Consider the following 112,283-nt stretch of genomic DNA (forward strand, 5'->3'; position numbering starts at 1 on the left):
TACGTTAAGAAGGAGGAGTTACTTCTCCTGACACTAAGGCCAGGTAATTTTCATTCTGTATGTATTCCTCTCAGAATTCTCCTCATACGAAAGCTTTGTAATAATACAGTAACATCAGAAGCATTATGGTTAACTAATCAAGGTTAACTAATCAAGAATTGATCCAAATTTAATTTCACGTTACGTTCAAAAAGTACTGTACTATTTCTCCTAAATTCTGCCCCTGAGTTTTCTGGATACGTATGTTTTCCAGAAACAGGTTCCTGAGTCTCCCGGTTTACATGTAACCTGACTCTGCTTATAACTACTCCACTCCAACCTGAGATAGCCTTTTCCTAAAAGGCACTTTCCATGTAATGTACTGACCTATGGAGAGCTTCAGTTAGGTTTCAGTGCTGCTCCCTGGATATTAATGCCCATTTCAACTTTTAACATAATGTCATGAGAGGAATGAAGATGGACATATTTGTACAGAACAAATTTTAATTCTAAACAGCATAACACAAAGCTATGCCAAAGTCCTACTCCTCTTTTACCTTCACCTAAATAAACTGATAGCCTTTTGGTTTACTGATGTATCTTCTTGCCCACATAAGGCTCTGCTAAAATGACAGTACAAATATAAAAATTATATCAAGTCACTATATAACACAAGGAATTATACTCAATATCTTGTAATAACCTTTAATGAAAAAGAACATGAAAATGAATGTATGTACGTACATGCATGACTGGGACACCAGAAATTGACACATTGTAACTGACTATATTGCAATTAAAAATTATATAAACTCAGATGAACAAAGAGAGTGTAAAAAGGGACAAAGTAGACAACAGTACTGTGGAAAAAAGAAAGCGGAGAGGGCTAATTTGCACAAGTCTCCCATAAAGACTGAATGCTTGGAAGCAGTAGGTAAAGGGAAGCAGGGGAGTGTGCCAAGGGGGGAGCAGAGAAAACAAGAAATTATTTTGAAAGTCCATCTATGAAACTATGCACCCGCACACTCACATCAGACACAGAAAGCCGTCAACAGAAACCTACCCATCAGGGATGAGAAAAGAGGGTAATTTTTTCCTTAGAGACACTGACTGGGAAGGACTGAGGTCTTAGGTACACAGGGTATGGCAGGGGTGAGGCATGGGACTAGAAACAAGGATATTATTTATAAACCTACTTACTTTCATATTCTTTTTCATTAAAGGTTATTACAAGATATTGAATATAGTTCCTTGTGCTAACAGTGAGTTAATACAATTTTTATACCTGTACTGTCATTTTAGCAGTGCCTTATGTGGGTAAGAAAGATCCATCTGTCCCCTCACCCACTGCTAGAATTCTGTAACAGTAAACTACTAATCTGATGCGAAGGCAGAACGAAGACATTTCAGACATGCGAGGACATGAAGTTCATCTCTCGTGCTTCCTTAGAATGCTGTTGGAGGATCTGCTCCAACAAAACTAAGGAGTAAACCATGAAAGAGGAATACACAGGATCCAAGAAACAATGGATCTGATCTAAGAAATGAGTGAAAAGATCCAGCTGGAAAGACATAGACAATTTAGAAGGTGAGCAGTCTACAGCCATCATGGAAAACAGTATGGAGATTCCTCAAAAAAACTAAAAATAGACTTACCATTATAATCCAGCAACCCCACTCCTGGGCATACATCTGGAGGGAACTCTAATTCAAAAAGATACATGCACCCAATGTTCACAGCAGCACTATTTACAATTGCCAAGACATGGAAACAGCCTAAATGTCCATTGACAGATGACTGGATAAAGAAGTTGTAGTATATTTACACAATGGAATACTACTCAGCCATAAAAATAATAACATAATGCCATTTGCAGCAACATGGATGGACATGGAGATCATCATTCTAAGTGAAGTAAGCTGGAAAGAGAAAGAAAAATACAATATGATATCATTCATATGTGGAATCTAAAAGAAAAGTGAGGACACTAATGAACTCACCTACAAAACAGAAACAGACTCACAGACATAGTAAACAATCTTATGGTTACCAGGGGAACGGGGTGGGAAGGGATAAATTTGGGAGTTTGAGATTTGCAAATGTTAACCACTATACACAAAAATTGATTAAAAAACAAATTTCCTCTGTATAGCACAGGGAACTATATTCAATATCTTTTAATAACCTTTAATGAAAAATTATTAAAAATAAATAAAAGAATAAAGAGGAGAAATGTTAAATATCTGAATAAATACAGATTTTTTAAAAAGTGAGTAGTCTAAACAAGGGGAGGACCAAGGATTCCAAACAGAGGAGAACAGTGTAAAAGTTAAATAAAAGGGAAAAATGGCTGGCTCATATGCTAAAACATCTGAAAAGAATTAAGCATCTGTTGAAATTAATGTAAGCAAAACTGTAGGGCAGTTAACTTAGGAAAAATACAATGCTGGATAAAAAGAAAAATTTTATTCTAGGTTCCAGATCTGGATAACATGGAGTAAGTAGACTCCATCCTGGTCTCCTCCTCTAAATGCTGCTGTAAAACCTGGACAGAAAGCATGGAATAGCTATTTAAGGACCCAAGAAAGTAAGTGACAGGCAAATTTAGGGGGAACACTATGCTGTACACCAGAAACTGACACATTGTAACTGACCATACTTCAACTAAGGAGAAAAAAAGTGGGGAACGAGGAGCAATTATTCTCCTCTCAGGAGCTGGCACTGTCGCTGTTCATGGGTGCCTGTAGGCATTGAAGAATAGAACAAAGTCTACGTGCTAATTCCCTGCTGCACCCTCCTGCTGGGCAGAGAGGAATCGGCACTAGTCGTGGGTGTACCCACTGGGCAACTCCGAAGCATCCTAGGAGAGCACTAGTGTGGAAGGCGGGCCCAGGTCTGCTTCTCTGGCTCCTGTCTTTCTCCAGAGTCCAGGTGAAGGGGGGCGGGGTCCTAGCTCACATGTGAGTTCAACCTGTCCTCTGCCACGTATAGATTCGTGATGGCATAGGTGTGGGTGTGCGGGGAAGTCTGTGTGCACCAGGCTGGGGCAGGGAGGGGAGGATGGGCTGAATGTGCTGAGGATGGCGCATTACCAGCTCGGCAATGCTAATCCTGAAGGGTCCAAACAGTGGTCCTCACCTGTCACGGTGTCTGTGTGGCTAACCAGTACAACTAGAAAATCGTGATGTGGGATTAACTGTTCCTCCTAGGAATCTCTGGTGTCCTGGGGCTGACCTGGCGGAGGGTGGGGTGGAGGGAGGTCCCTGTCAGTAACTGCTGGACCCTTTGCCTAACCCCGCAACATCAGCTGGCAGATGAGAAGGCGGCTGAGGGACTCTGAGTTCTCAAAAATGCACTTTTGGGGGTTAAGTCAAAGAAGGTGCCGGGGCAGGTCAGACTGCCTGCGTGGAGAACCATGCCATTTCAGATCAGAAACGGACGAGACAGCAATTGGGCAAAGGTTGGCTCCCTTAGTTGAGAAGGTCATTCGACAAGGTGTAAATCTTGGCAGATTATAATGAAGCCACTGCTAGTGGCCTGGCCAGATGAGCCGTGCTCCCGTAAGAGCATGAAGCTGGCACAAAGGCCCTGTTAGCAGAGCTAGGAGGCCATTTATTCACTTCGCCTCCCTGGACAGGGATGAGTGACGGGCATCTCAGGGGTCCAGTCTCACAAAGACCCAAGCCTGACAGGAGATGGGCTCGGGGGACGTGGATGTCACCAGACGGAGGGCCTCCGGGCTGCACCCCTGCCGGCAGAGGTACAGCCACCGAGCTGTCACTGGGATGGATGGCGGCAGGTCTCGGCCCTAGCCCAGCCACAAGCCTGAACCAGGCAGCGGTAGCTCTCATCAAAAGCAAACAAAATGAACAACAAACTCGGCTGAGAAATGTGTTTCTGGTGGGGAAGTCAAGGTAAGGAGGTAACAGGACCAGGTAGGCCACAGGGATGGTACTGAAGACAGACATCGTTAGCAGTGAGCAGTTTTTCAAGTTTATTCTGGAACCTGGAGTTGCCAGCCACGTGAGGCTGCAGAGTGTGTGGGCCCAGAGCACAGAGGTTCACAGGAAACTCCTGAAATGCTGCCTCGCCTGCAGCTCAATAGGGAAGAAAGCAGGAGTCGCTGATCACCCGACAGGAGATGCCTCCCCACACCGATGGCCTTTATTAGATGGGAGCTGAGTTTACAGAACTCGGGCTCCAAAGCTGCTGGCAGCTTCCAAGTCCATGTTTAACCTGAGACCCACTGATCCTCCGTGACAGAGCACCCTCCCCCGTAACCCGGAGCCACGGCACTGCATCCATAGGGCCACACGGTGCCCACCTTGACGGAGGACACTTCCCCAGACCAGGAGCCTGCCACTCGCCATCTTCATGACGTGGTGTGTCCCAGCTCCCGGGACTGCCACGCCCCCCACCCCAGTCCCTGTGCTGGGGGAGGGGAGGGGCCGCCAGAGGCTGAGTGCGGGAAGGCACATGGATGTCATATTACCCGGGATTTCTACTGACAGCGCTGAGAGATTCAGGATGGTGAGGGAACTGCACCTGCAGGACGAGATATCACTCAGAGTTCTGGGCACGGACACCGCCCGCCAGACCATGTCCCAGTGCTGTTGACCGCTCCACGGAATTACTCCACACCCTGCCCACCACTCTCAGAAACGGGGTCGTCTTTAAGTAGTGAAGCACCCGGATGGACGAGAGGAAACGGCCACCTCCAAATGCAAAAGCAGACATTCAGAGCTCTCTGCCTTCCCAGTGAGCACAGAGTCGGTCCCTTCAGGAAAGTGGGCAAAAGCGGGGCAAGGACCAGGAGGCGGCGGTTCAATATTCCGGGAGTAACGAACCTACTCTGCGCGGCAGACAGAGGACTGCCTGGCCAAGGGAAAGCGAGGGGGGCAGAGGCTCCCGACAGCTGGTGCTGAGGCTCTGACCTCCCTTGTCACTTGCACATCCGGAAATGACAAGTCACAGAAGGGGATGGGGCCCCCAGGGGGCTGGGACTGTCACCCTGAGGCTGAGCACGCCCCGGACTGCCGTGTGTAGAGGAGGCAGCATGCAGAACAGTGGTGGGGTCATGTCTGCACACACTAGGCCTCTCCTTTAGGTATCATCCCGGGGTCAGAGTCAAGCTGAGGACCAAACCGGGGAAAGCAAGAATTTTGACCAACCTCTGCCTCCCGGACAGAGGTCCCAGGTTCTGGAGGCTGGGTCTGTGCACCACCCAGAATCGCAGGCTGTGCGTGAGGTCAGCTCGCCTCAGCCCTCAAGGGCAAGTGGCTGGGAGAAAGTGACCTGATGTCGCCGGTCAGGAGCTGCGAGACCAAAAAGGGACAGGCCACTCGAATAAATCGTCCCAGGAGGAGAACACAGGTAAGAGCCAGTGGACACATGGACCCAGAGAGCTGACAAAAGGTGGTTTGAAGCAGAAGGCGGGGAACATAATTTATGTAACTCCTGGGCCGCTGCAGGGGTGACCACACTCTCCACGCTGGGTGCCAGCAGAGGGTGAGGAAAACAAAGGGCCCCATTCACGGGGGAGACTCTTTTCTATCAGGGGAACGAAGTAGAGTTAAAATGCTTACAGGCCATTTTCTTACTTTTTTGTTCCTCTGCTTTTCAACCTTCATTTTTATAATTTGGTAATTTCTCTTAATAATCAACTAATTGCTATGTTGTTACTGAAGGTCCATTTTGGCTCTGATACTTGGTAACTCGGTCTGATTCAACAGGACTGCCATTCAAATGAGGCAGTTCTGAACTATGAGTGTTTGGCATTCCTAAATTCTCCACACCTCCAGTACTGTGAAGCTCAACTCCCCGTAAACAAAAGGACTGTCTTCACGAGAGCCTCCAGGGTTATTCAGTCATCAGTACAGTCAGCCTCAGAGCTCGCTTCCGTGTCACTTTTCTCCAATATGGTGTCTCTGATGCTGAATGAGGTTTGCGGTCTGGTTGAAGGCTTTCCCACACTTGCTGCACTTATAGGGCTTCTCTCCCGTGTGAATCCTCTGGTGCTGGGTCAGGTGCGTGCTGCGGATGAAGGCTTTCCCACAGACCCTGCATTTGTAAGGTTTTTCTCTGGTGTGAATTCTCTTGTGCTGAGTGAGGGCCGAGTGGTCACTGAAGGCTTTCTCGCATATGTTACACGTGTAAGGTTTCTCCCCGGTGTGAATCCTCTGATGCTGGGCGAGGGCTGACTGGTCCCGGAAAGCTTTCTCACACAAGCCGCACCGGTAAGGTTTCTCCCCGGTGTGGATTTTCCGATGTCGGGCAAAGGATGAATTATCCCTGAAAGCTTTCCCACACTCGCTACACTTGTAAGGTTTCTCTCCAGTATGAATTCTTTGATGTTCTGTCAGGGAGGAGTTCACCCTGAAGGCCTTTCCACATTCATTACATTCGAAAGGCTTCTCTCCAGTGTGAATTCTCTGATGCTGAAGAAAGCTCGTACTCTGATTGAAGGCTTTCCCACACTCGTTGCACTTGTAGGGTTTCTCTCCACTATGAATATTCTGGTGTTTGGTAAGATGGGCCCTGCACACAAAGGCTTTATCACATACGTTACATTTAAAAGGCTTCTCTCCAGTATGTATTCTGTGATGGTGGGCAAGATGGATGTTTCGGATAAAAGCTTTTCCACATAAGTTGCATTCAAAAGGTTTCTCTCCGGTATGAATCTTCTGATGGTAGGTGAGCGAGGAGCTCACCGAGAAGGCCTTGCCACACTCCTTACATTCATATGGCTTCTCGCCGGTGTGGATTCTTTGGTGGTGGATGAGATGCGTGCTCTGGTGAAAGGCCTTCCCGCATTCCCTGCACTCGTACCGCTTCTCCTTGATGAGAGCTTTCCGGTTTGCATTCAGGTTTTCAGTATGACCCTTCTGATGTTTGCTGAGGGCTGAACTCTTCGTGAAGGCTTTGCCACACTTGCTGCACTCAAAGGCTTTCTTGCTGGGCTGAACCCCCTGGCTTTGAACCAAAGATGAGCTGATGGTGCGGTGCTTCCCGAATTCGTCACGTTCCTGGTCACCGACCAGGGGTGAGGGTTGCTGGTGGCTGAGTACCACCTGCTGTGGGTTTACCTCCTGGCCTTCACGCTGCCACTCCGACAGGCTGTCATATCTCCAGTGACTGTCTCTAATGCATTTCGCCTTTATCATCCACTGACCCACGTCTCCTTCAGGAATACCTGCTGTGAGAGTAGATTTCTTACTCACAGGCATAGTCACCCAGTCTGAAAGACATTAAAAACAAAATTGTCAGTTTTATCCTAGTGAAACATCTAGCTGGGATAAGAACATGACCTGGTTTATCGTGCTAACGAAGGGACTGCAGCTTTGAAGAGTTCGTGACGTGAGGATGAGAAAGGAAAGGGGAGGAGAGGGGAACAGAGGGCACGGCCGGAAGGGGCGGATTGAAGCACAGCACATGAAGCAGGAGGGCTTGGAGCTGGAGTTTGGGGGTCTCAGGCCTGGGCTGGGATCCTGAGCACAATACTTACCTTCTTTGTGATGACAGAGAAGTTCCCTAAATTTCTAAGCCTCAAAAAACCTATACAGACCATATTATGCTTGCAGATAAGAAAAATGTATACCTTATCTACTTCAGTGATGTGGTCTCTAAACTAACCTAGATGTGGCCTTAACGAACCATTAAAACTAGAGGTCAACACTTGGTTGGAAAAAATCCAGCTCCAGAGTAACTTCTAAAACCAACATGTATGTTTTATAGACTCATTTCAGCATTCAGATGGAAACCAAGAAGTCAGGCGACCATGGAAGTGGTGTGAACCCCTGCTATCTACTGTTAGGGTTAGGACCTCCTGCTACAGGTGGGGAAGCAACGTCTTCAAACCTGTATGAATCATGTGCCATCTCCATGAGGAGAATGCACCATGAGGATGTATATGCAAACATTTGAAATGTTTTTGGAAATTTTAATTTTCCAATTATTTATTGCTGGTATATAGATACTGGTTTTTATATATTGACCTTATGTCATAAAAAGCGTTAACCATAAGAGGGGAAAAACCCTCAATTAACTGTACTATCCTACAAATTTAGAACTTCTGTTTATCAAATAACACCATTCTTCAAAGTGTGCAACAACATTTACAACGCATATATATCTATATGACAGAAGATCGAATCCCAGATATACAGCCCTATATAAATCAATAAGAAAAGACCAGAAAACCAAATAGAAAATAGGATAAAGACTTAGACTTACAGATACTTTAAAAGAGAATATTTACATGATTAACAAAAATAAAAAGATGATCGACTTCACCAGTCGCAAGTTGAGACACAAGGAGATGCTTCATATTTCTTCTAGAATGGTGAAAAAATCTTAAACAACAATATTAAGTAGATAAGAGGATATAGAAGCCTCATATCCTGCTGACTGGAGTGTAAGATGGTAAAACCACTTAAAGAAACTATTTGGCAGCATCCACTAAAGCTTACATATTCATGAACATAGTATTCCCAGCTATATACTCAGGAGAAATGCATACATATATTCTCTAAAAGATGTACAAGAATGTTCATAATAGTTCCAGGACTACTGATGGGAGCTCCAAAGCCAGAAATAAACCAAATGTCTAGCAACAGCAGAATGCACAAGTCGTGGTAGGCTTACACAGTGAAACGCTATACGTCAATGAGAGCAAACCAGCAACTGTTACATGTGCCAGCACGGAAGCATCTCAGACACACCGTGGAATGAAAGAAGTCAGACACAGAAGAGTAGACACTATGATTTTGTTCATACAAACTTTGAAAATAGGCAAAACAAAGCTACGGTCAGGGCAGTAATTATCTTTGGCACAAAAGAAACAGAGGGGAGTGGGTTTCTGGTGTTCTAGTAAATATAATGTCTTGATGTGGCTGCTGGCTATACAGATGTAGTTATACTGTAAAAATCTGTTGAGTGATTTGTGCATTTTCCTGTGTTAGTATTACTTCAATAAAAGTTTACTTTTAAAAAACTGGGAGTAGTTTTCAAAGATAATAATGTGGCTCAATAAAAATAACCAATAGCTAGCTTTCTTTTCTAGCAGCCATGGATAGCTTTGTCTATTAAAGCCCTTTCTTGACTGTGATCATAAAAACAGTATCATCTATATACAAGAGAATATTGGCTTTTTAATGTTTTATGTTACAGGAAAACCCTCATCTAATTGTGCATCAAGACAGGGTCAAACACACCCTGGTTTTACCAGCTGAAGAGGAGCTGAGGCGGGGAAAGACTGGACTCACTGTAATTAGGAGCCCTCAGGGTCAGCCCCCACGGGGCCCAGGTCACTTCAGGAGGGCCGAATCAAGAGGCAAGACCCCTAGCTGCACTGGCCCACGTTGAAAAAAAAAAAAGGTTTTAAACTATGTAACTCTAGGGTTTCAAGCAAGGCAGGCACGCAAATAGTATGATCCAAACCCTACACAATGTAGTCAAGAGGCCACCCCCACGGAGGAACCAGAAACTTGCCCAACTGACCTCCAAGTCGTCAAAAGTGTCAAGAATCAGCACCACCAGGTACATCTGGGAGGGGGTGATAAAAGAAGGAGTACTGGTTTAAGGTCAGTTTATGAAAGCTTTATGCCCCCAGATCCCTTCCCAACTCAGACGAGCTGGAGGACTTCCTGACTAGGCAAAAGGCTGGCGGCTTTTTCACCAGGAGAGACTAAATCAAAGCCACCTGGCACCGAACACGCTGGGCGGCCATGGCAGAGGCATCGGCTGGAGGACTCCAGCCCCGCACGGCTTCCCACAGGACCTCCATCCTCCCACTGCCTCACGGGGCGGACAGTGAGGGGATACTGGATAGCTCGGGAGAGCCTTTAACAAGGAAGAGGTACCAGAACAATCAGAGAGAAAGTTCGAGAACACAGAGCCCATGAGGGGAGAAGGAGATGTTTTTGAAAATCATTCTCTTTGGACATAAAATATTTTAACTGTTAAATATGAGTAAGAGCTTACAAATAAAACAACACTCAGAGACACATGAGCTCCTGGAAATTAAAAAGGATGGCAGAATTTGAAAACAGAGAATTCCCACCATAAACAATTAGAAAACTGGGAGAAAAAAGAAAAGAGAAACAACCGTTTTTAGGCAACGGACAAATGGCAGGAAAGACAGCGATCGCGGGGAGAAGGGAGACAGACACAGGAAGACCCGGGGATGCCCTGGTGTAGTCCCTGAAGGCACCTTCTGGGCCTCAGCACAGGGGCCAAAACCACCCAGGGGTCTCAGCGAATCAAGTGGCAGAGATCAGGGTTTGGGAGGCCAAGGCAGCGAAAACCCATGGCCCGCTAAAGACAAGAGGGCTGTGGAAACTGAATTTTCATAAGGAAAAGTCCTGGTCCATGAGACTTCACTGAGTCAGCCAAACATTTCATGGAGACATAACACCAATTCTACATACATTTTCCCAGAAAAGAGTAAAGGGAAATGTCTAAATTCATTTTATGAGGCTAACGTTACTCTAATATCAAAATCAAAAATATTGCAAAGACAGAAGATTACAGACTAGGAAAGAAAAATCATAGACTAATACACCTCTGAGGAATATAGATGCAAAAACTCTTAACAAAATGTGCGCAAATTATACCCAGCAATATTTAAAAATGGGTAATAAATGAAGGCTAAGTTGTGTTTATTCCGGGAATGCAAATCTGATTGGATATTTTTTAACCAATCAGTGTAACTCACCACGCTAACCACTGCATCATCACAAGGATTCGGAAAAGTATGACAAAACTTCAGTATCAACTCATGACAAAACTCACAACAAACCAGGAACAGGTGTAAACTTTCTCAGCCTGATAAAGGGAATCTACAAAAAAATCTACACCTGACATACTCAATGGAGAAAGACCGAAAGCCTTTCCGCCGAGATGGGGAACAAGGTAGGGCGGCCGCCCTCACAGCTGGTCCCCAGCATGGAGAGCAGTAAGAGACACCTACCTGGGAACACCTGGATCCCGCCCGCACTGCTGTGGGGATGCAGAATGGACCGGGCACTCTGAAACAGCCACACAGTATAAACACACATTCGGAGGATCCAGGCCTCTACACTTTGGTGAAAGCACATGCCCACAAAAAGCATAAGCACTTAAAATAAATCCACCCAGAAGCCCAAAAACCTGGACGCAGTGTTCACAGCAGCTTCCACCAGCACTTGAAAACAACCCAAATGTTCACTGACGATGAATGGATGAACAAACAGTGCTACATCCGTATGTTAGGATGTTGCCTAGCAACAGCATGGAACAGCACGGCTAAGTCTCAAAGATGCTGGGCTGAGTGACAGCAGTTACACACGGAAGAGCACACACTGCGTAATTCCATGTACATGAAATCCTGGAAAGGGAAACTCGCGTGACCCAAGCAGACTAGTGGTGGCCAGGGACTGGGGATGGGGGAGGGGATCAACTGCAGAGAGGTAGGAGGGAGTTTTTAGTTAGAGATGACAAAAATGTTATTCTTCACTTGGTGATATATTTGTCAAAACTGATCACATATTACACACAGAAGGGTGAATTTTATTGCATGTAGATTATACTTTAATGAAGCTGATTAAAAGTATTTTTTTAACAAAAACCCCAATAGATGAACTGGAAGATAAAATTGAAGAAAGCTGTCAAAAGGAGGACAAAAATACATAAAGCTGGAAATTATAATAAAAAGATGAAATTAGAAAACCAGTCCAGGAGGTATCAGGTATTCCATCCAGAGAAAACAGAGAAAACTAAAGATGGAAATTTAATACTGATTTACAAGAAAATGCCCTAGATCCCAGGGCAGGAATTTAAATGGAAAGGCTCATCAATGCGCAATGGATACACGTGCAGAACCACGCCAGGTACATTACTGAGAGACCTCAGAACACTCGAGTAAGTGAGGAGGTCCCACAAGCTTTGGAAAAACAGCTCACAAATGAAGAACCAGAATGATTCCGAATTTCTCAGCAGCAGATTGAGGCCCAGAAAACAAGAAGGCCACACCTTCAGAAGTCTGAAGGAAAAGTGCTGAATTCTATCTAAAATATCCGGGAAGTGTCAGGGCAGAAAAAAGACATTTACAGACATGATAAGTTACAAAAAGTTTATTCTGATGCATCCCTTTTTAGGAAGCTACTGCTTCCAAAAGAAGAGAGAAAACCAAGAGAAAGGACAACATGGGGCGTGCAGCCCAAGAGAGACGGAACTTGCAGGAAGACGACAGCTGGGCACCAGCTCTCCTAGAACGGAGCTGGTCAGAGGGCCCCAAAAGAGGCTCTTCCCGGAAAATAAAGTCATCGAGTGGCTGATGAATCTGAAAGTCTTGAGAGGAGGTGCCGCCACCTACAGAAGGGCTGAGACTACATTCTACGAAACCACACGACCCCTGGGAGAGACTGCTTAGGGAAACAACAGCCAACGTTGTCGCAGTTTACCTCCCGGGCCAGCTGTGAGTAGCGCTTCAGGACGCATGTACACTAATTACTCCTCTGACCACCTCTCTGTAACTCTCTCTGTAACGCTGACGCTGTAGCTCTACTGGGAGGACTGGGGATGGAAAAGGAAGTAAGACGAACAGTGCGGGCAGTGACCCAAGTCCTCACCTTTTATAGAAGAAACTCAATAAATAATGCCTAAAACTGCAAAGTCCAGAGGTAGCCATGGAAACATGTTCCCTGGAGACGTGGGAACAAATATACCAAATATTCAGCTGAAAGAGGAGAAAACAGTTACTTCTAAAAAGGGGAGGATGGGGGTAAGGGGGGGTGAGGGGCCATCAGTTTTCATAATAAACAATGTAGTTTCATTACTCTAAGCTAAATACATTAAGCATGTATTATTTTGATGCAATTTAATACAATAAATAAAACAAAATAAACTCCAAAAAAGTCAAAGAAATAATTAACAGCAAAAATTAATGAAACAAAGATAAAATAGGATCAGTACATTAAAATATTTATTTATTATAAATTTTAAATAAAAAGTTTATTGAGGGGAGGGTATAGCTCAGTGGTAGAGCACATGCTTATTAGCATGCATGAGGTTCCTGGGTTCAAATCCCCAGCACCTCCATTAAAATAGATAGATAGATAGATAGACAAATCTCATTACCTCCCGCCCTCCAAAAAATAAAAATAAAAAAGCTTATTAAAAAGGTAAATCTCTGGTAAGGCTTATAAGAAAAAAAAAGTAAATATTATTAGGAAAAAAATTCATGCTTTTGTTCAACAAACACATACGGGGACATGGTAAGCTGAGGCTGTAAGAGCTAACAAGTCCAAGTGCTCTCCTCGTGGATCTAAGGGTAGAAAGGATTATTTAAACAGGACCCTGAAAGCACTAAGACAGAGATCATAAAGACATAGACTAAGAACTTCTGCTGGTAAAGAAAAATATAAGCTACAGACCGACACATATATTCACTGGTGAAGTATCAGATTCCTGAACATACACAGAACCACAAGTGCATGAGACAAAAACAGACTATAACAGAAAGATGGGCAAAGCACAGAAGTCCAGGAACACAAACCATCAACACAGGAAAAGATGTTCAACTGCACTAGTGAACAAGGGAGAGCAAATTAAAACCACCACGAGCTACCACTTCTCAGCAATCAGACTAGAACTGCTAAGTCTGACAGTTCCAAATTTTGGCAAGAATGTGAAGTAACGGGAACGTGCATCAACCCGAGGATAATCTGGAGCCACTGATTTAACCCGCCGTCGGGCCCATCTAGTAGAGCTGAAGATATACTCTTAAACTCAGTATTTGCACACCGTGAACGCACCTAAAGGAACTGCCAAAGGAGGCCCATGTGCATAAGGAAATATGACCAAGAATATGCAGGTCCCCGTTATCCAAAAAGCAGCGAAAAGTGTGGAAGCAACCTGTAGCTCTATCAGCAAGAAAATAGGTAAATCAAGGTACAGGCATTTAAGGAATATCAAAGTGCAGTAAAAAAAAAGAATGACCCAGAGCTACACATCCCGACAAGGCTGTGAAAAGAGCAAGCTGTGAAGGGAATCTACAGCACAGGACACATCGCGCACGCTTGAAGTGTGCAGGGCGGCACACAGAGCCGCTCAGAGCTGTGCACACAGGAGCAGCAGCACGGGGGCTGCGAACAAAAGCGGCCCTCTGGTGTGGATGGAGGGAGACCCGCCGAGGGGGGGCACACTGAACATCACACGGGGGGAGCACACTGAACCTCACAGGTGCTGCCGTTTCCCGTTTCTTAAGCTGGATAGCTGGGTCTGAGGGGGTGTGTTTGCTTATGCTTCAAACTCTTCCAAAATATTATATATTCTGTCTTCTATACAGGATGCAGAGTATCAAAATACATTTGTTTTCAAGCAAAAATAAGAAAATGATCATGCCGGGTATAGAAATAAAATTAGAGCATATGATGACTGAAACATTATGCTGTACACCAGAAACGGACACATTTTAACTGACTAGACTTCAATTTTTTTAAAAATTACAGCATATGACAGAAATAAATAAAAGCTGGTCCTGTACAAAAAGTCTCAACAAATTTAAGGGAAAAAAATGCAGATTAAAAAAAATGCAGACAAAATTGGAAATGAGAAAGAGGACATAATATAAAATATGAAAATTACATATGAATGCCATGCACAGTTATAAATGAATACATTTTGTGGCTCAAAAAAAGATAATTTAAAGCTAAAGGGTAAAATGTACAACTGATGTAATGATTAATAAAGAAAGAAAAAATGTGAAGCTATTAGCAAACTACTCAAATTAAGGGATCAGGTGGTTTTCTTTAGGTTTATTGAGTAAACAATTTTTGTATAATTAAAACTATTTTGAGAAGGGGAAAAAAGGCCTCCGTGCACACATGGTGACAGGCCCCAAGGACCAGAAGCTGCCCTGCGAGTGGAACCCAGCGCAGGGCCTCCTCACTGGAGACGTGCGAGCAGACCCCGCCCGGTCAGATGCTGTCACATCTGCATCTGGTGCAACAGGGCAGGCGGGCACAGCCGGGAGCTGCCCGGATGACTTCGAGGTCTTTTCCAAACCACAGACTGTTAAGCTCTGCCAAGCAGAGAGAGAAGAAAACTCACGGAGCAGGGAGTCGAGGGAGGCCAAGCTGCCCCAAGAAGGGTGTGCCATGTGCACGTGGGGACAAATGGGGCGACGAGGTACCGAGATGAACACGCTGGGAAAAGATGCTCATTGCTCGGCTCACGGCCCGGCGCCCTGCTGAACTCCTCCTGATGCCTCCCATCTGCAGGGTTCTTACCAAGACAGAAGCCTCCCAGCGAGTCCTCCAGCGTCCATCCTTCCCCTCTGCCCAGCTGGGACAGTGTATCTGGTTTGGGTCCTAAGAGTCCTGTTTTTGAGGGGAAAAAAAAAAGGACCACATCTGTTCATATCAGAGGTAGAAATCATTGCAAGGGTGAGATCTGGTCCTTGGAACTTCCTGGAAAAGGTGACTTGGTAGGGCCCAGGGTAGAGGCGAGTTCCCAGAAGGAGGAAAAGCTGGTTCAGGCCTGACACAGACAGTATGTTCCCGAGTCCTCCTCCCTGCAAGCAGGGAGGGAGGGCTGGACCCCTAGTCACCTTTAAGACATCTGCCCTCAGAAGCCAAAAGAGCCTTGTGCCCAGGACGCAAAGGACGGGCACTGTGATGGCATCCTCAGACCAGCCCCCTCCCAGCCCCAGCCTCTGTGTGGAACCCGGCGGAGGGACACATCTCCGACTGTGCAGAGAAGCCTCCGCAGGCTCCCACTTACCCAGCGACACCAGGTTGCCGCAGGTCTCCAGCATCACGTCCCTGTGCAGGGCCCTCTGGGCAGGGCTCAGCTCTGCCCACTCCTCCTGGGTGAAAAGCACGGCCACATCCCTGAAGGTCACGGATTCCTGCAAGGGCAGACCCGTCCCCGCTGACCGGTGGCCACCCCTTCGTGCGGCCCCCCGGGAAAGGCCGAGGCCGGCCGCCCCCAGGAGCCGGCTGGGAGCCGCAGGGCTGGCAGCCCAGCTGGAGCTGATGCCCTGGGACGAGGGGGGCGCTCCCTCAGGGGCTCCCGGGGGCCGAGCTTCCATTAGAGTTCATCTCCCGCTTTGAAGAAAAATAGCTCTTGAGGAGCCATACTACCTCAGCACTGGGACTTCACACTGGCTGCTCATTTTATCCAAAACATTTTCTCCCATCTGCGCCAATCTGCACAGCCCTGCCTCTCCCCGCAGCCCCGTGACCAGTCCTACCAGGGCCTCAGCCTGGACAGGAGCTCCGTGGCTGCCCCACGTCCGCGGTGCAGGCCCGCCCAAGCTCTGTCCCACTGTGCTGAGTTCTGGCTTACTTCCGGTTTCCCCACCCGACCGTCTACGGACACAGTCCCACAGCTCCCATCACGCCTGCCCGCCATGGCTTCTGGGGCACGGCCCACGCTCCCAGCACCTATGGCGTGTGTGTTGCTCAGCAACTCCCGCTGTCCTTCAGCTGCTCACCCGCCCACCCCCAGCACACAGCCACGGCTTCCAGGGGAACAGTCCTTCTGGACCATGTGACCCTGTTCCCTCTGATCACAACCAGTCCCTTCTTCTGTGGTCTCTTAGCTGAGAGGCCAAGGGAGCTGGTGTGCACTGAGAAGGAGGAGTCAAGCAGAAGCCCAGAGAAGAAAGCCAGGGGTCCAAGAGAAAGGACTTGTAGATTATTCTAGACTCCCGTGCAGAGCCGAAATACAGCTGCATTTTTCCTTTGGGTTTTGGGAGACCCCTAGCATCCTTCCAATAAAGACCTGCTTCTGCGTAAGGTGGTCTGAGTTAGGTTTCTGTTACCTGAACCCAGAGCCTTGCACAAAGGAGGCTGAACCAAGGAACACCTGTTGGATGGAACCCATGAACCAATCAGTCAGGGTCTATGGTTCACCTTTGTATTAGGGGCACAGGTCATTATACCTGGCAGATTTTACATCCTTAATATAGCTCTGTTGAACGGCAACCGAATTAAGGCAGCCTGTAAACACGAGATAATTGTGTGCCATCAACAACGAGTCTGAGGAAAAGTCTAGGGAAGGGAAATACCACAGTGGCCTGGCCCCGTGGAGACAGCTGTCACAGAGAGAGTGGTGCCGGAGAAGGGCCCCACACGCCAAGCCGGACACCGAGAGGAGGGCGTGAGCGGCCCGAGAGCGGGGCTGGGTTGACACGGCACTGTCAACCGGCTGTTCCACCCTTCTGGTGATTTCTGCCAGATTCCTGCCCTGGACAGGTTTAATGTGAACTAATTAGAACAATGTGACTGGGAATGAAAAATACTGCAACTATATCAGTTAACAAAGAATGCTGAAGCCATCAAGTCATCAGCGGCTGCCGCCAACCCCCAGTGAAGACAAGCCTGCAGCCCGGCCTCTGCAGCCACTCACAGTGGTGCCGAGGGGACTCAGAATAATAAAGGCCCTAGATAGCTAGGTGCTTGTCAAAGGAATGAATTCAGTGAGCCCAAAAGTTTGCTTCCTCCCATACATAGAAAAGCACTACATTCTTTAACTTGAGATGCCTGGTTCTCTTTAGATAACAAGCAATCTTTTATTGTTCCAACTACCTGGTCTTTGATGTAGAGCTCCTATATATCCTAGCTCCTCGCCTACCTCTTTGGAGCAGTCCCTCAGAGCAATCTGAGAGGCTGTCATCCCGGCTCGAGTCCTCCCGCTCGACGTTAAGGCTGCGCATTTATTTCAGCCGACACTACCAAATTCATCGGAATTTCCCCACTCAAATGAATGCTGTCTCCTTCAAAGTGGAGTCCACATCCTTATTCTAAAGGAGCTGGCACTGCTCAAAGGTTTTTTAGCAACATGTTGAAATTACAAACATATTGTTTGAATGATTTCATTGATACCTAATATTGGAGTAAAAAGCCAAATGTCATTAAAATTAAAAAAAAAAAAGAGCCCAGGAAATCCCACCCTCCAAAGAAAGTGTTCCAGTTTCTCTCTTCTCTCAACCCATGTAGGCTCTGCCTGACCACGTCAGAGCCTTAATTTTACCTGCAAAAGTGGAAAGGCTGCAGGTCTCCATTTGAGACCAATCTGGGTTTCATTTCCAGTTGTGTCACTTGTGTGACCTCTAGAAAGCTCCATAGCTCAGACGCCTACCAGGATGAGCCCAATGTGGAGGGTGGAGATTGGGGAAGAAAGGAGCAAGTGGGTCAAGTTCCTGCGTGAGACTGGATGGGAAAAAGCTCCCCATCAGGGGGAGGAAGTATGCCCACGCTCCTACCACGACCCTCAAGTCAGCTAAGGCAATTCTGAGGAGAACCCACAGCAACCCCCGTACTCACCTGGACCACAGGTGACAGGCGCCTGACTGCCATCCCTTCTTCTCTGATGAGGCCTTTTAAGGACAAGCAGAGCAGAACTCCTCAGGCTGGAAGCTTCTACACGCCTTTTACGAGGAGAGGCCTGGGTCAAAAGACATCACACAGCAGTCCAGAGTGGGGCTTTGAGCATGGCACTCTGGGGGTCCTCCAGCACCCCAAGCAGTCAGTTCTTAGTCCCTATTTGCTCCCACTCCTCTCTCCTCCTTCTGCGGGTATTTCTGCGGGCCACCGCTACAAGGGGAATATAGCTCACCAGGCTGCTACTCCCACCACCCTCCACCAATTTCCCCCCAGCAATCTGGGTCAAATTCTCCATATCTTCCCTTTTGTATCTTAAAATGCTCGACTTCTCCTTGAAGAAAGCCTGCCCCAGCCCCTTCTCACACTTTCTACACACCCTCTGGCCTTCTGCCCTTGTTATGCTGAGAGACCTAAGAAAGGTGTGTCTCCTACCTGGACACCTGCCTGAACCTAGGAGGGGAGTGAAGGAAATGGGCAAGGAGGGTCGTCTTTTCTCCTCAAAAAGGAAGCTAAGAAGTCTGGGGCTTCATTGTTGAGATGCTTCTCTGGCAGAGCCTTTTTCTGGCCTCAGGTCTCTCCCTCACTGGGGCCCTGTTTGGGTGACCTGGAGTCAAAAGTGGGCGAGAAGCAGTGTCTTTGCCGGGGTGAGGGGTAGGGGTGCAGGACGCAATGGATCTTAATCGCACACCCCTCCTCGTGCCCCCTGCCGCTCTGCCCCGTCCCCTGGGGAGCTGCTGCCCGGGCCTCAGCGAGTTCCGAATACAAGGCTCAGAACCACACGGGGAGCATCTACTCCAGAGCGTAAATGGGCTTCCCGGACTCTGTTCCAAGATAACGCCAGAGGCCCTGACCGCATCCTCCTCCACATGCACCCGCGGATTTGGACCCCTAACCCAAGTGCCCACATCTGGCCTTTTTGTCCTGGGAGTCAAACCTTAGCCATACATCCAGAGAAGTTTGGGGCATCAGATGAGCGTCCTCCAGAACGGACCACGACCCAGACCTACTCGGTTTGCATCCACCCTCCCCACCAGGCTCGACCACCCCAAGGCCAATCCTGCTCTCCCGATGTGGCCCTGGCCACCGCGCCTGGTCACCACTGGGACGCACTTCGAGGAGCTTCTGCCGGCGGCGAGAGATCGCCAGCGCCACATCGCCGGCAGAGCACAATGAGCTGGAGTCCGCAGCCCGGGGCGGGACTGCGCTTGCGCGTTGCCCAGGGAACCGCGGAGCGGAGCTGCGGCGCTTCTCCTTCCCGGACTCCACTTCCCAGAGGGCGAATCCGCGGCGGGCGCCTGCGCCAGCGGCGGGCGGAGAAAGTGATATCGCGCGCCTGCGCCCCCGCCCAGGCCCGGGGGTTTCCACGCTGAAACTACATTTCCCAGAGGCCTCGTCGGGGGCGTCACGGTTCCTTTGGCAACTGACCCCCAGCGTGCTAACCCGCAGGTGCGGATTTGGTTGCGTTCCGGTCAAACCAGGGAAGATGAGGGACCGGCGAAGAGTTGGGGACGGGATAGGGGAGGCCAGTCCGGGCGAGCGGCGCCTGGTCCGGTGAGGAGAGTGGGTCCCGGGCAGCACCCCCCCCCCAGTACGGCGTAGGAGGCGACAAGCCCAAAAGGCGCGCTCCTGATGGGGGGCTGGGCCCGGGGGACGCAAAAGCCGCCAAGCGTGGCCTGCGGCGGGGCCGGGGCGTGCTGGGCAGGGGGCCGGCAGACGGGGAAGGAGGCTGCCGCGGCGCTGGAGGCCGGGCCCGGGGCGGTGGCCGGGGACCGAGGGCACGGCGCGCGGGAGCCTCCCACGACGGGGGATAGGCTGGGTCCTCCACGGCGTATCCGGAGGACGGTGTGGGACGCCAAGGAGGCTGTGCGGTACACCTGGGGCGGGGGGTTGGGAAGGTGGGATTTATTTTTGTGGACAGTGTTTTGCGGGGGCGGGCAAGGACGAAATACAGAAAGACCCGACTGTAGGTATTAAGTTGCCTTTGAATATATATTTTCACGGAGCTCAGAAAGGAAAGATGAGAAGACTTTAACTTTGTGGCCAAACAAAACCCGAAACCCCCCAAGGACGGGACCTGAGATTTATCAGTGAGGAAACTGTTGGCCACCTCTGAGTGAGCAGTGTCAGTGACACTAGGCATTCTGTTTCGGGTTTTATTGAAGATTTCGTTCTATAGACACTGTTGGAGCACTTACCTGTCAAGTACTGTTCTAGAGGCAGGGGAAATGGCAGTGAAAGCCCGCACTCAGGCAGGCTGCACTTTACTGGGAATGGCAGTCAGCAAAACAGATACACAATATTTATTAGCTGGTGATGACACGGTGAGGCTGTATTAAAGTTTAGAGTGTGACGGGGGTGAGGAGGTGGGGATTATCTTAAGCAGTGTTTTTAGAAGTTTCCTCTGAGGAGGTTAACATTTGAGCAGAGACTTGCATGCAGTGAGGGAGGAAACCGTGTGCCCATCTGGGGAGAGAAGAGAAACGCTGACCAGAGATGGAAGCGTGTTTGGTGAGTTTGTGGCTTAGCGAGGCCAGTTTGACAGGAGAGGGCACAGTGAAGGAGGGAGAGTGGGAGGGGAGGTTGGAAGGGTAACCAGAGGCCTTGAAGGCCACTGTAGAAAGTGTGGATTTATTCTGTGTGTAATGGGGAACCATTAAAGGGGTTTGAGCAGGAGAGTGGCGTGGCTGAACACATTTAGACACAATCACTGGTCAGCTGTGGGAGAACGGGCTGCGTGGGGCCAGAGGGAGGGCAGGCAACCCAGGCCGGAGAGACAGGCGCCCACAATCGTACGACCTTCCTACAGGGCCTTTGCTTTGAGAACTCCGTGATTCTAAGATAGTTAAGGGCTCTGGATGCCATGCTGAGAAGTTTGGATTATTATTCTGTTTTCGGGTATAGGAGAATGATGATAATAAAATATTTATTGAGTACTAAATGTGTCGGGCACTTTTATAAGCACTTTACATTAGTGTTGGCTGTAACCCAGAGCTCAGCAGTTTGCACTATTAATAAGTAAACTGAGACAGTGATATACTAAGTGCTCTCCCCAAGGTCTCATGACTGGAGAGAAGGCGCGGAGGTTGTTACCTGCTGCCCAGGACGGCTGAGAACTGACAGACAAGGGCCCCAAAGCTTCTAAAAATGAAAAAGTAGTGAAACCTTCATTTATTGGACCCATTGCTGCTGCTGCTCCCTCTAAGGGTTCATACTTTACCAATTTTGGGTTGTTGCATCCATCTTAGGCTTCAGTACACTTTCTTCTTCTTCTCCCCCTTGTCGTCTGCCTCTCTTTTGAGACTTTAATTTTGCTGCCGTCTTTATCATTTTTCATCTATTTCCTACCCACCTCTCTGCCTCCTTTTCATCCATTTCTCTATCTTGAGATCAGGTGGGGAACAAGAAAAAGAATTATGTGAAGGGAAAGGAGGAAACTGGGTGTAAGGGAGAGGCATTATTAAAAACCTAAGTTCCTGAGGATATAATTAACTCAGTGTTTCATTCCCCCTTAGTCTTTGCCTCCATAGAGGTCCCGTAGCACAGACTGAACTACCCAAGGTCCAAACAGCCAGACTCCATAGGGAGCCTCCTCCATTGCTACCCACAGATATCTTCTGTACCCATCATTTCCTCTTTTTAAAAAAATTTTCTTGGAGGGGAGGTAATTAGGTTTATTTATTTTTAGAAGAGGTACTGGGGATTTAACCCAGGACCTCGTGCATGCTAAGCACGTGCTCTAGTGCTTGAGCTACACCCTCCCCACTTTGTACCCATCATTTCTTGATTCCTACCTCTCCTGGTGGAAAGTTTCCTTCGTCCTGTTGAAAAAGATCCCTGTAGCCGCCACCTGTGCCCCAAACCCATTTCCCTACTTTGAGCTGCACGTCCCCTCCTTTCTGCACCTTCAGATGCTCCATGTTTATGCAGTGATAAACATGCTCAGTTCTTCTACCTCATACACTCTTGACAGACTGTTCGTTGGCTACAACACCTTTCTCCACCCACCCTTTCTTTGCCCACCTCCATTACAGAGGCTGGAAGAGCTAAATACTTATTTTTTTCAGCCTCCTTTGCACCTAGCCTCCATGCAACACAGCTGTGGTCAGTGAGCTGTAAGCAGAGGTCGGCTGAGGGGCTTCTGTGAAAACCTTGCCTGGTAAAAGGCACAGGTGTTCCTTCCTGCCTTGAATGCAGCTAACTTACCTGAAGCTATGGGAGCCATCATGTGACATCACAGAAAAGTCCTGAAACTCAGGGCACTGAATAATTTTGTCTTTGAACCAGTGCCAACCACCTCCATATTTGTTATGAGAGAAAAATAAATCCCTGGTTGCTTGTAAGGCACTGTTATCTGGGCTTTCTCTTATTTGTAGCCGATATATACACCCTCTGTATATGTATTCTGATACAGACACCCCCTCTCAACCACAGTCTCCCCCCGGTTATCTTCCTAAATCTCGCCTTTCTCAGGCAAGCTGCGAAGTCCTTTTCAACCTCTAACTCACTCTTCAAGCCACTAAAATTTACAGGTTACCCATACCCAAAACCAAAGGCCATTTTCTATTTTTATCTTCCTGTAGTCCTCTGCAGCACTGGAAAATACTAACTGTCCCTGTCCCTATGCTAAAATTCTACTTCTGTGCTGCCACCTTCTCCTGATTTTTGTTTTTCATTCTTCTTTTGCTTATCGTTTCCCCTCAGCTTCTACTGATTCCACTTTGCCCACTGACTGCGGTCAGTGACAGCACTCCCAGAGAACCCTGGGTCACTGGCCTTCAACTTACTCTGCTGCCCGGACATCCGCTTGGGTGCCCACAACTCACAGGATGCCCCCCAGACCGGACTCATCACTGCCCCGCAGAACTGGTCAACTTTTCCTGTTCTTATTTATAGCACCCCATCCACCCAGATGAGTTCAGGCGCCCGTGTTTAATTGGTTGCTGTGTTACCTGCCTTATTACTTCTGGAATTCTTCCCTCTTCCATCCCACTGCCAATTTCTTAGTCTTTGGAAAACAAAAGACTACCTTATTCATTTTGATTTCTAGACATTCCTAGAATTAATCATATTTAGCACTTACTAAATGTGCACAAAATAAATAAATTGCCTGAACTACTCTCCTAACTACAGGCCTCTTCAGCCTCTCCCTGTGATTACTCTGAGCATGCTGTGAGCTGCAGAGGTTTTGTTCACGTGTCGAATTTTCATCTCTGTTAGCGTTTGGCCTTTTCCCCTTGTCACTTCAGTCGTCAGAATATGAGACAAAGATGTGTGTTTGAATCCTATGGACTCAAAGGCTGTATTTGTTACAGTGTTTTCTAAATAGCTTATTTGACAATAGTTTAACGACTGCTGAGAACTTAAAACGGCATGCTGCTGCTCTGAGACCTGTACAAGTATTCTGCCACCTGGGAGCACCGAGCCAGTGCTCCAGGGGAGAGAGTAACAACGCGGGGGCGGGGGGGTAAGGGGCGTTGGCAGAGGTAGGGAATTTTGACTCAGAACATCCAGGGAAACCTGACTGTGGAACAGGAGCATCTGGGTGACACACCTGACATGGTAAAAGATCGAGGATTTCCCAGCATTCATTGTATTTATAGGTTTGTAGCATTTTAGAGCTGATAGGGATCTCGGAGCCTTCTGAAAAAAAAAGTCTCTCATTTACCAAATAAGGACACTGGGACTTGGTGAAAGCAGGTGACTTGTCCAAGTCAGCGGCAGACCAGGACGACATGTCAGGCCTCCGGGCTGCCCAGTTAAGCATTCCCATTCTTCTCTCCAGTGTGAAGTCCCTACTGCCCAGAGAAGAATCTGCAGCATGACACGGCAGAATGCACCTTCCGCATAAATGGCCCTCGTTTACAGCATCAGCTGTCTGAACCTTACTTTCACTTCTCAATCAAGGTTTCTCCACTTTTATACGGCTTCTCTGCGGTGGCCTGTCCTCTCCGATATGGTATGTTGTACTTCACCTAAGAGGTTCCAACGATCGTTACATTCACTAGGTTTCTCCATCACGTGACCTAATGGGGTTATCACTGGAGAGTTAACCACAGTGAAGGGTCCCAGGAAAGCTCTCCTCACGTGTGAGTTCTCTGATGCCGCGTGAGGTTCGTACTCCGACTGAAGGCCTTCCCGCATTCGTTACACTGATAGGGCTTCTCTCCTGTGTGAGTCCTCTGGTGCACTGTCAGGGATGAATTCTTAATGAAGGCTTTCCCACACTGGTCACATTCATAGGGCTTCTCACCGGTATGAATTCTTTGATGCTCAATAAGATAAGCGCTCTGGCTGAAGGCCTTCCCACATTCGCTGCATTCATACGGCTTCTCCCCAGTGTGAATAACCTGGTGTACGGTCAGCGATGATCGCCCAGTGAAATGTTTTCCACACACTGGACACTCATAAGGTTTCTCTCCAGTATGAATTCTCCGGTGTTGAGTAAGAGATGAGTTCTTACCAAAAGCCTTTCCGCACTGATTGCATTCAAAAGGCTTTACTCCCGAATGAAGTCTCTGATGCTCTATGAGGTATGTACTTTGGCTAAAGGACTTCCCACATTTGTTACATTTGTAGGGTTTTTCCCCAGTGTGATTCCGCTGATGCAGGGTGAGGGTTGAGCTCTTACTAAAGGCTTTCCCACATTCACTGCACTCATAGGGTTTCTCTCCGGTATGACTTCTCTGATGTACAATAAGATGCATGCTCTGACTGAAGGCTTTTCCACATTCATTACACTCATAGGGTTTTTCCCCCGTGTGAGTTCTCTGATGCACTGTGAGATTCATGCTTTGGGTAAAAGCTTTACCACACTCGTTACATTTGTAGGGCTTCTCTCCAGTATGAATCCTTTCGTGCTGAATAAGGGATGAATTTTTGCGGAAAGCTTTTCCACACTCTTTACACTGATACGGTTTCTCTCCAGTATGAGTTCTCTGATGAACAGTGAGGTTCATGCTCTGACTGAAGGTTTTCCCACATTCATTACATTTGTAGGGCTTCTCTCCAGTATGAATCCTTTGATGCACAGTCAGGGAGGAGCGTTCAATGAAGTGCTTCCCACATGTGTTACACTTATAGGGTTTCTCCCCCGTGTGAATCCTCTGGTGCTTAAGAAGGGACGAACTCTGGCTGAAGGTTTTCCCACATGCATTACATTCATAGATTTTTTTTCCTGCAAACGTCCTTGGAGTCTTAATTAACCCAGCATTTTGTTTAGTGTCTTTTGCATGTGAGTTCTGCCTGCGAGGACTTTTTCCCACAGGGATAGGTTGTTGTGTATCCGTGACTGAACCCTGAATGGAACACCTTTCAAGTTCATTACCTCCACACGTCCTTCTCTCAGTGAGGGTTTCCTTGTGGGTAACTTGCACGTGGTCCCGATGTCCGTCCTGGTTTTTCTGTTGTCCCTCAAGCCAATGGTCTGGTTCCCAGGCTTCCCCCAGAGCAGAAGGCCAGGGACTCGCCCTTTCCATCATCACCCCGTGGGACGGATCTTCAGTAACGCTGGGCTTTGTAGCCAACTCTGTGGTTTGAAGGCTTGTCTTCCAGTCTGAAACAAATAAAAAGGTCATTGGCTTCTGTGCTGGGAGGCTGAGGAACTGTATGAGGTGGGAATGAGAGGATGAAACTGAGAATAATTATAGGGCATTTGAGAGCTTTTCAAAGATGTCCCTACAAGGGAAGAGAGCTAGCTGTAAGGGGGGGGAAGTAGAAGCAGGGCAGGCAGAGGGCAGCGTGAGCTGTGCAGGAGGGACGGGCACCGAAGTCACCGACCACTGGACAAGGCTACATAATGAAGATGGAACAGGGGAGACAGACAGACAAGCCGGGACCGGGAGAGGCAGACCAGGAAGCCCTGTCACGCTCCTCGGGCATCCCTGCCAGCAGTGCCTTCCCTCCTGCAGCACCGTCCGCAATTCTGACAGTAAGTCTTCACAGAGCATCACAGTGTAACCCAAGGAAAAGACTGTCTACCCTGGAGTGAGGCAAACTTGGGTTTAAACACTGGCTAACACTTACCATCTTAAGTCATAACTTGTTTCTCTGGGTCTGAGTTTTCACAGATATAAAATGAGGATAAAATAATCTGATAAGGATTAAGTAAAATGTACATAAACTATCCTGCAGGAACACAGTTGTCTGGAACATCAAATACCAGGATATACTTGAAGGGAGGACGACACAACCTAAAAGCCCCCCACCTTGGCCCCCCAACTTTAAGGAGTACATAATTTTCTCACTTCCTTCAGGTGAGAGAGCCCTAAAGGGCCCCACCCTTTCCTTAAAGACAGGACCTGGTGGCAGGGGCAGGGCAGGCAGGGGGAATCTGCTGGAGATGGGGCTGAAAGAAAGACCTGGCAGCCACTCAGACTCTTATTTTCTCAGATCCCATTTCACATCCCAGACGAAACAGCCCAGAGACAATGAGAGGCAGAGGGCAGGAAGCTACAAATGGAGAGTCAGCTGGTCAGCTTGATCAGGATTACCAGACCAGAGATCCACACTGAACCAACAGACCAAAGGCCTGTGGGCAGGAGGCTTTACTGCGAAGCAAAAGGTATGTGTTAACTGGACCTCCTCCTTCCAGCCTGACCTGCTTACGAAAAGGAAGAGAAAAAGTGGAAACCCGAGTAGGCGCCACCTCTACAGCACATACACGGCCAGGTGACCTCAGAGAGGACCTGTCTGGTCCAGCGTGAAACACCAGCAGGCACACCGGGACCGGGGCTGCCTCCTGCCCCGCCTCACTACGTCACAGCCAGCTGTGCAACGGAGGTTCTCTGAGAACATCCTGAGTGGGGCATCTGTTCACACTGCTAGACGAAGTCCAGACAGGCAGAACTATTCAAACATTAATGATGCACAGAAGATACCCAAGTTGGGAACTAGGTAGAGGTTCAAGAAACGTTTAAGATAATAAAATCGGGAGAACGAGGGGGAAAAAGCATAAAAACCAAACAGGAGAATAAATGCTTCCGATCATCAAAAGACATAAAAAAGAAAGTTAACAAAAAATAAACGAAAGGTACATACCAGGAGAAGATATTTGTAACACATGACCTGAAAAGAGCTCTAGAACGTGGACTTGGGAAACAATGTCTGTGGAACACCATGCCCGCTAGAAAATGGGCCAAAGACTTGAACAGGCACTTAAGGGAAGGAACCCTGAACAGCGAGTAAACATAAGCAAAGATGCCAACCCAGCAGTAACCAGGAGAAGGCTGATTACAGCCCCCGGGAGATACTATCACCACATGCACTGGAGTAACAATTCAAAAACTCAGGCTGACAGCTTCAGATTTTAGAAAGACACACCGTCATGGAACCTGCACGCACTGTTCGTAGGAGTGTAATTTGATTCAAGTATTTGAAAAACAGTTCAGCACAACCTAGTGATGTAAACAGGCACACAGACTGTGATCCAGCGAGTCCTCTAGCAGGTACATACACAAGGTAACTGGCCAAGGTCCACCGTGATTCGTAATTTTTAAAGGAGCATTGTGTACAATAGCAAAAAAATTGGAAACAACCCAAATGTCCAGCAACAAGAGAGGGGATAATTAAACTGTCAAATGTTTATGGAACAGAATACTTGAAAACAGTGAATGTTACAGATTTCATGTCTGGGTCTCCCCCAAATTTGTATGTTGCAGCCTAAGCCCTAAAGAGACAATATTAAGAGCTGGAGTCTTCGGTCATTAAGTCATGAGGGTAAAGCCCCTTGTGATGGGATCAGCGCCCTTGTAAGAAGCGGCACACACCAGAGAGCTTGCTGTCTGCTGTGAAACAGGAGGGCCCTCACCCGAAACCCAACCGTGCTCGCACCCCGGCCTCAGACTTCCAGCCTCCAGGTAACTGGGCCTGCTCCGTGCAAGGAGGAACACACTTTTTGGAAACAACTACATTTATTATAGCCTTTTACATTAACTTTCCTACTAATGGAAGCAAAGATGTGTGCCTATATTAAACATTAATTAAGAGGCTTATGTTAGCATGAAGGTACAGAGTTTATGAATTCTGTGTGTGTGTGTGTGTGTGTACACACACATATATTTACACACACACACACACATATACTCAGAGGCAGCGACCCAGTACATCTCTGAGAGGGATACAAAACTCATGTATAAAACACGAACAGGTTTCCATGTTCACAGGTAGTTCAAGGTAGCTTCCTGGACAGCTTAACATGTCATAGAACCCTAACGGCACCTTATTTTTCAGACATAATCTTTGATAATAGATTTCTAATCCTTTACCCACGTTCTTACCTTTGTTTCCTTCATAACTGAAACCTTAACTGATTTAAGTCCAATGACCGCTGATCAAAGGATAAAAATTCACTGCTTTCCACATTCCATAACTTCCTTTTCCATGTCAGCAAGTTAACTAGATAAAACTGCCTCTAGGAACAACACTTTTATCTTTACATTTGCGACACAGCTTTTATAAGACACGAGCAAAATTTAACAAAGCATTCAACAACTGTACACACGGACACTTCAGTACAGGAAAAGAAAACCATCATCTAAAAAAGAAAATTAGGCCAGGAGGCACAAGTTCTATTTTTTCAGAGCAAGGCAAGGAAAGAAAGTTATGATTTTTTTTTACAATTGGCATTAAGCTCGAAGACCCAAGAAAACAAAGAGCCTGGTTCAAACTCCGGCCTGCCCTTTGACTTCTCTGGGCCTGCTCCCTCCACTGCCGAGGGGCTGGGAGTACCCACCCTGGGGGAGTGTGCTGCTGGGTCGATCAGATGACGCCGGGGCGGGAGCTGAGCACGGCGCTCAGCTGCCGCTTTCTCATCTTGGGTTTGGACCGCACAGTGAGACCAACGGGTGGCTTAATCTGGCAATAACGGCGGAGAAAACCAGGAAAGAACAAGACCTGGCGTTTGCACACCATCACGTTTTCTGGGCTCCGTTCTCTGCCTCCTCGTTTCTGTGTTGAGTTTCTCCTCTCTCAAGGATGTCCCTCTGCTCTTGCAAATGCATTCAAGGCTTTTCCTTGGTCAAAAGCACACAGGAGGCACTTGAGCTCTGACTTCTTTCAGTTCCTGCCCTTCTTTTTCCTTCAAAGTAAACCTTGTTGAAAGGACAGTCTGTACCTAGAAGACTTTGCTTGTTTCCTTCCTCACGCTCCCACCCACCGCACGTTTCCCGCAGACCACAGCGGTCTTCCCCGGGTCCCAGGCCACCTCCTCAACGCTCAGACCAGCGACACTTCTCATTTCTTACTTGGCATGCCACCCTCTTCTCTGTTTTTCTCTCTTCCCTTGACCCAGCTCTCCTCCATAAACTCTCTCCTCCCTCTCTGACCACTCCTTTTATTCACTGAGATACATGTCACAAATATGATTATAACTCTCAAAGCTATAGTTTTACCTGATTACTAAACATTCTACTTAATGCCATCTAATAGTCACTCAACAAACATAGTAAACACCTACTCTGGCAGACAGTGTGCTAGGCAGGGGATACATAAAGAGAAGTAAACTCAGTCGTGACAATTCCATGAGCCTACATATTAGTGGCGAGACGAATATTCAAAGAGACAGGAAAAATACGGTATGAAATGCAGCATGTAAGTGAAGAATCTTTAGGATTCAGGCCAACAGAGAAGTTGGAACATGGGTAAAAATGTGGGAGAGGAAACACAGCATGAACAATACCCTTGTTTGCCTCTGCTGCTTCCATAAAACCCACCAACATGACAGCGGCATAATGAAAAAGTCATAAACAAATCCACTAAAATAATCTGGGGAGGAAAGAGGGAAAGGCTGCATGCACATGCCAAAAGAGAACAAAAACAAACCCAAAAACCCCAACCAAAAAAATAATTTATATATCCTCCTACAGTCAAGAGAAGTTAATGCATGCATTTAAAAAGATTGCTATTTAAAAAGGAGGAGCACTCTGAGGTTAGAAGGAGCACAGAAATAGAAAACACGAGAGTAGAAGTAAGTTTTCTCACAGAAGGGCTGGAAGGCAAAATTTAAGCAAACCTTGGCATCCCGCACCCTTCCCTTCACACAATGCCATGCGATTTACTGCAGGGTCTTTGCACCTGCTGTTCCTGGTACCCAGAATGTTCTCCCACGTGGCCCATCACTCTTGAGTATCTGTTCAGTATCCCTTTAAGAAGAGGCCTTCCCTGGACACCCCTGTAGAGCAGCACTCTGCTAACTGATTGACTTTCCTTACGATGCTCTGTTTTCCACACAGCACCCGACTACCACATTCATTCCCCACCTTCTCCCTCCCTGCCTTCTTTCTTTATTAATTTATTGTCTCCCTGCTAGACTGTAAGCTCCACGTGGAAACTACCTGTTTTGCTGCTGCTCTGTCCACAGTGTTAGGAACAGGGCCTAGTGCTCCAAAAATATCTGGTGGTTATTTATATAAGAATACAAATAGCGATAGTAATCGAATCCACAGAAATCTGTAATAAAGTTATATCAAAGCTACCTTAAGTGATCATTTTATACTTAAAAAATTAGCATTCAAAATATAAGATGATATCCAAAAGTCGTGCAATATGCAGTAGAGCCAAGAAGACGTGTACATCCTTCGACCCGCTGGCTCTTCTAGAATCCTGCTCTTTAGAAAGCTTGCTGGAAACAAGCCGTGGTGTTCCTAAGATGATTTTTATTCCTATCAATATTTTTTATAAAGATTTCTTTTATTACTTTTTACTTAGGTAGCTGTACACTATCCAGAGATCAAACAGTATTGGCCTCTCTCTTCAATTTAAACAATGTATAAAAAGAAGTGGTGATCAACACTTCCGTGTCTAGTAGTAAAGATAAAGGTGTTCCATGTGGAGAAAAGTCAGGGATAACGTCTAAAAGAGAAATTCCAGTTGTGAGGGGGGTTAGAAGGCTGATAACAAAGAGCAAGAAGCATTCAGTGCTTAGAGGAGCGTGGGACTGAATAGGAAGCAGATGCAGATTAAACACTGAGGGACAAGAACAGGCGGGTGTAGCTCAGTGGTAGAGCGTGTGCTTAGCATGCACAAGGTCCTGGGTTCAATCCTCAGTACCTCCATTAAAAAATAAACAAATAAATAAAAATATAATTATCTCCCCATACCCAAAATAAATAAATTAAGAAAAAATGCTACAAATGTAGCTGTTTCTGAGGCAATGGAAATGTTTGTGCCAGTTATAAAATTCTGGTTTCTGAAGTGAAAAAAAAGTGAATGAAGGGCTTCAAATGGCAAAGTTTCCTCTTTTATGGGTGAGCTGTATTCCATTACATATACATGCTGCATCTTCTTTATCCATTCATCTGCTTACGTGCACTTACAATGCTCCATATCTTGGCAATTACAAATAATGTTGCTATTAATAGCAGGGTGTATGTATCTGTTTGAGTGAATTCTTATTTTGTGGTTGGCTTTATTCCTTTGATAACTCTGTAAGTTTAAAAAGCTAAAGCTCTAAACGTTCTTAAGAACAATGAACAGTACATATATATAAATTTTAAAAAATGCGTGCACCTCGGGAGGGTGAGCGACACCAGCAATGCGGAGGCATCTGAGAAAACACACAGCAAGTGGTGCAGGTCTTAAGAGACCAAGGGAGCCCTGACGTGGTTCTCCCCATGGTGCCGCTCCCGGGGCGAGTGCTGGCAGCCTGATCCTTGCCCGGGGAGAGGCACCCTGGGCGTTCTTTTGTCCTCAGGCTTAGTTCTTGCTCCAGCTGAGAAGTCACATTTGGTTTGGAAAGATGGTGCCCTGCTCAGAAGGAGAGACACTAAATGTGGGTTCTGAAATGAGTTTGAGCACCACTCCCAGCCCATGTCTCATCGCTTCCCCTCAGGGCTTCTGAGGTTCCCATTTTCCCTTTTCTACAGAAAACGCTTTTCGCCTTGAAAGAGAGAACACCAAGCAGCCCGCCCTGAGGCGACGCCTGTAGCATCAGGATGCCAAGCCCAGTTCATGACGTTCACAGGCTGCACAAGACGACAAAGGCGGGAAGGTGGCAGCAGGCAGGCCTGAGTTACAAGGAGACGTCCTTCCCCAGTGAAGCCAGGTCCCGGGAGCTCTCAGCATCGCTCCCCTGAGCAGCGTCTAGCTGGATCCACCCCTCCCGGATGAAATCCACAGCCTCATCCTCGAACATCCCCGACTCCTGAAGCTATAAATTCCCGCTCAGTGAAGGGTTACGCCAATGACACCCTCCGAAGGGAGTGGAAAAAGCAAGCAGCATTAGAAGGGACAGGACAGAGAGATGTATGTGAGGAAAACGTGTCATCCTCCCAAGGAAACCAAACACCTGCAAGAAAAACGGACATTACCATGAAATAACCAGAGGTAAATACAGAAAGTGCTTTGGCATTTAGGGACGGAAGAGGAGGTCCAGGGGGCTGTGGGGGAAGCTACCCAAGGCTGCTCTAGGTTAGCACCAAGGAAGAGATGGCGTTCGGATCGCCTCCTATTCACCCACGGATGACGGACAGAGGGGTCCCCAACCCTAAAGAGCACAAGATGGCCAAACACGTGACACCCAGCACTGGACAGATGAGACTGCGAGCAGTTTATCAGTCACATATCCTCACCCGCATGGCGTGGAGGGCCCTCGGGGGTTGCACTTGGGAGCAGAGAACTAGCAGGGGCCGTGGGAGGCAGGCTCTGTACTGACGAGGGGGTGAGGGGACCCTTGGTAACCATGGGAAGATGGGATCAGCTTGTTTGAACAACTCTGTGGGCTGGAAGGGAGATGAAACCCACTAGGCTGAGGACTGGGAGGGGTGTACCTGGCTGGGCTGATAGGGGAGCTGGCCAGGCAGGTGGGGGGAGCCCTTCCCACCGGGTGGGGGTGTGTCTGGCGAGAGCAGGGGACCTCACAGCTAGGTCTCTGGAGTGACGTGAGGCCCCAAGTTGTAGACGCAGCACATGGAATTCTAGGCTTTACTATAACTGGGCAGGAATCCAGTTAGTGGGGGGAGCATGTGCGAGCGGGATAAATCCAAAAAGTGGCTGGCCTACGAGACGACCAAGAAAACACCCATCTTGACTTGAAAATGGCATTTCCAATTTATAAGCCCATTTCAGCCTTGTTTTCTAGCCCTCAGACTAGGAAATAAAACTAAGCATTCATCTCTGGGTAATGAGCGTGATGGTTGACTTGACTGGGCCAAGGCATGCCCGAGTAGCTGGTAAAGCGTGACCTATTTCTGAGCGTTTCTGCAAGGATGTTCCCACCTGCATTGGGAGACAGAGTCCACAAGAGGTGGGAGGGCTTTGCCCAGTGGGCTGAGGGCCCGGACAGAACAAAGAGGCTGAGGGAAAGGCAAGTCCGCTCTCCCTGCCTGAGCTGAGACAGCCGTCATCTGCTGCCCTTGGTCATCCGTGCCCCTAGTTCACGAGGCTTCTGACTCAGGACCTGCACCATCGGTCCCCGGACTCGGCCCCCGGGTCTGGAGCGGGATGGCAGCACAGTTTCCTGGGCTATCCGGAGTGCACACGGCAGATCGTGGGACTCTCTGTCATCCACAGTCGTGCACCCCCACTCCCCACGTAATCTCTCTGTACATCTACGTATATCCCATTGGTTCTGTTTCTCGGGAGAACCCTAATGCATACAAGGAGGGAACACGAACTGAGTGGTGGTTACCATAAATGATAATTCTGGGACTCAGTTTTGTACCTGTAGGGAATTCACATGCCTCAGTTCATAGCATTCAAATGACAACCAGCTAGACTCATAGCATTAAAGCCATCATTCTATAGATGTGGGATCTGAGGCCCAAAAAGGTTAAAGAACCTCTCCAAGATCATACAGCTTGAACCCAAGGCCACCCAACTCCCCCTGTGTGAGGGGAAGCCCAAGGAGAGACCCTTGCCGCCCTCAGCAGGTGAGAGAGGGAGAGAAAGACAGGTGGGGAGATGGAGGAGACTCAGGACTGAAGGTCCGGGGAAGGAGGGCTTCAAGGACGAGAGTGGTCCGTGCTCTCAGAAGCCGGGTGGGTCAAACAGAATGATGAGTGGAAAGAATGAGCTTTCAGCTGAGAGGTGAAGGCAGAAGTCAGCTTACAGTGGATAAAATAAAAGAGAGGGAGGCTATAGCTCAGTGGTAGAGTGCATGCTTAGCATGCACGAGGTCCTGGGTTCAATTCCCAGTGCTTCCATCAAAAAAGTAAGTAAGTAAGCCTAATTACCTCCCCTACCCAAGGGGAAAACAAGAATAACAGGAAAATAAGGAACCAGAAGCGGTCAGATGAAGTTACCTCAAACTTCTTGTGAAGATGAGAGGTATGACTGTAAGGAAAGAAGGAGTAAGTTGTGGAAATGGACAAGGTCTTTATTTAAGGACACAGAGCACTGTAATGTGCGAATAGGCAAACGGGAGGAAATCAGTGGAGAAGGAAGGACTAAAGAGACTAGAGACAGAGCAAAACCAATTTCCAAGCAATTTGTGTGTTTTACATCCTGCTGGCTGTGGACCCCAGAAAAAGTGTCAGCCCTGAGGCACAGAGTTTACTATCTTCCTACCTCATTATTTTCTCCTAATATTTTAAAATCAATGTATCAAAAAAAAAAGTTTAAAATCACTAACAAATACTATCAAGAAAAGTGAAAGTAGCTACTAGTAAGATATAAATACATGGGAGACTTTCCATTTTGTGAAAGGAAAAAAGGAAATAAGAAAAATTATCAATGCAACAAATTTAAGGAAAAGAAACAAGAACGCATAGTAACCATAAGTCATTAAGTAAGCAGCAAAAGGCTTGATACACGTATAGCAACGAATATAAATGGGTTGACTTTATCTATTAAAAAACAAAACCTGTAAGGTTGGTTTAAAATCCAATTAAATGGCACATATGAAAGAAACACCTAAAATACAAACCAAAAAGTGAAAGAAAAAAAAAAAAAGGCGGGGGGTGGCGAGGGGTAGTAGAGCTGAGACACGCAGTCAAGTGCAAACAAGCAGAAAAAGAAGCTGGGAGGGGAACAGATCTCAGTAAGGTGAGGCAGGATGTACGCGGAAACAAATCATAAGCTGCTTCTTTGCAAAAAGGATGACAGATCAGAAATATGACATTCTCCTTCCAAAAATCAATCTACTTTCAATAAATTCGTAGCAAAGCAATTGCCTTGTTGGCTAAACATACGGGGCAAAATTAAAAGCCCCAATGCAGACTCCTCTGGGCTAATTTCCTGGTCCCCCCACCTCCCCTGACTCTCGTCCCCTCAGGTGCAGGGCCCCCCGCCAGCACAGGCCTTGTCTCGGCTGTGGAACTGTGGGGCCCTGTCCACACAAGTACAGAACGGCATTTTTTTTTGTCATTTAAAAAAAAAAAAAACGTTTTTAACACCTTTACTGTGGTATAAAGGCTGAAATGAAACTTAACTGCACCGTTCGTAGAGCATGTTTGTTGTTAATCTCCTAAGACATTATTTTCTCCCTTTCTCCTTTGCACTTACTCCGGGTTTTTCTCCCCAGCACTGCACGGAGCACAGGATAACGGCATGGTGTCTGAAATAAGCAGCTTCCTGGGTTTCTCTCGCTCATGCAGAGGTTTTCCTAAACCTAAGACACAGGCTTTTTTGATGTTTTTATTCCTTAAAAAGGTCAAGTATCAAATGGAATAAACAGGGATATCTTAATGATAAAAGCATGATTAATAATAATAATAAAAGTATGATTATTAATATTAATAATAATAATTAATAAAATTAGTAATTAATAATGATGAAGTTTCAGGCGCCACGGCAACAAAATATCTTCAAAGAGCATTCTTAAATAATTTTTTTTACAAAATCATAATCGTGATTAAATTATATTCCAGTCACTACAGCAACAAAAAATATGAAACACCTCAGAATACACTTAACAGGAATATGCAAGGTCCTCATGATCAAAGTTAACAGAAGCCATAATGAAAGATCTGAATAGAACAAAGGGTGATTTTTTCCACTCAACAGGAAGAATAAACATTGTGAAGATGGTGGTCCTCTTCAAGGTGATACAGATTTAATGGAAACCAGATCAAAATTGCTTATTTTTTAACTGTTTCTGTTAGAACTTGTTATTGTTAATATAATTTGACCACAAGGATAAATGTATAAGAACAGTACAGTAATCAAAATTTTGAAAAGAAAAATAAAGGGGAATTTTCTTTACAAAATAAAATAAATTCTAAAACAAATAAAACAGTGTGGAACTACAGTAGAAAAAGAGCAACAGAACAGAACCCAGAAAAACTGACTCATATATATGTGTGTGCATGTGAATATATAATATGAAAACACATACATTTATAATTATATATAAATATTATTTATATATAGATTAAGTATATTTTAAAGGTAGCCTCTCAGATCTATGGAAAAATAACTAGATTATGCAATAGATTCTTTCAACAGTTTATCACAGTTCGAATGTCTCAGAGGTGCCACTCTGGCTCTGCCTAGCTAAAACAGACCCCCAGTCACACTCCCCCAGGTCACCCTGCTGTGTGGCCATCACGGCACTGAACAGTGTCCTCAGGAACACTGCTTCTTCACTGCTGCCCCCTCCTTCTAGAAGAGAAGATCGAGGAGAAAGGGGCTTAGCCTGTCTCATTCACTGCTATCTCCCCAGCATCCAGAACACAGCTTGGCAGGGCATTTGGCACAGTAGGCAGCTGCTGAATTCCTGTTCACTGAATGGATGGATGATGAGTTGCCTCACCACACTGTGTTAAATAAAGTAAGATTCTGACCTCACGTTATATTCAAGAAAGTCCAAATAGCTCAAGGATTCAAATTTGAAACGATAAAGCTAATAGAAAATGTAGAAAAGTACTTTTATAATCTAAAGGACCAGAAAGCCTTTTAGAGCAGTGATTCCAAAGCCAAGCCAAGGAAAAGGAAAGGTAACTGCACGAAACTTCAAAATTTATTTGCCGCAGAAGATTATAAACAGATTGAAAGGAAAAATTACAAGAAACAAGAATGGCAATTTATGGCAAAGGATTAATATCCACTTTATACAAAAGGCTTCTTTTATATACAAACAACCCAACATAAAGATGGGCAAAAGATGTTAACAAGGTATCTTAAAAGAACAGAAGAATGTACATCCATAGTTATTTTTGAGGATTTGAGACCTGAAATTATATCTTACAGCCTTAAAAAAAATTTTACAAATATATGCCTAATATTTATATTCAGAAAAAAAGATAAAATTTAAAGGCAAATACAAGTCATACTCAGGCAATTAATAGTCACATCAGTGTCCAATGTCGGAGAGATAAAAACATGAGGAAAAATGAAAAAAGGACTTGAGCTCTAATGCTGCCCTGATGCGTCTCAGACCAATCACTGCGCTCTTCGAAAGCGTCAGGTCATCGAAGACAAAGACCCAGGAAGTGTCTCAGGTGAAGGGAGACTAAGGAGACGGGACAGCTAAATGCCAGTTGTGCCAGTTTGTTTTTTTATGCTGTACACCAGAAGTTAATACAACACTGTAACTCAACTATACTTCAATAAAAAAATTAAAAAGAAAAAAATTAAATTAAATAAAGGAAAAAAAAAAAAACCCTGCGGAAGTCTTACCAAGGCCAAGCATGTGGCAAACACTCAGTTAATGCTGTTACCTCTGTCATCACCAGGAGGAACTGATGCTTCAGAGAAGTCAAGTCACTTGCCCCAGGCAGCACAGCTATTATAAAATGGTAGACTTACACTTGGGACACTCTTGACTCCGCTACAGCAAATCCTCTCCAGGTGTCCCTGCCCAATCGTGCTGCTTCTGGTCGCCACACTAATTTCTATTTTCAGGTCTTGAACACTGACAATCCGGGTACTTAACCATATTTGTTCTTATTATCATATTCATGTGCAATCATGGAGCCTGTTCCTTCTAAAGATGCGACCTTTTATATGTCCCCTGAGAGTCCATGAACCCTAGAAGCAGCAGGACTGTCTCTCACATGATTTCTGTTCCTTTCCTGACCCTTGAACAGCACCAACAGCTCAGGAGGCCAGGGTATCCAGCTGAAGTGACAGCTGAGAACAGAGCTGAGGGGTACTGAGGGGAGCTGTGTTGTAAATATCCAACATTTGGACATCGCAATAGCTCTGTCTTCTGCGGTGAGACCCACCGACAGTCTAGGAGCAAGGAGCAAGGGAGAGGTTTGAGCGAGAAACATGAGCTCACCTGTGCTCTCAGTGGTGACGGCCCAGCAGCCATTGCCTTCTCCTTCCTTCCCGTGGGGTCCTTCCTTGGGGACCGGCAGGAGCCAGAGGAGTCAGAGCTGAGGGAAGGAAAAGACATGAGAAACAAGCCTTCTGCAACAACAAAAATACAGTGCCTACAGACAAGCCAAGTAACAAGTGTATGGACACCGGGAATTGACACGTTGTAACTGCCTATACTTCAATTTTTTTAAAAAATAATAAAAATAAATTGAAATCTCTAAATAAAAGTCAAATAGTTAAAAATAATTTCACTTTATAATAAATAAACCTATAAATAACAATAAATCTTAAAAAAAAGAAGTGTATGGTATCTACCTAAAGAAAACTATCATTTTTATTTATTAAGCTTATTTGGATATATAAAGCTAAACAGAAACATCCCATATTCCTGGAGAGAATGGCACAACGCGCTAAGCTGTCACTTCTTTGAAATTAACTTATAAACTGAACATATACCGAGGCAAGTTATAACTAAATAATAATCTTGTGAAGTTAGTTATGGAAAAGATGATTTTTAAAAAAAGTTAATTGTGTTAATGTAACAACAGCTAGGAGGTTTCTGAAAGGAAATAGTGATGAGTGAGACTCTGCCCACCAGACATTATAAAGCTATGATCATCAGAACAGAGTGTTACTGAACAAGCAAAATCACTCATTCACCGGATGTACTGCTGACCACCTACTGCGTACCAGGCGTCATTCTTAGGGGAAGGGATGAATATAGCTGTAAACAAAACAGATCAAGTCTCTCTGCCCTTATGGATGTTACAGTCTGACAGGGAAAAGGGTCAGTGGAACAAATTAAAATCCTACCAACACAAAGAGTTCAGAAAAAAATTTATATGTAAGAACTCAGGTTATGAAAAAAGTGACATCACATCAGTGAAGGAAGGATGTGAAATTAACACTTAGACTTGGTGTCGGTCAGTCAGGCACCCTTAGCTGCAACGTTTATAAACTACTATTTTCTAGAGAGACTAGGACAGGAGGTATCAAAAGCCTTACAGTATGACCTAGAAATGTCACTTGAGAAGATTTATAGAATGAGACAAGAATACAAAGATATATGCAGCCAGATGGCCTATATTGTTTATAATACAGGGGGGAGGGGAAAAAAAGCAACCCTAAGAGCACAACGCCTAAAGAGAAGATTAAATACGGCACAGACATACTTTTCCTCACATTCATTAGCCGTTCTTGAAAATTGCTATTAGTAGATACTTCCAAATATTAAGTTAAAATAAGTTTATACTGCATATTGATTAAGTTGTACTTACGCAGATAAAAATATTTATTTAAAAAATCACGGAGCTTAAGATTCGTGCACTTTAAATCCCTTACCAAATGTATTTCGTAATTTTTTTTTTCTGGTGCACCGTTCCTGGAGGTACTGCAAAGCAGGTGGATGCGTGGAGTGGACGTAGCAAGGTGCTATCCCAACTCGTGCTCCAAAAATCCATTTAATATATTGTCCTCGGGTAGAGGCCATATCGGATATTAAACTGATAGGAAAAGATACACTTGATCTTAGCCAAAAGGCCGAGAAGTGATCATAACTCATTTTTAAAAGTAAATGGAGAAAAGGATACTAGTACCCATATGTTTGTTTAGAAACAAAACATTTCTATTCTTATACAGATACATGCCGCCATGCAGATTTTGATAGTTTTCAAACGATCTTTTTTCCTTTTTGCTCCTCTGAATCTTCTAGCTGCCCTACAATGAACTTTGTCTTCCTTTCTTCCTTTCATTTATTTATTAAGAGAAAAGAACTGATTTTAAAAAAAGAAAGAAAATGATTCACTCAAGTAGAGCCCCGCACAGGGTTGGCCTGCCCTTTCTTACGGAGGTGAGTCGAGGAGCGCCCCGCCCCCGCCCCTCGGAGTTAGGAAACCACGGCGGGCGAGTCCCCGAGAGGCGGCTCACACAAAGGGCAGGTGCTGGAGCCTGGAGCCCCAGCGCCCCGGTGCAGCATCCCCGACACTTCCGAGGTGGGTCCCAGGGCAAGTCCGCGGCGGGGAGGAGCCCGGAGTCCTAGCGACTCCCCGAGCTTGCGGCCCCTCGGACCCGGAGCCGCGGCGCCAGGGCCCCGCCCGCGCTGCCCCCGGGACAGCCCCTCCGCTCCGGGTGGTCCCTCCCGGCCTGGCTTTGCGGTGAGAGGCGGCGCACCTGGAGCCAGGGGCCCGGCGCCGCGCAGGGCCGGAGAGGTCGCGCCCCGGCCCACCCTGAGGAGCCTCGCCCTCGGTGCCGGGCTCCTCCTGCCAGGACCTCCGGCTTCAGCCCGACTGGCGCTTCCCGTTGCGGCCCCGCACTCACCATCTCCCAGCGGGAGCAGGAGCTGCCGCCGGGGAACCGATGCGGCCCCGCCCGGCGCTTCCACCCCGGGCGCCGGACTACATTTCCCACAAAGCCGCAGGGGCGCGGCGCGGGCGTCGGAGTACGCAGTTGCAGGCGTCAGAGTGCGCAGGCGCGGGCCCGCGGCAGGCCAGCTGCGGGCCGGGGGTTCCAGTGGACCGGAGGTGCTGGCTCCTGGGACGACTGCATCGTTTCGGTCAGGTCGTGGCTTGCCACGCGATGAGCGAGCTGCTCGGCGACCTTACCCCGGCTGCGTTAAGGTAGCCCCTCTCTGGAGTCTGTCGGTTTCTCACTCATGGGTAGGGGAGAAGGGGCAGACAGCCGTGGCGAAGGCTCACCTTACTGCTCTGAGATAAATGGAGCCCTGGGGCGTCGCTTACAGAGTTGTTAGTAGAGTGAGCAGATGTGGTTAACGTTCCCGGTACACAGCGGGCACTCCATGAATGGTGGTTACTGGGCTTCCTTTCTAGCTCAGTGTCAGGTGCTGCCCTGTTTGCTCCAAAAGCATCACTGTGTAGAATGCCAAATCTCCAATTACATGTGTGGCCAGCTGGATCTGCCACCGGGATCTGGAGAGGGACATGACATTTGGGGCAGATCAGTATAGTAGCTTTGATTGTAATACTTGGTTTTCTAAAAATAACTGCTAGTTTCCTCTGCCTCTTTCTGTTGGTGCAGCAAAGACCCAACCCTTGACCAAACTTTAGGAAGGTTCCTTTGAGCTCTCGTTCCTACTAGGCCTCCTCCTTGGGCCGTCTTTGGCTTGTGGAACCCAGTTTCAGCAAGAATCCTACTGTTGCAGGAAAAAGGGGTACAAGAGCATGGCTGTGTCCCAGTTCTTGGGTGAGTTCCTGGGATGTACCCCATCAAGTGAGGCTCCTTGGCTTCAGCACGAAAGAATTCAAGACTGAGCCATTGTAAATTGAAAGCAGGTTTATTCAGGGAGATTAAAAACTCCGTAGACAGACAGAGTGTGGGCAGTCTGAGAAGGCAGAGCAGCAGCTCCAGGAGATGGGATTGTCCTGGAAAGTGAAAGCTCCTTAGGAGATACACGTCCCATTGACACGATGTGGGCATCTCAAAAGGTGAGAGGCCCCAGCGGGTGGGGTGATTAGTTTTTATGGGCTCCATAATTTCATATGCTAACGGGTGGGAGGATTATTCTTTTCTGGGGAAGGGACAGGGATTTCTCAAAATTGGGCCACTACCCATTTTTTGGCCTGTTATGTTCAGCCTTGGAACTGTCAGGGCACCTGTGGGTGTGTAATTTAGCATGCTGATACATTCCAATGAGCATATAAGGCTCAAGGTCCACTGGAACTCAGCTCCTCTGTCATCTTGAGCCTGGTTGGGTCTAACCAGCTTGTGTCATATCCTCAATTGCTGTGTCTTTCTTTTGATGGTTGTGCCCTGCCTGCTTCCCTCCTGTCTCACTGCTAGGTCAGTTTAGGTAGATTCCCCTCCATTCTTGATATCTGATCAAATTTCTCATCCTCTACTCTTGATATCTAAGTTCTTGGCCTGCCTTTAGCAAGAATCTTCTTAAGCCAGTTTAGCAAGAGTCCTCCAGGCTTGCTGTCTTCTATTTATAATTTTCCACCCACTCATTCCCCCGCCCCCGCCGGCCCCAACCCTTACTCTGCTTGTTGGCATTGTAAATCCCCAGCTGACTTTGCTCAATTGGGAGTTGAGTTCAGTTTTATTGAAGCCTCTCTCCTTTATTGCAGTGGTACTAAATAAAATGTCTTTACTGCTTTTAATTAGTGTCCAACTCTGTTTCTCTTTGAGAGCTGTCTGAACTATTTCAAAATATTGAAAAACATGAAAATCTTCATAATTCATTTAGTCAAGTGAAGGTAATCCAGATAGCACCAGACAAACAAAGTAAAAATCTACCACTGTGCTAAGATAAATACCCTGAATCAAACAGTTGCTTCAGGACTACAAGGTTATTCTTACATTAGAAACTGCATGAACATATTCATCATGGTTGTTCTGGTAGGGAAATAGCCCTTGATAAAACTCATAACATAGAGTGTGCAATTTCCCAAAAAGCAGGCAGAGAGTATGGAATAGGGAGAAAGAGAAAGACAAAGAAACCAACCTCCTGCCCCCCCACCCCCTGCAACAAACCCACAAACATAAAAATTCAGATAAATAAAAAATACATTAAAAGGTGTTAGCAATATATCCAAATCTATTAGTAATTACTCCATAAGCACATGGACTGAACTTCCCAATTGAAAGAAAAATACTCTCATTCTACATTTTTATAAATCTAGCTATATACTAAAACATAAGGATACATAAACCTTGAAACTGGAAAGTTGGAAAAAGGTATACTTGGCAAATATTAACCATAGAAAGTTAATGTAGCTGCAGACAGACACACACAGCATTAAGGCAAGAAATATTGCTAGAGGTAAAGAAGGTAATTACATAACAGTAAAAGAGTTAATTCACCAAGAACAGAAAATATTCATGAACTCTTACGTATTTAATAATGGAGCTTCAAAATGTATAAAGCAAAAATTGACAGAACACAAAGAGAACTGACAAATCCACTGTCACAGAGAGTTATTTTTAAACTATCTTTCTCAGTAATTGATAGAAAAGCTCACCAAAAAAACTCATTAAAGATGCAGAATATAGGAAGAGCAAAATTAACAAGTTTGATTTAATGGGCAAAATATTGCATCCCCAAATTAATAAAAAAAAACATTTTCAATCATACTGTTACAAAAAATGACCTCATGCTAGCTATTAAAGAAGTCTCAACACATTTCAAAGAATTGGCATCATAAGTACCACATTCTTTGACAACAGTCCAGTTAGACATTTTTAAAAGACTAGAAATCTTTTTTAAAGGCAAAGGGAGTATTTAGTGTTTCGGCTGGCCACACTGACAGAGCCTCTCCTTGACCAAACTAATCAGGCTCCTCTGAGTTGTTTTTCAACTAGGCCTCAACTGTTGGATTTCCATTTTTGTTTCTACATTGTCCAGTTTTAGCAAGAATCCTGCTAAATCAGTTTACCCAGAATCCCCCCATTCTCCAAGCCTTATCACCCTTGACATCTGGTAACTCCTCCTCCGCCTTGCCTCGGGTGATGTCTGCTTTCACCCGGAGTTCTGTGAGTTGGTCCCTCCACACCTTAGTGGTTTCTCTTAGTAATTTTCCATTCTCTGACCCCACCTAGCTCCTTGGCTATACATTGCTACTTGCTCATGCTATATTCAGAATTAAGCCCAATCTCCGTTCCCCACTGCAGTGGTCCCTATACCCATCATGATGCCCCCCCAATAAACTCTGCCTCACTTTTCTTGAACAAATGTCACGAACAATTTTTTAACACATAGGATAATACTTTTTTCTTTAACAGTACATCAAATTTTGTTCCTTTCCAAAAATCCAGTGAAACCAAAATAAAGGGATTATTTGAAAAGTTAATTTACAAGTTCAGGAGAGGACAGGTAAGGACACACCAACAACATCTTGGACCTGAAAAGTAGACGGATGTTATTTTCTTGACAAAACTGAAAAATGCCAAATCCCCGAACAGCAGTAAGAAAAGCTGAAAGCCAGTCTGACTTTATACATCAGAAATCTCAAAAGCGCAGGAGCGGTAATACCAGAAACTTCTGGAACTGGGACTGAAGGTGGAGGGTGGGGCTTAAACAAAAAGTATAAATGGGACAAGGAGGAAACTTTTTAAGGCAGATTCCTTTCCCAAACATTATGAACAATTCCCCGTCCCCCACCACAGCAGCCATCCAGATGGTCTCTGGAGGGTGCACTGGGAAGAGCGAAGTAACACAGAGGCCAGCCACGTGGCAAGAGGCTGAAGCTTTATAGAAAGCTAGTCAGTGAGGCATTCTCAGGAAGTTAGAGAAGTCTTGGGGAGCATCTGAGGAAGCTGATGGATAGGTTTTAGAACTGTTTTCCTTTGTTTAATTTTGCATTTTATAAACTTAAGAAATATTGAAGTATAGTGTACATGCTTGAAAACTCTCAATAAAGTGGGAGGAAAGGCAGCAGGGCACAACCATAGAAGGAGCGACACAGCCACTGAGGATAGGACAAACCGGTTAGGACCAAGATGGCAGAAGTCTGGACTCATGGCACACCCCCAGGCACCATGACTGCTCCTAGGCTGACAACAGAAGGTCAAAAAGTAGGGGGAGGGGGGTGTTTCCTGGAAATCTTCACCCCTTCCCCAAAGTAGTTGGAATAATCCCCCTACTCATTAGCGTGTGAAATTACAAGCCCGTAAAACCCAACAGCTCCCGCGCCTCGTGGCCGCTCTGTCTCTCTTGCCCCCTGAGATGGCCCCCGCTCCGTCCATAGAGTGTGCATCTGCTTTTGCTTTACACTAAACACCCCCACACCTCCTGGTCGCTCCCTCTCGCCGTTCAGAGACGGCCCACACTCCGCCTGTGGAGTGTGCGTCTCCTGAGCCGTCTTCCCTTCTGAGAGAGACAGGCCCCACTCTGTCTGTGGAGGATGTATCTCTCTACACTGAAAAGGAAGGAAAAGAAATTCAAGTGCAAGAGAAGCTTTCTGATCACAACATTCTAACAGCCAGTTTTCTTTTTCTCTAGACTTTCTGCCCAGGCCTCAGGACCTGCACCAGCCCTGGTTCCCCTCCCAGGCCCACAGGGCAGCTCTGGGGGCGGGGGCCTGTGGCTCCACGTACCTGGAACTCTGACTTTGCCCATGCAGTCCTGGTGAGCAGAGGGTGACCAGGGCCCTTCTGAGCACAGATCGCTTTCTTGAAACAAAGGGAGAGCCCTTCCAGGCCACAAAATACTTAGTCAAAGTCCTTGTGTTCTGTCAGCTTTCAGACTTCGTCATTCATGAGTGAACTTGAACAACACCCGGACACACAGACGCCTCCTGGCAAGCCCGTGAGAAGAGGGACTGGACGCTACTTCTCCCAGCGATGCTGGCTCCCGACCTCCTCGTTAAGGTTTTATCCTCTCTCACTGACAGACAGAAAGGCATAGTGGGCCTTGTCAGTGTGGAGGAGGGCCTCTGAAAACCGCTCAAGTGTCGCAGTAAGCCATGCCAAGGTGCACCCACCTTTCTCTGTCCCTTCCTGGCCAGTCCTTGGAGAGACCAGGAAATCCAGAATTTCCTACAAGAACGCGGAATCCTTTGGAAATTTCATCTTGAGTCAAGGAAGAAGAATCACATACTGGCAAAGACAATTTTCCAGGGTCTCCAGCCAAGGGCCATAAAGAACTGGAAACAATGTCCCCAGATGCTGACAAGTTTGTGAGACCGGAATATTCATGAGGCCAACAAGTGAACACTGGCCCGTCCTTATGGAGAAGTCCTGCAGCAACCCTGGGCCAGAGCTGGGAGGAACACGTCCCCACAGGTATGTCCCTTCTATATTCCGCTTCATGGTCCTTAAGTCACCAACAGGGGCTAGCCCAGCCCATCACACTGTGCCCTGAGCCGGGTAGAAAATTATGAGACCAGCCTTTGTCCATGGTCCTGTCCTCACAAGACTGGAAGGACATCACACTCTGAGCTTGTCCTTGCCTCTCTCTCCTAGTTACTCCTCAATACCTGGGACCCAAAGCAATGGTGCTGCGGGAGTCTGCTGAGGGCCTTGTTCAGGGTGGTCGTGGCCCCTGAGGAAGGCAGGCTCAGAGGCAGTGATCCCGGGAGTAGGTCTGGGCCACCTAACCCAGTCCTGGAGGTGCCCGTCCCAGTCAGCTCTTCCCTGTGCAGAAGACCAACTCCCACTTCCCAGGACCAGCTCCGTGGCTGGCCCATCCACATTCCTGAGGGTCAGAGTTCTGGATTTCCCCTCTCAAAAGTGAACTATATTAAGACATCAGAGTGCTGTTATGGGTTCTGTGAACCTCGAGTCCTGCCTGGTCATCTCTACAGGTCTTCTGTTGGCCGACCTCAGGTTCAGCGGCAGTGGTGGACCCCATCTGATTCTGAACAAGATCATGGTCTTAAAGACAGGACTTAAATTCATTTAAACCTAGATCCCAATTCTGTTTGAGAGACAAGGGTTGCACGCATTGAATTATAATATCAGAAGCTTAACACTTAGAATTATCCAGGGAAATAATCTCTGCACCTGGAGTTTTTTTGGATGGAGACTTTTAATTATAAATTACATCTCCTTAATATATAGAACTATTCAGATTGCATTTCAAGGTATTGGTCTATTTAATCGAAAATTATCAGATTTAAATATGTAGAAATATTCATTATTTTGTATTCTTTTATGAGATGGTCAGTTGGGTGTGACTGTGGAAAGGACACAGAATAGGCTCAGAAAAGAACAAACAAGGTTTATCATAGTCACAGGTCCCAGGGACAGGAGACATGGCGTTCCACACAGGGCCACATGGAAAAGACACCAGGGTGGCCAGGAGGCAGAAGACAGGAAGGGGAAGGTTTAGGCCAGAGCCTTCCTTCAGTTTTGCAGGGCAGGCAAGGGAGGCAGGGTGAACAGCTTAGGACTGGCTAGATTGAGTGATTTCACCGGCATTGGGCTATGGGGGTGGTCCCTGGTTCCCTTGTATCTGGCTAGCTCTGGGATGATTAAGTCAGAGAAATATTGCCTTCTGGTGTACACAGGCCAGACAGAGGTCTGAATTAGTTTGCATATCAAAAGCATTCTCCCAGCTGCTTCACTTGCCATCTCTAAGACCTGACTTAGCCATAGGAAGGGCAGTCTGTCTGCAGCCAGAAAGGTTTTATTTTTGTATGTTCGTTTGTTTTGTTTAAGATATCAAAATATCATAATATACAGCTTTTGTTTGTCTGCAAAAGTCTTACTTTCTCCTTTATTTCTGAAGTACAGTCTTGCTGGATGTAATACTTGGGTTGGCAGATGTTTTCCTTTTAACGCTTTGAATATATCATGCCCCTCCCTCCTGGCCTGCAAGTTTTCTGCTGTGAAAAAATGACAAAACCCCAACAAAAGCCTACTTTCTTTAGCAAAAGGACCAGGAAAGGGGTACCCGCGCAAGACGGAAAACTTAGATAATACCCACTCTACTCTAGCCAAACAACAGGGAAAAACTGACCCCATCACTTCTGTATTCACCCTCCCTCTGAGCTTTTCACTCTCGTGGCGCTCTTGTCCTTGCCCTCCCCTTTCTCTCTCTAGGCGTTACGATTCCATCCATCCTTCAGATTTGGATGATAAACAATTCTGCTCTGAGCCCTTAGAACACAATCTTGGTCACTTCGTCAGGTTTCTATTTATTAAGGAAGAAACCTGATCTTCTAAGCATATACACATAAATGATGAGGTATCATGAACAAGCAGAATTTATTTCAGGAATGCAACACTGGTTAGCATAAACATTCCGTCAATATAATTCTCTTTTAAAAGTATGAAGAGAAAAACAATATGATTATCTCATTAAATACAGAAAACGAGTGTGACAAAATACTACTCTCATTTATGATAAAAACTCACAGCACATTGGGAATACAAGGGAATGTCTTTATTCTGGTAACAAATATCCACAAGTTAAAGCCAATGTCACATTAAGTGGTGAAAAATGAATATTATCATTTGTAGTCAACATTGTACTGGCATGTGCTATATAGTACTATCATGTAAGAAAAAAAATTTAATGTATTAAGTTAAAATTTTAATTTTAACGTATTACAACTAGAAAAGAAAAACTAAAATGGCTATTATTTATAGATGATCATTGTGTTTGCAGAAAGTACCAAAGACTAACAAACTGTTAGAAAAAGTCAATTTAGCAAGGTTACTGGATATAAGATCAATATATAAAAATCAATTGTATTTCTATGTACTAGTAACAAATAACGGAAAAAATGAAGCTTAAAAAACACCGTTTACAACAGTACAGTGAGCACGTCACGTCCTCTTACGCCCCCTTGCTAGTGAGTGCACAGCCCCGTGTCAATGCCTGCCCGTCTGCCTCCACACGTCGGTTGTACTTCTGCATTTCCTTCCAGTCTCTTTTCAGGTTTATCACTCTCTTAAAATAGGTATTTTTTAAACTTTAATTTACCAGCAAATTTTTTTCTTAAAAAGACAAAAAGTAACGCAGATACCAAACGTATAGAGTTGATAACAGTGGAGCTTTCTTCTTGAAAAAGTATTGAGTGAACTCAGAGCCATGGCTTCCTACAGAAATCTCCAAAGCAGTCTGAAACTCATTAATTTAACATTTTTAAGTACCCAAAGATCCAAACATTTTAAAAAATGAAATCTTTCTCCTGTTTTACAGAAAATACGGTCAGCAGATAGAAATTCCTTCACCTCTAAATCAAATAGAAACTTACCTGCTTTCTTACCTTTCTGTAGGCTTTGCCCTTCAGCCCAAGGTAGGGTTAGTTTCTCTCTATGGTCTAATTCTTTCGTATCGCAGAAAGTATGTTCTACCCAATGATCTCTTCTTTAATTCATGCTCATACATTATTGCCTCATTTATTAACACAGAAATGCTCCCTAACTCATCTTCTCCCCTCTACAAACAACCCTTTTCTTCCCTTCACTTAAACTTCTTGAAACAGTCTCAAACAGCCTGAGAGTTCTCATCTTCCATCTAACTTAGAATAATCTGTTCTTCTGTTCACCCCAATTCACAGAAATTGCTCTTGCCAAGGTCTCCAATGTTCTAGCCACCAATTCCGATGTCCTCTCCCTGGTACGTGGTTTGTGGCACCTGACACCACTGAGGTTCTGTTCTCCTTTGGCCTCAGAGACACCACTCTCTTCTTTTCCTTCACCAACTCCTTATCTATTTATTAATGTTTGATCCTTGCTTCTCATTATAACCTATACACTCTGCTGGCCAAGCTCATGTACCATGGTTTTGACTACCAACTATATATTCTAATTACGCTGAATTCTAGTCTTCTGGCTCCTATTTTCCTTTTAAATCTGTATGTATGACCAATTCAACACATATAAAGTCAGACTTGTTCGCCTCCTGTACTGCCTGCTTAGTGCATGGCACTACCATCCATCCAGGTAACCAGGCAGAAATCTGCGAGTCAACCTACCTTTCTTCTCAACTTACCTCTCTCAATTATTTGACTGCAAAAAATATGTCCTGTTTTACCACATATTCTTCACTCCACTGTTCCTGCTTGAGTTTAGAGCCTTACTTATTGTTCAAGTTACTGTAACAGCCCATATGTGTAGGCTTCAGTCTGTTCAGCCGTCTTCAACCTCCTTACTTCACTCTCTGCACCTTCTTGCCAGAACAATTTCCCTTACATAAAGTCTTTCATTGGCTCTATAAATCTCAGAATCAAATTCAAGTTATTTAGGATGACAAGATCTGGCCTCTGCCTTCTTCGCAAGTTTCAACATGTCTTCTCATCACTTAACAGGTGTTCTATAAACGTGTCATGCTGCCGCCCACCTTTCCCTTGGCATATGCGCTCCCTCTTTTTGAAGTATTCATCTCACTCTCTGGAGAATTCCTGTTGCCCTTCCAAAACAGGGCTCAGGCATCACTGTCTCGGGGACCCTGTCACTGGTCTTTTCAGGCAACCCTGGTTAGTGTCCATTCCTTCTTTCTGCGCCCTGCAAAGATCTCTACAGCATTTGTGTTCTGTCACGTAGTATCACTGTAACATCTGTTTCTGTGAAAACTACTTTAACACATTATGATAGTTTGCTTACCTCATTCGTCATTCCCTCCTGCCCCATCCTTTCGCCCCTCAGTTCACTATTCCTTTCTCTTGCACGATTTCCAGTGCCGGCAGCAATACCTGGCTTAGACCTGGTGTTAAACAAACATTTACTGAGCAAACCAGTTTTTAAAAGATTTTGAATTTTCCCCCTTCTTTTATTTTCCTTTGCAGCCTGAGATTTTTAAAAACTAGAAAACCTTACGTGGGGAAAACATGCTTATATTTCATGAAACTGATTCCTTTTTAAGACTTTGGCACAGGTGATAGGTTCTTAAGATTTCTCCTGTAGCACGCTAAAAAAACATTCACAGCCTTGACTTGGAAGTGACTACCTAATTAAACTCCTAATCAAACTGTATTTCTTCTAGTTAACATGCTGTTCAGAACATAGCAAGTATAGTTATATAATAAATATAATTTCAATGCAACAAAGAAAAATAATTCTGAAAACAAAATTAGAAATTGTGTAAAAAATTTGGGAGATGGTTAAATGTAGTTTGGAAGTAACTAGAAAAATAAAAGAGGAAGAGAACAGTTTTCTGGGGGGTTTGGGGCTCTTTTTTTTTTTTAATGAAAACCATGCATGAAGTTTGCAAATAGTTTAGGAAAAGGCAAGTTCCAGGCACTGAGGTAGCCTGCAGTTTGTTCTTATCTACTATTTGGTCCTTTGCTCTACAAGTGCACATACTTTAAGACTCTGCTTATTGCTATTAACGTGTTAGTGGTGATAAATATGCCACTGGCTTATACAGCTGGTATCTTTCTAATCAAAAATCCAGCACCCCTGTGTCCAGATTCTTCTCATGCTTACAGGTATCACATATAGCGTATAATGCCATATAAAGAGAGATAAAAATCTTACCTTTTATCTTACAGATGACCAAAATAAATACTTGGAATTATGATTTATTTGTCTTAGGATATTTTAAAAAGTGACTGACAGGTTTGAAACTTTTTCATGTATTTATTACATATTATCCTTAGAATTTAGTATCTGATGAGAATTAAAACAGAATTTTTCTTATTTTCATTACATTTGTTAAATCATTCTCAAGTATGTATACAGTTGTCCCTTAGCATCTGTGAAGGACTGATTCCAGGACCCCACCCCCCACAGATACCAAAATCTGATGACCAAGTTCCGTATATAAAATGGTGTAGAATTTGCATATGACATAAAATCCTCCCGTATACTTTAAATCATCTTTAAGTTACTTATAATACCTCATACAACATAAATGCTATGTAAACAGTTGCTGGTGTGTGGAAAATTCAAGTTTTGCTTTTTGGAACTTTCTGGAATTTTTTCCCAAGTATTTTTGGTTCATGGTTATTTGAATCAGTGGGTGGGGAACCCACTGATACGGAGGGGTGACTGTACACTAATGAGCTTTGGTTTAAGGAATTCACACACGCAAATCTACTTCCAAGGAGTCCTCTTCAATGTGAATTTTATAATGATTAGTAAGGGATGACCTCTGGCTGAAGAGTTTCCCACATGCATTACACTCATAAGGTTTCTCTCCAGTATGAATTCTTTGATGTGCAATAAGTGATGAGCTTTGTCTGAAAGTTTTCCCACATGATTTACATTCAAACGGTTTCTCTCCCGTATGAATCCTCTGATGTTGAATAAGAGCTGCACTTTGGCCGAAAGATATCCCACACTCCAAACATCGGTACGGCTTCTCTCCCGTGTGAATTCTCTGATGATTACTGAGGGATGAGTTACACCGGAACGTTTTCCCACACTCGTTACACTTGTAGGGCCTTTCTCCAGTGTGCATCCTCTGATGCTGGATGAGGGCTGAACTCTGTCTGAAGGCTTTCCCACACACTTTACATTTGCATGGCTTCTCTCCAGTGTGAATTCGTTCATGAATAATAAGCGTCGAGTGGGAACTTAAGGCTTTACCACATTCATTACAATTATACAGTTTCTCCCCAGTATGAATTATTCGGTGTCTATTAAGCCGTGAAATGGAAGTGAAGCCTTTTCCACATTCATTACATCTGTAGGGCTTCTCTCCAGTGTGAATTCTTTCATGCTGAATGAGAGATGCACTCTGACTGAAGGCTCGCCCACATTCACTACATTTAAAAGGTTTCTCTCCAGTGTGAATTCTCTGATGGTAACGAAGGGATGAGCTGGACTTAAAGGTATTGCCACATTCATTACATAAATAGGACTTCTTCCTGGAATGAATTCTCTGACATCCAGGAAGGGATGTACCACAACTGGACGCCTTCCTGCCTGGGTTGTATCTGTGGGGATTTTCTCGAGCATGGATTTTCTGATGTACAAAAAGGCCTGACCTTCGGCTGAAGGATTTACCGCATTCTTTACATCTATAGGATTTCTCCACAGTATGGGTTCTTAGGTGTTTACAAAGGGATGCACTGTGGCTGAAGGCTTTCCCACATTCTTTACATATATAGGGTTTCTCTCCAGTATGAGTTCTTTGATGTTGAATAAGAGCTGAACTTTGGCTGAAGGCTTTCAAACATTCTTTACATTTAAATAATTTCTCTCCAGTATGGTTTTTCTGATGTTTACGAAGGGATGAATTGTGAATGAAGGCTTTTTCACATATATTACATTTATAGCGTTTCTCTGCTGTCTTGAGTTTTGGTTGGTTAAGTAAATTTGAATTCTGCTTGAAGCTATTTCTTTGTATTTCATATTTTGAGAGTGTTTTTTCTCTAGCAATCCTCTGTTGCTTAACAAACACTGATTTCAGGCTGAAATTTTGGCCAAAGTCATTATTTTTATGGCTTCTTGTATGGGTGATTGAAATCACTTGTAAAATTTCATTTCTGTTCTGTTTCTTTACTCTGTCTTCATATATGCAGGGTTTTTCTGATAAGAAGTTCCAGGGTTCATCCCTTTTGAGTCTTTTCCTTATTAGCCCCCCAAACGATGAGTCTTGAGTTTGAGTTGACTTTGTGGTTTTAGGACTGCTCTTACATTCTGAAGCAAACAAACAAACAAACAAACAACAATAGAAAAGAATTGCCAATGATGACTAAATGTGTCGAAGAAATAAATACTAATGAAATCGAAATAAGGGCTTGCTTTCTGGCTAAAAGAAACTAGCAAGAGGAAAAAAATAGGGAAGTAACACTGTATAAACAATAATGGATGAGAGCTAAAGTACTCCGGTGAATAAAATAAAGGATGCTCATTTAAAGAAGGTCATAGTGTATGAGTGACCAAAGAATGGAGAGAAGGTGTTAGAGGAATTGGGAAATGCAGTCTAATACCCAAAGCCTATGACAGGCTCATAAATTATCTCCATGACACTATTCTCCTTTGTGTAATTATTTCTAATCTTGAATGTCTTCCCTACTTTTCCTACATGCCAAATTTCTCTGCAGCCATCAGACTCAATTCCAGGGTCAGCTCCTCTGTGCACTCTTACCTAACTCTGAGCTCCAATAATCTAGTCCCCTTAGAATACCACTTACCACAATATATTATTATAATGTATGTACCTAAGGGGAAAAATTATAAGTATATCTAGAAACAGTGAGAAAGCCTTAAAAAAATTCAGCACCGTTGATAACAAAAACATTCAAGAAAACATGAATTGAGGGATACTTCCTCAACAAGATAAAATACATATACTTTAGTCCTAAAGCCAGTGTCTTATTTAATGAAGAAACTCTAAAGACATTTCCACTATGATCAAGAACAAGGCAAGGATGTCCATTACTTTTGCCTCTATTCAACACTGTACTAGGTGTATTAACCAATACAATTACACAAGCACAATCAATTAGAGGCATAAAGATGAGTAAAGAGGAAATAAAAACACTTCTATTTGCAGATGGTATAATACTATAGCTAGAAAAACCTAAAAGAATCAATGATGAAACATGATCAGTAACATAAGAGAATATAAAATTAACACACTTTATGTAAATCAATAACCTTCATTTACACAAAGATTTAGGAAAATAAATCCACAAGAAATATGAAAAGATTATCTGGGGAAAAATTTACAACAGTCTTGAATGTTGTTCAAGTATACCTGAACTAATGGAAAAACCTTATTCTTGGATAAATCAACTCAATATTATAAAAATACAAAGATATTTAACAGAGAGAGAGGGAGATTTTTAATCCTGCGGGATTTCTCAACCTCAGCTGCCATTTTGGGCTAGATAATTCTTTGCTGTGCAGGGCTGCCCTGTGCATTAGCCCCTACCCTTTCCACCACTCCTACCCTCCCTCAAGTTGCAAAAATCAAAAATGTTTCAAGGCATTAATAAATGACAAAATCACTCCCAGTAGAGAACCAATGGTGATGAGATGAGACAAAAATGACAGTAAGCTGATAAGTGTTGAAATTGGGTGATGGATACACAAGAGTTCATTATACTATTTTCTCTGCTTTTATGTATGTTTAAACTTTTCCATAAAAAAACAAAATTTAAATTCTACCTTCTGTAATTTCTTGCAACAGGAGTGAATAGGTTAATCTTTTTCATCTTACAGACCATGTCTAATTGGGGGGAAATCAGAAATTAGTTACAGAGGAATGAAAATGGAAAACACAACTTTCCAAAACATATGGGGTGTAGTGAAAACAGTGCTAGGAAGAAAATCTGAAGATGTAATAAACAACAGAACTTTACAACTTAAGTAACTAGAAAAAGAACAAGCCAAACCCAAAGCTAGCAGAAGGAAAAAAATAATAAAGATAATAGCCAAAATAATAGAGAATAGAAAAACAATAAAGAAAATCAACAAAACCAAAATCAGTTCTTTGAAAAGATCTACAAAACTGATAAAACTTTAGTGAGACTGACAATAACAAAAGAAAGAAGACACAAATTACTAAAATCAGAAATGAGAGTGGTGACATTACTATGGATTCCAAAGAAATGAAAAAGATTATAAGGAAAAACTATGGACAATCATATGACAAAAAAATTAGATAGCTAGACAATATGAGCAAATTCTTAGAAAAACAAAATTTGCCCAAAATGAATTACAAAGAAATAGAAAATTTTAATAGACACATTATTAGTAAGGCAACTGAATCAGTAATCAAAATCTCCCAACAACAATAAAAAAGAAGTTCTGAACCAGATGGTTTTATTGTTGAATTCTGCCAAACATTAAAGAGGAAGTAGTTCCAAGACTTCTTAAACTCTTCCAAGAAACTAAAGAGAAGGCAATACTTCCCTACTTAGTCTATGAGGCCAACATTGCCCTGATAATAAAGCCAGATAAAATCTCTCCAAGAAAAGAAAACTGAAGACCAATATTCCTTATGAATATTGATTTAAAAATCCTCAATAAAGTACTAGCAAATGAAATTCAGCATATTGAAATGATTATACACCATGACCAAATGAGAAAAATGGTTCAACATATGAAAACCAATTAAAGCAACACATCACATTAACAGAATGAAGATATAAAATCACATGATCAGCTCAACTGATGCAGAAAAAGCATGTGACAAAATTTAACACCTTCTCAAGATTAAAAAAAAAAACTCAATTAACTAAGCCTAGAAGGAAACTCTCCTAACACAATACTCGCCTTAAAAAACCCATAGCTAACATCATACCTGATGGTAAAAGACTGAAATGTTTCCCTCTGAACTCAGGAACAAGACAAGCATGCCCACTTTTATCACTTTGATTCAACATAGTATTGGAATTTCTAGCCAGAGCCATCAGACAAGAAAAATAATTAAAAGGTATCTAAATTGGAAAACAAGAAGTAAAATGATCTTGGTCACAGATGACGTTAATCTTCTATGTAGAAAATCCTAAAGATTCCACAAAAACCTGTTAGAATTAATAAACAAATTCAGCAAAGTAACAGGATACAAAAATCAACACACAAAATCAGTTGTGCTTTCTTTCCTACTCTAACAATGAACAATCCAAACCAGAAACAGGGAAAAGGATTTCATTTACGACAGCATCAAAAAGAATAAAATGTTTAGGAATTAACTCAAAGAAGAGGTAAAAGATTTGTACACTGAAAACTACAAACATTGCAAAAAGTAAAGAAGACCTAGGTAAATGGAAAGACATCAGGTATTTGTGGATTGTAACATTTAATGCTATTAAGATGGCAATACTGCAGTGATCTAGAGATTAAATGCAATCCCTATCAAAATTTCAAAGCCTTTTTTTTTTCAGAAATAGAAAAACACGCCCTAAAACTCAAGGGACTCTGAAAAGACAAAATAGTCTTGAAAAAGAACAAAGCTGGAGTACTCACACTTTCTGATTTCAAAACTTACTAGAAAGTTATAGTAAATGAAGCATTGTAGTATTGGCATAAAGATGGACATATAAGGCCAACAGAATAGACTAGGAAGTCTGAAAATAAACCTTCACTTATATGGGCAAATGATTTTTGACAAGGGTGCCAAAACGATTCAGTTGGGGAAAGACAGCTTTTTCATAAAATGGTGCTGGGGAGACGATACGCACAGGCAAAAAATAAAGCTGGCCCTTTACCTAACACTGTGCACAGAAACTACCTCCAGCGAAGCCGCGTCTTACGTGTAAGACCTAAAACTTTAAAATTCTTAAAAAAAAAAAAAAAACCAGGGCAAAAACTTCATGACTTTGGATTTAGCAATGGTTTCTGGGATGGGACACTGAAAGCACAGGCAACAAAGGAAAAAATAGACAAATAATTGTACTTCATCAAAATTAAAAGCTTTTGCACATGAAAGGAAACTATCAGCAGAATAAAATGACAACCTACAGACTGTAAGAAAGTATTTGCTAATTATGTATCTGATAAAGAGTTAGTATCCAGAAATATAGAGAACTATGACAACTCAACAATAAGAAAACAAACAATCCAATTAAAAAATGGGCAAACGTCTTGAGTAGACATTTCTCTACAGAAGATATACCAATGGCCAATAAACACATGAAAAGATGTTCAGTGTATCACTGATCAGTCAGCAACCACAAACCCAAACCACGGCATGCCACTTCGCTTCCATTAATGTGGCTATTTTGTACATATACGTGTGTGTCATACACACATACACAGAAAATAACAAATGTTGACAAGAATGTAGAGAAACTGGAACCGAAGTAAAATAATGTGGCCACAGTGGAACAGTATGGCGGTCCTTCAGAAGGTTAAGTGGAGATTTAAACTAAAACGTGATTCAGCAATTCCATTCCTACAGATACACCCAAAAGAACTGAAAGCAAGAGACATTTGTACACCCATGTTCACAGCAGCATTATTCACAACAACAAAAAGGTGGGAACAACCTTAATGTCAGGTGACAGATGAATGGATAAACAAAAAGTGGCATATACACATAACGGAGTGTCATTCACCTTTACAAAGAAATGAAAGGCTGACAAATGCTACAACATGGATGAATCTTGAGGACGCTATGCTGAGTGAAGTAAGCCAGACACGAAATGACAAGTGTTATATGAACACAAGTACAAGTGTTCTACGAGGTTCCTAAAATAGTCAAATACAGAGAGACAAAAAGTAGAACACTTACTGCCAGGAGCTGGGGGAGAGGTGAATGGGGAATTATTTTTAATGGGTACAGAGTTTCAGTAAGGGATTCTGAAACATTTCTACAGATGGCTAGTGGTAATGGTTGTACAACATTGTGAATGTGCTTAATGCCACCAAAGTGTGTATTTATAAATGGTTAAAATGGTAAATTTTATATTATTTGTATTTTACCACAATAAAAAAATTAGGGGACAATAAAATGTTTTGTCAAGAAAGTGGATAAACTGTAATCTACATGCATAGCTGATGGGAATGTAAAACAGTACAACTGCTCTGGCAAACCGTTCAGTAGTTGCTTAAAAAGTTGAACCACCTCACCACGTGACCCAGCAATTCCATCCTAAGTATATACCCAAGAGAAATGAAACATATGCCAACATAAAAACTTTTATACAAATGCTCATAGCAGTAGTATTCATAATAGCCAAAAATGGAAACTCAAATAGCCATGCATGGATGAATGGATAAACAAAATGTGATTATATCCATATCATAAAAAGGAATGAGGTACTGATACATGTTACAACAAGGCTGAATCTTGAAAATATGCTAAGTAAAAGAAGCCAGATAGAAAGAGCTACACACTGTATGATTCCATGCACATGGAATGTCCAGAATAGTCAAATTCATAGAGACAGAAAGTAGATTAGCAGTATCCAGGGGTTAGGAGGAGGCAGGAATGTGGAGGGATGCTAACTGATATTGGATTCCTTTCCAAGGTGACGAAAATACTCTAAAATTAGGGGTAATGGTTGAAGATCCCTGTGAACATACTTAAAATCACTGAACTGTTCACTTTAGAAGCATGAATTTTATACTATGTGAATTATACCTCAATATAGTTGTTTAAAAAAGAGACAGAAAAAGCAACAATTCCCAGATGGCAGTCCCATAAGATCCAATCCCTCCCTGCCCCAGATAAATGACTCTGTGATTAGCAATGGCTGACTGAAAAAAAAAGAGTCTAGAGAGACAGAGGAGGAATTCTACCAAAGAGCCTAAAGATGAGCTGAAGTGACCACCAGAGAGATTAATCCCATTTTGAACTGAAAAATATGAAAAAAATAACCAAGATGATCAGAACAGGAGTACGGGAAAAACAGAGAGCTTAATTTAAATTCCCAGTTTACACCACTAGAAAAACTAAGTAAATGGAAGAAAAGCTATAGAAGAAAATAAGAATTAAAAATGGGAATCAATAATGAAAAGAATTGATATCTCTATCCAAATAAATATGAAAACCTATATGAAGCAGATAATTTCTTAGAGAAATACAGGTTACCAAAACTGACTCCAATAGAATTAGAAAGTTGGAACAGACCACTTTTCATTGAAAATTTAAATTTATTTAAATTTAAATTATATTAATTTTAATTTTTTATTAAATTAATTTAAAGTTATTAAAGAGCAAGACTGTAATAAAAAAGGCACTGGAAAATTCTATCAAACTTTGAAGGACCAGAGAGTCCTAGTGCCATATAAATTACTCCAGTGCATTGAAAATAAAGGAAAAGTCCCTAATTCCTTAATAAAGGAAATATATTGCAACTTAAACCAGATAATGACAACACAAAGAAAGAAAACTACATGCTAGTATCAGTTATAAATATCAATGCAAACATTCTAAGAAAATTATTTTCAGCAAACAGTTCCAACATGTTATTCTAGGGATGCAAGGATGGTTCACTATTAGGAAATTCATTAACATCATATAGTTTCCTCTTCTACCCACTGGGTTAAGACCAGAAATCATCTCCCACTCACCTGTGAATCCTCATTATGGCACTCAAATTACATATACAACATTTTTTTAAATTTTATTATTTTTATTGAATGAAAGATTCTTTAAATTCTATAGTGCTTTATAATTTTTACCATTTTCAAAACTTTCACGCACATGATTTCATATAATCCCATAATAAACTCCATTTTTCCCCACCCATATATTGTCTCTCCCCCCTCCCTCTTCCTAGTGGTAACCACTAGTTTGTTCCTTTATGTCTGTGAGTCTCTTTCGTTTTTGTTTTATTCACTAGTTTGTTGTATGTTTTAGATTCTACATATAAGCGAACCACAGAGTATTTGTTTTTCTCTGAGTTATTTCACTTATCATAATGCCCTCCAAGTCCATCCATGTTGCTGCACTCAGAGTTTTCCCTTCAGGGACATGTTCTCAACCCTGAGGAGGACTCGACACACCACGAGGTGGCCTTGGGGTATCTGGAAACATCTGGACTCCAGTCATAATTTCCATTCTGTTTAATCCAACCAGCACTTCACTCAGGAAGGGGGACTCCGCGTCCACCAGAGGCTCCCAAGGCGAAGGGGACGGGAACAGTCCCTCCTTCCCTCCCTCTGATCATTCACGCCAGACTCGGCCCACACCTGCCGGTGGCCCTGACGCCCATCCTAACCCTCCTCTGGTTCCCTGCTGCCTGTGTTCTCTGTTTACTTTGTGACAGTTTCCAGTAGTTCCCACAAAATTAGAACATTTCTCCCAAATGACAGTTACAAGATTGACAAGTGTGGTTCCCACCTCAAAAAATCTCAACTCGAGTGGGAAGGAAGCTCTCCCCTAAAGTGTGGGGGCTTTAGGGATCGACACAGCCTGTCCCACAGCCCCTCTGCTGGGCCCCCATGGGGAGGGGCCAACACTGACCCGTCTGGACCCGACCACAGCCTCAGACAAGACCTCCCACGTCTGCCAACTGGCTCCACGTGGGCTGCAGGCTGATCCGTGCGGAAGATGAGCCTGGGCCTGTGGCCAGGCTACCTCAACTCTCAGAGGCCGTGCCTGGCTCCCAGGCAGACCAGGTCCTGTGACAGGGCTCCAGGCTCAGCGTGATCTGGTCCTTGTTCCTCCCTCCTCGCTCCATCTGCACCTGCTGCCTGCCTCTCTCTGGACTCACACACGCCCTTTCCTGAGTCTGAACGCTTCTCCACATCCTGAGAGTGGTCCTTGCTGGCGGAAGCCTTTGCTGACACCGGCCCTCCTCTTCCACGTTCTCACCGCACCTGCAGCTCTCCCGCAGGGTCCCCACCAGACCCTGTCACTCCACACCCCTGGGTGCACCGAGCTCATGAACACCTGTCTGCCCCTCGACTGAGCTCCGCCAGGGCAGGACCTGCGTCCTTCTGCCCAAGGCTGCACCGCCAGTGCCCAGCACGGAACTCACTCACCGTCTACTACGGGACTGGAAAGCGGGGGGCGAGGGTTGGAACCTGGGTCCCCCAGAGCCTAGGCCTCCCCGATTCCACAGCTCTCAGCCCCCAACTTCCACAGCAGCCACCTCTGCCGTTTCTCTCCCCTGGTGACTTCTTCTCAGGCTCAGCCACAGATTCCTCCTTCTTAACCCACCTCATAAACGGGGAGGTCTCCTGGGACTCTGTCCTCACCTGCTCAGCTCAAGGCTCCAAGCGCCACCTTTGCCCGCCAGCTCCCTGACCACCCTGTTGAGTCCCAACCCCGTTTACCTCCCACAACTGTCCCCCGGCGACCTCTACCCGTATTTCACTCACATCTCAAATGAAACCCATCCCACACCAAATTCACCCTGCACCCTTAACAAAGGGGCCCCTCTCTTCCCTCCTGACCCCCTGCACGTGCCTTCCTCCAGGCCCTAGTAGCGCAGCGATCTCCACAAGGGTCCCACCCCCAGTTTCTCCTCACTTCAGTTCTAAGATCCAACATTTCCCAAGTGACCATTCTTGTTAAACACAAATCACATAATAAGGACTCCAGGAACATACTCTCCGAAAAATTACAAACATTACCTGTAAATGAAGTCCCCTTTCATCACACCCATTTTCAGCCCCACTCCAAATGTAACTAGTTACCAGCTCAGAGGTGTCCCCTGACCTCCTCTGGGCACTGGCCATACTACACGTACAGACACCCACGTAAGTTTCTTCACACATCAACAGCGACACGTCTTACTGACGCTCCATGACTTGCTTTAGTCCTTCACGTGCCCTGTTGCTCTGTCCACATCACTGCTCTTGCTCTCTGACTGCGGGGCTGTGGGCCAGCGCAGGGGCCCATCTCAGCTTCTAGCTCTGCCTTTACTGAAGGACACTTAAAGTGTTTCGACTCAGACCACTTTTTCTAAAATCTCAAGGATACAGGGTTCTCCTATTCAAAATCCTTGACTTACTCTCTCTTGTCAGTGGGCAGTTCACATCTCAGAAATGTACCAAAGCACCTGTCTGTCTAGTCTCATTTCCTTCCTCATCTCTTTTCCCACAGAAGCTGGGCTGGAGTCAGAATGGATTCTCTGCGAATCCTCAAATACACTGTTTGCTGAATGAATACATGAAAGTGGAGCCCTCCTCTGAAACAACAGGAAAGAGAAGAAAAAAGCTCCTGAGAGATTCGCCTGTGCAGTGATTACCAGAGCAGAAGAGGAAGCTTAGCCTCCCTTCTCCAGCGCTTCCGGGGACCGCGAACCTGGAGAAACCTTCCCGAGCAGCATCCCCAAGCCGCACCCCCACTCACCCCCAGACGGCCGCCTGCAGACGTCCCCACCCACTCACCTAGAGAGGCGCCTCCGGGACTGTCTCTCCCCACCTTCCAGGGGTCCTCTCCCTGCTGCAACAGGGAGATCACTTTGGGTTTGGAGAACGGGAGCCCTGCTCATAGACAAAAAAGAGGAAACAAACAATAAAAAAATGAAAACAACAAAAAAAAACCTTGGTTTTGACACAAAGAGGTATCAGAGATCTGAGGGGAAACTCAGAGGACAATACAAGGAGCTTCTGTGGGTGTTCAGGCTGCGTCCCCACGACTGAGGGGGTGTGTTAGGGAAACGGCGAGGGGCTCGTAGGACACACCCGGGTACTGAGTAGTTGTGTGTCGGGGAAATAGGATAAACACGCAGCCTTGAAACCATTAGCTTTCCACAGAAAGGGAAATGTTAGATGTACAGACAAAAGTGATATTTGTAACAGGTACGTATGGAAAGGATTATGTACCAGGCAGTTCGTTTAAAATGAGAAAACACTATGTGATTCCATCTGAAAAATGGTAGCAGTCAGCAAACTACGGGTCATAGGCCAAATCTAGGCCACTCTCTGTTTATACATGGCCCTTGAGGAAAGAATGGTTGAAAAAAAAGGAAAGAAAGGAATGGAGTATGTCACAGAGACCATATGTGGCCCACAAAGCCTAAATTATTTACTCCCTGGCCCTTTACAGAAAGAGTTTGCTGCTTCCTGGGAAAGAGAACTGGGAAACGCAAGCGGTGGGTCAGAGAAGAGGGTGGAGGCACGCTCTGTAGAAATGAGTGAACAACACATCACAGAACAGTCACAGTGCGAAATGTTTCCTGAACTATGAGGGAACGTCTAACGTGCAGCTCTGTAGATTTTCCCGACCACGGGGCGATTCCATGTCTATCGGGGTGAAAAGGTTTTAAATTTATTTATGGACTCCGAATTGTAAGTGCTAAGGCAAAACTCAGCTAAGTTTTTGGTGCCCCACGGCTTTTATCCAGGGAAGCAGGTGCTGAGTTATCCCCGTTTCCAAATTGTGGACTTCCAGGGGAAACCCCTTACCCAGCGAGACCAGGTTACTGTAGTTCTCCAGCATCACGTCCTGGTACAAGCTCCTCTGAGAAGGACCCAGCTTCCTCCACTCGTCCCGCGTAAAGAGCACAGCCACGTCCTCGAACGTCACTGACATCTGCAGAGACAAGCCGCCCCAGCTCAGCAGGGCCGCCCAGCACGCAGGCTGAAGAAGGCGGCGGTGGGGAGCAGACGGGCCCCCGTGAAATGCTCCTATACTATTCTAGGTTCTGAAGGTTCCGGGTCATTTGTTTAGTGAACAACTGACCAGTGACAAACATACCCCGAGTCGCATGAAGTATGAAGTGGTCTTGTGTTAACCAGTACAAGAGATGTATGGCGGTATTAAGGCCACTAGTGGGAGTGTTAACTAGAATAATCTTCCTGATGGCAATTTGATAACAGACATTAAGAGCTTTAATTTTTTTTAATTGAAGTACAATTACAATGTGTCAATTTCTGGTGTACAGCACAATGTCCCATTCATGCATATACATATATATATATATTCATTTCCATATTTTATAAGCTTTAAAATGTGCCTATTCTTTAACTCTCCAATTACTGTATTTGTTTCATAATGAACAGTGCACAAAAATGCACACAAAAGGACTTTATCATGGCATTAGTAACAGCAAAAAAGGTAGAAACAACCTGAATAATCACTGATGGAGGCTAGGTTAAATAACTTAAAGCACTGTCTGTGTCTTCCTTGAAGTCTGCGGATGGTAATGATGGAAATGAAAAGCGCTATCATGTATCGGCTTTCTTCAGGCCAAGTACTATTCTTAGAGCTTTGCATTAATTTTTTGTGTAAATCTTTATTTTCTCTTCACAACAACCCTTATGAAGAAGATACTCATATTGTCCCCATTTTATACAAGAGAAAACAAAGTCACAGAGAGGATAAAAATTTGTCTGAAGTCACATAGCTGGTCAGTGGTAGTGCTGGGATTCCACTCCAGGTTGATGTCTGAGGCTCCATTCTGAACCACTCTGCAAAACTGCCTCTCAAAACCTACCAAATGTTAATAAATGAATGAAATATTCCATACAATGTACTTAAAACCATACTTAGCTGATATTTAAGGTTCAGATGTCATCTTTCATCCCATCAATACAAAGTACTATGCAATTATTAAAATTGACAGTATAATACCGTTGACTTAAAAAGACATTCGTAATAACGTTAAGTACAAAAAGCAGGTTACATATCAGTATGTATAGTTTGTTCCCATTTTTGAAAAAAATTATGTATGTACATAGAAAATGATGTTGGGAGATGGGTAACAAATGGCTGACAGCGATTATCCCCTGATGGTGGGGTAAGGGTTATTTTTTTTTTGCATATATGGGAAAAAAACACTCAAATACACATACATACACACATCTGTGCATATATGTACATGTACACGCATATATATGTGCACATTTTATTCTCTAAAGTTTTTTGCCAAGTCTTCGTGCAATATTTTGACTGTAAGAAAAAGCTTTAAATTATTGACACATGAGGAGGAATACAAGAAATGATCTTTACTGTCAAAGAATTTATAATCTAACTAGCACAGAAGAAAAATGCACAAATTTGAACAATAAAGGAAAAACGTGTAGCTGGATAAGACCAGCTCCTTTAGTCCTCATTTTAGAGACAAAGAACAGAAGGTTCAAGGCAGTCAAGATTCCGGGTCACATTCTTTATTAAAGGCAGAGACAGGATAACTAAAATTTTCTTTTAATGTAGCATTTGGTATAGTCTCTCCATTCTTAAACGTTGTCACTGAATTTTACACACCAGCCCACCCAGAACTGACATACGGGTAGCAGACTAGGTTAAAGAGGATATCATATAGGACTCACAGCAGAGAAGACTCTGGGCAAGAGAGCAGCTCGGCTCTGTTGGAAAGGAATGAAAAAGTCTTAGAAAAAAGCAGCCCAAATATGCAAAGGCAGGTCCTAGCCACAGCCTCAGAAGACCAACCACCACCACTTTTCGTGGGTCCAAAAGATACACACCACCACACTGCAGAAGAGCTCTCTGGTAACACAGGGGCTGGGCCCACCCTGTGTTCTGAAAGATGCACCAGACGAACGGCTGGACGATAACTAGCATGAACTCAGAGGCCAGACATACCTGAGTTTGATTTCAGGTCACCTACTTTATTGAGCCTCAGTTTCCTCATGTGTAAAATGGGGGTAATAACTGTTGCGCTGTTACGAGAGTGAGAACAAAGGTGAAGCCCTCGGGACATTCCCCAGCAATGTCAATTATCATTCTCAGAGGAAGGTGAGTAAAGGGAAAAAATTTTTTTCAGCTTTATTTATGGAGATCCCATTTGTACAGTGTTAAGGCAAAAGATGAGAAACAATTACAAATTTTTAAAGAAAGCTGGTTCGGAAAGAGTAACGACTTCCGTGGCAAGGAGGGGGGCTGCTGTTACAGAAACCAAAGCCCTGGGTTCCCGTCCTGGCTCTGCCACCAGGGGAAGTCGGCAACTCATGTTTCGTGCAAAACAGGCCATTACGCCTGTCACCCAGGAGGGCAGTGGCGATGCTAAAGGGAGGAAATCATTTTCACGTCCGCTGCCGTCCGGGGGCAAATTCAAGGCCGGCCGGGGCCAGGCCGGGAGCGCGCCGGCAGCGGGTCGGGAGGAAGCAGAAGGGGCCGGGCCGGTGCGGGCCAAGTGCCCGACCCGCCGCGTCAGGGGCAGGGGCGCGGCCGCGGGAGCGCTGGCGGGGCCGAGGCACGGAGCCCGGGGGCCGGGTCCTCGGCCCGCCGGCGCCCACAAAGGCCCGGCTCGCGCCCCTCGGGCCTGCGCCCCGCGCTGCGTCCTCCCGAGGCCCGCTCCTCCCTCCCGCATCCCGCCGCCGCTCCGCCGCTCACCTCGCCCGGGCTCCGGGGCTTCCAGGGGCCGCAGGCGGGAGGCTCGGGAACCGCCCGGGCCGGACAGCAGCCTCGAGACGGGCCACTCCCGGGGTGAAGCCTGGGCGGACCTGAAGCCGGGACACCCCTCACGCCCGCGGCAAACGCCCGGCGACCCACGCAGGTCCGGGGGGCGGGGCAGGGACCGTCGCTAGCCCCTCTGGGAAATGTAGTCCACGCGAGGACCCACGGATTCTGGGAAGTGTAGTTCTCCGCACTCGTCTGCGAGGGGAGGCCTGGCTGAACCTGTCACGTGCCCAGACCGCATTCTGGCCTCGCCGCAGCGCATCTTCGACTGCGGGTTCCTGGGTTCCCGGTTCTTCCGGAAGGAAAGAGAGGCTCGCCGAGGGCAGCGTCGTGTAGCTCGGCATCTGCGAAAATGACAGTAAGGCAAGTAGATAGCCGCCGAGAACACACCTGTTTCCCCTTCAGTCTTTCAACAGAAGTGTGTTGAGCACCTGCTGTGTGCCAAGCCCTCCCTGTTGTAAAGGATTTGAAATTCGTCAGTGAACAGAACAGAGATCATTGCTCTGGGGAACTTTTTTGGGAGGTAGGAAGAGACTATAGGCCATAAACATAATTATATAACATTTATGATTATGTATTATAACATAATTATATAACACAGGAGATAAGTATTATAGGAAAAAGCTAACGGAAAACAGGGTCGGGAGGATTGGGGGCCATTCAGAGAGAGTGAGTAGGGTGCCCCCTGGCCGGCCTCACTTAGAGGATGAAAATGCAGATTCTGAAGCAGTTGGAGGAAGGGAGGGCCATTCTAGAAACTAAGAAGGCAATTTTTTTTTTTTTTGGTGGAGAGACGCGTATCCCATTTAGAATGTTCGATAAATACAAATAAACGGTTAATGTGTTGGTGAACATCTTTAACAGCCCTTTGGAACTCCTTATTACTCTCCGACACTCACACCAGTCCGGCGTCAACAAAACGGAGTATTGCGGATAATATTTGCAGATAGCAGTTACAGCCTATTTTGGTTTCTTCCCCACTTCGAAAATGCCTTAAATATTTGAACTTGCCAATAAAATTCTCCCTTAGTAGCGTTCTCAATGATTTAAGTGCATTCCATTGCATTTAATTAGTTTTTTTGTTAAACATATTTAAGCTTATTTTAAAGATATTTACCTAGACCCCTATTGTTAGTTATATTATTTCCAGAGTTTTTTTTCCTCCATTAATATCTTTATAGCTATATCTTAGAAGATTATTTTCTCAGTTTAAATTCCTTGAAGTTGAATTGCTGGGTCAGGGACTAGGAGAATTCTAAGTACATTGTCTAGCTGCCTTCCTGGGAGATTTTACAATTTATATTTCCATAAGCAGTTCCTGACACCCATGCCTACTTTGGGTTTTTTCTTTTTAAAATGATTAAAAAGATGCTTTTGTTTATTTGGTAGAGCAAAAATTTTATATCTTATTTGAAGTTCAATATGTCTTATATTTATTGAACCATTTAGATATTTTTCTATTAATTGCCTGTATAAGTACTTTAGCCATTTCCTAATGAAATATTCAAAATTTTGGGTTCATTTTTAAATACTATATATGCATATGTTTTTTTAAAGGGGAAAGTGCTTTGTGATTTATCCTGACTATGAAAATAATGCACATAGTGTATGGAGTAAAAAAAATTTACACACGGTGTATGGAGTGAAGAAACGTAATAAATCCAGCAGAAACACTGATTACTTCTATTCATGTATGCTGTCGTGTGTACATTCCCACATTTGTGTGTAGGAAACAAAAATAGAACTGAATTTCTCATACTTTTAAAAATGTGAACTATGTATGCACAAAGCCAATGAAAACATATAATCCAGTATAACATGTGATTATAAAGAGAACACCCCTGGAAGCATCCATCCAAGTTGAGCGGTCGCCCCTTACTACCAACCGCTCAGTACCTCCTTCCTGATCGCTAAGCAACTACTACCATAACTTTTGAGATAGACCTTCTTTTTCCTTTTGTTTATATTTTACCACCCACTCATATATCCGTAAGTAATAGTTTTACCTGTTTTTAACTTGATATAACAGAATCATATGATTGTGTGTGTGTGCTTTGTTCTCCAAACATTTTGTCCAGTTTATCCTCATTATTGCACATAGCTTTACCATTTATACTCTGGTTGGAATTTGTGTTGTTTCCAAGTTTTAGCTATTAAGAACCATGGTAAAACAAACTTAGTCACATATTATTGGTAGAATTTATGTGATGGTATGTGGGTGTTCACTGTAAGATTCTTTCAACTTTACTTTGTATTTGAAAAGTTTCATAATAAAATGTTGGGAAAAACTCTGTATCTGGGGTTTCACCCCAAACGGAGTAGCCCCTTTCCTCCCAGGTCTTCCCTTTTACAACTAAGTACACCTGGACATAACATAACAAACAAGCACTGGAAGGGTCTGTGGTGTGGCAGGAAGAAGGCAAACTCTGAGAATTTCAGGCTGGAGGAAGGACGCGTCGTAAATTCTGTTGTTTTCCTTATCACCTCCCACATCTCTCAGCCAGCCTGTGGTCGGAGCTTCCAAGCCAGAACCAGCAACAGACGCAGACAAAAAAAGCTGTGAGAAAAGGCTCTTCGTTGAAAAAACTGGGAAAAGGGTGACCTAAGACAGAAAACTTTTTTGGTAATACTCCCTTACTCCAACCAAACCCCAGTGGAAACCCCCACCGCCCACCCCCACCCCCACCCCCGTGGAAACCATAGAAGCCGAAGGAAGTAGTACGTTTTTTCTCAAGCAGAAAGAAAAGGAACTGTGTCAACCATGAATTCCATATCTGGTGAAAATACAATTCAGGAGTAAAAGAGAAATAAAGACATTGTCAGGATAACTAAGACAAAGGCTAACAGAGTAGTCATTACTAGCGGGCCTCCCCTTTAAGAGTAACTGAAGGAAATATTCTAAACAAAGTAAACAATAACAGAAAAGGGCTTGGGACTGCAGAAAGAAAAAAAGAACGTCAAAATGGGTAAAAAAAGAGATAAAGTAGACGATCCTACCTATGAGTTTCTTAAATCATAGGTGATGCTTGAAGCACAAATGATAGCAAAAATGATAGCACCATTGGTACCCAACGTATACAGAGCAAATACTTAAGACAATTATATTTCAAAAGTGGGGAAACAGATGGATCTAAGTGGAAGTAAGTGTCCTGCACTTCGCTGATTGATAATGCATGGATGTGTATTATACCTGGAGGAACCACTGAAGAAATTATACAAAGTGATATTGTCAAAAAGACTGTATCAATCAAGGTGGAAGTTTAAAATATGTTCAAGTTTGAAAAGGCCAGAGAAGAGAAACCGAAGAGCAAGAACCGTCAAACAGAAGACAAAGTTAAACAGGATCCTTTACTGCTCATTAGTCAAATGGCTCATGATAGACAAGATACCCACCCTGTCTCGAGGTGGTTTTTTCCCCCCTCTTCATTTTCAAGTAAGAGTCATAATCGCTTTATAAAACATGCTGCTGTAACAAGCCAGTCACAGAAAGACAATTACTGTGTGATTCTATGTGTGCAGGGAGGTACTTTGAGTCGTCAGAATCATGGAGACAGAAAGTAGAATGGTTGCCTGGGGCTAGGGGCGAGGAGCAGGGGGAACTTACTGTTTGGTGGGTACAGAGTTTTAGTTTTCCAAGATGAGGAGTTCTGGAGATGGATGGTGGTGATGGTTGCACAACAGTATGGATGTATTTAATGCCGCTGAGCTGTGCACTTGAAAATGGTTCAGATTACCATCTTACACTAAATTGTATGTGCATTTTACCACAATAAAATTTGGCGGGGCGGGAAATGCTGCTGCAGACATTCTGCACATGCTGACGTACCTCTTCATGAGATTTTGTAGGGTTTGCAGAAGCCTGTGGGTACATTAAGACGTTGCCAGGGGTGCATAGTTACTGATAGTTTTAAGGGAATGAATGTCGAGGCCACAATTTCCATTTGTGTTCCCTTCTTCTCATTCCCTTCAAATAGCCCTCTTCTCACTCATGAGAGGACTCTTAAAATACTGCAGTGCCCAAAGGTGTAAAACTCTCTGGGGTACCACACTCCAGAACTGCTGAAATGAATCTTTTCTAGGAAGACTCCTTTCCTGATTAATGGAAGACCTCAAACCTAGGGCTTCCCAGTCTTCAGTTACATTTCTGTAAATGGTGAGGTGTGGTGTTAGAAATGGGGCATACGGGCCCTTAGCAGGTCTGAAACCAGATACTTCAACAATTTGGGACTCATGGTAATTTGTTTTTTATTTTTTTAAACACCTTTATTTTGGTATGATTCCTGTACAGTAAACTACACATATTTCAGATGGACAATTTGATGAATTTTGATAAATGTAGACACCAATGAAACCGCCACCACAATCAAGACAGCTAACATTTCCATCACTCCCAAGAGGTGCAGATTTCGAATGGGAATCATGGTAATTTTAAACAGCCCCTTCTCGTCTAGTCGACAAACACTGTCAAGTAATGTACTGCTTTTGAGAGAGAGTGTATGGTGAGAGCAAAGCAACGAGGGCTCTGGTAAACAAAATATCAGATGCTTATAATGGCACACATACCTGCACACACACGTGTGCACACCAGTTTTTTTCAAAAGCAAGCACTACTCTTCCGCAAGAGACGATGTGAAAAATCTTTCAAAATGGATGCCAGGAACCCTTAATGGGCTTACTTGCTGATGTCGCCTCTGTCTTCAGCTCTGCTCAGTATTCATCCACAGGAGGGTGCGTTGAGTATCTGACCTGTGTTTTTTTCTACCACCAAGCAGTTAACTCAATTGAGACACTGTTTACCTGGAGACGGCATCAGGTCTCACAAGTTAAGGGTTCAGTCCCGTAAGACTGTCCGCCAGTCCTCAGCCCCACCCCCATTTCAGACACCAATCTCACGCTCAGGTTGTGACCTGTGGTTCTGACCTACTGGTATAATTTGGAGGTTTCCACAGCCCCCTTCTCAAGTTTGATTAACTTGCTAGAGCTCCTCACAGAATTCAGGAAAACATTTTACTTCCAAACTAAATCACCAGTTTAGTATAAAAGGATATAATTCAGAAGTAGCTGGTGGAAGAGATGCACAGGGCAAAAGATGGGGAAAAGATGCAGAACTTTCTTGCTCTCTCTGAGCACCACTCTCCCAGCACCTCCACCAGTTCACCAACATGGAAGCTCTCAGAAGCCCAGTCATTTTTGAGATTTTATAGAGGCTTTATCACACAGGCACGATTGAGTAAATCATTGGCCACTGGTGATTGCACTCAACCTCCAGCCCCTCTTCCCTCCCCTGAAAATGAGGCATCGGGGGTGGGGCTACTTTCAACCCTCTAATCATATAGTTGGTTCCCCTGCAACCAGTCCCCATCCTTAGGTGTTTTCCAAAAATTATCTCTTTCATTAGCCTCTTATTGCGTGTATAGTGGCATCTCATTGTACTTTTAGTTTGCACTGCCCTGAAGGCTGATGGTTTTGAGTCCCTTTTCATGTGTTTATGGGCCATCTGTATATGTTCTTTTGTGAAGTATCTGCTCAAGTCTCTTTCAAGTCACTATCTCACAGTTTTCAAACTGTGAAATATGATTTATTTGGGACCAGAGAATACAAGCAGGTCTGCAGGGAGTCAGGAACTGCAGCGATGTGGGATGCCCTCAACTAGAGCTGTTTTTCTTATTCTCCCAGCCATAAATTAAATTCTGTTAAACCTCTAGCTTCCATATAAACTTGAACTGTCCCTTAACCTTTTGGTCACATTAACTTAATTTAACTTCTCTTAGACTTTTTCTGGCAAATTCAGTTGTCTCAAACAATGGTTCTACAGGTAGGAAATGCCCCTGAAAGGCTTTGCTGAATTTTATCAAATTCAGATTGATAGAATTGATATCAAAACTGATATCTACAATGAGGTATCACCTCACACCAGTCAGAGTGGCCATCATTAAAAAGTCCACAAACGATAAATGCTGGAGAGGGTGTGGAGAAAAGGGAACCCTGCTACACTATTAGTGGGAATGTAGTTTGGTGCAGCCGTTGTGGAAAACAGTATGGGGATTCCTCAAAAGACTAAAAATAGACTTACCATATGATCCAGCAGTCCCCCTCATGGGCATACATCAGGAGGGAACCTTAATTGAAAAAGATATGTGCACCCCAGTGTTCATAGTAGCACTATTTACAATAGCCAAGACATGGAAACAACCTAAAAGTCCATCAACAGATGACTGGATAAAGAAGTTGTGGCATATTTATACAATGGAATACTACTCAGCCATAAAAAAGAATAAAATAATGCCATTTGCAGCAACATGGATGGACCTGGAGATTGTCATTCTAAGTGGAGTAAGCCAGAAAGAGAAAGAAAAAACTATATATCACTTATATGTGGAATCTAAATTTTAAAAAAAGGCAAACGAACTTATTTACAAAATAGAAACAGACTCATAGACATAGAAAACAAACTTATGGTTACCAAAGGGGAAAAGGCGGGGAGGGATAAATTAGGGGTTTTACTATACATAAAGTAAACAATAAGAACCTACTTATACAGGGAACTCTATTCAATTCTGTGTAATAATATATAATGGAAAATGGAAAGGAATCTGAAAAGAAAATAAGAGCAAAAGAAGACGTGAAATATATATATATACCAATATACAAGGGGTTATTACTCAGCCAAAAAAAAAAGAATGAAATAATGCCACTTACAGCAACATGGATGGACCTAGACAAAGACAAGTATATGATATCACTTATATGTGGAATCTAAAAAAAGTGAAACATGAACTTATTTACAAACTAGAAATAGACTCACAGACATAGAAAACAAACTATGGTTACCAAAGGGGAAAGGGTTGGGGGGAGGGATAAATTAGGAGTTTGGGATTAACATATACACACTATGATATATAAAATATATATGTAATGTAAAACAACAAGGACCCACTGTATAGCACAGGGAACTATATTCAATATCTTGTAATAACATAATGGAAAAGAATCTGAAAAAGAATATATATATATATATGTGTATGTGTGTATATATATATATATATATACACACATATATATATTACTGAATCACTGTTGTACACCTGAAACTAACACAACATTGTAAATCAACTATGCTTCAATAAAAATTTTTTAAAAACCTGATATCAAACTCAGTTCAGTTATTTGATGCTGTTAAGAACTTCTATCCTGAGCAGAGACTCTCTGTTCTCATTACGTGCTGTGTTCGCCATTGTTCGGCTGAGTCCCTGAGCTGTGACACAGCCTTGTATCTTCAGATGACGGCAGCTGGAAGCACACTGCTCGCTCTTCCACCAGTGGACTTCAGGGGCCCACGCTGCATGTCATCCCCACGGTTCCCATCCTTACGTCATTACCTTTGATGTTTTCCTTATGTGAAGTTTAAGACTACTTGTCTAGTAACATAGCAGCCTGTATTCTGTAATCGGGACTGCATGTCATTATACCTATACCAATTAATAACATTAATTGAAATCCAAACCTAATCGTGTTCTACAAGATTAAGATTATTGGCTAGGTTTAAGGCGGGCATATTTAGAAACATTTACATATGATTCGGTTCTAACGAGTCATCCACACTTAATGCTCTTCTCATTTATGTTATTGATAACATTACATTCATACTTTTCATTTCTCAGTTTAGCAGTACATCAGCTCAAGAAATACGACTTAGTGGTGCAGCTCTCAGCAAACCATTCTGGTCTTTAATCACTTCTAATAATCCTATGGTGGCAGCACTTCACTCTTAGCCACTTTTGTTTGATACAAGAGTGATATTTTAAAGAAGACAAATTCACAGGAGTCTTCTAAGAGCACCCCTCCATTAACAAACACTGAGTAGCAACAAATTGTGGCATGTTGTCTCTTGCTACCATAGAATATATTTTGTAAAGATTTCATTGTACCCTTTACAGATTTCCTCCTGTGCTCACTAGCACCTGGGTACCTAAAGCAGTGTGTCCGTCAGCTGTGTGATTTTGTGCAAGAGGTGATTCTGTGGTTCTCTGTGTTAAAGGCTTCCAGACACCAGGTAGCAGTGACCCACACAGAAGGACAAATCAGAGGAGTAGTCTTTAAACTGAAGTGAGCTTTTTCTGTCCCAAGAGGGAAGGGTCAAAAATCATGATTAATAGACATACCCATGCAACTTAACATATGGAAAAGTTTAGATTTTATATCTTATATCCAGGAGCATATAGCTGAGATTATATGGGTGTAACTTTTGGGCCATCATTCTCCTGACAACGTGTCCAGGAGTATCTTCTGGTCCAGCAGCCAAAAATCTCACCTGGCTTCACACTGTTACAATGTTTCATTCTGTTTGGAATAGATCCAAGGAGCACAGTGTGCCAGCTGGTCTATGTCTGACTTTTCCCTCCAGTGAAAGTGATCTTTGGGGAAGTCATACAGCTGTTCAGCAGCTGTTTGCTCTGAAGTTTCAGGTGATTGCTCAAGTACATGGAAGCAAGACTCATGATGGCTTTGAAGCCCTAGGTCCTGTGAGATCCAGTGTATCTTGTAACAGCCTATGAGCATAGCTTGGTTTCCAGGCTTCCTGCAAGGGACTTGCCCAGGCTAAATACAGTTTATCAACCAGGAGTCACTTTTATCTTAAGCAATGTTGCCTAGTGATGCAGCTGATGAATCTTTTTAGCAGGTTACCAAGGCAACCAGAACCATAAATAAGATTGCTCAGGAACACAGTTGGCATACTTTCTTGGTTGGTTACCAAGGGAACAGAGCTAGAATGCTAATCCAAGGTTTAATTGTTTCATAGAGAAAGAGGAAGGATTTTGTTAGCTCATTATCTATCATCCATCCCCTTGCTCTTCGGTTAATTTGTTTTTTTAAAAAAAATTAAACTGTATTTTGAGATAATTATTGATTCACATGCAGTTGTAAGAAACACACAGAGGTCCTGCATATACTTTACCCAGTTTTCCCAGTGTCAGCATCTTGCAAAACTGTGGTACAATAATGTGCTTGTTAGCTTTTTAACGCAGGAAAGAAGACAAGTTAGCGTATACCTGATCACCAGGACTTACAATGTAAAATGGGCCGTTAACAACCAATTTATTTATTAAATAAGTAGGCGATTTTTTTATCAAAATAATTTTTTAGTATCCATGGTATTTTTATAGGCAATTTTCTACCAAATATAACAATATCTAATACATCAAACATACGGTTAATTGACAGAGTTAACAGTATCACTTTCATCCCCTCAGCAAGTGTCTCTTTTAAGTATCTCAAACCTAACATGTTTTAAGTTGCATATTTTATCTTCCCTCCCAAAACAGTTTAACCAATATTTTTGGTTATTTTTATTATTTTTTAGATCAGTGTTAGGTTCCCAGCAAAATTGAGCAGAGAATACAGAGCGCTCCCGTATACCTCCTACCCGCACCCCCCCAGCATCCCCCCATATTAACATCTGGAACCAAAATGGTACATTTGTTACAACTGATGAAGCCACACTGACACACCGGTATTACCCGAAGTCCAGTTCACAACAGAATTGGTGGAATCATTTTTGGTAGGGTCCCACAAAAATTTCAGGTTCTCCTTAATTTCTCTCTTCCTTCTCAGACACCACATTGATCCATTAATACATTTTGGACTTTTCCAAACCTCACAGCACAAACCTACCTCTGTCAGAAAAGAACAAAATTAATACTTTCCGATTTGAATTGTTAGAATACCCCGTCCACATTTTTATAGCCTCTGGAATAGCCTGTTTAATCGTCACTTTAGGAAAGCTTTCTTTTTCTTAGCCTGCATCCCCAGCATTTTCCCCTAGATGCCGGCACAGGTCGTTGGTCAGTTTCCAGTGTAGGTTGAAGTTCGCTCTGAGCTTGTGCAGCCTCCAGCCAGCTTTGTCAGAGTTCGCGGTGGGCTGCTCAGGTTTCCCCTGCGTACAGGCTCAGCTTCCTTCTCAAAGGTTTCTACCTGTGATATCAGGGTCACAGGAGCGGCTGTCGGTATTTCGTGGCTGCCCTGTGAGCCAGGCCGTTTTGCAGTTCCATCCGGCCCCGTGTGTAGCCAGCAGACCATCTGCTCTTACCCCCTTGCGTGCCCTGCAGTGGAGTGTTCTTGGACGCTTTGCTGAGTGGACTGGCGGTCAGAGGGAACCCAGCAGTTTCACATACAGTGTCACACATGGTGGCCATAGGCCCATCTGCCCTCCTTCTTCCTTTGTACCTATGCCTGGTCCCCGGGCTAGCATATTTCAAGGTGTAGTTCCCAGGTGCAGCTCCACGGTGCTTTCAAGTGGGGACAAGTGTGACTGGGACCACTCTGTGGTCCCATCCCTTTCAATAAAGTCAAAAATGTGGGGCCATCCGGGTTCACTGCCCACCCCCGACTCTTGCAGTCCCACCTGTGGTGTCATCTCTGTCAGTCTCTGTGGTGGATTAGAACAGGTCCGCTTCAATGGGAGTCTTTCTCTTGGCATAGATTTGGCCTCATTCCAAATCTTGTTAATTTTTTTCATTAGATTTAACTCTGGCTTTTGTCCCAGAAAATGTCTAAGACAATGAATAGTTACCAAGTCATCATTTTGCTTTCTTGGATGTGTAGTTGAAATTAGTGTCATTTGTTGATACGGCTTTTTTTTTGCTTTAATTTTTAATTACTTTTTTATTGAAGTATAGTCAGTTTACAATGTTGTGTCAGTTTCTGGTGTACAACATAATGTTTCAGTCATATATATACATACATATATTCCTTTTTACATTCTTTTTCATTATAAATTACTATACATATTGAATATAATTCTCTGTGCTCTACAGTATAATGTTATCTATCTAAGTTTAAATTAATGTGAGTTCATGCTGACATCTCTGATTTTAATTTAGCACTGTAGTGTTCTAGCCTTCCTTCAATTTCTGTTTATTTATAACTTCTTAATTTTTTTATCTTTACTAAGAAGTTTGCTATTTTTATTTTATTTTTATTTTTTAAACTTTTTTATTGAGTTATAGTCAGTTTACAATATTGTGTCAATGTTTCCAGTGTAGAGCACAATTTTTCAGTTATACATGAAGATACATATAGTCATTGTCACATTTTTTTTCTCTGTGAGCTACCACAAGATCTTGTATATATTTCCCTGTGCTATACAGTATAATCTTATTTATCTATTCTACATATGCCTGTCAGTATCTGCAAATTTTGAACTCCCAGTCTATCCCTTCCCCCCCTCCTCCCCCTTGGCAACTGCAAGTTTGTATTCTATGTCTATGAGTCTGTTTCTGTTTTGTATTTATGCTCTTTTTTTTTTTTGTAGATTCCATATATGAGCGATCTCATATGGTATTTTTCTTTCTCTTTCTGGCTTACTTCAGTTAGAATGACATTCTCCGGGAGCATCCATGTTGCTGCAAATGGCGTTATGTTGTCAGTTTTTATGGCTGAATAGTATTCCATTGTATAAATATACCACCTCTTCTTTATCCACTCATCTGTTGATGGACATTTAGGCTGTTTCCATGTCTTGGCTATTGTAAATAGTGCTGCTATGAACATTGGGGTGCAGGTGTCTTTTTAAATCCAGGAGCATGGGATATCTTTCCATTTTTTAAAGTCTTATTTAATTTCCTTCATCAGAGATTTATAGTTTTCCGTGTATAAGTCTTTCACCTCCTTGGTTAGATTTATTCCTAGGTATTTTATTACTTTGGGTACTATTTTAAAGGGGATTGTCTCTTTACTTTCTTTTTCTGTTGATTCATCATTAGTGTAAAGAAATGCAACTGATTTTTGATCGTTAATTTTGTAACCTGCTACCTTGCTGAATTCTTCAATTATTTCTAGTAGTTTTTGTGTGGACCTTTTAGGGTTTCCTATATATAGTATCATGTCATCTGCATATAGTGACACTTTTACCTCTTTTTTTCCAATTTGGATCCCTTTTATTTCTCTCTCTTGCCTGGTTGCTGTGGCTAGGACTTCCAAGACTATGTTGAATAGGAGTGGTGATAGTGGGCAGCTTTGTCTTGTCCCAGATTTTAGTGGGAAGCTTTTGAGTTTTTCACCATTGAGTACTATGCTGGCTGTAGGTTTGTGATATATAGCTTTTATTATGTTGAGGTATGTTCCCTCTATGCCCACTTTGGTGACAGTTTTTATCATAAATGGGTGTTGAATTTTATCAAATGCTTTTTCTGCATCTATTGAGATGATCATGTGGTTTTTGTCCTTTCTCTTGTTGATGTGGTGTATTACATTGATTGATTTGCGTATGTTGAACCACCCTTGTGTCCCTGGGATGAACCCCACTTGGTCATGATGTATAATCTTTTTTATGTGCTGTTGGATTATGTTTGCTAATACTTTGGTAAGGATTTTTGCATCTATGTTCATCAGTGATACTGGCCTATAATTCTCTTTTTGGGTGGTGTCTTTGCCTGGTTTTGGTATCAGGGTGACGGTGACTTCATAGAATGAGTTTGGGAGTATTCCCTCCTTTTCAATCTTCTGGAAGAGCTTGAGAAGGACTGGTATGAGTTCTTTGTATGTTTGGTAGAATTCCCTGGTGAAGCCGTCCAGTCCTGAACTTTTATATGTAGGGAAATTTTTTATTGCTAATTCGATTTCTTTTCCAGTGATCTGTTTGGTCAAGTGGTCAGTTTCTTCTTGATTCAATCTTGGTGGACTGTATATTTCCAGAAACTTGTCCATCTCCTCTAGGTTACCCATTTTGGTTCCATACAGATTTTCATAATATTCTCGTATGATATTCTGTATTTCTATGTTATTTGTTGTAATTTCTCCATTTTCCTTTCTTATTTTGCTTATTTGTGCTCTCTCTTTTTTCTTCTTTGTGAGTTCGGCCAGAAGCTTGTCAATTTTATTTACTCTTTCAAAAACCAGCTTTTGGTTTGATTGATTTTTTCTATTTTTTTAAATCTCTATTTTATTTATTTCTTCTCTGATCCTTATTATTTCCTTCCTTCTGCTGACTTTTGGGGTTTTTTTTTTTTTTTTTGCTCTTCTTTTTCTAATTCTTTTAGCTGGTGGGTTAGATTGTTTATATGAGATTGTTCTTCTTTTTTGAGGAAGGCCTGTATCACTATAAACTTCCCTCTTAGCACTGCCTTTGCTGCTATCCCATAAATTTTGTGTGATTGTGTTTTCATTTTCATTTCTCTCAAGGTATTTTTTAAATTTTGACTTTGATTTCATCATTTATCCATTGATTTTTTTTTAATAGCATGTTGTTTAATCTCCATGCTTTCCTTTATTTCTCCTTTGTTTCTCTGTAGTTGATTTCTAGTTTCATGGCATTGTGGTCAGTAAAGATGCATGAGATAATTTCTATCTTCTTAAAATTGTTGAGATTTCTTTTGTGCCCATGTACATGATCAATCCTAGGAAACGTTCCATGTGCACTTGAAAAGAATGTATATCCTATTTTTTGGTGGTGTAATGCTCTGAAAATATCCACCAAATCTAATTTTTCTATTGTATCATTTAATTTCTCTGTTGCCTTATTTATTTTCTGTCTGGAAGATTTGTCTAGTGATGTTAGTGCGGTGTTAAAATCTCTGACAATGATTGTATTCCCATCCATTTCCCCCTTTATCTCTGTTAGTAACTGTTTTATGTACTTAGGTGCTTCTATATTGGGTGCTTATATATTAAGGAGTATGATATCCTCATCTTCTATTGCTCCTTTAATCATTATAAAATGTCCTTCTTAATCTTTCTTTATGGACTTTGTTTTAAAGTCTATTTTGTCTGAAATCAGTACTGCTACACCTGCTTTTTTGGCTTTTCCATTTGCATGGAATATCCTTTTCCATCCTTTCACTCTTAATCTATATGTATCCTTTATTTATAACTTCTTTATTTGACAGTGAGAAATCTTATTTCCATTATCTATAATTAATTTACTTATTGTTCAAGCCTAATATACATGTAAAGTAGTTTCAGAATTACTAACCTATCACCTTGTAAGAAACAAATTTACCAATTGCAGTTCAGTGATAATGTACAATTCCTTTGTCTTTAACCTTTTAATACTCAGTTAAAATACTGTTTTCCAAAGTTACTTAGGACAGCTCTTTTTCCCAGTCCTCTTCAGTGAGGTTACATCATATATTTGTAAAGCACTTAGATTCAATTGTCAGAGTCTGCATTTTGTCCTGGAATCCTTTGTCTTCCTGATTATTTTAGAAAAATACAGTTGCATGTATGAGTGCATTTGTTTGCCAGGGCCACCATAACAAATATTGCAGACGAGGTGACCCAAACAAGAGAAATTTATTTTATCACAGTTCTGGAGGTTAGAAGTCCATGATCAAGGTGTCAGCAGGGTTGGTTCCTTTCTGAGGCCTCTCTCCTTGGCTTGTAAATGGCCATATTCTCCTTTTGTTTTCACATGGCCTTTCCTCTGTGCATGCACTTATCTGTGTCCTAATCCTTTCTTATAAGGACACCAGGCATATTTTATTAGGGCCCACCTATATGTCCTCATTTTACCTTAATTACCTCTGTAAAGCCCTTATGTCCAGATACACTCACATTCTGAGGTACTGGGGTTATGACTTTCAACATACGAATTTGGAGTGTGGGTACAGTTCAGCCCAGTCAGGCTCACTACTGGGGTTGTATATTCTGTAGGTTTTTGATAAATGCACTTTTATATTATGGCTTTGATCCATTTTCAGTTAATTTGGTATAAGGTAAGGGTCCAGTTTAATTCTTTGACATATGAATATACAGCCATCATTTGTTGAAAAAAACTGTTCTTTCCTCATTCAGTGATCTTGGAACCCATGTAAAAAATCAGTTGACTGTAGGCGGGTTCTGAAGGGCACGAAAGACCAGCCTTGTTTTGGCTGCTGCCCCATGGCAGCCCATGTGGGTCTGATGGGGGCGAGGAGTCTCATAGGAAACATGCAAGGTACTGAGAGGCAGTGGCCCAGGAGAGAATGCAGGAGGCAAAACATTTAAAAAACAAAAATCAATTGACTACATGTATAAGGGTTTATTTCTGGTACTCTATTTTACTCCGTTGATCTGTGTGTCTGTCCTTTTGCCAGTATGACGCTGTGTTGTAGCTTTGTAGTGACTTTGAAATGAGGAAGAGTGAGTACTCCAACTTGGCTCTCCAGGGTCCCTTACAATTCCATGTGAATTTGAGAGTGAATTTATGTGAATTAGCTTTTATATTTGTGCAAGGAAAAAATTCTGCTATTGGAATTTTGATAAATAATGTTTTGTAGATTGCTTTGGTAGTATTTTTTTCTTAATGATACTGTTACCAAGTTGAAGTTCTTGCTGCTCACCCTACAAAAGGCCAGTAAATCAAGAGACAGAGTGCTGGGGTGACTTTATTTGGAAAGTCAGCAGACTGAGAAGATGGTGAGCTGGTGTCCAAAGAACCATCTTACCTGAGTTTGAATCATCGAGAACACCAAGCTTGATTTGCAGAGAGTGCCAGAGAGACTGTGGATACAGAACAACTGGCTGAGAGCCCCTTCCACTGAGCATCACACAGGCTCACTGAGAGGCTAGGAAATTTAAAAAAAGAAAAAAATCAATGAAGGCAAAAAGTTGGTTCTTTGAAAAGATCAACAGAATTGACAATGTAACCAAACCAGGGGCTCACTGCCTGCTGGGCAGTGGAAAGACCAAGTACCCAGGCAGTGGTCCTTTGCAGAAAGAAAATACTTCATTGTAGGGCTGCCAAACAGAGAGACAAGAGGCAATGCTCAGATCTGTCTCCTTGATTGACTATTGAGTAGAATCTTTATAGTGGAAGCAGAAGGTAAAAAGATTTGTAAGTTTCAGGAGTTCTCTGCACAGGCTTGGCTGTCCTTCATGCCTCTTCATGGGTCTCATGTGTAATTTCTGGGGGTTCTGTATGTTGCATGCAGTGGATTTTCAGCCTGTGGTGTCTGCTGGGTCAGATGTAGTTCTATTTTTAATTTTTTGAGAAAACTCCCTATTGTTTTCCTTGATGGATGAACCAATTTACATTCTCACCAACAGTGAACAGGTGTTCCGTTATTTTTGCATCCTCTTTAACAGTTGATATTGCTTGTCTTCTTCATGATAGCATTCTAACAAGTATGAGATGATATCTCATTGTGGCTTTGATTTCTCTTTCCCTGATGATTGGTGCTTTTGACCATCCTTTCATGTACCTGTTTACCATTTGGATGTCTTCCTTGGAAAAATATCTTTTTTGTTCCTTTGCCCATTTAAAAAATTGTGTTGTTTTTTTGGTATTGAGCTGTATGAATTCTTTATGTATTTTGTGCACTAACCCTTTATCTGATGTATGGTTTGCAAATATGTTCTCCCGTTCAGAAGGTTGCCATTTTTAAATTGAAGTATAGTTTATTTACAATATTATGTTAGTTTCAGGTGTGCAGCAAAGTGATTCAGTTATGTGTGTGTGTGTATTTTATATATATTTTTTCCTGATTCTTTTCCATTATAGGTTATTACAGGATATTAAATATAGTTCCCTGAGTTATACAGTAAATCTTTGTTGTTTATTTTGTATATAGTAGTGTGTATCTGTTAATCCCATACTACTAATTTATCCCTTACCCCTCTTTCCCCTTTGTCAACCATAAGCTTGTTTTCTTTGTCTGTGAGTCTGTTTACATTTTTTAAATAAATTCATTTGTATTATTTTTTAGATTCCACATATAATATAATACAATACAATACAATACAATACAATACAATATAATATATACTTGTCTTTGGCTTACTTCACTCACTATGATAATCTCTAGGTCCATCCATGTTGCTGCAAATGGCAGTATTTCATTCCTTTTTATGGTGTGTGTGTGTGTGTGTGTGTGTATGTGTGTGTGTGTGTGTATACACACCACGTCTTCTTTATCCAGTCATCTGTTGATGGTCACTTAGGTCGCTTCCATGTCTTGGCTATTATAAACAGTGCTGCTATGAACATTGGGCTGCATGTATCTTTTTGAATTAGAGTTTTTGTCTTTTCTGGATATGTGCCCAGGAGTGGGATTGCTGGATCATACAGTAACTCTATTTTTAGTTTTTTAAGGACTCTCCATACTGTTTTCCACAGTGGCTGCACCAGTTTACATTCCCACCAACAGTGTAGGAGGGTTCCCTTTTCTCTGTACCCTCTCCAGCATTTATTATTTGTAGACTTTTTAATGATGGCCATTCTGGTCAGTCTGAGGTTATATCTCATTGTAGTTTTGATTTGCATTCCTCTAATAATTAGAAATGTCTAGCATCTTTTCATGTACCTTTTAGCCATCTGTATGTCTTCTTTGGAGAAATGTCTATTTAAGTGTTTGCCCATTTTTTGATTGGGTTGTTTATTTATTTATTTTTTTGGATGAAGTTTGCTTTTTCCATTTTTGGATTTTTTTTTCTTTTGCTCTTTAGTTTGATGTAGTCCCACTTGTTGATTTTTGCTCAGGATGCTTGTGCTTTTGGTGTCATTATACAAAAAATAATCATTGCCGAGATGGATGTCAGGGACCTTCTTCCTTATGTTTTCTTCTAGGAGTTTTATGGTATCAAGTCTTATGTTTAAGTCTTTAACCCACTTTGAGTTACTTTTTGTGAGTGGTTAAGATAAGGGTCCAATTTTATTTCTAAGCATGTGAATATCCAGTTTTCCCAGCACCATCTGTTGAAGAGGCAGTCTTTTTCTCCATTGAGTATTCTTGGCTTCCTGGTCAAATATTAGTTGACTCTATGTACATTGGTTTTCTACTGTGCTCTCAATTCTGTTCCATTGGTCTACATGTCTTTTTCTTTTTTTGCCAGTGCAATGTTGGTTTGATTTCTAAGTGCCTTTTATTTCTTTATCTTGCATGATTGCTCTATTTAGAACTTCCAGTACTATCTTGAGTAAGAGTGGTGAGAGTGAGCACCCTTGTCGTATTTCTGATCGTAGAGGAAAAGCTTTTGGTCTTTCCCTGTTGAGTATATAATTACATGTGAGTTTGCTGTATGTGGCCTTTATTATGTTGTGGCATGTTTCTTCAATATCCTGTTTGTTGAGGGTTTTTTTAATCATGAAAGGATGTTGTATTTTGTCAAATGCACTTTTTTTCCCATTTATTGAGATGATCATATTATTTTTACCTTTTACACTATTAGTATAATGTATCATGTTTATTGATTAGTGTGTTGAACCATCCTTGCATCCCAGGGATAAATCTAACTTGGTTGTGGGTGTATGATCCTTTTAATACGTTGTTGAATTCAGTTTGCTAATATCTTCTTGACAAATTTTGCATCTGTTGTCACCAGGGATATTGGTCTATACCTTACTCTTTAGTAGTGTCCTTATCTGGCTTTGGTATCAGGGTAATACTGGCCTTGCAAAATGAGTTTGAAAGTGTTCCTTCTTCTGCAGTTTTGGGGAAGAGTTTGAGAAGGAATGGCATTAATTTTTATTTGAAAGAATTCACCCATGAAGCCATCCAATCTTGTGTTTTCTGTGTGGGGAGGTTTTTGATTACTGATTCAGTCTCCTTATTTGTTATTGGTCTATTCACATTTTCTGTTTCTTCTGATACGGTCTTGTTAGGTTGTATGTTTCTAGAAATTTATCTATTTCTTCTAGGTTATCCAATTTTTTGGCATATGGTTGTTCATTGTAGTGTCTTATGATTCTGTGTATTTCTGTGATATCAATTGTAATGTCTCCTCTTTCATTTATGATTTTATTTATTTGAGTTGTCTCTCTTTTTTTCTTAGTCTATCTATAGTTTTGTCAATTTTGTTTATCTTTTTGAAAATCATTTCTTAGTTTTATTGATTTTTTTCTATTGTTTCACTTGTTTGTGTTTCATTTATTTCCACTCTGATCTTTCTCTTCCCCTTCCTTCTACTAACTTTGGGCTTAGTTTGTTCTTCTTTTTCTAGTCCATCAAGGCATAGAGTTAGATTGTTTATTTCAGATCTTCCTCATTTCTTAGTATATGCATTTATTGCTATGAATTTTCCTTTCAGAACTGCTTTTGCAGCATCCCGTAGGTTTTGGTATGTTGTGTTTCCAATTTCATTTGTTTTGATGTGTTGTTTTACTTAGCTTTTGATTTATTTTTAAACCCATTGGCTATTCAGGAGTGTGTTGTATAATTTCCACGAGGCTGGAGCACATCCACACGAGCTGCCAGTCCCCCACAGAGCTGGGGAGTGATGATGCTGCAATACTGCAAAACACTGGCAGTTATGATGGGAGGACCTAATGTGAAAAGATGGCAGACAGTGTTCCCCAGGTGTTACACTGGGATATGTAACCAGCAAGTGAGAAAGACCACAGGTGAACTTTATTGGCCTGTTGATGTGGTGCTCGGTTCTAGGTGCAAACCTCTTCAAGACTATTCTGGTTTCTGGCCCCAGGAAAATGTAAGGAAACTCTGTTCCCAGCCTCACCATCCCCACTGACCAGCCCGTGTGTGTACAGCTGCCCCTCTGCTTTGGCTTCACTGTGCATCTGTAAAGAGAAGGCTTTGTTTCAGACAGACCCCACAGCCCCTTTGGTCAGGGCTTCACTGTTTCAGGGTGTCATTGTGTGATACCTGGTGTGCCAAACCTCATGTGGCCCTTGTCCCAGTGGGGTTACAAGTGAGCCCAGAAGGACAACTCATAGTTTGTGTTGTCACCATGCTTTGTATTGTGGGATTTGATCTGTACTTTGTACTGTGGGATTTGAGTCTGAATTCTTTTTTTTTTAACATTTTTTATTGATTTAGAATCATTTTACAACGTTGTGTCAAATTCCAGTGTAGAGCACAATTTTTCAGTTATACATGAACATATATATATTCATTGTCACATTTTTTCTCTATGAGCTACCATAATTCAGTCTGAATTCTTAAGAGACATCTGCAGTTGCTTTCATGCAACAAAAATAACCTCACATCCTTCTTGGCAAATGTATCCACAAAGTAGGGGCAGGTTCATGCCTACGTATCACTTGTATCTCACACTTAGAAATCATGATGAGCCTGAACCTGTGGTTTTTGACTAGAAGCATGAAAAGCCTGACGTTTAGTGTGAGTAAAAAATGGGTTTGGCAGTACACTGAGTCCCTCTGTGTGGCTCACATGAAAAGTTAGCCTAGGTAGCCAGATTTATTAGGAGTCAGAGTTCATCGGTTGGACACCACCAGCTTTCAGGTGACAAAGGGCCAATACTGAGAACAAAGCCACCTGGGGAAGGCTGATTGACAGTGTGGTAGATAAAGTCCCTCTAAAGCTTAGCTTTCTGCCCTCAAGCACAGGAGACAAGATGTTACAGGCAGGATAGTAAGAGTCTCTACAAGGTTGCAACCACCAGGGACTAGCAGGAAGGGCTGCCGCAGCTCACAGGAGACAGTGCAGGGCTCTCCTGCTCACACCCCTTGACTGGTGCGGCCTTGGGACAGACACTTGAAGAACAAATTAGAAGGATGTGAAACTTGAAAATATCTCCAATGGCCGTGACATGCAGCCATCCCTGCTCCCTCCGGGGAGAGCGGCGTCTGGGGAAATATGTTGGGAAGAGGGATGAGCCTCTGTTGCAACATGCAGTGAGATGAAGTCTAACTCCCCGCTCCCGGCCCCCGAGGCATTTTAATTGGCTCACAAAGCGCTGTCCCCTATGGGCTAATTAGTACTAGACGGAACTTGCCTATGGGAGTGTGAGGCCAGTGCCTTTGGGGACCCTCAGCTGCAGGGAGGAGGCTCCTGGCACAACCCTGGTCTCTGCTAACTCAGGTCCTGGGGGGTGAATTCCCAGACACAATCCTGATTTTCTGGCTGATCTCAGAGGGGCGCTCTGCCAGCCTGGCGCTGCTCTGCTTCTAGGGGGAGAGGGCACTAGAGGCCTCACATGAAGCTGAGCTTTAAGTTATGACCAGTTCATGTCCTGTGAGAATCTCACACGCAGAAAACCACAGCAAAGGCTGATCCTACCTGGGCCCCGCGAGTAAACTCCTTTCCCTGTCTGCCCCTCAGTTCCCTGCGTAGTTGACCCACGAGAAGTGAGGCAGGGAGCCAGTGATGCTGCCTAGAAGGTGGTCCCCAGAAGAAGGAGGATTAAAGACTTGAGGCTCTGGTAGAATTAAACAGCATATAGCCTCTCACACCACGCCAGCCCGAGCAAGACAGAGGCCTTTCCTCTTTCTGCTCACACCCTCCTGCTAAGATTTCTTTTCCCCGTCCGACAGGACCTTCTGACTGGTGAATGACGACTTCTCCCCTGGGATGAATCAGTAAGGAGCATGTGGGTAGAGAATGATTTTCCCTTTGACTTTGTACTCTATAGTCAGTCGACTGATTTCTCTCTGTCCTCATCCTCCTTCTCACAACCAGCTGTTGACTGAGAGTTGAGGGAGAGAGGGACTGAGCAGTCAAACTATACCCCAAACACGGCTCTTTTCATTCAACCCTGCTGCCTCTTTGGATCCCTGAATTCAGTGGAATCTTCCCGTGTTCTGGAGTAACCCTGTCAGTACTCTAGTTCCCTTGATTTGGAATTTCGCCCCTTTGGATTCAGGGTCTCCCGGCCCCGGTGCAGACATGGCCAAGTCGAAGAGCCACGCCACACACAACCAGTCCCGAAAATGGCACAGAAACGGCATCAAAAAACCCCGATCACAACGATACGAATCTCGTAAGGGGGAGGACCCCAGCTTCCTGAGGAACATGCGCTTTGCCAGGAAGCACAGCAAGAAGGGCCTGAGAAGGTGCCCAGGCCACGAGCGCGTGCGCTGAGGCTGCCAGGGCTCTCGTAAAGCCCGAGGGGGCCAAGCCCAGGGTCCTGGGGCAACAGCTCGAGCTCCGTCGACTCGCCTGCACCGCTCACCCCAAGCTCGGGAAACGTGCTCCTGCCCGCGTCGCCGAGGGGCTCAGGCCCTGTCGGCCAAAGGCCAAGGCCAACGGTCAGACCAAGGCCGCAGCTCCAGCTCAGGCTTGGGCCCCCACAGAGGCTCCAGAGTAGAGGCCTTCATCTGCTGATGTGAGGCTAGAAGGACTGGTGTGACCCCTGGGCTGCATGGGGCTCGTGTCCACCTGCGCTGTTTGTACAAATAAACCTGAGGCAGGGAACAAGAAAAAAAAATTTCACCTCTCTGATTTTTTTGTGTCTAGAAATGTTCACTTCCCCCTCTTTCCATTAGGCTCGCCTACCACGTCAGCGATGGTTTTTCAATCATGATTATTAGGGTGAACAGAAGCCCTACCGAGTGCTCCAGGGGATGTGCCCACGCATAAGCTGTGGTGCTTTCTCAGAACGGATGTGTAGCGTCACAACCGGCTGAGGCACGTATGCAGTTACGCGTAACACAAGGAGGAATATGATGAGACCAGAATGAGTCCTGTAACGTTAAGCGCCAGCCTTAGTCCATTTTATTATACCTCAAACATCGGCGCTAAACTACTTCTAAAAGAACCTTACAGTTCCGGACACTGCGTCAAGTTTATCACATATTTATTATCACCGGCGCCAACATACACGTGGGAGTTCATGTACTACATCTAAGGACTACACTGTGTGCTCAGTACACGTGTGTGGAATGTGCTCAGCAAAGGGGTTAAGGGAAACGCACAGTTATCACAGTCTTAAAAAATCAAGGGGGTCTTTCAGCAGAGAATGAAAGAAGGAAAGAGAAGAGAATTAGGAGCGACAAGTCACGGAATGGATAAATATGTGCGTGGATAACCTATAACGTTATAAACAAACCTCAAGGCCAGATCGTGTTAGGCATTGTACTTGTAGGTAACATTTGGATTTATCCTGGCCTCTTTGATGTTTCTATAAGGGTTGGCAGACAGGATACAATCAGTGCTTTGGGAGCATTGAACTGATCCTGTGTGCAAGACAGATGTGTAGGGAGGGCAGGAGGCAGTCAGGTCCAACATAAGGCAGCTGCTATGGTCAAGGTAAGAGCTGGTCAGTGTGGGGACCAAGTCAGAAAGGAGCTGAGGGTGAGGGCGATGAGTACTGATCACCTACGAGAGTAGAGAAGACTGAGGAGGGAGAGAGGGCCGGTGAGGGGAGGGGCACTGAAGGCTGAGCCCCGGAGATTTAGGTGAGTGCTCGCTAGACCCCAGCAAAGCAGAGGTGGAAGCTGGCCTTGGGGGGCTCTCAGCCCTCAGATGTGAACTGGGGGAAGATGCTAGGACTCCTGGAAACCCGGCCTGTGGATGGGAACAGACGCAGGACTTGGAGTCAGAAGTCCTGGATTCCAAGCCGAATCTTGTAATTCATTCATGTTTTCATGTCCCTGCAATGCTGTGGTAACACTGGACGCTTGGCACCGAGGGAGTCTGTGCATCTCTTAGCCCGTCTAAGCTTGAGGGGATGCCATGATTTCTGTGAGGACGTCTGTCTGCTCTCTGAAGCTCCCTGGAACTCGTCCCTGATACCCATCCCCAACGACTGTGCTGGGCAGTACAGCACCAAGAGGCGAGATTGGTGGTGGAGGAGAGGAATCGTGTAGGGGTAGGTTCTGAGCTGTGAGAGGTAGGGGGAGGAAATTCAGTCTGGAACAGAGGAGAAATTACCTACTTCAGCAATGACCAAAGACTGTGAATGTAACAGGATCATTTGATAACTCATAACCGCTAGTTGTACAGCTCCCTGTGCCTTAGTAAATTGGGGATAATTTAGTATCTCCTAATGTGAGGCCACAGAGGTCAGTTGACACTGAGGAGAAGCAGCCCCCAAATTCTCTGAGATTCCCAGATCTTTGCAGTGGCCATTGTCTTACAGCGTTGCGGGACCCATTCCCTCAGAATATATCCAAGGATGTCTTGTGATTTTTTGTTGTTGTTGTCTGTAAAGCAAGTGTTTTAGAATTACACCTTTTTATAGATAGTGAATTAATGGTTTTATGACTTATGAGCACCTACCAGCCTCATATTTCAAAGCATGACTGTAATCACATATCATCAATCAGAGGAGTAGTCATGGGTGAGATTGAAGCTGAGGGACTCAGTCTCTCTGATTGTAAAATGAAAAAAGTCTGATATTCAAGAATCCTCTCATCTCTAAAATTTTCTACTTCTGGAATCAGAGATTAGTGTCCTTAAAGCTCCCTTCATGTCACGATTTCTCAGGCTGTAGATGAAGGGGTTCACCAGGGGAGTGACCACCGTGAAGAGGACAGTGGCCACCGAGTCTTGCACTGAGTAGGAGGACGAAGGGTGCGTATAGACCCCCAGGATTGCCCCATAGAAGAGGGAGACCACGGTGAGGCGGGACCCACACGTGGACAGGGCTTTCCTTATTCCCTGAACAGATGGGCACTTTAATACGTTAGAGGAGATGTAGGCATATGAAATGATGATACATGTAAATGGTGTCAGAAATATCAGCCCGCCCACAGTGAATACCATCAGGTCATTGATAGAGGTATTAGAACAAGAGAGCTTCAGAACTGCATAGGGGTCACAGAAAAAGTGATGCACGGCATTGCTGGAACAAAACGTGAGCTGGACCATGAGAAGAGTGTGTAGGAGAGCGTGCAGGTTTGTAATGAGCCAAGATGCAGCCACCAGAAGGACACAGAGTTCGGGCCTCATGATCGTGGTGTAGTGGAGGGGGCGGCAGATGGCCGTGTAGCGGTCATAGGCCATCACACTCAGGAGGAAGCCATCCATGTTGATGAAAGTGATGAAGAAGTAGATCTGGGCCATGCAGTCCACGTAGGAGATAGACTTGTTTCCCAGTAAGTGATTCAGCAGCATCTTGGGGATTGTGACGGATGAAAAGCAGATGTCGACACAGGAGAGGTTGGCCAAGAAGAAATACATGGGCGTATGGAGGTGACTGTCACAGGTGATGGCCAAGACGATGAGAAAGTTCCCGACGATGGTGACCAGGTACATCCACAGGAACAGCCCGAAGAGAAGCTCTTCCTGCCCTGACTGGCCAGAGAGTCCCAGGAGGAGGAATCCTGTGACTGTAGTCTGGTTGTCTCCGCCCATGTCTGCAGTCGAGAAAATACAGTAAAAAGCAAAAGGAAATATTTAATGAATTGGGCTCCATCTGTTGTTTAGAGAGTATCATTCTTAATGAACTAGATACAAAATTTGTTTCTTAATAACACTTCAAATATAAAACTAGATGAGATTGATAGTATGTCAGCATTTGAGCAAAATTTTAATGATACTGGTTTGTCATTGAGAAAAAATTAACATTAGATAGTTCAATGGAGTTAGTCTTACTGAAATACATAGCTGATTAATGTCTATAGTTTTAACTTATGTTTAATTATATCTGATTACATACAGCTTAATTCATCCTTCACTGTTAGTGAATATCTGGTATGTACGAGGCAGTTTCACATAGACACTTTCTTTTAATCCATCATTCATAAACGAGGACCCGGGAAGAAAAATCAGAGATGAAGAAACTGGGACTCAGAGATTAGGTGATGGCAGATTCGATTGACAGAACTCATAACATTTATAGCCTTGAAACAGCTAAAATGTCCTTTTCTTTAAATTCCTCCCAAGTTTTACTTCCAAATTTCGATTACGAACCATTTATTGAGACTATAACCAAGTGCCAGGCACTGTAGGATTACATGCTTTACATGAATTTCTTACAGATTTTTAAATGTTAAGTTTTATAAATAACAAGCTTCATTAAGCAGAAGGGGAAAATGAAACAATGAGATTTAGCTGTTTGTTTAACATAAACTTTTTCATGTGAATAACTTTATATAACTCACTCAGATTTGTTCTGAATCTCTCTTATTTTCCCAGGATTACGCTACTTTTAGGCACTGAAGGATATGCCTGGCAGTTTTCCCTCAATCTTGTAACTGCCTCGCATCAAAATGTGATTGCAATCACTCACAGCTATTGGCTTGAATGAGATAAGCACGCTGGTGAGATTGCTTTGCACAGGATTCTGTGAAGAGGCTTACTTCCCCCCTGTGCTAGCCAAAATGGGGTCAGTTAGGTCTGTGACTAGGTATTCTTTCTGAAGAAGAAAAAGAGAGTCATAGAGAATGGACAGTTAAGGGGTATATCCAAGTGGTAATCCCAGCATTAAGAAACCAGTGCAGGCGGGAAGAGCCAGGTAGAGCATCGTGGGTGTGGCAGTGCTGAGAGCGCTCACAGTGTTTGGATAGTGGAGGGGAGAGGAGAGGGCTTTTTTGGTAAGAACTAAAGCCTGGGGTAAAGAGGAGGAGGATGGGGAGGAGACTGACGGGTTAGTGTCTCGACCGGCTGGGACAAAGGACGTCACAGGCAACAGTTCCAGGAGATGGGTTGCAGGATGTATGTAATACCGCGACAGCGAAGTATCCTAGCATTTTGAGGGTTAAATGAGTAAAACCAATGTAAAATTCTGAGATCTGAAGCCATTTTCTTATAAGATATATTACGGAGGAAAGGCAGTACTAGGCTGTGTCCAGAGCTACTGCAAGAAGGTTCCCCAGGGAAAGCAAGATCAGTGTGGAATGTAGAAACGGGGTGGGGGGCCAGGGCTGCCTCAAGGAAAGCCCAGAGCAGTATTTGTGCAGCCTTTTCCATCGTGCCCCTGACAGCAGAGGCGGATAGTCGGGTCTTAATGGTAGCCTGTTTCCTACAATGAAAATGGTAGTGGAAGGGGAAGGAGGTGCAGCAGAATGGCAGTGGGGCTTTTCCTGTTGTCTGGAAACTGGATAAGGCCAAAAAGAAGTTGATAGGCTCTAAATAACCCAGACCCCATGCTGAGAGAGCCGCCAGCATTAAGGTTAGCCGCTTCTCGTCGATGTTTGCTGGGACAGTCCTTCCAGGAGCAGAGTCAGCACTACCCCCGACCCCTGAGTCAGTGTGGGAGGAGGACTGGGAGGTGAGAGAGCAGTGATCCTGAGGAGAGAGGAGTGGGATTCTTGGTCCCCACATCTGAGGGAGGAGAGATCCAGGAAAGTCACTCCAAAGACTGGAGGTGCTCGCATGATGGGGAGACCGTCGTCTGGCTCCTGGCTTGGAAGAGGTCTGCTTGGCTAATGGGCTTGTTGATCAGCCCTTGTTTTCTCTAAACAGGGAAGGGAAAATAAACGCAGATGGTAGCACTGAGATTAGGGTGATGGAGAAGCTGCCCGAGGGCTTGCCGTTCATTGTCACAAGGGCGTGGGACTTTCCCATGTGCTGTGTGGACCCCGTGGAAGGCATCTGACTGGGACATCTTGGAAATACTTGGGCAAAAGTGATGCCTACCAGGAAAGGAGGTCCCATCAATAAGACACTGCAACACAAACTCCATTTGGGTAAGGCTTTCAGGAGTTAGAGAGGTTGCGTGAGAGCTGGGTCTGCCACCTCTGAGACCCTCTGGAGGTCCTGGAGAATACTCAGTAAGGAACCCACATAAGGGAGCCAGCTTTTGTATTGCTGCCTCAGTTGGTGAAGAAAAGCATCAAACACGAACAGAGGAAGGGCAGCTTGCTTACCTGGTCAGGGAGAGTAACACCCTCTGGATTTCCTCTCTGTCTTTCTTGTCCCAGTTCAGGAAGAGTGAATGAGGAGACCCACGTGAGACATAAACCACAGCCCCCATTACCCCCTGCCCCTCTGCCCCCTGTCCCCGCCATCGTACTCCAAGCCAAGGGGCACTGTGGGAGGCTGGAACACAAAACACTCAAGTTTTTGAAGGTTTTTGACTACTGAATAAGGGAATTTTTATATTGTACAGTGGCTTAAGATGATGAAATCTGTCCAAGATGTTTTATGAGAGCTAGTAATAGAAGATCAGTTACTAGGAAAAAAAAAATACTGCCATTTCATGGGTTAAAATCCCAACAAGCTGAGGTTCCCCAGTGAATGGTCGCACACTAAATCCCTCTTGCTCTGACTGGTGTTCACCACCCACCTCTGGATTTTAATCCAGCCTCCCATGCTGCTTCCCTGTAGAGAGGACGCTCCTACCATCCCCCTTGGAATAATGCGTATGTTCTATGAGGTGAATGTGTTGATGTCTGTTTCGTGCATTCATCTCTGTGAGTCTCTTTAGAGTGTGATGCTCTCTGAGACGCCTGCCATGTCTGCAGCATTGGGCGTCTGTGTTCCTGGACCTTAACACTGAGGATGTTTAGTACCCGAACCCAACCCAAGCCAGCTCCCCGCTGTGGGGTTCTGTGTGGCATCCACGTAGCCCCCCTCGGAGACAGCTCTGTTACATGGTCACAGAACACAGTGAATGAACACAGGAAAGCAACTCACAAAAAGGTAGCGATGAGCAGCAGAGTAGGAGGGTCTTGAATATTTGACAGAAGAGTCTCTTGTGGGGAGGGAGGGTGGCTCTGGGCTCTGGGTTCTTCTGGGTCAGGATTTCTAGGAGCCTGCAGGCACTGACCCCAGCACCACTGCCCTCAGTTATCTCCTTCCTTTCCTCTGCTTACTGTTCTGTTTCCACCTTGGAAACAGGCTTGCTCTATTCTTTAAAGGGCAGCACATCCTGAAAGAGGAAAGGCTTGTGTATGTCAAACCAAGAGATGTTTCCCCTTTGAACTTGGTAAGACGCAGAATTTAGTGTGTCAGTTTCTCCAAATGTAAATGTACGTGTTTGTGTCCATGTGAATCTGCTGTTGGAGGTAACCGTGCCCTCACCTGCCCTCCCAGCTCTTCTTACCTGGCTGCTCTCTGCTGCGGCGAGATGCTGACGTGGGACCCCTCCCTGCCTCTGAAGAATCCCTGACTTCTTGCTTGACTTTGGATGATGAGAAAGTCACAGCGAGGATGAGAACTGAGGAACCTTTATTCACTGGAGGAGAGCACTTAGATTCAGACACTTCCTAGGCCTGGCTCAAATGATAGGGAGCGAAGGCATGGACCTTCCTTCTCTGGAGATTGGGACTCTCTTGGGGATCAGAGCAGCAGTAGTTGCCAAGTTTGGGTGCCTCTAGGGTGGATTCCCCATAACTCCTCATTAAAGGCACACAGACTAACTGTCCTCTGTCCTATCCTCTCCAGACCCACAGCTCAGCCCGCGGGGAACTCAGTGCTCAGACTTGTTACTTCCCTCCGCCTCAAGTACATCTCACGCCCGTGTCGCAGACAAAATATACCTTGTCCCTTGCTCTGTGCCCAGAATTGACCCAAAGAAAAATTGTGAAGCCAGTGAAACTGGCCCACAGACATTCATAGTATCTCTGTTCTTAACACTTGGCTCCTTCACTGACTCCCTTTTATATAAGCCTTCAGGACCCTGCACTCTTTTTCAAATAGAAGGTTTCATTTGCTAATTTATAATAAGAAAGTAATGACTAAGAGCAGAACCTCAGTTCTGTTTTAATCTCTGTAACAGTTGCTATGTCCCTGCATGGAAACCAGAGGTACCACTTAGACATGCTGGCCTGTGGACGGGGGTAGGAAATGCTGGGTGTGGGGTGCATATGTGGTCATCTAAATACTCAGTATCTGCGGGCTGTTGGAACTTGAGTGTGTATTTCTGAGTTTCTATTTGTGTGCATACACAATGCAAAATTTTTACAAGGTGTGTTTTAAAACCCACATTTCAAAAAAAGAAAGAACACAATGAAAATGTGTTAGGTAAGCACAATAATTAGAGAACACGGGTGGCATTATTAATTGCAGGCAAAGCAGTAATTAAGTTAGCTGTAAGCATAAGTCACAAAAGAGGAATAGTTTATGATAGCAAAGGAAAAACTCCTAGAGCTTAATCCCAGTTATGAAATATCAAACAAAATAATACAGCAATAGTTTACATTAGGCAGTTTTATAAAAATGTTCTAAAGAAGTTGATTGAATTAATGCCAATGATAGATTTCAATATATAATTCCCAGAATTTGATAAAGTAGTTAATAAAAAATGTGGCAGAGATTTTGTTTAAACAATGAAGAAATTTGATTTTAAGATATATACATATAAAATACATATATTTTCACCTTAAAAACAGAGAATACATATTCTTATTTTAAGCCCAGGGAATAATTACAAATATTGGCCATTTTCTTGGCTACAAAAAAAACTTTGTAATAGCGTCCCTAAACTTCGATTTCATAGAATACATTCTCTTACAACTTTCATCCCAAGGCCAAAAATTAGAAACCAAAAATCAAAATGTAAAGAGAAATTGTTCAATTGATAAAATTTAAAACAGTGTTTTCATAATTCCCATATCAAAAAGAAAATTAAAACAAAATGATTTATAGATTTATAAAGAAAAATATACAAAAAACTATGGGGAAAATAGTCTTAAATGATTTTATTAATAATAAAGGAATATAAAAACTGAATAAATCAAGCATTTAATCTAGAATTTTTATTTCAAAATTAGTTCAGTCAAACAACTGCATTAGCAGAGCTTTAAAAGTTAAACAAGTCCTTGAATGAGAAGGCCTCTACCCTTCGTCTCTCCACACCAGGCTCCAGCTTCCCAGTGTAAATGCTTTTATGTATTTCTGGAGAGTATGCTTATAGTGCTAGTTTTTGATCATTGATTTGCAGTCCGATTTACTCTCTTCCCATTTTGACGGGTGGGTCTCACTTCACCATCCCATCTCCTTTTCCTGAAGTCCTCCTGTTAGAGGCACATCACAGTCTGGGGGCGTGCCGGTAGTTACTGTTGACATTCGGACTCTGTTATACACTCTTGATGTACTAATCTTATTTTTTTCCTGGTACTTTTGGATGTTCCTGAAGTTATTAATTGCCTATTTTTTTATTTGCTTAATTTTTATGCCTTTATTCTTCCCATATTCTGAAATTAATTTTTAAGGTTTTGAGTTATAATCAATGGACAATAAACATTACCCACTTAAGTGGACACTTGAATGAATTTTTGAAAATCATGTAGTCATGTAACCACCACCACAATCAAGATGCACATAGCAGTTTGATCATCCTAAAAAGTTTTCTTGTTTCCCTTTGCAGCTGGTACCATCCCGTGACCAGATAATCACTGATCTGCTTTCTTCCACTACAGTTTTGTGTTCTAGAGTTGAGTATCAATGGAATTAAACAGTGGTCTTTTGTGTTTGACTTCTTTCACTTAGCATAATGCTTTTGAGATTAATCCATGTTGTCAGTGTATCACAAATTTGTTGCATTTATTAACGCTGTGTTCCTTTTTATGCCTGTGTAGTATTCCATGGTAAGGAGCTCCATAATTTTTATAACCATTCAATGGTTGATGAAAATTGGTTTATTTCCAATTCAGAACTATTACATATAATATGCATGTATATCTCTCTATATGTATACAATGTGTGTATAATACCACTATGTACCTTTCTGTATGTTTGTGTGCGGCCATATGTTTTTATTTTTCTTGGAATGTGATTTTATGGTAAATGTATTTTTAACTTTACAAGATACTGCAACACTGTTTGCAAAAATGGCCGCACAGTTTGCATCCCTGTCAGCACTGTATGAGGGTTCTAATTGTTCCACATTGTGTATCAGCACTTAGTATTTTCAGTCTTTTTAGCATTAGCCATCCTGCTGGATGTATAATAATAATATCTCGTTGTGGTTTTAATTTGCATCTTCCTGGTAACTAGTGATGTTGAGCATCTTATACTTACTGCCCATTTGTATGTCTTCTTTTGTGAAGTGTATGATCAAATACTTTGCCCATTTTTATTGGATTGTTTGCCTATTCTTATTGGGTTGTTTTTATTTTGAGTTATAAGATTTTTTTTTTTACATTCTGGATTCAACTCTTTTGTCATATGTAAATTTTGCAAATATGTTTTCCCAGTGTCAGATAAAGTTTAGAGTTTGGTTTTTTTCTGTATAAACAACCAGTTGTTCCAGCATCACCCACTTGTTGAAAAGCTTTCTGTTTGCATATTGAATTATGTTGGCACCTTTGTTGAAAATCATTCACCAGGTAAGTGAAGCTCTATTTCTAGAATTTCTGTGTTCTGTTCTTCTCTCTGTTTATCCAGCACCAATACCACGTTGTCTTGATTACTGAACCTTTATTGTAAATGTTGAAATCAAATAGTGTAAGTGATCTGACCTTATTCTTATTTTTTGAGATATTTTGGTTATTTTATGTCCTTGGCCTTTCAATATAAACTTTTAAATTGGCTGATTGACTTCTTTTTTTAAAAAAAGTCTGTTAGGATTTCTATTGGGATTGTATTAATCTCTAGATTAATTTGGGGGAGAATTAACTATTTCTAACCATTTTACTTTTTAAATCAAATTTATTCTGAATTAAACATTTTTATTTTTATTTTCCAATCTTCCATTGCCAACGTATAGAAACACAGTTGATTTTTATGTTTTGACCTTGTACTCTGAAATTAACTTGTTAATTCTAAGAATGCTTACATAGATTCCTTTGTCCTTTTTATGTACATAAATACGTACATTAAAGCAAGAGTCAGCAGGTTTTTGCTGGACGAGGCCAGAGAGTGAACGCTTTAGTTGTTGCAGGTCTGCTGCAACTTCAGCTCTGCCGTCGCAGCAGGCGAGCAGCCATAGTGAACTTGAGACAAATGATGATGGCTGTGCTCCAAAAAACTTGCTTTAAAAAAAAAACAAGCAAAGGGCTGAATTTTGTTTATAGGCTGTGCTTTGCCAGCCCTTGTTCTGGAGTTTTATAGACATCAAGTCATATGACATGTATTTTTTTGTCTGGGCCTGGGTATCTTATGACCTCATAGATCTAACTGTACCAGCCTTTGAATACCCACTTCTGAACTTATTTTGTGTGTGATAGAAGTAAACTATCTGTGTCTGAGCTGCATCTTTTGCTGTTATACGTAGCAGAGCCTAATCCTGACTGATACACATCCATCAGTTGTCAGTGACTATAGACCTGCCCTGCTGCTCTCAAGCTATCTTGAGGGGGGAAAAAGAATAAACAATACACAATTTGCAGACTAGGGCTTTAAGAAAAGGCCAGCAGATCTCAGATGGCTTGCGAATGGACTAAATCATTTGTGACTAAAATGACACTTCAGAGCAATGAATAAGGAAAAACATTTTCAACAAATATCACTGATACAACTGAGTATCCATACAAAAAAAAAAACCTTCACTTCTCTCTCACCTCGGATCTAAGATAAAGGGGATGTTTGTCTAATATTCCTTTCTAGAGGCTTTATTAAAGTATGAGCCACCTTGACCCATCCCCACATGGCCCCAAATCCACCTTGTGTTCTAAAATAAAGATACAAAGATCTCACGTCATAAGTGGAATCTAAAAAAAAAATAAATACAAAACAGAAACAGACTCGTAGACAGAACACAAACTTGTGGTTGCCAAGGGGGCGGGGGGTGGGAAGGGACAGACTGGGATTTCAAAATGTAGAATAGATAAACAAGATTATACTGTGTAGCACAGGGAAATATATACAGGGTCTTGTGGTGTCTCACAGCGAAAAAAAATGTGACAATGAATGTAAGTATGTTCATGTGTAACTGAAAAATTGTGCTCTACGCTGGAATTCGACACAACATTGTAAAATGACTAGAACTCAATAAAAAAAGTTTAAAAAAAAGAAAAAATAATAAATATATAAAGATCTCAAAGTCAAAGTTCTCAGCACTGAGTCAGTCTGGCTTCTGGCCCCACTCTTGAAACTGAGTCTGTTATCCTCCTGCATCCTGAGACCAGGTCCTCACCTGGAGTGGACATGTGTTGTTCTTTGCTACCCAAAACACGGAAGGAATGTTCTAATATTCATTTTACAAATGAGGCAGGTGATACGTAAAATGATAAAATAACTTGCTTTTGGTCACACAGCAAGTAAGCGGTGGTTCCAGAATCTGAACTCAGTCAACTTACAGGGTGTGCTTCTAGGATGAGAACATAATCAAGGAGCAGAATTTCTTGGATGTTCAGCATGTTTTGGGTGATCAGTGTTCTCTGCAGGGTCACAGTGGACAAACAGGCGGGGTGTCCTTATAGGTGTTTCCTGAGGTGTCAGGTGTGCTGGAGGGTCTAAGCGACTTTGGATGGCCAGAACTCCCTGGGATTCAGAGCGTCTTGGGACATTAAGAAGCCTCTTGATAGTTGAATAACCTAGAAGGCAGATCGTTCTTACGCTTAGAGCAAACTAGTGTTTATGTTGTCCAAGGGAATCAGTGTGTCCTTACAGGCACCTGATCCTCTGGAGTCTCAGGGTAGTGTCCAGTGGGATCATCCTGTCTCAAGACGGTAAGCGTGCCTGTGTAGGTTCCAAGACTCTTGTACAATTAGGACATCGTAAGTGATCAGAATGCCCTGGTGGAGCAGGGAGGTGTGTACAGGATCCAAAGAGGCCATATAGGACTAGATGAGCCTGAAAGATGAAGGTCACAGAGTTCGGGAGACTTGGAGAGTCTTGAGAACCCAAGGGTTTAAAAGGACAGCATGTCATGGAGACCAGGGTATTCTGAGCCTCAAGGCATTTTTATCATGTCAAAACATTCTTGAAGTGTCCTTCTAAAATCTGTAACTTTGAAGTCAGTGTGTCCCAGAATAACAGACTTTTCATAGAGTCAGGGTGTCTTGGAGGTTGGACTGGCTGGGTGATACAGAGGCTCCTAGAAGTTCTGGGAGTCCAGAGCTGTCAGGGTTTCCAGGTAGGTCAGCATATCCTGGTGTCTGAATGTATGAAAATCAGATATTCTAGGGAGATCAAGGACAGATGAATGAATAAAGAAGATGTGATTATAAATACACACACATGTATATGACTATTACTCAACAATAAAAAGGAATGAAATACTACCATTTGCAGCAATATAGATGGACCTAGAGATGATCATACCAAGTGAAGTAAGTCAGAGAAAGACAAATATCATATGATATTGCTTATATGTGGAATCTAAAAAAATTATACAAATGAACTTACTGGCAAAACAGACTCACAGACATAGAAAACAAAGCAGAAGTGGGGGGAGGGATAAACTAAGAGTTTGGGATTAACCTGTACACACTACTGTATATAAAATAGGTAAACAACAAGGACCTACTGTATAGCACAGGGAACTATATTCAGTATCTTGTAATAACCTATAATGGAAAAGAATCTGTATGTAAGTATATATATGTGTGTGTGTGTGAATGTATGTGTGTGTGTGTATATATATGAATCACTTTGCTGTACATCTGAAACTAACACAGCATTGTAAATCAACTATAATTCAGTTTTTGAAATACCAAAAAAATGTTTCTGAAGATTTGGTGTCAAGGTCTCCTTGTGCAGTGAGAGCAGTCTAAGGGGTCAGAGGGTCCTGGAGGAGCAGAGGATGCTAGGGAGGAATGAGCGTATCCAGGAAGCCAAGATGCTTTGGCAGTTCAGGGTGTGGTGGAGTACTTGTAGGGAATGAGAGGCCAGGATTTCTTGAGCGTTAGAATCACTGACTGTATGGTTGTGGTGGGTCAGAGCCACTCTGGACTGTCTGTGTGTTGGAGGCAGGGAGAGAGTGGTAAGTGACCAGGGTGCCTGCTGAGAAGGCCAGGGCTGGGAGTCAGAGAGTGCTACAAGGTAGGCGGGTCCCGGACCAGATGCCCTGATGTGCCAGTGCACAGTGGATGGCCAGGGAGCTTGGGAGATCAGGCTACGTCTTTACTTGGTCCAATTGTCATATGAGTCATGTCTGTGAGATCAGGATGTCTTCTGGGTTGGGGTTGGAGGGTTTAGTGGTTTTTTAGCGTCAGCATGCCCTTTGTAAGATTAGACCCAACCGGGGTTTCTAAACGGACGGGAAGGAAGGATACCCCTGTGTGCCTGAATCTCGTCAGATCAGAGGGTTCCTCCTGGGGTCAGAGTTTCCCAAATCTTTACCATGTCCTTGTGGGTTTGGCTGTCCTAAAGGGTCATAGAGTCATTGTGAGTTCAGGCTATCGTGTAGACTGTAACAGGTTTTTTTCCTGTATATATATATATATATATATATATATATATATATATATATATATATATATATATATATATCTACGTATATATATATACGTTTTTTCTGAAATATAGTCAGTTTACAATGTTGTGTCCTTCTCTGCAGACTGTAAGGCATTGAAGTCCAAACTTCTTGGTGGCCCATGTGTCCTAGAGAGTGGAGGTATCCTTTGTGGCCTAGAGATTCAGGAACATGACTGTTAGAATGACTCTGAGGGCTAGGGTCTGCTGGGGACTGTGTTGATGATGATAACAAAGAAACATTTTCATGTGTGTGCACACTGTGTTCAAGGTGCAGTCCTAAACGCTTCTCTTGTATGAATTCCCCTCAGGTAGGTTCAGTTGAGCCTCGCTGTTTGCAGTCCGTATCTGTGAATTCACCTAGTCCCTAAAATCTATTTGTAACTCTCAGATGCAATACTCCTGTGCAGTGTTTTTTTGGCACGTCCGTTGTTCGTCACAGCTGTGCATGGGGCTGAAAATTTTGACTCGCCGCATTCCCAGCTGAGGTTAAAGAAGACAGCTACTTTGCTTTCTTGTTTTAGCTCCCACTCCATAAGCGGATCTCTGTTGGTGATCTGTTTAGTGGCAACATTTCATATTTTTGTCTTTTAGGAGTAATTTTGCTGTTCAAACTGGCCCCCAAGCATAGTGCCGAAGTGCTGTTTAGTGAGACGGCTGTGATGTGCTTTAGGGAGAAAATAATCCTTGTTGGGGCATGAGTTACAGGGCTGTTGGCCATGAGATCAATGTTAATTAATTTACAACATATATTAAATAAGGTGTCTCTAAACAGAAACACACACACAACAAGGTTATGTATTGATTGGCTGACAAAAATGGTGTAGTGTAGCCAGAGGCTCACAGGAACCCATTTCCCCTGGTAGCAGTGGTTCAGTATTCACTAATCCAGTGTGTGTAGGGACTTTGTGGAACATATTACCTTAAATAAGGAGAACAGACTGCATTATCATCCCCACATGACAAAGCTAGGACACAGAATGAACCCAGCATCACATAGCTGGTGAGTGACACAGCTGAGATTTGAACCCAGGGCAGTCTGGCTCCAGAACCTCTGTTCTTCCCCACCACGCCATCCTGCCTCTTGTAGGGTGACAGAATCCTGGGTGTCTGTCTTCCCTGAAGGTCAAGGTTGGGGGTGGGAGTCAGGATGCCCTGGAAGACCAGCTTCCTCTAAACATTCCAGCCTCCTGAGAGAGAACGGTATTCTGAGATGTCACGTCAACTTTGTAGCGTGTCAGTGTCCTTGGAGGCAGGGCTAGTGGGTCAGAGTTTCTTTGTAATATCAGAGTGTCCTGGGCAGTCAGGCTGTTTTGGATGGTCGGAGTTCCTTTATAGGGTCAGGGTATCAAGGCAACAAGAGTATTGGAATTCAGTGTTTCCTCGTGGGTCCAAGTTGACGGCATGGGTCTTGAGGGGTCAGGGCTCTCGTGGGGCTCAGGATCCTCTAGGAAGTCACAGTGTATCCTGGGGTAGGGGAGAGGAGTGGGCTATTCGGATCAGTGCTTCTTGACTTTAATGTTGTTATGAACTGAATGTTGTGTCTCCTCCCAGTTCATATGTTGAAGCCCCAACCCCAATGTGATGCGACAGCATTTGGAGACGTGGCCTTTGGGAGGTGATTAGGGTTAAAGTGAGACCATGAGGGTGAGGCCCCCATGATGAGATTAGTGTCCTATGGAGAGAAGAGAGACTAGGGTTGAGTTTTCTCTCCATCTTGTGAAGACACAGAAGGTAGCTGTCTACAGTCCAGGAAAAGAACTCTTACCAGGAACTGAATCAGCCGATGCCTTAATCTTGAACTTCCCAGCCTCCAGAACTCTGAAAAATTGGTGTCTTTCATATTTTGTTATGGCAGCCTGAGCTAGGAGACAAGTGCACAGTCAGTTCTCCTGGGGGTCTTGTTTCATTGCGGATTCTGATTCAGTAGGACTGAGGTGGGGACCCAAATTGTGCATTTCCAACAAGCTCTCATGTGCTGCTGATACTTGTGGATCCACAGACCATTTTCTAAGCATCAAGGTCCTAGAAGATAGCCATGTTTTTCTGTCTTGAATTGTCAGGTTGCTTTTAAAGGATGTGTGTGGATTAGCACAACCTTGGGGATCACAGTCCTGTGGGTACTGTGCATTTCAAGGGGATTGGGGTGTCCTCATTGACTCAGGGTACCATGAGACTTCAGAACTTCATGGCGGGGGGCAGGTGGAAATCTTCTAGTAGAGGTAGAATGTTCTAGGTTTCACTGCGTCCTGGAGGATCCTAGAGTCCTATCTTTAAAGGGTTGGAATGTCCTCGGGGAGTCAGAATATACTTCCTAGAGCTAAGTAACAATCAGAAGCAGGGGATGTGGGTGTCAGGGCGTCCTGACTGCTCAGGGATTCTAAGTGTTCCCTTGAGGAATCAGACCGTCAGCATGTCATGGGAATCTCAGTGTCCTGCAGAGTCCTGAGGTCCAGGGGATCAGGATGCACCTGGAAACCAGATGCTCTTGAGGGTCAGGGTTTTCTGAAGGTCTGGGTGACCTTGGAAGGTCATGGAGTCCTGGGGGTTTCAGGGTGACATTTGGGGAAGGAAAGCAGGAAGAACTTGAGAACTGTGGTTCCAGGCAACTCATCCGATGGTTCAGGTTGTCCTGGGGGGGTGTCCAGTGTATTCTGAGAATCAGGGTATCAAGAAGGGGCCAGAACACACTTGTGTCTTAGTTTTTTAGTTTCCTGGAAGCAGGTCTTTGGGAATCACCCACATGCTGAGATTCCAGGCAGGCCCTGCTCTGGCCCCCATTTGCTCCTCCTCACCCCCTCCTCCCATGGTGGGGTTCTGAGGAGGGGTCTCAGAAGGAATGCATTTTCTCCCCCTTCCCCTGCCTGCTCCCAGGAGGGGATTTAACAGGACAAAAGAGTTTGGTCCTCTGGGAATACGAGCTCTTGGCCCCAGTCCCTGGACCCTCCAGCAGAGCACCTCCCCGCATCCGGCTTGTGGTCCTCCCCTTGGAAGGGGGCTCTGGTGACCAGGCAATGATTGGATGGGCCCACGGGGGCCAGGAGGAGGTCACTGCTCCAGGGGAGAGAGGTGGTGTGGGATTGCAAGCTGGGGAAGTAGGCAGCTAAGAGCAAAGGGGGAGAAGGGCATCCCAGAGAGAAGGGGCAGGGAGAGGAACGTAGAGACAAAGCCAGAGAAACGGGGTGAGGGCGAGACAGACGGACTGAGATGATACTCAAGAGGAGGAATGGGGAATTAGGAAAAAATTAGAAAAAAGGAGCAGGAGAAAAAGATAAAACTATCTACACAGAGAGACGGACTCGGAGACAGGTATAAACAGAGGGAGAAGGAGCAAGGTAGGCACAGAGGGGAGAGAAACAGAAAGACGGGTCCAGAGTCAGGGACTCAGGGACGCGGGACCGGCTGTCTGTGGTCTCTGTCAGCCATGGAAGCGGAAGGGAGGAGTGAGCCGGGGAAGCAAAAGAAGGGGCGAGTCTGCAGCAGCCTCTGGCCCGAGAGCTGCCCGGCGGCTGGGGCTCTGGCCTCCTCGGTGGGTGAGTGCATCTCCGGGGCGGTGGTTCTGAGGAGGCAGCAGGCACGGGGGCGCCACGCCCGGGCTCTTGCGGGGCCACGGTTCACCAAGAGGGAGGTGAAGAGGAGAACTGAAAAACCAGAACCCTAGAATGTTAAAAAATAAGGGAACTGTAGAAAGCATGGGGCCGTACAAGTCCGTTGCTTTACAGAGTCGGGGACCAAGGCCCTGGCATTGATGAGACGGTTGGCAGCCCACGCCACCGCGGTGGGACAGGGGTGAAGCTGAAACCTGGCTCCTCACTCCTGACCTCCTTCTCCGAGGAAGGGAGCTGGAGGGGCCGGGGCTTTGGATCCGAGGAGAGCAGGGGGCCGAGGTGGACAGTGAGCACTGTGTGGGGACCACACCCCTGGGTCCCCATGGGGATGGGTGCCTCACTCCAGACATCTTTTCTCAGTGCGTGCCTTCCAGGTGTTTCCTTTCGCCCCGTTCTCTCTTCCCAGGCCAGCTCTCAGACTAATTAGTGTGGGGGCTTAGTGAGCCTGTAGGGAGGAGAGACAAGCCTTTCCCACGAGCTCAGGTTCCTACAGCCTGGTGGCCGGGCCAGGGCAGGGCTAGGGGAGAAGATGAAATGTATGTGGGGAGGGTGGGTCTGAGCAGAAGAGGGAGGACCGTTTCATCTTCCCAGGTGGAAGGTATAGGACGATGTGGTTGAAGGTGAGCTGTGAGAGCAGGGAGCAAGTCATGGGGGTCTAGAGAGCCGGGCAGTTGATCACGGTGTCAGAGCAGATGGGAGATGCACAGGGTGAGACCCAGGAAGGTGGTGTGCGTGCTCAGAGAGGCAGAAGGCTGTGGAGCGGGCGCCTTACCTGGGAGTGTAATGGGAAGTGGGCACACAGCGGGGAAGTGAGGCAGAGGGACCATGAGCACGCAGGACCAGTGAGTCTGAGGGGTGGACTTCCTGTAGATCGCATAGCCTGGGTCAGGGGCTCAGGGGACTCAGAGGGGACATGGGGCCAAGGCTGGGCTAGGTGCAGCTAGTCATGAGAGCTGAAGGGGGTCTGGTCGGGGCAGCGTGTATGAGCAGCACACGGGGCCCTAGAAGAATCTGGGGGTCCCAGCACGTGTGGCCCAGGATGGCTGGGTGGGCCATTCGGCAGCAACCCCTCCCTTGCCTCCTCTTCAGAGATGAGCGCTCGGCCCTACAGGAACCTGTCGGGTGCAGGAGCGGGGAGACCAAGGCCTTCCCCGCCAGGAGGACAGAGGGCTCGGCCCCACTCCCGGCGCCGCCACCGCACCACCTTCAGTCCAGCGCAGCTGGAACAGCTGGAGTCGGCCTTTGGGAGGAACCAGTACCCTGACATTTGGGCCCGGGAAGGCCTCGCCCGGGACACAGGCCTCAGCGAGGCCAGAATCCAGGTGAAGCCCCAGGATCCCCTCTTCCTCTGGAAGAAATGAGGTTCGGGGCCCAAGAGCTGCTGGGGCCTACCTCCTCAGGGGCGTTCTAACCCTGAACGAAGTCCCCCAGGACAGAGCCCCACCCAGCAGGCGGTATCGCCTCATTGGCAGTGGGATGTCACTTGAGTTCCACCCTAGCGCTGACTTGAATTTCAATGTCTACCCCCAATCTTAGCAGTGATGTGAACGCCAACAGAAGTTCAATCCTAACTGTTCACATACACGTGTAACCTGGTCCCTAACCTCAGTCCACCTGATGCACCCTCAGTCCTAACCACAGAGTTAATGAATCTTAAGTATAGACCCTAAAGTACGTCCAGCCCAGCCTGTAACAATTAAACTCATCTGTAGTCTCAATCCCGAATACCTCTAGAGTAGACTCCCCGTCCTCTGGGGAGGGAAGATGCCCTTGTGGCATAGTTACCACTTTCTTGTTGGAAGCTGACATTTCTCCCTCCCCTGACATTGCAGCAGGGCAAATTTAGACACAGTGTTGGGGGCCGGAGGGGGTCTCGCTTTGGCACTAGGCCTGGCGCAGTCATGCCTTCTGCAAGAGCTTTACTTCCTCTGGGCTGTGGGAGAGGCTTCTGCCCTCTGGCGTCTTCGGTCACTGGCGGGAGAGGTCACGTGTGACAGTGCCACCCACTTGAGAGAGCGGTTCTGATGTGGCTGTCCCCCCCCCCCACCAGGTCTGGTTCCAGAACCGCAGAGCTAAGCAGAGGAAGCAAGAGCGGTCACTGCTCCAGCCACTGGCCCGTCTGTCTCCTGCTGCCTTCTCCGGTTTCTTGCCCGAGCCCCCCGCTTGCCCTTACCCCTACCCAACGCCGCCTCCACCGGTGGCCTGCTTCCCTCACCCCTACAACCATGCCCTTCCCGCTCAACCCCCTACAGGGGGGTCCTTTGCTCGCGCCCACCAGTCTGAAGACTGGTTCCCTGCCTTGCACGCAACCCCTGCTGGTCATTTGCCCTGCCCCCCACCCCCACCCATGCTTTCCCTCAGCCTTGAGCCACCAAAGTCCTGGAACTAAGGGTAAACAAGTGCTGATGAGGTAATTTCCCAGCCTCTAGCCTCGCAAAACACAGAGGAAACTGGGTGGCTTCCTTTCTTTCTGGGGGCGAAGTAGAAAGACGGTGAAGGGGCAGCTCAGAGATTGGGAATGTTTAAATGGGAGCTCAGGATGAAAGCTCACTGAGGTGATTCATTGAGTGAATTTAGGGAGGTGAAACTCCTTGGAAGATACAGGTTAAAGGCCCCCAGTGGAGGTGGCCGGTGGAAGGGTGGGAATGACGAAGGCGGTAGTTGCTGCTGGTAAACGGAAATGGCTGGAGGGGACAGAACTTTGGGGGCTTCACTCGTGGAGATCACGATGAAAGGTCTTCATCCCCTGGGATTTAAAGTCTACCTACCCATCCATTCCCCATCACCCCCACTCGAACCAGCCATTAACTTTTCTCCCTTCTCTCCTTGAAAGAGCTCTTGAATTTCGTCCTCTCCTTTCCATCCCAGCAGACACTTTGCTTTTTCTGGCCCCATATTTCCTAGTTAATCCTCCTCCTTGGTTTCTTTAGCTCCAGTCCTTTTGACGACCAACAGACCTTGCAAATCTGATCATCATGGAAGGCTCTCCAAATGTCTCATAAACAATAAATAAATAATATCTGATTTGCTTGGCCTATAAGAGTCTTCAGCATTGCCGTCAACCTAACTTGTAAGTCAACTGTGTGCTTTAACACCCGTGATTTTGTAATCAAGCAAGAGCTCACGTGCCCGTGGCGCAGAAAGCCACACTCTGACAGCGGACTTCTGCAGTAAAGTGTTTATGGCGGGGCACCAAGCAGGGGAGTTGGGGACAAGTCTCAGATCCACTCCCAACTTGGTCATCGAGTTGGGGGTGTTTTTGAAGAGGAGGAGCAAAGAAGCTGGGATTAATCATCCTTTTGTGACATTTCTGAATCGTAGTTTCTGAAGTCAGGATGTCTCTGGTTTATGATTTCTGGCCAAGTGGTCCATGGCGGGGGGAATCTGTGAGCTCATCTTGCCCTGGGGAAATAACCTGAGTTTGCACATTAACGATGATATCTGTAATAGCAATGCTAGTACAGCAACGATGTTGTCAGCAACAGCAGTGTCAGTCATTAAGCATGTTTAAGACAATAGCGGTTTTAGCCACCTGACTCTGCTGAGTGTTCCGTGAGCACAGGACTGAGGTCAGAGGGGGTGAGCAAGGGAATAAACTTTTGAAAGGAGAGATTAATCATGCACTTGGTAAGGGAACTCGGTTTTAAGGAGGTTTCTGATAGAGAAAAACAATTTGACTAAAGGCAAACCGTGAGTCCTGAGACTCTGAAGAGCTCATTCCCAGGAAAGCACTTGCTATGAGTGCCTTAGTCTGCGCTCTCCCGACAGGAACCTGGTGTGGCGTAGTTGGGGGAGCCATTTCTACATCCTGTTGCTTATAATGTACTTGTTTTACTTGTGATTTACTTACTTTTATGTAGGCCTACCTCACTTATTAGCAGGTCCATAGAAAAATTCTGAGTAAACAAGCCTCTAGGGATTTTATGTGCAGTTTTTAAAATACACATTATTTTAAAAAATCTAGACTCAAACTCTCTGTAATACACAACTGCCCTTGCATGTAATTATCTCCTTGGGCCAGACTGCCTTTCGGAAGGACAGTGCTGGTTTGCATCCCCCCTCAGACGTGTCAGTGTCAGTTTCAGCACATCCTTACTGACCTTGATTGGTTTTGACAGTCTGTTAACTGAGAGTGATGCCTCCTTGGTTATTTTTTCAGGTTTCATTCAATCGATTGCTAGCGAAAGTTAAAACAGTTTCCTGTTTCTTGGCAGTTTACGTGTTTCTTTCTTTTCGGCGTTGCTTCTCTGAGTCAGCTGTGTGTTTGTGTTATCGATCTGCCCATCTTTTGTTAGTGCTGCAGAGCTCTGTGTGTATTAGGGATCTGAACGCTGCTCACATGTCGTAACTATTTTGTCACCATATGGTTATTTGTTTTTTAGCCTTTCTAAACAAGGGTTTCCTGAGAGGATTAAGCCCTAATGCTGTAGGAGCCTACTGTGTGTAACGAATTAACTTCTGTTTTCAGCATCTAGAATGGCACCAGAATTGAGAAAGCAGTCAGTCAGCTTACTTCCTGTGTTCTGCGGTTCAGATGAGGAACCCCAGGTGAGAAATCACCCCTTGTTTTTACTGGCTCCACCTATGCTTTCTTCATCATTTGGATCAAAATATTATGCCTTGAATCATCTGGAATTTATTCTACTTTGTGCAGTAAATTAGTCATCTAATTTCCCCTCAGCCAGCTAGCTAGTTTCTCCAATATAATTTATTTAATAGTTTAGCACTGATTTGTAAAAAGTTTTTTTCACACATTAAGTTCTCATGTGGGATAGTTGTAAACTCCTAATTCTTTTCCACCAGTTAGCTTCTCTATACGGATACCAGTAGCCTAGTGTCCTAATTACCAAACAGTAAGGATTACAGGTATCTTTAAAATGTTACATTTTCTTATCTAAATATGAGGTGTTCCCTGTCATTTTTTCCAGACTTCTCTTATGTCTCTCAGGAAAGTTCTTGCATTTTTTAAATAACACAGATCTTAATAGGAGTCTTATAAACTGCAAAAGTTATATATGCTCTTTGTAACAAGTCAACTCAAAAGATTTTATGTACATATAAGACATATATATGAATATATGTATATATTAGCCTGGATTAATCACAAAAAAAATCATGTTGAGCAAAAATTTTTTTCAGAAAAATACCTTCAATATATCTTACCATTTATATAAAGTTTTAAATATGCAAAATAACTTAAAAGTGACAAAAATTTTAGATGTCTATTTTTGCATATTAAATATTAGAATGCATATATATGTGTGTGTGCGTGCATAGGTATATATATGTATATAAAGTAAAATTTGAGAACATGCAGTTTCAGGAAGAAGAAAGCACAGTGTGATCCAGGAGCTACACAAAGGGGCATTTAACTCTTCTGGGGTACATCTGTGTTTGTCACATTAGTTAGTCCTAAGACTTTTTTGAATATCTGAAATATTTCATAATAATTGTTCAAGTGAAAGGTCTTGTCCATCAATCCCCATTCAGCTCAACATGAGGTAATGTTAATAGTGTGTATCTGTCCACAACTTAGTACGCTCATAGGAAGATATACAGACATACACAGACATATATTTTTCCTTTCTAAAAATAAAAGTGGGATCCTACCATTTGTTATCAAAACACACACACATACATATATATAGATATGCGTAGATAACTTTCAAGTGGCTCATGTAGATTTATTGCTTTTATTCTGTTAACAGGCAATTTCATGAGCCACTTAACCATTCCCCTATCATTCAAGTGTCAAGAGTTGGTTTGATATTTTGGTTTGTTTTACCACCACAAATACCAGTATTAGCGGATAGAGGGACCCCCAAATTGGAAAACCCACCAAACAAGTGGGCGCCCCCCACAACCTAAACATGTTGCCCACCGGCTGAGAAAGAATTCTCAGTAGAGGCTTAGGGACAAAGTGGAAAAAAAGAAAGCTATTTTATTGCTCAGAAAGAGAGAAATAAAGGAGCCAGCAGCCATGAAGCCAGTCAAGACAGCTCCAGCGCCCTATCGGGCCACAGGGTCTTTTATTGGAAGGCTCTACAATCATTATCTTAATTCCAGTGGGGCCAATCATCTTCTACTATTGGCTCTTTCCTCCTGTGGCACTAACCCCTAACAGAGACCTCAGTGGCGAGGAGAAAAGAGAACAAAGAAAGACACACTGGGCTATGCCCTTGGGATGGATGCAGCAGTTGTGGA

The 112,283-nt window shown here is 43.9% G+C and overlaps 3 protein-coding genes, 1 long non-coding RNA gene and 1 other non-coding gene across 15 annotated transcripts; 2 read left to right on the forward strand and 3 right to left on the reverse strand.

Annotated features, from left to right (window-relative positions):
• Positions 1 to 3,961: 3,961 nt before the first annotated feature.
• ZNF454 (zinc finger protein 454) lies at positions 3,962 to 40,966 on the reverse strand. Of its 7 annotated transcripts, none has more exons than XM_072947121.1 (6): positions 19,462 to 19,529; positions 18,784 to 18,955; positions 18,292 to 18,412; positions 15,743 to 15,869; positions 15,250 to 15,339; positions 3,962 to 7,217 (listed from the first exon to the last, which is right to left on the reverse strand). In XM_072947121.1, exons 3-6 carry the CDS (start codon positions 18,322 to 18,324, stop codon positions 5,884 to 5,886), a joined length of 1,584 nt encoding a protein of 527 aa, XP_072803222.1. In that variant the 5' UTR covers positions 18,325 to 18,412; positions 18,784 to 18,955; positions 19,462 to 19,529; the 3' UTR covers positions 3,962 to 5,883. The 7 variants fall into 7 exon arrangements, 6 of the variants coding, with proteins under 6 accessions (XP_072803222.1, XP_072803223.1, XP_072803224.1 ...); XM_072947122.1 differs by having other exon boundaries at positions 18,784 to 18,942; positions 19,462 to 19,497; XM_072947123.1 differs by lacking the exon at positions 18,784 to 18,955 and having other exon boundaries at positions 15,743 to 15,827; positions 18,292 to 18,344; positions 19,462 to 19,674.
• LOC116285039 (uncharacterized) lies at positions 19,675 to 63,727 on the forward strand. 5 transcript variants are annotated; one of them, XR_012063055.1, is made up of 6 exons: positions 19,675 to 19,797; positions 24,134 to 24,307; positions 26,482 to 26,603; positions 26,740 to 26,911; positions 28,008 to 28,205; positions 32,211 to 33,467. It is a non-coding gene; the product is annotated as an uncharacterized lncRNA (long non-coding RNA). The 5 variants fall into 5 exon arrangements; XR_012063056.1 differs by lacking the exons at positions 26,482 to 26,603; positions 26,740 to 26,911; positions 28,008 to 28,205; positions 32,211 to 33,467 and adding exons at positions 45,503 to 46,284; positions 62,351 to 63,726 and having other exon boundaries at positions 19,680 to 19,797; XR_012063054.1 differs by lacking the exons at positions 26,482 to 26,603; positions 26,740 to 26,911 and having other exon boundaries at positions 19,689 to 19,797.
• Positions 39,913 to 40,098, reverse strand: LOC116285138 (U2 spliceosomal RNA). Its single transcript, XR_004194820.1, has one exon. It is a non-coding gene; the product is annotated as a U2 spliceosomal RNA (small nuclear RNA).
• Positions 63,728 to 90,642: 26,915 nt separating the features above from the next.
• Positions 90,643 to 91,581, reverse strand: LOC102530504 (olfactory receptor 1f45-like). Its single transcript, XM_006199125.3, has one exon. It carries the CDS (start codon positions 91,579 to 91,581, stop codon positions 90,643 to 90,645), a length of 939 nt encoding a protein of 312 aa, XP_006199187.2.
• Positions 91,582 to 105,854: 14,273 nt separating this feature from the next.
• On the forward strand, positions 105,855 to 108,579 carry PROP1 (PROP paired-like homeobox 1). Its single transcript, XM_006198924.4, has 3 exons — positions 105,855 to 106,004; positions 107,169 to 107,401; positions 108,130 to 108,579. The coding sequence occupies exons 1-3, from the start codon at positions 105,896 to 105,898 to the stop codon at positions 108,466 to 108,468; spliced, it is 681 nt and encodes a 226-aa protein (XP_006198986.2). The 5' UTR covers positions 105,855 to 105,895; the 3' UTR covers positions 108,469 to 108,579.
• Positions 108,580 to 112,283: the final 3,704 nt, after the last annotated feature.

The sequence above is a fragment of the Vicugna pacos genome, chromosome 22 (assembly GCF_048564905.1).
Source record: "Vicugna pacos chromosome 22, VicPac4, whole genome shotgun sequence".
Classification (NCBI taxonomy): Eukaryota; Metazoa; Chordata; class Mammalia; order Artiodactyla; family Camelidae; genus Vicugna; species Vicugna pacos.

Bases quoted from the DNA above. Each gene is read 5' to 3' on its own strand.
- ZNF454 (XM_031689277.2), bottom strand. From the start codon at position 16,052: ATGGAAGCTCGGCCCCCGGGAGCCCCTGAGGGAGCGCCCCCCTCGTCC. The intron at 15,340-15,742 runs GTAAGTGGGAGC...CCTCAAAAACAG, and splicing joins CGGCAACCTGGTGTCGCTGG to GACTCTTAGGACCCAAACCA. The intron at 7,218-15,249 runs GTAAGAACCCTG...AATGTCTTTCAG, and splicing joins GCTGGGAGGCTTCTGTCTTG to ACTGGGTGACTATGCCTGTG.
- LOC102530504 (XM_006199125.3), bottom strand. From the start codon at position 91,581: ATGGGCGGAGACAACCAGACTACAGTCACAGGATTCCTCCTCCTGGGA.
- PROP1 (XM_006198924.4), top strand. From the start codon at position 105,896: ATGGAAGCGGAAGGGAGGAGTGAGCCGGGGAAGCAAAAGAAGGGGCGA. The intron at 106,005-107,168 runs GTGAGTGCATCT...CCTCCTCTTCAG, and splicing joins GGCTCTGGCCTCCTCGGTGG to AGATGAGCGCTCGGCCCTAC. The intron at 107,402-108,129 runs GTGAAGCCCCAG...CCCCCCCACCAG, and splicing joins TCAGCGAGGCCAGAATCCAG to GTCTGGTTCCAGAACCGCAG.